This window comes from Cupressus sempervirens, chromosome 6 (assembly GCF_028749045.1).
Source record: "Cupressus sempervirens isolate cs-2001-9-10 chromosome 6, ASM2874904v1, whole genome shotgun sequence".
NCBI lineage: Eukaryota > Viridiplantae > Streptophyta > Pinopsida > Cupressales > Cupressaceae > Cupressus > Cupressus sempervirens.
Window position 1 is genome coordinate 575,081,823 of NC_143123.1, and position 144,179 is coordinate 575,226,001.

The following is a 144,179-nucleotide window of genomic DNA, read 5'->3' on the forward strand; positions in this document are numbered from 1 at the left end:
TTAGGTCAGATTCATTGAATCCTCCCTCTTTCCATTAGGTTCTCTCTAGAAACTTCTCTTACAATCCTCATTAGATTTTCCTCAAAACGAGTTATCTTGAATTTTTTGCCACAAGCTCATCATACTTATCTTCCACATGCTTCACACAATTTAAGAAATTAACTTTTTCGGCTCAGATTCATGAAATCTTTGATTAAACTCCTTTTTCTATCACTTGACATCTATACTATTCACTCAACAATAACAATCTTCGTATGCTCAGCCAACATTGGGTTGCTTGACATCAACTAAGTTTTCCTTTCTCAATCACCACTATTATTTCCCTGATGCTTGACACTTATTAATTTTATAGATGCTTGGCACTTGCTAATTTCCTAACACTCAGCACATGTTAAATTCTACTTGGCCTGAACTAAGTTTGCTCAAATTATACTATTTTCTTGGCCAAGCTTGACAGACACTTTTTATGAAAATACTTATTCTTGACTTAGCTAAAGTAACCGTTCACTTTAGCCTTAAGTAGATCAACAATACATCATATCATCAATGTCTTACTTGGTCTTAGTGCTCCTTTATACACCATATAACTCAACCTTTCTCTAGGTACTCTTATTATGCTTTCTTCTCAAATCCTCTTCATCAATCAATCAAATGATAACATTTAGATCAAAAAGTAGTTGTCTTACTAGCAAGTATCAGGTTTGACATCATTGAAAAATAATTATTGTTTCCATAATAGGTTCCACACTTCAAACAATCTCCCTCTGTGCAATTGATGGAAAACCAATACAAACAATAATACCAAAAAGAAACTTAATACCTTTGAAAGTCTCCCTCTATCATTATGTGTCCTTCCTCTGTATAGAGTAATGTAATATTTTTCAATCTCCTTCAATGTATCTCTCCTCTGTATATCTCCCTCTAACTTCTATCAAAATAGTATTCCTCTTTCTATCTTACATGTATTTCTCCCTCTTTTTCTTAAGATTTGTCATGTTGATACTAAAGGATTTGAGCAAATATGAAAATTAAATCCACGAAGCCCTCAAATACCTACATGTAGAAAACCTGTCACAGAGAAGAAAAAGACAAGAAGAGGCAAGGGTTTGCTCTTGAAAATATGCATATTTTATTCTCAGATAAAGAAAAGATAATGGAATTACAAAGAGATCAATCCTTATAAAAGGAGATTGAAACCCAAAAAGGGTAACCGAAAAAGTTACAAAGGGTAACTTAAAAGGTAAAAGCTATTTAATAATTACTAATTAATTATTAAATAGAGAATGCAAAAAGTGCATAAATAAAAATCTTAAGAAGGGAGAAAAGGTAATTTAATTAATGAAATTAAATTAACCTTTTTCTCTAACATCCCCCCTTAAGATGAGCAACAATGCAGTTACAAACAATGCAGAAAGAGCAAGGAAACTACAATGCAATGCTGAAAGCAAACTTGGGTCCCAACAAAAAGGCTTGATGAGGTACCCAATCACAAAAAAAATCTCTATGAAATGGAGAAATAGAGAAAACCTAGTGGGAAAAACTCTATTCCAAAAAGAGAGCTGAAAACCTAGTGAAGAACTACAGAAGCCTCTAACTAGAGGAATTGTTCCATAAGATAGGAATAAGAGGAATCATGAAGAAAACCACTAAAGCATGTAGAAGCTGCAAAAAAGAAATTTTTGATCTGTAGAAATTCCTCTAAAATAGAACCTAACTAGGTAGAGAAGATTGTAATCTACATCAAATCAAGAGGCAAACAAAGGCAAACAACTGAACTCGAAAATATAGATGGCACGAAACATCAAAGCTTGAAGAGTTGATTAATCAAACCAAGGAAGTATGAGAAACAATAGAAGAACCCCCCTAATGCAAACAAGGGTGAAGTGATAGGCAACTGATAAATGGGGCCAATATCTCCTGCAAAACAAAAAGAACTAAGAACATCGAGAGTGAGGAAGAGGTACAAAAACCTATAAAGGCATGTGTCATCAACACATTATGGGGCTAATGTTGTGGAAGGGACACTCACTTGACAAAGGAAGATAGCACTACAAGGCAAACAACTATCCCCCCATGGCCCTTTATAATGTAGTGCGAGTACAATAAGTCACAATGATGAAAAAGATCTTAAAAATGCAAGGAGTGGCACTTTATCTCAATGTGTTTGCATAAGTATGCTTACAAATGATATCAAAAATGATTAGAAAGTGAAAAGAGCTATTATAAAAGATAGTACAACCCAAAAGAAGAGATCCCATGCTACAAAAATGATCTCTAGACTTGAAATGTCCAAGATATCCACCATAGTGCAATAAACTAAAAATATATGATAGAAAGAGCATGGAGCAGAATCTGGAAGAAAAAATAGCATTTCTAAAAAGAAGACTGAACTAGCTTTCCAAAAAATAACATTTTCGAAAAATGGAGTTGGGATGCTCAAGATATGTCCTCTGGAGTGAAAAACTAAACACTTGGCTTTGACTACCCAAATAGGAAACCAAACTGCATCAAAACCAAAAAAATTCTAATCCATCATCTTCATCTCAGAACTAGCTTTTCGGTGCTTCTTTTAGATTGAAAAAATACGTCACTATGCTCAAGTTATAGAAAACAAATCGTTAGGGCGCCCGTATGAGCAAGAAAAAGATTTATTTACTATATATATGTAAAAAAAACCCACCGCTTAAGCGGTGGTGGTAAGGTAGAGGGTGGAAGCTGCTAAGCAATGACTGCAATGGGTCAAAACTTGCTAATTTAAAAATAAATAAAAAAATCACGTTTTTTTTGGAAAAATTCACCTAAGAGTGCATATAGGAGGCTGTGTGGCCTTTTGGGCAAAATTTTTTTCCCTCTGGGATCAACGTTGTCCAAAACGAATGAACTTTATATGGAAATAGGGGTTTCGATGCTTTCTGAATCTACTTGTGAGGTTTGTTTGGCCTCAAGTTGCTCCAATTAGTGATCTCTATGTTCTCAGGAAATACCTAAAAAACTCTAGATTTCATCTATCAAACCCTTGTTCTCCTTTTTTGTCTAAACACCGAACAAGCTACAACAAATCTGGCTCTGATACCATGAAGGATTTGAGCAAATATGCAAATTAAATCCATGAAGCCCTCGAATACTTGCATGTAGAAAACCTATCATAGAGAAAAAAAAGACAAAAAGAGGCAAAGGTTTTCTCTGAAAAACATGCAAATTTTATTCTCAAATAAAGAAAAAATAATGGAATTACAAAGAGATCAATCCTTATTAAAGGAGATCAAAACTCGAAAAGGGTAACCTAAAAAGTTACAAAGGGTAAGCTAAAAGGTAAAATCTATTTAATAATTACTATTTAATTATTAAATAGAGAATGCAAAAAGTGTATAAAGAAAAATCTTAAGAAGGGAGAAAAGGTAATTCAATTAATGAAATTAAATTAACCTTTTTCTCTAACAAATACCAATGTATATGTATATCTCCCTTCTAAGTTCCAATAATGTGTTTTAATGTATATCTCCCTCTTTGACAACAATGCCAAAGACTTGTCATCTCATCATGCAGATACTATTAATTCAGGTTCTCTCTTTGTCACCTTACTTGTGACTATAAATCTTCTCTTGTCAGCTCCTTCATTACTTTAGGTAGATCCTAAAGTAAGATCCACTACACGAAGTTGTAAAATATGACATTCAACTTAGTTGATGCAGGGAACCATTCTAACTTCTCAAGTAGCTTGAGATAGTGATATCACCACTAGCTTACCTCTTAGATATTCATGTGCATCCTTAGGTAAAGCCTTTGTGAATATATCAACTATATATTCCTTTGTATTCACATATTTCATTCTTGCTTCTTTGTCTTAAATCAATTCTCGCAAATAATGACATTTGATTGCTATGTGCTTTGTCTTTGTATGCATCGCATAATTTTTAGAAATGTTTATATCACTTGTATTACCATAGTAAATTACTACAAGTTTAGTGATTTCCTCTTTCATACCTTTGAGTAATTTTTTTAATCCATACCACATTTGTACAATTCACTACAACAACCACATATCCAGCTTCAGTAATAGATTGTGAAATACACTTTTGTTTCTTACCAGTCCAGGTAACTAGTCTTTTTCCTAAGAAAAATGCTCCACCACTTGTACTTTTCCTATCATCATTGTTTCCATCCCAATCAACATCTATATAGGTTCTCAATTCAAACCTAACATTTTTATTGTAGTATAGACCATAGTCTTGTTGGATATAATTGCCTAATTGTGTGTTGTCTTTTATGTTACACGAATGTCATATCAGTTGTTAGTTAGTGCTTACCAAGCTTACTTGGTCAACAAGACAATTTTTCTTGTCTACTGAGAATCCCTGGAGATTACTCTGCGAAGACAATGTCTATCGAGCTCACTCAGGCATCGAAGGAAATTATGGCAGAAAGAAATGTTAACCAAGTTCTCATGGTTAACAAAGGAAAGTTGGTTAGAGTTAGTATTAATCGAGTTCACTAGGTTGCCAAAGGATTTTGCAAGTTAGCAGTGTTAACCAAGATTCTATTGGTTAACATAGAAAATCATGTCAGGACCAGTGTTTATCGACTTGAATTGGCTATCAAAGGATTTTGTTGATTTGCGATAGGAAGTTTAATTATTTCAAGTATTGATTCTAGCCGACTATGGTAATTGATTATTGGTCATTATAATTTGTAATTGAACCAACTTGATAATCTGGATGGTATAAACGAAAGGTCAAGTTGAGATTCTAATGTGTGTAGTGTATGCAAGTGTATTGATTGAGAAGGAAAGTGTGTGAGCGAACTTGAAGGATGGTTAGATATCCTTGTGGAGTAGCAAAGTAATATTTGATCAGGAAGGATCAAGCTTTTGTAAAGTAGAATAGAGATCTGTAATCAACAATTCATTTGCATCTCAATCAGGTCATTTCATTGTTACTTTCTTACCATTGTAGCAGTGATAAAAAATCTCTTAACAGAGTTGGTTTAACAGCTAGTTGTAAATCTTCTAACAAGGTGATAGTTCCATTGAATTGTTTTAAGACCTCTTGCAAGGCTACTCCTAATAGGGTGATTAAATCCTCTAACAAGGTCACACTTAACAATGTGTTTTGTAACCTTTAACCAAGTTGGCTCTTAACAGGGCTCACTTCAAAAGAGTTAAAAATAGTAACAAGTTACATTGGTGGTTTTTCCCATATTGGGTTTCCACGTTAAATCCTAATGTCTCATGTATTCATTTGATTTCTTTTATAATTAATCACTATGAATGTTTAAGATTAGTTAAAAGTAAATCACACTGCTTTTATCGAGTTACAACATTTTCTGTATGTTCACTGAATAACAACAACAATCAATTTTATTGTTAACATCCAAGGGATCTGAAATATTTTTGTAGTAACCGATTCACCCCCCCCCGCCTCAGTTACTCCATCTATATTTCCAACAATTGTTATCAAAGCTTTTGGTTCTTGCAAGAAAGGTTTCAAGGACCTAAGCTAAAGATCATGATGTCTTACAAGAGAGAAATTCCAAAGCTTAACAGAGATAACTTTTTAGCATGACAGGGACTCATAAGACTTCATCTAGCTTCCATTGGTGATTCAAGATTGAAATACCTTAATGAAGAATATACAACTCCTACTGGTACATTATCTATTGGAGATATTGCTGAGAAAAAGAACCATAACACCATGATGATAAATATTGCATCTGCTCTTAGCTATGAAGAATTTGATGATATCAAGGACTACAAAATTACTTTTGAAATGTGTAATAAGCTAAAGGACATCTATGGTGGTGATGAAAATGTGAGGAGAGCCAAAGTAGAAAGCCTTAGAGGACAATTTGATCAGATGAGAATGAGAAAAGATGGAAATATTGCCAAATATGTGGAAAGAATCAAAGCTAGTGTCAGTGCAATTAAACCTTCTGGAGGAGATATCAAGGAAGAAACTATTGTAAGTAAAGTTCTCAAAACATTACTTCCTATCTATGCAATTAGAGTATCTACTATTCAAGAAAGGAGGTGTGAAAAAAATCATAAGATAACTTTGGATACCTTAGTAGGAAGATTGATAACTTTTGAGCTAGATAAATTTGACAACTATGTTCCAACTTCCAAGAATATTGAATCTACATTTGAGGCTAAGCTTTCACTTAAGGAGAAACACAAGAAAATAAAGGACATTCAGTCAGAAAGTGAAGAAGAATCAAAGAAAAGTTCTGATAGTGATCTTGAAGTTGTTGAAGCCTTACTTGCAAGAAAATATTCTAGAGGTAGAGGAAAATAAAAAGGTAAAGTTTCCCTAATCTATTTTTCATGTGAAGAAATTGGTCATATTACTGCCAGGTGCCCAAACAAAGAAAGCAAGGATAAGAAGAAAAGTCACAAGTGAAATGGCAAGAAGGATTTCAAAAATCACAAATCATTCAAGGACAAAGGTAAGAAGACTTGTTTTATGGCTAAAGATTCTTAAAATAGTGAAGACTAAATAGTTTACATTGCTATAAAAGATGAATCTAATGATGAAGAAGATAAGATGGCACTTATCTCTCATGTGAGAAAAAATGACACATGGATCATAGATAGTGTATGTTCACATCATATGACTAGTGATAAAACAAAGTTTGAACACTTTGAAGACTATGATGGTGGTAGTGTAAGGTTTAGAAACAATGGATGTTGTTGCATAAAAGGGAGAGGCCAAATCTCATTAACCAAAGAACTTGTATGTGACAATGCCTATTAGGTTGAAGGATTAAAACATAATCTACTGAGTGTGGCACAACTAATCAACATTGGATTCAAGGTAGAATTCATTCATGGCAAGGAAAGACTACTGGATGACAAAGGAAAACTGATTGGATCAGGCAAACAAACAAAAAGTAACGTATTTTATCTTGATCTTAGTGATTGCTCATGTTTTATTGCTCAAGTTAAAGATAGTTGGTTATGGCATAGAAGGTTATGTCATGTAAATTTTGATAACATGGTGAAAATAAGAAAATTCAAGAAAGTAAGAGGCGTTCCTAGTTTGAAGAAATCAGATGTTGGTTTATGCAAGAATTGTCAGATTGGCAAAACGGAAAGACTAGTTTTAAAAGCAAAAACTATCAATCTGAAGATATCTTGGAAATTGTGCATACTAATTTATGTGGATTCATTGGAATAGAATTCTATAGTGGAGAAAAATTCTTTATTCTTTTTGTTGATGACTATTCAAGAATGATGACTGTTATGTATTTAAGAGAGAAGTCAGAAGCATTTGAGAAATTCAAATGGTATTTGGCAAGAATAGAGAAAGAAATAGGGAAAAGATTGAAATGCTTAAGATCAGACAGAGGTAGTGAATTCATTTCCAATGAATTCAATAACTTGTGCATTGAAAGAGGAATTAAAAGATAGGTATCAGCCCCTGGAACTCCTGAGTAGAACGGTATAGCTAAAAGAAGGAATAGATCTATCATGGATTGTGCAAGGACTCTAATTAATGATTGAAAAAAATGTTGCTATCAAATATTGGAAGGAAGCTATTAGCACTGTAGTTCATACCTTAAACCGAGTATAATTAAAGGACTCATATAAAACTCCCTATGAGTTATGGTATGGCTACAAACCCAATGTAAGTTACCTGAAAGTATTTAGAAGTAAAGGTTATATTATGAAAGAATCTAAAAAAGGCAAATTTGATGTGAGAGGTGATGAAAGTATATTCTTATAGAAGTAAGGCATATAGATGTTTGAATTTGTCTACTCATAAAATCATAGAAAGTGTGAGAATTGATGAATTTGCAAAAAGGACTAAAGAAGAAAGAAAAAAGGAACCAGAAGATTACAAGAGATTTATTTATATCAAACTTGATACATTGCCAGACACATTTGTTGGTAAGGAGATTTCTACTCTCAAGTCTTCCTAAGTTATCAAGTTGTAAGAAGTTCAAATTGAGTCACAAGGACCTGAGTCACATTCTAAAGCTACTAAGCCAATACCTACTGAGTCTGAGCAACCAGAGCCAAAAGTTGAAATTCAAAAAGAAGATAGTATAATTCATTCAAAAGGCAAAGAACTTGAATTAGCTAAGTATGTCAGAAGGCATCATGCACTAGATCAGATTATTGGAGATAAATCAGAAGGTACTATGACAAGAAGTAAGCTAAAAGGTACACATTTACTTGCTAATTTTGAACCTAAAAATGTTAAAGATGCATTGAAAAATTAAAGTTGGATTGAGACTATGAATGAAGAAATAGAGAAAATAGAGAAGAACAAAACCTAGACTCTTGTACCTAGGCCTAAAGACAAAAATGTGATTGGAACAAAATGGATATTCAGGAATAAGTTGAATAAATATGGTAAGGTATCAAGAAACAAAGCCAGATTGGTATGTAAAGGCTACTCTCAAGAAGAAGACATTTATTAGGGTGGAACTTTTGCTCTTGTTGCAAGATTTGAAGGTGTCAGGACCTTACTTGCATATGCAACACATAAAAGATTTAAGGTATATCAGATGGATTTTAAATTTGCACTTCTCAATGGTATTCTTGATGAAGAAGTCTACATTGAACAACCAGAAGATTTTGTTAATCTGGACAAAAGGGACATGGTCTGCAAATTACACAAAGCATTATATGGTCTAAAACAAGCTCCTAGAGCATAGTATGAGAGGTTGCACAACTACCTTATACAAATTAGTTTTCAGAGAACTAATGATAACAATAGTTTGTACATCAAAGAAGGACCAAATAACAAGATTGTATTGGCAAAAATATTTGTGGATGATACTTTATTTATAGGGAATGATGATCTATGTAAAGAATTTTTAGAACAATTGAACAAAGAATTTGAAATGTCTATGTTTGGTGAGATTAAGTTCTTTGTTGGACTTCATATACAACAGAGCAGGAGTGTTATCTACATCACTCAGTCTAAGTATATCAAGGAGATACTCAAGAAGTTTGGTATGGAAGATTCAAAACCAATTGGAACCCCCATGTGTACTAGACTAAAGCTTACCAAAGATGATGATTCAAAACAGGTAGATCAGACCTTATATAGATCAATGATTGAAAAATCACAGTATGTAGTTCATACAAGACCTGATATTGCTCTTGCAGTTGGTATAGTGGCAAGATTCTTGACAAAACATAGAGAAAATCATATGATGTCAATCAAAAGAATCTTGAGATATTTGAAAGGCACTGAAGACTATGGATTATGGTATAAACTTGGAAGAAATCTGAACCTAAAAGTATCTACGGATGTTGATTGGGCAAGAAATATTGATGATAGAAAAAGCACAAGTGGTGGAGCATTCTTTCTTGGTAAAAGGTTGGTATCTTTGACAAGTAAAAAGCAAAATTGCACATCCCAATCCATAGCAGAAGCAGAATATGTTGCAATAGTAGTGAATTGTTTTAATATTGTTTGGTTTAAACAATTGTTGGAAGGCATGAAGGTTGAGATCAAATAACTAGTTCTCATGTTTTGTGATAATACAAGCACAATTAACATATCAAAGAACCCGATGATGCATTCCAATACTAAGCATATTGCCATAAAATATCATTTTGTCAGAGAATTGGTGCAGGACAAAGAAATCAGATTGCAATATGTCCATACAAAAGAAAAAATTATAGACATATTTACCAAGCCAGTATCTAAGGATGCATTCTTATATCTAAGAGGTAAGCTAGGGATCATTCCCCTATTTGAAGATCACTAAATAAAGTTTTAGTGATGCATCAACAGGAATCATGTTGAAGATCTATTAGTTGATGCAACATAGTTAAGAGAATATTGCATATGAATCAATACTCAAGGTACATTGATACTTATTTGGTATGTGTTGTCTTTGGCATGTGTTGTCAAAGAGAGAGAGAGTTTATTGTCATATTTTTCTGAAATTTGTTTTGAGAAGAAGCTATGTAATTCCTTCACAGAGGGAGATTACTGCATAAGAAAAGCTTGTGGTATAAAAATCTAAGAGGGAGAAAATTTCTATCAGAGAAAGTCTTGTTTTCAAATTTCATTGTGCTATGAAATGTTGTGTTGCCATCAATGCCAAAGAGGGAGATTGTTGGATACAATTGTTTAATTGTGTGTTGTCTTTGATGTTACACAATGTCATATCAGTAGCCAGTCAGTGCTTATCAAGCTTACTTGGTCAGCAAGATAGTTTTTCTTGTCTACCAAGCATTCCTAGAGATTACTCTGGAAAGACAGTGTCTACCAAGCTCACTTGGGCATCAAAGGAAATTATGGCTGAAAGCAGTGTTAACTGAGTTCTCATGGTTAATGAAGGAAAGTTGGTCAGAGTTAGTATTAACTGAGTTCACTCAGTTGCCAAAGGATTTTGCAAGTTCATAGTGTTAACCAAGCTTCTGTTGGTTAACACAAGAAATCATGTCAGGACTAGTGTTTATCGAGCAACTATCAAAGGATTTTGTTGATTTGGGATATGAAGTTTAATTATTTCAAGTATTGATTCTAGTTAACTATGGTAATGATTATTGGTCATTATAATTTGTAATTAAACTAACTTGATAATCTAGATGGTATAAATGAAAGGTCAAGTTGAGATTCTAATGTGTGTGTGTATGCAAGTGTATTGATTGAGAAGGAAAGTGTGTGAACAAACTTGAAGGATGGTCAGATATCCTTGTGGAGTAGTAAAGTAATATTCGATCAAGAAGGATAAATTTTTTGTAAAGTAGAACAAAGATCTATAATCAACAATTTAGTTGCATCTCAATCAGGTCATTTCATTGTTGCTTTCTTACCATTGTGGCAGTGATCCAAAATCTCTTAACAGAGTTGGTTTAATAGCCAATTGTAAATCCTCTAACAAGGTGACAGTTCCATTGAATTGTTTTAAGACCTCTTGCAAGGCCACTCCTAATAGGGTGATTAAATCCTCTAACAAGGTCACACCTAACAATGTGTTTTGTAACCTTTAACTAGGTTGGCTCCCAATAGGGCTCACTTCAAAAGAGTGAAAAATAGTAACTAGTTACATTGGTGGTTTTTCCCATATTGGGTTTCCACATTAAATCCTGGTGTCTCATGTGTTCATGTTATTTCTTTAATGCTTAATCACTATGAATGTTTAAGATTAGTTAAAAGTAAATCACACTGCTTTTACCGAGTTACAACATTTTTTGTGTGGTTACCAAATAACAACAACAATCAGTTTTATTGTTAACATCCAAGGGATCTAAAATATTTTTGTAGTAACTGATTCAACCCCCCTCTTAGTTACTCCATCTATATTTCCAACAAGTCTTTTGTCCCTTTCAGATATATCATTATTCTCTTGACAACCATTAAGTGATTTTCCTTAGGATTTATAGAAAATCTTGCAATAATCTCAATAGCTACTACAATATCAGGTCTGCTATGCACTACATATTGCAATTTTCCAATCATAGACCTGTACAATGTTTGATTAACCTCAACAAAATCATCAGTTTTAGATAGTTTGCATCCTGTCACCATGGGAGTGCTAACTAGTTTTGAATCTTCTAGACCAAAAGTCTTCAAGAGTTCCTTTACATACTTAGATTGAGTAATGTAAATACCACATTTCATTTGATACACTCACAAACCAACAAAGAATTTAATCTCTCCAAACATAGATATTTCAAATTCTTTCATCATTTCATTTGTATATGTCTTACACAATGCATTTTGTCCTCCAAATATGATATCATCAACAAATATTTCTACCAATAAAATTCCTTTACCTCCTTTACTCTTCAAGTATAGGTTGTTGTTGTCATCAACTTTCTCAAAACCAATCTTCACAAGATAATTATGAAGTCTTTCATACCATGTTCTAGGAGCTTTCTTTAAACCATATAAAGATTTGCGCAATCTACATACCATGTTCTTATTGTTAGGATCAAAAAATCCTCCAGGTTGTTCAATATAAACCCCCTCTTCCAGTATACTATTCAGAAATGTTGACTTAACATGCATTTGATAAAATTTGAAACCTTTGTATGCAGAGTAAGCAAGCAGAGTTTTCACACCTTCTAGTCTTGCAACTAGGGCAAATGTCTCTCCATAGTCAATTCCCTCTTCTTGAGCATAACCTTTGCAAACTAGCCCTGCCTTATTTCTTTTTACTTCACTATTGTCATCTAATTTATTTCTGTACACCCACTTGGTTCCAATAACATTCTTATCCTCTGGTCTAGGTACAACTAACTAGTTCTTGTTCTTCTTAATCTTCTCAATTTCTTCATTCATAGCTTTAATCCAATCTTCATTTTCCAATGCATCATTCACAGTTGTGGGTTCATGTATGCTTAGTAAGCATGTATCATTTTTCAATCTATTCCTAGTCATTGGACCATCTTCTCTTCCACCAATTATTTTCTCCAGGGTGATGTTTCCTAACATACTTAAATAATCTTGGCTTAGTTCTTTTTTCTTTAACAATGGGTCTTTCTTGAAGTTCAATTTCAAATTCACTATGTATATCTTTGTCAAGTAACTCGACATTCCTTTCTTGTAGTCTATTCTCAACATCAGACTATAATTTGGCCTTTGAATGCAACTTGACATTCATTGGATGTGACTCGGTAGTCATTGATTCCTATTGATTAACAAATTAAATTCTAGAATCATCAGTAGTCATGCCTTCATAGTAGTACACAAAAGTTTTGTAGTCTTCAGGTTTCTTCTTTTGTTCTTCTTCATTATTTATGTATATTCATCAACTTTTACATTTGCACTTTCCACAATTTTGTTAGTGTTAGTATTTAAACACTTATAAGCTTTACTTCTTGTGGAATAACCAAGGAATATACCTTCTTCACTTTTAGCATCAAATTTACTTTTTCTATTGTCCTATAGAATGTAACATTTGCTTCCAAATACCTTGAAATTTTTGACATTGGGTGAATATCCATAGCATAATTCAAAAGGTGTAATACTTGTACCTTTCTTCACTTGTACTTAGTTCAAGGTATAGATAGGTGCACTAACAACTTATCTGTAGTAATTCAAAGCAACATTCTTCTCCATCATTAGTGTCCTAGCACAATCCATCACATATCTATTCCTCCTTTCAACTATCCCATTTTGTGGAGGAGTCCTAAGTGCATAAGTTTGTCTCTTGATTCATCTATCATTGTAGAAAATTCCAATTTCATTTGATGTAAACTCCTCACCTTTGTAAGATCTTAGAAACTTTAGACTTTTACTAGTTTCTTTCTCAACTCTAGCTAAGTACCACTTAAATATTTGAAAAGCATCAAATTTCTCTCTCAAAAACATAACAAACATCATTATAGAATAATCATCAACAAATAGCATGAAGTATTTGTTATCTTTGTAGCTTTGCACATTAATTGGTCCACATAGATTAGTATGAACTAATTCCAAAATTGCATTTGAAGTATGAGTCTATACAGATGCTTATTAGGCTAGAAACATTGATGACATGAAAAGTACAAGTGTAAAATCTAATTTCGCCCCAAAATGGAACTGACCATTGGGATTCAAATATTTGAATTTCCCAACTTACAATTTATTGAATTTAATAACTAATTAACCCACTAAACTTTCCTATTAGGTCCTCAAGACCAAATTAACCAATCCTAAACCTTTCTAAGTCTCTTAAGGTCCCAATTAACTCCAATATGCCATTATGCCCATATTTCACTATCAAAGATCCTAAGGTCCTCAACAGGCCCTTTAGTATTCATTACATTTTTATCATCTTTAAAACCTTCTAAGGTCATGATTGGCTTCAACACATGCCACTTGATTGGTTTAAACTCCTCCTTCCATCTAATCCATATTTTTTCTTCTTTAGGGATCCTTGCATGTCATGATGCTCCCGCATCACATATACTAGCCCAACAATGGAAGCCAAGGATGTAACCATGCATGTATTGGCACAGTTTCTCTGTGAGGATCCCAAGTCTCTACTACTATTGTTAATTTGGGAATCATTATATGATCCAAAATTTTATGAAGTATTGAAGCCGGTAGTAACAACTCCCATGTCTCCAAAAAATGTAGCATAGGTTCGGAGTCCCTTGGCTCCCAGGAATTTGTAGTAGCTATTCTCACTATTGGAAGAATAACTTCAGTGAAGAGTGAGTGTAAGGAGTTGACGAAGAAAGTTCCACTTCTATGTAAATGCCATAATCACATGGCTCATTCCCTTGCAGAAGCCTCTGCCACAATGACATTACCTCTAAACCATGCAAAGGATGTTGAAGTGATTTCCAACCTTGAAACACTCTTATAAGAAACAACAAAGAAAATGTAGATGCAATACATGACAAATTGCACAACTTGTAGTCATCCTAATATTTGGACAATAAATTCTCAAAGACACTTACAAGTGATTTCAATTTCACAGTACCTACCGCAACACTTTAATGGATTTTATCCAATGCTCCCATAATCTCCTCTTTTTTGTGTAGCTATTTTTTCTGTCATGCAATCTCTTTCTAAAGCCGCTCCTTCTCCGTCTAGTACATTGCCACAGACTCTCTCTTATGCCTTAAATTTTGATCAAACTTCTGAATATCTGCCTCTACCATATCTAAAATCAACTTCACATTGTGTTGTAACTTTGGCATAGGTGTTTGATCCTTTAAAGCTTTCATTTCAACATTCAAGTTTTCAAGATTGGTTAACACCCTCACTTGCGGACCTCTCATGTCAATTACTTTTTGTATTATTTCAAACCATGTTCTTACTTCTATGTAAATGCCATAATTGCAAGGCTCATTCCCTTGTAGAAGCCTTTGCCACAATGACATTACCTCTAAACCATGCAAAGGATGTTGAAGTGGTTCCCAACCTTGAAACACTCTTATAAGTAATGACAAAACAAATGCAGATGCATTACATATATTACTATTATTTATGTATATGTATGTATGTATGTATATAAATATACATATGTATATGTATATATATGTATATATATACATACACACATATGTGTGTGTCTATGTATGTATGCATTTATGCATGTATTTATACAGAGAGATCTTAGCACAACAAAAAAATGATCCAGCTACATACATATTCTAGAATCCAAATAATAAAAAAATAAAACTCACTCAACCCATGCTAAGTCACTTACCTCAAGATCTTGCTAAAAAATAATGCTGACAAGGAAAAATGGGCAGAGTTTGCAAGAAATTTACAAAACATATCATAGTAGATATTTTTACAAAGAAACAAGCCATAACCCAGTTAAATTAGTCTAGTTGTTGATTAGCTTGGTTGATTACAGATTTATGTAGAACTATCATCAGGTAAGGTAAAATAAAACAAACAATCAGTTGTTCCCAGCTTGCAGGATCAAATATAGTTTTCCAAGGTAATAAAATTGCACATGTGAATGAATAAATGTATGTATGTATATGTATATGTATGTATGCATATATGTATATATGTATATGCATGTATGTATGTGTATATTTATGCATGAGAATACACACACACACACACACACACACACACACACACACACACACACACATGTATGTATATGTATGTATGTTTGTTAGGTACAATAAAACGAACAATTCTCATTTGTTAAAATTGATTGTGAAGAGTTGCATGTGAAAGAAGGTGGAGAGCTTTGAACATTGGTGGAGATCAATGGATAGCTAAGATTTTATTGTCATGCCCTTGTGATCATTGCATTTCGTTGTTGTGCCCTTGTGATATCTATATGTATGTATGTATGTATGTATATATATACATATATATCAAAATATATATGTGTGTGTGTGTGTGTGTGTGTGTGTGTGTGTGTGTGTGTATACATACACACACATATGTGTGTGTCTATGTATGTATGTTTGTATATATATAGAGAGATCTTGACACAACATAAAAATTGATTTAGCTACATACATATTCCAAAATCCAAATAATAAAACAATAAAACTCACTCAACCCATGCTAAGTGACTCACCTCAAGATCTTGCACAAAAATAATGCAAACCAAGAAAAATGGGCAAAGTTCACAAGAAATTTTACAAAAACATATCATAGTAGATACTGTATATGAGCAAATGTTAGTATGCTAATAGAAACCAAATTTAAATAAAGCTTCTACAAACTAAAAAAATTTCATAAACTTCAAGATAGACTAAGATGAGCTCTCAATTGAGAATATGAGCCATTAATGGGCTCTTTCAATGAGAAGCTCTCTTGTTGAGTAGCTTTGTCTAAATGGATAGGATGTATGCTCAATATGCTTCCAAAGGCTTCAATGGATGATTGTGGATTTTTGGTGTGGATAGATGGCTTTAGTATGGATTTGGCTCTCAAAATAGCATTATAACTTTACTTCATGGATTGTGTTCTTTTGTAAAGGGGAAGGATCCAATTTATAGGCAAGAGGCTTGAGGGATTGAGGGCTAAGATGCAAAGATGGGAGAAAGCTTATGGAAGGCTCAGATTGCATGAGAGGAGAGCACATGGATTGTGCTTCCTTACAACCAATCAAGGAGTGACACATGTCACATGGTGAGAGGATGAAGGAAAGGGCAAGGATGAGTCAACAAAGGAGGCTCAAGAGATAAAATCTTCATAAAGACCCTCATAATGACTTGTAAGAGCCATAAAAGGGTTTGTAAGAGTCATTTATGACCTAGTGGACTTCATAAAGTTTTATGGTTGAGATATTTTGAGGGTGATGAGAGCAAATTCGACTTGGACTTGATTAGGAAGGTTTTAAGCTTGCTTAGGCTTGTGCAAATGATTAGAGGATGGATTAGGATGGTTTAGGATTAGCTTAGGGATAGGCAAGTGGATGGCATTTAATGAGGGTGGGTGAAGGAGGAGATATTTGTTAGCTTTGGCTTGGGTTAGTAAGTTTTAACCCATGTTTAGGGAATGTGACAAGGTTAGGAGGGGATTAGGATTAGGTTTAAAGACATCTTCTAGAAGAGTCTAGATTTTGGATGAGGATAAAGACTTTCTAGAATAGTCTAGAATTTCCTAGGGTGAGGATGAAGACTTTCTAGAAGAGTCTAGAACTTCTTAGGGTGAGGATAAATTAGATTTTTAGGAAATAAATAAAGTTTTATTTATTTCAAGGGTTTGGGTTGAGGAGATATTTATTAAAACTTTTTTAATAAACATGAAGATTAATATTTAATCTTAATTAAATATTTTGAGTTGGGATTAGGGGTAGTAAATGATGGGATTAGCCTTTAATCAAAATTAAAGAAGGATTAGAAGATTTTGGAAGAGGTTATTGGTCATAAGGAAATTGGCCAACTTTTGGGAAAAAAATAAATTTTTTATTTATTTTAGAATTTTTGGTCAATTTATTAATTAAATAATTAATAAATAAGGAAATAATGTTTAAATAAGATTTAAACATTTTAGGGAGGGATTCCTTAATTAAATATTTTTAATTAAGATAAAGGGATTTAATGGCATAAAAATTAATTAATTAATTAAATAATTAATTAATTAATAAATGATGATGTCATCAGGACTTTTTCAGAAAATAAAAATACTTTATTTTCTAAAGGTTTTTAGGTGTCTACAGATACTTTTAGAAAGAAACAAGCCATAACCCACTTAAATTGGTCTAGTTGTTGATTAGCTGGATTGATTACAAATTCCTATAGAACTATCGACATATTAGGTACAATAAAATGAACAATCAACTGTTCCTAGCTAGTTGGATCAAATACAATTTTCCAAGGTGATAAAATTGCATATGCAGATGTATGTATGTATGCATATATGCATGTATGTGTATATGTATGTATGTATGTATATATGTATATATGTATATACATGTATATATATGTATGTATGTATGTATGTATGTATATTAGGTAAAATAAAATAAACAATCCCCATTTGTTTTGATCAATCATAGATATTTGTGCATGAAAGAGGGTGGAGACCTCTTAACATTGGTGGAGATCAGTGGACATCTAGGATTTTGTTATCGTGCCCTTGTGATCACTGCATTTCATTGACATGCCCTTGTGATCTTTGTATTTCATTGTCGTGCCCTTGTGATATTTGTATATGCATGCATGCATGCATGCATGTATATATACATATATATACATACACACACACACATATATGTGTGTCCACACACACACACACACACACATATATATATATATGTATGTATGTATATCTCTATTTATATACATACATGCATACATAGACACACACATATTGTTGGTTAAAATAATAGTCTTGACAATTGAATGTTAACACACTTAACCATTTTCACTATATATGCCGAGTACACAATGTATGCCGAGCCAGAATTTCAATAGGTACCGAGCCACAGTTGGTGCCGAGCAAGTCAAAATGTAGTATGTGCCGAGTAAACTAGGAAAGTAATAGATGCTGAGAAATACAATGTTTAATAGGTGTCGAGCAAATTAGGAAAGTAACAAATGCCAAGCAATATAATGTTTAACAGGTGCTGAGCAAACCAAGAAAGTAACAAATGCTAAGCAATACAGTGTTTAATAGGTGCTGAGCAAACCAGGAAAGTAACAGATGCCGAGCAATACAGTGTTTAACAGGTGCCAAGGAAACTAGAAAAGTAATAGATGCTGAGCAATCTAGGAATCAATTCATGCTGAGCATCAGTAATGTAATGAGTGTCGAGTAACTTAGGATTAGCATAAGAGTTTGTGCTTTCACAAACTAAGATGTAAACCATTTTTGGAGCCGACTTAGAGAGATTTCAAGGGAGAGAAAGGATAAGGACAAATCATTTACATTCCCTATGCAACTTGCATGCAACCAATCAAAAAATGGAGAAGGCATGCAACCAATGAAGAAAATCTAAGGATTTGAGCGGGAATCCAAGATTCAATATGGATCGTAGATCCATACCTAAACCTAAGTGTTCACATTCTTTAAAAAGAGGTCGAAAACCCATTGCATGTGTGGATGAGAATAGTGTATGAGGAAACTATAGAGAAATTTCAGTGTGAAGAAGGAAAGACTTAGAGGAACAGAGCAACAATTACATAACATGTTGATTAGAATAGTACAAGAGTCAAGGAACACATACAGAGATCAGATCAAGCAAGGATTAGAACAAGAAGAGCAGATCTAGTACCTGAACCCAACAATTTGAGATTGAATTCAATTAGGTAAAATGTTCTAATACTCTCTCACAATTGTATTAGATGTTGAAATCCTATGATGATAGGTTAGCTTAACAGCTAGGTAGGAGAATCTTTGGAGAAGGTCATGAAAATCCTATGTATTAGGTGGATTTAACAACATATTGCAAATCCTTTAACAGGGTGACACTTCATGTAAGTGTTCATAAATCCTCTAACTAGGTCACTATTGACACAGTGTAAAGCCTTTAATAAGGCAAGCCTTTCACAGGGCAGACCATTAGAAGTGGTTGAACATTGATTGCTGTAGTGATTTTTGTGGGTGTCATCCCCACCCCAATTTTACCTTCTTATTCCTAAAGGGTTTCTAGGTTACCAAATCTTTGTGTTATGTGTTGATGCATGCTTTCATTTCATGTTTTCTTATATGCTTACATGCATGTACATTACTTTCAGTTATGTGTTAATAATGGTTTAAAAGGATATAAATTGGTTACTTCTGATTCAACCCCCCTCTCAGAAGTACTCTTCCCATTTGAACATTCCAACAATTGGTATCAGAGCTCTAGTTCTCATAAGGAGAAGCCTAAAAACTTGGAGAAAAAGGTTAGAAGATGGAAGTCTTCAAACTTGGGAAGATCATTGACAATCAGGTGATTGATGTGCAACTAGCTCTACACAAAGTAGAGGAAGCCAGGGAGGAACTAAGAAAATCCTTGAAAAGAAGAAAGGAGATAGCCATAGCTGAAAATGACATACACTACAAGGAGATTGAAATCTCACAAGTGTTTTCCAATAGAGATTCCAAGGAATTCGATGTAGCAATAGCAGAATTAATGGAGAAAAATAGAGCACAAGCTAAAGAAATCAAATTACTCAAGCTTGAACAAGAATCACAAGCCATAATGCTTTGTGAAGTGACTAAACAAAAGAAAAGAGCTATTGAAGACAAGGCCATGATAGAAGATGACAAGAGAAATCTCATCAATAGGCTGGAAGAGAAGACAATCGAATTTGAAAAGATCTCAAACATGTAGTTGGACACCTTAAGGCAGATGATGAATGCTCATCATGAGCTAAACATGAAGGACATTGAGATCTCTACCTTGAAAATGTAGAATGAACAATTGTAGAATGAATTGAAAAGAGAAAAAGAAATAGCAGAAAGTTACAACAAACCCAATGAAGCCATCAAGTACTTTGAGCAATTATTGAAATCACCAAGGGCTAGTAATGATACTTTAGGACTTGGCTACATTAGCACTGAACAAGGAGAATTGTCCAAGGCTATAGAAGAAAGAAGCAACAAAGGTAAGAACACTAAACCTACTTGTCATTTCTGTGGTAAAAAGGGACATATCTTTAATGTGTGCAGAAGCAAGAATAGTCATCATCATGATAAGCCTACAAATGCAAACTTTTGTGACAAATGCAAAAAGCAAGGACATTCAACACAAGACTGCAGAACCAAGACCATGAGGACACCAAGATTTGAAGGTCACTGCTACAACTATAAAAAGTATGGACATAGAGCATTTGAATGCATATCAAAGCCTATGTGGACACCTAATCAGCCTACAAGAGGAATCAGTACTCATGCACAACACTACAATTGGGATTACAATACCAGGTATAGCTATCACTATTATCAAGAGTATGGACAGATTCCTGAAAATTGTATAAGGACACATTTCAAAGGAAGTTATAGTAGGTGGCTAAACCAAAATACATGTTTTAGTTGCTTGAAGACTGGTCATATTAGCAAAAACTATCCTACAAAGTCAAGTGCACCAAAGACTGAAGTCAACAAAGGAAAAGAGAAGATTGATGTTTAACAAATAAGAGGACAAATGAACAAGACATGGAAGAAGAAAGGTGAATGTAGCACATCAACTAGAGAGATCACTTCACCCAAGAGGTCAAGTGATCACACCTCATCCAATTAAGCACAAGACAGATACATGGGGCTGATACATATAAAGATGTATCATACATCAGCCCAAGAAAACATAAAAGTACTGTAGAAAAGAAATATGCATGAGAAAGGATGCCTGGTTAAAAGTTAGAAGATGATGCCAAGCTACCTTTGGTTGCCGAGTGAAACTCTAGTATTTGTTGAGTTGAACACTTCAATGGATACCGAGTAAGAGATGTTAGTAGCTGCCGAGTAAATGAACTTTAGTGGAAGCTGAGTTGATAAAATCTTTGGAAGCTGAGTGTACAGCTGTAAGCACAAGTGCAATAAATGCTAGGTTTTTGAACATATTAAAGGTGAAAATCATTCATTTTTGAACCATTCGAACATGAAGCGATGTCAAGCAGAGTGAAGAGACGATTCTATAATGATTAAACAATGATTTGCAACAATTCCAACAGTGATTCAACTTGATTTCATTGATTCAAAGGTATTTCATTCAAGTGCCGAGCTACGCAGAGTTTGAAAGTTTATTTAATTTTAAACCCTAGTTTGGTAAATGATGGCATCTAGGTCAAAAACCACTAAGGAGAAGGAAAGTCATGAAATTCAACTAGTTAGTAATGAAGTCAAATAGCCAGAGTTCGAACCCATCCCTAAAGTCACCTATAAGAATGATCCTGCTGGTGCCCTATCCATAATACCTAAAAAAGTTGTTATGGTTCAAGATGTTCAAAAATGTTATAACTGTAAAGTTATAGCCATAGGAGATTTGGGGATTTTCAATGCATTTGACAAACTATGTGATAATGGAATACTTAAAGATGAATTCTCCATAGTTGAGAAGAAGGGTCTAACCAAAGCCTTAGTTTTCCCTATTGTTTTCAAAACAAAATGGATACACATAGTGTTGAGTAGAATCCATGATGGAGCCTTTTGGCTAGAGACAGGGCTAGTGAAGTTTACAAAGAAAACTATCCATAGGGTTACTAGTATTCCAACCCTAGATCAGCTAAAGACCCTAAGAAGTGACAAAAAGGAAACCATAGTGAAGAATACTGGTGCAAAATGGAATAATAGGGGAATGACAATAGACACCATCATAGAACCCCTACTAGATTTTACTGTGAGAGTCATATCCCACAAATTTTACTAGTCAAGCAGACTAAATAGTGTACCATGTATAGCAGTGGATGTTGCTTATAAATTAGTGAAGAAATATCATACATATGATCTTGCAGAGCTCATGTTATAGAAAATCAATGAGAATCTAGGAGCTATAAGGAAGTCTAAGAGAGCTCAATGCAAATTTGGCTCAGTTTTGGTTTGCATGTTTTTCTATATTATGAAAGAATTCCCTTCAGTAAGCAAGGTGAGATGGGATCAAAATAAGATGATTGTTGATCAAATAAATGGATTCATTGATCAAATGGGTGAGAATTTTGATGGCCAAATGACTAACTACTTTGAGGACTTCAAGAAGTCCATGAAACAGAGAATGAGGATACCAATCTCACTAGTTGAGAAGCATGAAAATGATATTTTCTTTCTTGTGGACATTGATTGCACTTATGCATAGGTAGTCATACCTAGAGTGAGATGGCTTAGGCCACTAGGTTATGAACTTGATGTTGATCAAGCCTCAGTAACAATAACAACTCTACTTGCAGAGGAAATTGACAAGACTAAAAAACATTTTGGAACCTATGACATTGTTAAATCAAGGGTGGTGATAGAACTTAAGACAACCACAATAGTGAAGAAGAAGGATAAATTGGTCAACAAGATCAAGAAGAAATTTGGAGTTGAAGAGGCAAGCACAATAGAGGAAGAGGAAGCAGATGAAGAAGAGGAAGACAATGAAAATGAAGGAGATGAGCCTAAACAAGAGCCTCTACAACTGACACAAGGTCTAGGTGAGGAAAAAGAGGAAGGTGCCAAAGAAGAAGAAGCCAAGGAAGCACCTATCAGAACTAAAGTCACCAAGAGGAAGGCTAAAGCTCCACTTGCTCCTCAACCCAAGGCAAAGAAAATGGCAAAACCTACACCAAAGAAGCCTACTACCAGAGCCACCACCAGAGCTACAACACAAAAGGCTAAAGAAGAGGCAAAAAAGAAGAAGAAAGCCACCAAGAAGACTGACGAGGAGCCGAGAAAGAGAAGAAAATATGTAGCTCAACTTGACTCTGATGAAGAAAAGACTGAGATAGATGATAACAGTTAGTTCAAAGTGGTAAGTCATCCACCAAAGTCTTCAATTGATAAATTATGTACAAAGATTAAAAATGATGACTTGAAAGATTTGAAGAATTTAGATTTTAATAAGCTCACAAAGGAGGAGCAAAGTAAAATAGAGGAATCTGTGTATGCCATGATGGCCAAGTACAATCACACACCTCTAGAACTAGATGGATCAATGCTCAAGGAGTTGTACAAAATCATTGAAGATAAATGACATTTTTGTCTACAAATGGAAAAGGAAATAAGAGAATCTACTTTAGAAATATTGTTGCTTGATTTGACTAAGGGTCAAATAGCTAATGCAATCAAGAGGCACAATAATAGATTTACTCCAAAATATAGGGAATTCAATATTTTGTAGAATAAAATTGAAGTTGTAGTCAACAAATCCACAAGATTGTGGAAAATAATACACAAGAAAATTGATGATGTGTTTGATGAAGAATACAAGATAGAAGCAAGTGCCAAGAAAAAGGAAATGAAAGAAATAGGAAAGAAGGAATAAGAGAAGAAAGTAGAAGAGAAGAAGATTGAGGAAGAGAAGAAAGAAGAAGAGGAGAATAAAGAGGAGAAAGAGGAAGAAAAAGGTGCAGATGAGCAGCAAGAATAGAGTGTGCAAGACACACAACTACCACCTTCTAGCCCTCCTCATGCCACCATCACTCCTGTAGAGATTATCAAGATCAAGGATGTTATTGACACTTCTAGTCAAAACATTAATCCATTAACTGTAGAGGATCTGGCAAAAATCCTTGACCAATCAACACAAGCAGCTATATTATGTTCAAGTCCAATATTGGTCAGTGTTGATGAGTTGCAAAAGGCAATAGTGAAATCAAAGGAAGTCAAGGTGCAAACACAAGAACCACCTTCGACTATTCAAACTACTAGAATCCTATTCCTTCTTCCACCATCTCCACCAAAAGAAGTCATAGATGCACTTCAAGTGTCGAGTGCAGTAGTAGGGGAAGATAAAGAGACAATAGAACAGCTAGCAAGTGCACCCCTAGCCAGTGATAGTGAAAAGGAGAAACAGGTTGAAGAGAAGGAAGAGACAAGAGATGAGGAGCAATTTGCAATACAAACTTTGGTTGAACTACCCAAAATAGGTACTCTCACTCAAACTCTTCAGAAGCCGAGCCCTAAAATGTTAGCATTGTAAGTTAGAACACTAGGCTCAAGCTCAATAAAAGTAGCCAAGAAACTTCATTATGGAATTCCTGAGCTTGATGAGGAAATCACAATACCTTACTATGAATCCAACACTCTCACTAAGAAGAAGATTAATGAAATTCAAAATGCACTGGATAGAAGAAGACGACAAGAGGTATTGAGAAAAGAATATAAATATAGGCAAGCACTGAATGAGATAAAGGACATCTTTATGGATGCCTTCAGCTTGTAGACACTTGATGAATCAAGGCCAATAGTAGAGCAACTATCTGATATAGTTGATTGGGTGACAAATGAAGACCATGATACAAATGCAAAATTGATGGAATGGTCAGAAAGATATCTAGTGATATAGCACTATCACAAGTTGATCTGGCTAAGAAATTAGATAAAGTCAAAATTGTACTTGGGAATATATTCTCCCTATACAACAAGTTGTTGATTTTTTCAACTTCACACAGGAGACTAGCCAGAAAATAATGATCTTGGAGAGAAATCTAAAGATTTCCATTATACAACTCCCAACCAATCTAGCTCAAAGTGAGAAGCATTTTTCTCAAACACTTTACACTCAAAGAGAATTAGCTGTATTAATAGTAGAGGAGGCAAATACAAAAGCTAAATTGATGCAAATGCAGTCCTTTATAACCCCTCACTTGGAGGTACTTCATAAGGAGCAGATGTATGCAAAAACAATCCTTAAGAAAGATTCAAATCTTTCTACCTCAGATGGACTTCTACAACTAGCAGTAGAGGTTGCCATCTAGCATAAGTCATTGGACATTGCACTAGCTAATTGGGATGCATCTTTGAAGATACTCCTAGAGGTAAATAACAGATTTTTGGGTAAGCATGGTATTACTCCATAGAACCCTTTGACATTAGTGTCAAAAAGGGGGAGATAATAAAGTAACAGGGAGATATATGCAAATATTATGGGAGATACCAAAATTTTGAACCATTCTTTCATTCATTTTTGAGAATAAATTGGAAAGTTTGTAAATAGCCAAAAAGGGGGAGACTAGTAATAAAGAAGAAAGGGGGAGATGCAAAATTTTTGAACTTCATATAGATTAGATACAACACACAGGCTTAGAATGTAGAAAGATAGCAAAGGATAGAGTGGATCAGGCACATTAGCATAGAATTTCAGTCTCAAGAATGGACAAGGCATAATCAACTTAGGGGGAGTCATAAGGTATATTGTTACTTACAATATTTTTGAAATTTTGCATGAATGCCAAGCAAATAAAGAATATACTCAATAGGGTTAAGTTTATAAATGCTTAGTTAAGTGTTTTTGACACTCATGTCAAAGGGGGAGATTTTTGGTTAAAAGAATAGTCTTGACAATTGAGGGTCAACACACTTAACCATTTTCACTATATATGCTGAGTACATAATGTATGCCGAGCCATAATTTCAATAGGTGCTGAGAAAGTCAGAATGTAGTATGTGCCGAGTGATCCATGAAATGTTCATGTGCTGAGAAAACTAGGAAAGTAACAGATGTTGAGCAATATAGTGTTTAACAGGTGCCGAGTAATATAGTGTTTAACAAGTGCCGAGCAAACCAAGAAAGTAATAGATATCGAGCAATACAATGTTTAACAGGTGCCGAGAAAACCAAGAAAGTAACAAATGCCAAGCAATATAGTGTTTAATAGGTGCTAAGCAAACCAAGAAAGTAATAGATGCCGAGCAATCCAAGAATCAGTTCATGCCAAGCATCAGTAATGTAATGAGTGCTGGGTAACTTAGGATCAACATAAGAGTTGTGCTTTCACAAACTAAGATGTAAACCATTTTTGGAGTTGACTTAGAGAGATTTTGAGGGAAAGAAAGGATAAGGACAAGTCATTTACATTCCCTATGCAACCTGTATGCAACCAATCAAAAAAATGGAGAAGGCATGCAACTAATGAAGAAAATTCAAGGATTTGAGTGGGAATCTAAGATTCAATATGGATCGTAGATCCATACCTAACCCTAAGTCTTTGCATTCTTTAAAAGGAGGTCGAAAACCCATTGCATGTGTGGATGAGAATAGTGTATGGGGAAACTATAGAGAAATTTTAGTGTGAAGAAGGAAAAACTTAGAGGAACAGAGCAGCAATTACATAACAAGTTGATCAGAACAATACAAGAGTCAAGGAACACATACAGAGATTAGATCAAGCAAGGATTAGAATGAGAAGAGAAGATCTAGTACTTGAACCTAGCAATTTGAGATTGAATTCAATCAGGTCAAATGTTCTAATACTCTCTCACAATTGTATTAGATGTTGAAATCCTATCATGATAGGTTAGCTTAACAGCTAGGTAGGAGAACCTTTGGAGAAGGTCATGAAAATCCTATGTATTAGGTGGGTTTAACAATATATTGTAAATCTTTTAATAGGGTGACACTTCATGTCCCCACCCCAGTTTTACCTTCTTATTCCTGGAGGGTTTCTGAGTTACCAAATCTTTGTGTTATGTGTTGATGCATGCTTTCATTTCATGTTTTCTTATATGTTTACATGCATGTACATGTAACGCCCCGCCAAGGGATCCAAAAGAATTAACCTAAAGTTTCACTAAGTTTGCTAAAAATTTTATTTATTTATTTTAAAGTAAGAATGTATAACATACACATCAAACACATAGTAGCGGAAGCAATAACATGTAATCATTGACAAACATACATTGCAAGTTACATTTCTTAAAGATCCCAAGACGTTGAGTCACGTTTAAATTTAATTTAATTCTATGTCTAACAACTAATACATACATAATAAAGAATAATCAGAAACTCCAATGTCCATAATATACATTTGTTCCGAATGCTCCTTGGCAAATTAATTTGGAATGCTCCATCATCCACTGTACATGTCACAGGGTATGAAAGGTTTAAAAGAATATACATATGTAAAGATCAAGATACAACATCCTCAAATCCATGATACAAGGTACAGTAAAAATATATGAAACTATTCACCATACATGATACATCCATACATCCATAATGATAAAACATTTATCATAAAATCTAACCATCCGTCATAATAATCCAAGAACATAGTGAAGGTAAAAGCCAATCATGAAATCTCCAGCCATGGTGACCACAGAATGGATCTCAATGGTAAGAGTAAAAGCACTACCACCCGACCGCATGGAACCTAAATGGTCCACTCCCACCGCGCTGAGGAGATAGTCTCAAGTCCCAAACAAGGTATCAAAACACAAAACACAAGTACTCTCTAAGTCTGGGAAATCCTAAAAGTATACTAACTCAAGGGTTCCAACATAGATAGACATCTAGACCCAGAGGCACCCCAAAGACACGTAGGAAACTTAATATGCAAGCGGGAAAGTGTCATCGCAAAAGTCACGTAGAAGTTACCTGAGCAATCCCTTAGGAATCCCGGGTCCCTACTGATCCCTGCGGCCACTAGTATCCTCTCGTATTGACGAGGCATACTATGGAGTGCAAGGTCGTAACCAAGCGTTCTCTCTACCCCATCCTAGTCTGTACTAGCACTCAAGGCATGGGAGAGAACATACAATTATCTTATTAGGTTCATTTTCCCTTATTTAGTGTAAATGTTTTCACTTATTAAAACAACTTACAATGGGTTACTCCAGGCAGCCTCTTAGGGCCCCGATCCCCATTGCAAGCCACTTCCCGACTCTACACATAGATAACCTACCCTAGGCTCATGAAAATACAAATCAAGAATCATAATAAAACCACCTCAGTCCTATATGAGCAACTGAAAAGACATCATAAAAGATAAGCCACAAAACTACATCAGTTCTTCATGAGCAACAGATAAGCACCAAATAATAATCATATGACCACGACAGTTCTCTATCAGCAACTGAAGGCATCAATGATAAAACACAAAATCCAATGGTTCTCCAATGAGCAACCAGAAAGTATCCCAATAGTAAATTACAATACTGATCGAAGACTCCAAAATGGTCAAGTCAAAACATGACATCGTCAAGAACATAACAAACACTTCAGTTCTCTCAAGCGACCGAAAAGCAATCCAAGTATAACTGATCGAGACTCAAAAATGGTTAAGTCAAGTATCTCAAATACGTACATCTCAGCTTCACACAAGGAAACTGGAAAACAATAACAAACAGTAAATACAATCATAACATAGAGCACTTCATCACATTACCATGGTCAGGTTAAGAAAGATCGAGACCAAATCATCATGACATCACATTCACAACCCCGAGCCTCTGGTAACAACCTAAACTGGTCAATGCTCTAGAACCACCAAAAACTCCCAAAGTATAAATAGTACAAACTAAATAGTACAGTTCAAAGTCTAAGTTTGATATGAAAGCATACAGTTGAATTAAAGGTAAGGTTTCAGCTTCTAGTTAAATGTATATTACAGTAAATGAGTCTCGTAATTCACCCTTTCAATTAACCCATTCTTCTTTTTAAATAACATATAAATTTACCCCATTTATATTTAAAGTCAACTAAATCTAATTTAGTAAGGCTAATGATTAGTTATTTATAAAATAACTAGATGATTAACATTTAATTAATCATTATAATTTAAATCTTTTAATAAGTTTAATCATAACCTACAACCATATTAATATTTTATGAATTATTAATTACTTAATAATTAACTTATTATTTAATAAGAATTATTAATAACTAAATTAAAATAAACTATATTAAAATTTGTTAACATTAATTAATTTAACACTTATTTAAATAAGTATTATTAAAAACAATATTAATAAATTTATTTTAATATAACATAATGTAATTTTATTATTAACTCATTCATTAATAAGAAAATTAATATTAACTTCCATTAATGAAATTACTAAATAATTATAAAACTTGTTAATAGATTATTATTAACCTATTAATAAAATTAACATAGTAAATTTTATTAATAAAAATTATAAATAATAATAATATTTATGAAATTACTATTAAATAATAAATAATATTAATAAAATTTTAAACAACATACCTCATAAGTAAATAGCCGCAGGTCTAATATAGCCGTGCGGCTGTTAAAGCCTGTCGGCACTTATTATATGCAGCAGGTACTGCTGCGAATTCGCAGTACAGACCTGCGCACAGTACAGAAACAAGTACGTGGGGGGGTTGGGTCAAACCCCTCCCCACTTATATTATATGTTATTTATTAAAAAGAATATATATATATCTTCTCAAATAAAAATATATAATTTAAAAATTTATTTTTAATAAAATTTTAACCAAAAACAATCCCTCATTCATATACTTTATTATATTTTAAATTAAATTCAAACAACCTCTCTTGTAAAAAGTGTTATTATTATAACTTATAATATCATTTACAAATATAGTCTAATAGGAGAACTTCTATCAACGATTCAAATTTTCCTATCTTAGCATTTTCTTTCTTTCAAACCCCACCTAGATTTAATTACAATTCTAATTCGACTGAGGGAGAATTGCAACGATATATATATAATCTCATAACCAGATGAAAACAACATACATGCCCGGATTCAAGTTTACAAGATTGAAAGATTCGTTGTAATGAAGTACAAACAATCAGATGCACAGTCACGAAGAAGACAAGAATATCAAATTGCATAATTCAATCAGTGATCACAACACAAGATCCTACCTCAATCTGATGCTAACACGTAACCAATCGAGAATTGTGAGAAGATTCGCTTCCACAAATTTGCATCCAGATTCGTCCCTAAAATTTTCTCTCTCCAAAATTCGTGTCCAATCTTCATGTCCCCAGAAATGAACCTTCAATGTTGTGATAAGCAAATTTTCTCCTCAAATCGGGGCACTAATTGTGCGTTCACCCGAGAAGACTCTTTGCACAACTGAGTTAACTCCAAATTAACTTTTCTTATCTTTTCTTTTAATTTGCATTCATCTTTTATGCACATTAAGTTGAATTATTAAATAACCTTATTTAATATTCCACTTGACTTCTATTTTTAATCTTTATTACTTTTAATCTCATGCACACTTTATGAAATTAAAGTAACATTATTATTTTCACTTATTTTTTTTATCTTTTAATAAATTTCTTTTATTTTAAACTTATGCACGCATCATGCAATGTAGAATCTTTTTAATAATTTAATATCTTTTCCACTTCTTAATTCATTTTAGAAACTTAATTAATAAAATATTTATTAATTCAATTAATAATAATATTTAGCATTTATTTAAAAATGAACTCTAAATATATTATTATTAAATTACATAAATATTATAATGTTCTAAATTATCCTTAAACTTTTATCTCCAAATCTAATTCTTTTTATTTAATTCATTTCTCAATTAATTAAATATAATTAAATATTAAAATATCATAATAATTTTCTATTAAATTAAATCATTAATTAATCGTTTTAATTAATTTCTTTTATATTTAAACTCATGCTTAGATCATGCGATCTAGAAACCTTTAATAATTTAATATCTTTTCCACTTTTAATTTATTTAAGAAACTTTAATTGATAAAATATTTATTAATTCAATTAATAATAATATTTAGCATTTATTTAAAAATGAACTCTAAATATATATTATTATTAAATTAAATTAATATTATCACATTCTAAAATTATACTTAAAACTTTTATTTCCAAATTTAATACTTTTTATTCAATTAATTTCTCAATTAATTAAATATAATTAAATATTAAAATATCATAATAAATTTCTATTAAATTAAATCATTAATTAATCCTTTTAATTAAACTTAATTAATAGAAAATACATCAAGGACTCATAAAGCAACATATGAAAACCCATCATAGAAGAATACATACTAAATCAAACAAAAAGGGTTATAATCACGAAATAACATCATTTGATGCATTCGGAGGGTACTTAACTCAGATACTTGTCCTAATTATCAATTAGGACAATTGGCTAAAGGGTTTAGGATTTGGACTTAAGAGTTTATCTCCCCTCTCTTACCATTGAGACAATGCGATAGGGTACGCTCATCCTGGCAATTTAGGGAAGTCGATACCCGGTACCTGCAACCTGCATAAAATCCACGCATGTACAAACACAATATTCTAAACTAAACAGATAATGGCAGGAAGTGGTGCATCGTGTAGATCCCGACTAGCAGGTGACTACGACTCCCTTCCTTAACCACATCAGAAACACCATACATAAATAAAATAAACACGCACACCATACACATGCAGTATGGGGTAAGTATCCATAAGAAAGCACATGGAATAATAAACCATCTAACTAATCATCATCGATAACTGAAACCATTGAGTAATCATTATACATGCATGAAATATAGAGTACCAAGTAATCTCATCATATAATAAACTGAGTATAAAACAATATCTGATAATCTCTAAAATAATAATACTAATCATCAAACATAAATTGGCCTAAAAGAGTTTGGCAATGATAACAGAAATGCGACTTAGGGGCAGGCACTACAGTACATTGCTTTCAGTTATGTGTTAATAAGGGTTTAAAAGGATATAAATTGGTTACTTCTGATTCACCACACCCCCACCCTCTCAGAAGTACTCTTCCCATTTGAACATTCTAACACATATGTGAGTGTATGTATATATACACACACAAACATAAATATACATAAAGAGAAGCTTCTCTAATCACCTACTAAGGGAAATATAAAGAGATACATGTTTAGAAGGAAAGGAAAATAACATTTACATGGGTACCTCTTCTCCCCTTGAAGAAAATCATAGAGCAAGGGCACAAAGATTAGAAGGGCACGACACGAAAAAAAATCATAGAGTAAGGCCATGGAGATCACAACAACATGACAATGGAATAAAAAGATCACATGGGCATGACAATGAAATGTAGTGATCACAAGGGCACAACAACGAAATCCTAGATCTCCATTGATCTCCACCTAGTGCATGACAAAAAAATGCAGAAATCATAAGGGCACAACAATGAAATGTAGTGATCACAAGGGCACGATAATGAAATCTCCACCAATATTCAGAGCTTAAAGCTCTCCACCAACATTTAGAGCTCTCTACCCTTTTTTGGAGCTCTCCACCCTCTTTCGTGTGCAGCTCTCCACAAATTTTTAGAGCTCTCTACCGTCGTTTAGAGCTCTTCACCTTAGAAAACTTAGGAGGAAATGAATCAATTAACTAAGTCTGCATCAAGGGGTTCATACACCTTTGGGATCAATTATTAACTTACCTCAAATTTTTTCTAATCGACTCTCTTAATACCAACTATAAGACTAATATGCAACAAGAACTTCTTTGACCTCTTGTAGCAACATTTGGCTTCTTGCATCAACTTAATAGAGGCTGACCTGACTCTTTGGAAATTTAATTGAAATACATAGATGGTTCAGTCATCCCCTCGAATGTAACACTAAGGATCCACACTAACCACACCATGAGAATCAAACAATATTAATTTGGTTCCAACTTATATCACTAGACTGCATGCGAGATTTAGAATTCGAGCACAAACTGACTGCTGATCATGAAATACTCAAACACTTATAACTTCTCCAAATTCCATATACAAACCAACTCTTCCCTTTATCACATATCAACTATGTGAATTTTATCATATTGGTGAATACATAAGGATATTCACCAAATCCATAAGTTGCATTCCGCACAAGTACAAGCAAGAATGAATGGAATAGTTAAAAAAAAAGAAAACAAAAATATATGATAGATAACACCTCCATGATCCTAGAAACAAATCGCAGAGAGTCTAAAAGACTCCAATCTATGGATGCAACCCTCAAAACAATAGGTCTTTACATTTGACAACTTAGAAACCTAAATTTATATAACAAATTACCAAACCCAAAAGTTGTGAGTTTAAATTTAGATTTCAATAGATTTTGTTATTTAGCCATTAGATCATCGACATGTTCTCAAAACTCAAAATATCAATTTAGAAAGAAAAAATAAGGAAAAAATACACATCTAATTTGCATACTCACAAAATAAAAAAGTTCCAACTCTTTCTATATCCTTCTATTGTATCTGCTTCTCTCCATTACATAAAATCTACCTTGTCAATACTTTCTCATTTCTCGGATTGGGAGATGACATGTTTGCCCAAAAGCAAGAAAAGAAAACCATTTTTAAATCATAAGGAATTAGGCATCAGAATCTACCACCAACTTTCCAGTTGTTTGAATTTTCCTGTAGCCATCAATTTCCTAGTTGGCTTAATTATTCAAACACACACAAAACACACTTAAAGAAAATTGACTCAACCTAATTGAAATCAACTTTGTCTAAAGTGGCTATAATTGGATATTTTATTGAATCACTATTCCATTTATGCCACCACACCATAGGACTTTATTACAAGCATCAAAATTTAAAACACGCTTAAAAGATGACATTAACTTTCTTCACAATTTATACATTTCCTATAGCATATTTCACCATGTTAGTTCCTGTAGCATAATCTATCTAGTCTACTCCTGCAACATGATTTATGTCATATTTTTTTAATACTCAAGCGGGCGTCATAATTGTGATGCAAACATTGGTATTGCAATGACGTTGAGGATAATTGCAAAAAAAATACAAAAATCCATAAATTACCCTATTGTCGTAAATTGCCATCGCAATTTGACCCAAAATGTTGTAGTGAGAAATTAAGTGTTTTTAAGACTTTCAGTTTGAAGATGGAAGAAACCTATGGTTGAGGTTCCTACTATGGAAAGACACTTATCTGATCTTGTGATTAAGAGTAGAGGAAGAAGAAAGAAAATTTCTAATCAAATAAAGGCTTGCAACAAGTATGATTCATTTGATCTTGGTAGTTGTAGTAGCAAGAGAAGAGTTGATATTTCTGATGATACAATTGGTTGTAGTAGTGCATTTGGAAAAACTTCTAGGATGATTGATGAAGAGGATTTGTGGATTAAGAATGCACATGTGATTTATGTTTTGAATTTCTTCAGATGTTAATAAGTCCTTATGGAACATCTTGTTTTTTAAACCTTGGGTGTCTAATGTAGGTGCATCCTTGGGCTATTGACAATCTTGCATCCCTAGGATATATTACATTAAGCCCTACTTATAGTATCCCCTTAGGAGAAGTCATATACTCATGGCTCACTTTGATCAAGATTCTTCTTCTCCTCTCTTTAGGAACCTTAGTGATCCTATAGTTTCTCATGATCCTAATCCTTCTATGGAGTATGCCTCTTCTCATTCATCCCATGATGAGGAAGAGGATTTAAGGGTTCCTCCTAAACAAGTTTATAAGATTGCTACTAAGATTTATAAAATGCACGATTGACTTCTTTAAGAGAATCACAATACCAACAATACTATGGTTGCTTTTGATGCTCTTACGAAAGTGATATGTAATGATGGACATGGATCTTTTGCGTGATCTTACTCACCTTGTTCACACTCACGTTAATCCTTCAACTCAAATCACATCTAAAATAAAAATGGCTTCACATATCACTAGTGTTGAACCTACCTTGTCTCTTTCCAAACCTATCTCTAGCATTCCTTCTTATGTTACTCCTATTGTGACTGCTTATATTCAACCATTTAATCCTTCTATTAGTAGTCTTACTATTCCTTCTTTACTTGTGAGTATTCCACCTACTTCATTTCGTACCTTATAACCTTCATACAATAGTATCCCTTACACTTATCCTAATCCTCCTACTATGGTTCCTAATGTCCTACCCATGGCACCTTCTATTCCAACTATTTTTTACACTTTTCCTAGTGTGTCAAATGTGTCATTACCACCTATTTCCTCTATTGATTCCACTATCATTAGTATTACTCAAATTATTTCTTCCTTGAAACAAAAACTACTCAATCCAAGTTTAATGTTCCTACATGTGATATGGGTAGTCCTGCACAAAAATAATGCAGACCACAAAAGATGGATAGAGTTTGACATAAAATTTACAAAAACATATCATACTAAATATTTTTAGAAAGAAACAAACCATATCCAGTTAAATTGGTCTAGTTTTTTATTAGCTGGGTTGATTATAAATTCCTGTAGAACTATCATTAGATTAGGTACAATAAAATGAACAATCAACTATTCCTAGCTAGCAAGATCAAATATAGTTTTCCAAGGTGATAAAATTTCATATGTAGATGCATCAATTGCATGAAAGGCATGCAACACATTCCCCAATTTCTAACAAATGGTTGGATATAAAGGCTCCATACACTAGCCCAAAAATGGAAGCCAAGGATGTAACCATGCATGTATTGGCACAGTCTCCCTGTGAGGATCCCAAGTATCTACTGCTACTATTAATTTGGGCATCAATATATGATCTAGAATGTTATGAAGTACTGAAGCTGGTAGTAACTTCTCCCATGCCTCCAAAAAATGTAGTATAGATTCAGGGTCCCTTGGCTCCCAGGAATTCGTAGTAGCTATTCTCACTGCAAGAAGAATAACTTCAGTGAAGAGTTGAGCGTAAGGAATTGAAGAAGCAAGTTATTCTTATGTGTAAATGTCATAATCATGAGGCTCATTCCCTTGTAGAAGCCTCTACCACAATGGCATTACCTCTAAACCATGCAAAGGATGTTGAAGTAGTTCCCAACCTTGAAACACTCTTTTAAACAATGGAAAAGAAAATGCAGATGTAATACATATATCACTATTATTTTTGTATATATATATATATGTATATACATACATATGTGTGTGTGTGTGTGTGTGTATACATGCATTCAGACATGCGTGTGTGTGCCTATGTATGTATATACATAGAGATTTTGGTACAATAGAAAAATTGATCCAATATGCATATTTTACCAATCTATTCTTGCATTCCCTCATCCTAATGATGGATCACAAAGTATGACCTAAAACGTTGGTGCAAAAAATTATATACACAATCGAATCCATAAATAAATCATATTGTTAAAAATAGATTGTGGAAACCTGATAAAATTCATTGAGACCCTTCATGGGAGGGAAATTTGTTTCAAATGTAAACAACTAGAGATGTTTAGAATCAAACTTATGAAGAAAATAGCAGACCTAGCCTTCCTCAAGTGTTGCAAAGATTCTAATGTACTCCTTTTCTTCATTAGTGAGGCTTAGTCTACATATTTTACCAATCTATTCTTGCATTCTCTCATCCCAATGATGGATCATAGAGTGTGATCTAAAATGTTGATGCAAAAAATTATATACACAATTGAATCAAAAAACACATCATGTTATTAAAAATAGATTGTGGAAACCTAATAAAATTCATTGAGACCCTTCATGGGAGGGAAATTTATTTCAAATGTAAACAACTAGAGATGTTTCGAATTGAACTTATGAAGAAAATAGAAGACCTAGCCTTCCTCAAGCATTGCAAAGATTCTGATGTGATTCCTTTTCTTCACTCGTGAGGCTTAGTCTACATATTTTACCAATCTATTCTTACATTCTCTCATCCCAATGATGGATCATAGAGTGTGATATAAAACATTGATACAAAAAATTATATACTGCAGTGCCTCTCCCATTTGACTTCTATAAGTCATCCTGACGGATGCAACCTTGTTGATCTTTTGTTGTGATGGATCATGATTGTGACCATGAGTGGTCTACACCATTGAGGTGATTGGATTTATGTTTCTGTATCAGTTTCTTTGATTATGATTTTGACTGATCTATGAGATTATGATGTGATTTATGGTTCACTGAGGTTTGTGCCAGTGGTTACTAGGATTGATGTGGTATCATGAGGTTGTTCCGTGATTACCTTGAGATGTGTGCAGAGATTGCACTGTGTACTTTTTACCATGCTACACTGGACTAGGTTCCTGTAGCAGTGGGTAGTCATGTTTATGATTGTGGTTGCTTATGTGTTTTAAGTGCCTTTTTGTTGATTCTTTAATCAATAATTATTTAATGCTTAAGTAATTAGAAATGGATTGTTCAAGTTGGATTATTCGGTTATGTACTATGACATTTAACTTGTTATATTTTGATCTGAGAGATATCTGTTACTTATGTGATGATTTTCATTTCAGATGACCTGAGGGTCAGATGTTATCCCTTGATTTTAGTATCATAGATATTAGACTACTATGTTGTTCAGTTGATCATATTGCATGATGATGCCATTTTGAGATGACAATGCATTTTATGATGATATCTGGTTATCTAGTATTTGGACATACCTCTGATTATGTTAGGTGATGGATTTAATGCTATGGTTATTTACTTCATTCCTATGTTGTTATGCTTTATGCGAACATGAGTGATGTAAATAGATTATTTTAATATAATTAAATAAATGGTTAAATTAGGTGATTTAATGCATTTATTGCTTCGGCTATGTTATTATATGCAATTGCACTTGATCATGTTGTTTAGTGTGTAGGATTTATATCCCTGGCAGTGGCACATGGAGTTAGTGATTCAGCCTTTCATATTTTAGCAATGTCATCCTTGTATGGTCAATGTATCCTTATTTTAAATGTTTATATTAAACCTTTTAGTGATTATTAAATTTAAATTCATTTGCATTATATGATTAGACTAGTAAGCGTGTCTGTGCATTTAGAGGTTTGCATTGCTGCGAAAGTTATTAAGGAGATTTATGTGTTTTTGGGTTTTTGGACTTTTTAATTGATTTATTTTAATTTCTGGTAGCTTTGCCATAGATGAATTCCTATTTATAGGAATAGCCTATTTTTGTTTGGGTCGATTCGAGGTTTAACTAGATTGGCTGGTTAAATGCCCTAATCGATTATTCACTCGAAAAGTGAATAAGTATCCAAAAAGGAATTTAATTCCTCACTTCTCACTTTTGAATTAGAAAGTTGGAGAGTAAAACCCAAAATCCTCTTCATGAGGATTTATTGTTTTGTTCGTTGTGGGAGCTACGGGCGTGGGATCGTCGCGAGGTTGAGCTCATTGGATCCAGCTCAGGGAAACCTTAGATTGTCGTGATTTTCGACCACTTCTGTAGGCATTTTATTTTTTGATTTAGATTCTCGTTTTGCCCTTTTGGATGTGAGGTAGGGCTTTCCCATTTTATTGTTTTGGCTCCATTTTTGCTTCTATTTTTGGTAGCCGTTTGTTTGGAGGTTGAGAACTAGTGTTCCCCTCCGTTTTTGTACGTTAGTTCTATCCGGTTGGGCAGGTATGAACATTTCCTTATTTTTCGAGATGAGGGTTTGGAGTTTTACGCCATTATGCTTGCTATTTTTGCATACAGTGTCCAAATTTGATTATTTTTGGATTTTTGGGGCTTTTGTGCCCAAAGGCCAAATGGGTTTTAATTTTGCTATTTTTCTAAAATTTAGGGTTTTTACCTTATTTTGCATGCCGCCCTATTTTCTCAAGTTTTCTTGGCACAATGTGGGTCGTGGAACTTGATGATCCATTTGGATATCATTCAGACCACTATTGCACTTTTATGTTGCATTGGGATGCGTGTTACATCCGTACTCCCAACGTTGTGTTCGGTTGAGTGATTTTTACTTGGTGTTATTGTTTCTTTTGAGACCTTTGCTTTTGTTTCATGAGCACTAGGATTCCTGTGGAATCCAGACTCTCAGATTGACGTCGATTGAGTGAGTTCATGATGTTTGGTCTTGTTGCATCATTGGGATTCGTGTAGAATCCATACTCTTGGATTGAGGCCGGTTGAGTGATTCTATGATGTATAGTTTTATTGGCTTTGGGTTTAATGTAGAATCCATCCTTTTGAGTTGCTTTCGGTTGGGTGTTTTGTTTTGCATTGTGTTCTCATCCTGTCCTTGTGTTGTGATCTTTGTGATGGTGGTGCGCCACACACGAGTACATGAGCATACATTTGTCGAGTGACTTGCAAGGCTCGATCTTTTGTGGTACTTCCAAAATTTATGATCATTGGGGTTGGGATGGGAGTATGCATGCCCACGAGCACTTGTCATAGGATGAGCATGGGTAGGGTAGGGTAGCATATGGAGGGGGCTTCTATCTCGCAACTCGATATTTATGGCACTGGAGGTTGACGAAGGATAGGAAGTTTTAAGTAATTGATAACTAAATTAAAATGTGTGTGTTAATAAATTTAAGAAAATGAAAAGATCCACATTCGTGTGATGGTTCCAAGGGAGTCCCTTGAGAGTGTTGCCACACGTGATCTGAGCTTGGGCTTTTGGATGCCAAGTGACTCTCCATGATGTCAGCCCCTATGTAGTAGCCCACTGAGATGTCTGACCAGGACCTGTAGTTTATGCATTTCCTTGTCTGTGGTTTAGTCATCATACTGTCTGGTGTGAGTGTTAGCCATGGATGTTGTGCTTTATGTGTGTTTGTGGTTGGATCATTATCTCCATCAGCACGATGGGTGTGGACCTACGGGTTCCATGTGGTTGGGAGGTGTAGCTACCTTCACCACTACTAGGGACCAGTGTACAGAGACGGTCTTGTCCTAGTGCGACCGTTGTTGGATGTTTTCACTTGGTACTTTGGGTTTTGGAGTATGCTTTCTTGTGACTTATGCTTTCATTGGAATGCTTGGATATCATGTTTAGATGATGTTAGTTTATTTGATGCATTCCTATATTATGATGTTTAGCATATGCTTAAATGATGTGTATTGTTGTATTAAAGTATCTATTGCTTATCGGTTTAGCAGGTTAGATTTTCTTATTATGATGTTCAACATGTAATAGGTGATGTTATCTACTTGTAGGATTATCTGATGCTTTACTACTAGAATGTTAGATTTCCTTATGCTTTTATTGGTAGCATGTTTAGTAGTGATGTCCCTATTACGACAGTACCGATGATCAGATCGATGGCTTGGGATGTTAGGCGCGAGGGATGGCTAGGATCCATGATGGTCTTATGATGCTATTGATGGTTGGGAGGAATCGTGCACTTAATTTGGTTGTTTAGTTTCTGAGATGTATTTCTATACATTGCAATGTTTATTTCAGTATGCTCTTTACTATTATAGTTTAGATGGATAGTTGTTCCTCTTTCCTTGTTGTTAGTGCTTTTGAGTGTTCATTCCTCGATTTGTGTGGATCTGGTACTCCCCGGTGTGGAGGTTTCCTTGTTTTTAAGCTTTTCGTTTGCATTTTTTTGTCTTGCTGATTTTTTTTCTCATGTGGAAAGGCAGTTCCTTGCACGAGAATGTATTTCCTCACGCGAGAGAATACACTTCCTCGCGCAAGAATGTAAGTCCTCACACGATGCGCAAGGAATCCTCGTGCGAGAATGAAAGCCCTCGTGCGATGCTTAGGAGTCCTCACACGAAGCCATGCACTTTCTCGTGCGCAGTGGTGCGAGATCTCATGTGAAACTGGAGACCAGTGTACTTTCTTGTGTGAGGAAAAGGGGCTATCTAGGCTTGTCAGACAAAAGTTCGGAAGTTGGTTTTGGACACCCTTTTGGTTTTTACACCTTCCTAGTTCAAAACAGATTTCCTAAGGGGTTTAAAATATATTTTTAAAGTATAAGCTGGCGTATAATTTTAAATATATGCGATGAATCTTTTGAGATAGGTTTCAGACCTCTCAGAGATAAGATAAAGATTCTAGGAAATTTTAGGGCTTCAAAAATCCAGACTTAGCCAATTTTCAAGGACTCAGGATTTCAGGCTTAGCCAAATTTTAGGATTTTGCATTTTACCCCAACTTGGTGTTTTGTTGATGAGTGGTCATTTCTTGAGCCCTCATCATGTGCGTTGTCTTTGTTGGCTTTGTTTGTGTGTGTCAATTTGGTTGTGGCATTCAAAGATTCGTTGGTTGCCGGGATTGTGGTGAAGTCTTCCGTTGCGATCTTTGTGATCCCTGTATGATGTTGTCATGTGCATTCATACTTGTAAAAAAAAAACATTCTAGTTTTTATTTCATCCTTGCTTCCAAGGATCTTCGGGCGAGGCATTACATATACACAATAGAATCTAGAAACAGATAATGTTGTTAAAAATGGATTGTGGAAACTTGATAAAATTCATTGAGACCCTTCATGGGAGGGAAATTTGTTTCAAATGTAAACAACTAGAGATGTTTAGAATCCAACTTATGAAGAAAATAGCAAACCTATCCTTCCTCAAGCATTGCAAAGATTCTAATGTGATTCCTTTTCTTCATGAGTGAGGCTTAGTCTACATATTTTACCAATCTATTCTTGCATTCTCTCATCCTGATGATGGATCACAGAGTGTGATCCGAAATGTTGATGCAAAAAATTATATATACAATTGAATTGAGAAACAAATCATGTTGTTAAAATTGATCCAGCTGCATACATATTATATAATCCAAATAATAAAACAATAAAACTCACTCAACTGATGCTAAGTGACTTACCTTAAGATCATACACAAAAATAATACAGACTGGGAAAAATGGGAAAAATTTGCAAGAAATTTTACAAAAACATATCATAGAAGATATTTTTAGAAAGAAAAAAGCCATAACCCAGTTAAATTGGTCTAGTTACTGATTACCTAGTTTGATTACAAATTCCTATAGAGCTGTCATCATATTAGGTTCAATAAAATGAACAATTAGCTATTCCCAGCTAGCAGGATCAAATACAGTTTTCCAAGGTGATAAAATTGTATATGCAAATGTATGTATGTATGTATGTATGCATGCATGCATGTATGTGTATATGTATGTATTTATGTATATATATGTATGTATGTATATATGTATACACATATGTATGTATGTATATATTTATATATGTATGTATGTATGTATACACACATATGTGTGTGTCTATGTATGCATGTATATATACAAAGAGATCTTGCAGATTGTGGATTATGGATTATTAAAAAAAAAAAAAAACACAACATTAATCATTCCCCATTTGTTTTGATCGATTATGGAGAGCTACATGTGAAAGAGGGTGGAGAGCTATGAACGTTGGTGAAGATTAGTGGAGATCTAGGATTTCATTTCCCTACCCTTGTGATCGCTGCCTTTCGTTGTCGTGCCCTTGTGATCTTTGTATATGTATGTATGTATATATGTATGTATATACATACACACACATACATATATCTATAAATATGTATATGTATATGTATGTATATATATACATATGTACACACACATGTGTGTGTGTCTATGTATGTATGTATGTATATAAACAAAGATATCTTGGCACAACAGAAAAATAATAAAACTCACTCAACACGTAGCATGGCCACATGTGCGATAGAAACACCTATTGGTAAGTAGATTCCTCTTTTTCTCTCATTTTTCATATGTTTATTTCACTTGAACTATAATTTCTTAGGGGGCATTTTGTAATATAGGAGATTCCTGGATGTACCTATGTTAGATGTATGAGAATCACTAAAGAATTGTGATGAATTGCTTGTGAATAATGAAGATGGTCTTCCCTTGAGAGTAGTCCAACTTCCACGTACTTTAAATATTGATCCTTTCTTAAACATTTTAGATGTTGATGGAGAATTTAGATGTTTGAGGGGTGGGGGGGGGGATGGGGTGGTTGGGGCAAATGAGCTTCCACCTTCACGTGGTTGGCCCTAATTAGTAGAGAATATTAAACTATTCTCAAAACTAAGTGAAGCTCAACATTAACCTATGATTGCATGACAAACAACTATGTGAATCTATTGGTTTTAGGCAATGTAGAAGGAGGCCATAGTTCAATATGAAATCTCAATTCATATGCATACAATATCAGGTGGAGCAGAAAAATGCATCAGGCTTGCATTTTTTAGAGGTCTTTAATTAGGTATTTTAAGTTATAGACCATCATGAACATTGTAACTTTGACTCTTATAGGAAAGGGTAATGTTCTCAGCATGCAAGAAAATCAAAACTTTCTATGTGCTGACTTGTTAAAGACATTCTCTTGGCCATAGAAGCTAGAGTTCTAATGTTCATGATGGTCTATAATTTTAAAAACTTAATAGACCTATTAAATAAATGTAATGTTGCTATATTTTTTCAACTCCACCTATTGTCCATGCATATAGAACGCAACTGCATATACATTCTAGAATTAGAGTGGCAGAATCTTATTTTGGATGTGACAAAAAAATGACATGCACTAGAAGATGGGAAAATGATGTCACTTTTGTATGTCTAAGACCTTTTTTTTGTACTTTAAAGCTTGATCCTTTCTCAAATATTTTAGATGTTAGTAGGGAATTTAGATGTTAGGTGGTGGTGGGGGGTGGGGGGGTTGGGTCAAATGAGCTTTCATCTTCACGCAGTTGACCCTGATTAGTAGAGAATACTAAATTATTCTTGAAATCAAGTGAAGCTCAACATTAACCTATGATTGCATGACAACTAATTTTGTGAGTCTATTGGTTTCAAGCAATGCAAAAGGAGGCCATAGTTCAATATACAATCTCAGTTTATATGCCACAACTTCTGGTCAATATGACATTATTGCAATATTACTTATTACAAACATAATAGTTAAGAATGATTTTTGGACATTGAAAGGGACATTAATGTATATCTACTATAGTTGACCAAGAGGATAAGTCTATACCTGGACAAAGCATACTAAGTAACCTTTCAACAATTTCATCATCCCAAGATCACTAGTTAGACTCTCGCGTGAGTATCTTTGTTTTTCTTTAAATATTTGATAGAGTTATGGGTTCCTATTTTGAAATGGATACATGTGATCAAGTGTTGAAATGGAAACATATAATAAAATTGAGGGGTTTGACATGAATTTACTATTTAAAAAAAAAAATTTAGCTAGTCATCGCAATTGAAATGGCATGGTTTGACGGCTAGCCATCACGTGCACAACATAGTTGTCACATAATCATCACAAGTGCGACTGGTAGAATAGATGGATCAATGTCGTGTCCATATAAATTTTTGCATGGACATCACAATTGTGATGACATCAACATAAACTCTTGCCCCTTCCTTCTTCCAAGTTGCAATGGTTTTATCTATTGCAATTGTGACAGATTCCCTTTCCATCGCAATTTTTAACACCAAAAGTGTGACGCTCATATGATGGGAGCCAATTCATTGTACTGTTGCTTTGGGCAACGAGTGGTCGTCGCAATTTGGGCCCCAATGTAATAATGTTAATCAGTTTTAATCTCAAGAATAATGTCTATAATCATAAATGAATAACATATATCATAAATGAATAACATATACAAAATATCATAAGTGGATATATATGTACAATAGATACAATGAAACACATCCTAATACCCACATCCACTGCACATGTCATAGGGTATGTAATAACAAATACAAGTACATCAATAAATAATACATTATCTCATATGATCTCAAGATATAAGGTACATGATATGTAGATACATCAAATGAATAAAATCAAGATAAGAATAAGAACGATGATAATACAATTACATCATGGAACATCCAACATATGTCAATCGAAGGGGGACCCAGATGGTAAGAAGTCAGTACCTCCCAATTGCACGATCACCTAGACAGGCTCTCACTCCCACCGTGTAGAAGAAATAATGTATGATCCACATACTTATAATTGAACCACACAATAAACAACATAAATCCTAGGCAAGGATCCTAAAGGCTCTCTACAAAAATTCGTACTACTCATATGGAAAGATGATCCCAGAGGCAACTCAAAACAAAAAAACAAAATAAAAATAAGAAACCTAAGATGCATATGCGGAAGTGTCATCACATGAGTAAACTCCAAGGTTACCCTAGTAGTCTCTCTAGATTCTAAATCCCTAGTGACTCTATGTGGCATCAATAATCCTTTTGTACATACACAGAAACTAACTATGCAAGATCACAATCAAGCATCTTCTCTCATTCCCATCCCAGATTGTACTAGCACTCAAGACATGAGTGATGAACAATTAATATTTTTAATTCATTTAAAAAACCCCCATTTAATGTGTAGTGTTATCACTTAATTAAGTTACTTACAAATTTACAACAAGTTACCTTGGTAGCCATTTAGGGCCCCGACCCCCATTGCAAGCCACTTCTCCCCAATACACCTAGATAACCTACCTTGATGCTCCATTCAAAATAATCCAAAAATACCAAAAACATTCTCATAAACCATAATAATGAAATTCACCAAAGTAAAATAATGGAGCATAGGAAAGAATATCACATTCACACCAGGATGCATTGTCCATCTCAATATAACATCTCAATGAATCATCCATCCCATAATTGATATCCCATAATCATAATAACAATCCATAAAGTCTCATACTCATGGGAACAATAAATCAATATCAACAACATCCATCTCCATCATAGATTACATCACACTTAAATATAACCATTCAAATTATAAAATAAATCATAAAATAACATACTCTACAACGCAACCATCCGCAACATAGATCAACATAAATGATAACATAAGGTGACTGGGTAAATAAGACCTAACAAAAATAATGGTCATCACCTCATTTGTTTAAAAGACATAATGATTGAATTAAGAAGGATTACTCACACTTACACTCCAAACCATACATGAACTAATTGAGACATAAAATGGTTAAATATCATTCCAAATAGAAAATCGAATCTCATAGCCTCTTTTGTACAACACTAATTGACCAACTACAACCCCCAATGCATCATAAAAGAAATAACAACAAAACCATATACTTAAAAAAATCTCAAAAATAATACAAGTTTAGTTTGCAACAAAATTAATTTATATTCTAAAGTTCAATTTGACTATAAGAGTTTATATTTAAAAACATGCATGGATTCCTATAGTATAAGCATAGATAATTCTTCATATATATTAAATCACCATAATTAATCAATATTATAATGATATTATTTCCTATAATTTATTGAATAATTTAATATTCAACTCAAAATTTATCTTTAAATTAAATATTAATAATTTATCAATTTTAACAATTTCATGTTATCATGCTATTATTAATTTATATTATAAATAACCTAGTTAATAATATAGAGCATTATATTAAATATTAATACCAATACCATTCTTAGAGTATTACTTAACTTCTATATAAGTCGAATATTAATATTATATATATATATATATATATATATAGAGAGAGAGAGAGAGAGAGAGAGAGAGAGAGAGAGAGAGAGTAAATTATTGATTATATAGTTAACTTCACTATAACTTTACTTCAAATATAACTAACTAATAAATATATAATTATTAACTTCCCACTTGCATTAATAAAATTATAATCACTTATATGCAACTAAGAGTTTAACTAGATGTAAGAAAACATTAATACTAACATCCAATTTACAAATAAATGAGCAATATTTTTTCAACTTTTAAAATTAATAAATAATATTTTTCTAAAAAAAACTTTTTAAATTTTTTTTCATAATTAATCTTTAATAATAATAATCTATTTATTTTTGATATATCTAAGAATTAATATATAAAAATAAAAGTAAGTTTGCATGCATTATTTTCACTTTCATGTTTACTTTTAAATATGCATGATTATTCTATGAGATTTGTAACATACATTTATTCACTTTCATAGGCATAAATATATTCATTTGTATTTATTCCTTTAAAGGCATAACTGCATTGAATTGAAGATATATATATATATATATATATATATATATATATATATATATATATATATATATATATATATATATATATATATATATATAGTTATTTTCACAATAATATATTCTATTTTATATAAAAAATAGTCAAATATATTTTGACACGTAATCTTTCTTAAGTTTATTTTAGTTTTTTTTGAGAAATTTGAAGGGAAATGAGAGCATCCCAAAAATTTATCTAAGATCAATATGCACATCTTGTATCCAAATAGTTCATTGAACGACTTCTAATAAGCAAATACAAGTGCATACTACTATGCCATAAAAGTGGAAACACACATAGTTGATTTTCCACAATTAAAACCTTAAAGAAAAGTGATTGCCATTTACCGATCTAAATAAATTTCAGCAGCATTATGACATATAGATTATTATTCTACAATCATAGAACTAGAAGAATGAGACATAATAGAGAACACAGATATACGTGGGGAAAAATTTTCCAGGTAAAAACCCCACCCTCCAAACCATCAAGCTAATGTATTATTCAACAAGAAGTTACAATACATTTTTAGCCTTCACATGGAGATTTACATCTTGCTCCATTCTATAGAAAATTTGGGAGCATAACCCTGTGCAAATAACTTCTCATCTCTCTCTACATTCTCTACAAAAATGCTTTGTATTTATACAATTTTCATACAAGAGAAAACAGTTTCTAAAGTGTCTACATTCAATGCACCTACAAATTATTTTAGAAACTTCTTTATGCACAACCCTTGCATAAAAAAAGCATAAGAGAATAAATCACCAAAAAATAGAAGCTTTCTATTTTTCTACTCCAAGTCATTTCTTGTGGAAGAATCCAAAACAATAAATTATGATAAGGCTGAGTCACCTTATCCCAACAATCTCCCACTTGACGAAGACCTTACAACATTAAAACTGATGAAACTATATCATCAGAGCCATCCATGAGACAACATAAATCATAACATAAATCATAACTCAAGAACCTACCTAGTTTTGATGCTAAAATCACAACACCCAGAAGATTTGCGAGAGAATTCACTTCTATCCAAGGACTTCTCTCCTACAATTTTCCAAAATTTCCCTTCAATAATTCGCTTCCAAAATTTGTATCCCAATTCCTCTCTCTAAAAAATGAACCCTCAATTGGTGATAAAGAGTTCTCTCCTTAAATCAGGGAACTAATTGTGCATTCACCTGGGAATACTCCGTGCTCACAAGACTCAAACTCTATATTAACTTTTATTAATCTTTCTTTTATCTTTTCTTAACCTTTTCCATGCACGTGAAATGAAATATTAAATTACTTTATTTAATTTCACTTGACTTCTTTTTAATTAATTTATTACTTTTCAACTCATGCGCACTTTATTAAAATATCTCAATTAAGTTCACATGTTTTATCTTTTAATCAATTTCTTCTATTTTAATCTCATGCACACATCATGCGATCTAGAATCTTTTTAATAATTTAATATTTTTCTCCTTTTCAAATATTTTTGAAACTTAATTGATAAAATATTTATTAATTTAAATAATAGTAATATTTAACATTTATTTAAAAATGAACTCTAAATATATTATTATTAAATAAAATAAATATTATCACGTTCTAAAATTATCCTTATAACTTTTATCTTCGAATTTAATTCTTTTTATTTAATTAATTTTTTCAATTAATTAAATATAATTTAAATATTGAAATGTTATAATAATTTTCATTAAAATAAATCATTAATTTAATCTTTTAATTAGGCTTAATTAATAGAAAATACACCAAAGACTCATAAAACAACATACAAAAACCCATCATAGCAAAACACATACTAAATCAAACTAAAAGGTTATAATCACGAATTAACATTATTCAATGCATTTGGAGGGCTGATAACTCAGATACTTGTCCTAATTTTCAATTAGGACAAGTGGCTTAAAGGTTTAGGATCTGGACTTAAGAATTTATCTCCCCTCTCTTACCATTGAGATAATGTGATATGGGTACACTCATCTTGTCAATTCAGGAAAGTTGATACTTAGTACCTACAACCTACATAAAATCCACGCATGTACATACACAATATATACTAAGCTAAACAGGCAATGGTAGGAAGTGGTGCATTGTGTAGATCTTGACTAGCAAGTGACTAAGACTCCCTTCCTTAACCACATCAGAAATGCCATACATAAAGAAAACAAACATGCACACCATACACATGCAGTATAGGGTAAGTATCCATAAGAAAACACATATGATAATAAACCATTTAACTAATCATCATCAATAATTGAAAGCACTGTAATAAACATCATGCATACATGAATATAAAGTACTAAGTAATCTCATCATATGATAAACTGAATGTAAAAAAACAAAAGCTAATAATCTCAAAACAATCCTACCAGTAATCAAGCATGAAACTGGCCTAAAGAGTTCATCAATGATAAAAAAAATGGGAACTAGGTGTAGGCACTACATCCACCCCCCTAGACTTAGGCTTACTCCTAGAAGCCTACAAGGATGGTAAAGTTAAGAACTCACTGTGTGGGTCCCATTGAACCCTTTCCCCATGTAGGAGAATACAACTCTACTGAGAACACTACAACACACTTAGAGCAATATGATCCTGGTTTAATGGTAAACCCAAAATCATATTGATCCAACATTCATCCTTTTAACAAATACTGAAATAGATCCCTTAAACATTCTAAACTAAGGATCAAAATCCCTAATTTATTGGAAAACATACATGATGCCATAATAACCATAAATCATACAACTGCAAAGCATATATAAAGGACACATGTGTTGAAAACAATATAAGATCAATTTTCAATTTTTCCTAAATTTAGGTTTACATATATTTTCAGTTTTGAATTTTAAGTGTTGAAGTATGAAAAATATACAACCAAAAGATTAAGTTTTATTTTCGATTCAACTAGTTCAAGTTTCAGTTTGAAATAGATACACATAACAGTTTAATGTTTTCGTTTTTGTTCAACTAGTTAACACTAGTGGCATTCCAATATACCTAGAGCTCCCAATGTAGAAACTTGGCTTTGATACTAGATGTAATGCCTCGCCAAGGGATCCAAAAGAATTAACCTAAAGTTTTTACTAAGTTTGGCAACATTTTTTTTTTTTGAATTAAGAAAGATTGCAGACACATTAGTGGAAGCAATAACATACAATCAACTAAGACATACATAACATGTTAGATTCCTTAAGGATCCCAAGATGTTGAGTCACATTTAAATTTAATCTAATTCTATGTCTAATAACTACCACATCCATATGAAAGAATAATGAAAAGTCCAAAGTCCATAATATACATTTGTTCTAATGCCTCTTGGCAAATTAATTCAGAATGCTCAATCATCCACTGTACATGTCACAAGGTATGAAAGGCTAAAAGAATATACATATGTAGAAATGAAGATACATCATCCTCCTTGAATCCATGATACAAACTATAGTAAATAAATGAATCCAATAACATACATGATACATCCATCTAACATAAAAGATGTAAACATCCAATATAAAATACAATTATCCATCATAAAACACAACTAGCTAAGTGTGCAGTTCCTTCCAACTGTAAATAGCATCATTAAACCATCGTGGGCCCTAGCCATTCCTTGCACATAACATCCCAAGTCACATATAAAATCATTGGTACTATAGTAATAGGGACATCACTACTAAAACATGCTACAAGATATGCACAAAGAAATCTAACATGCTAATCATCAATATAATGAAATGCACAAGTAAATAACCTCATTTAAACATGATAAACAAGCATCCCATGAAGCTCTAGTCACGGTGACTATGGACGGATCTTAATGGTAAGAGTAAAAAGCACTACCACCTGACCACATGGAACCTAAATGGTCAACTGCCACTGCGCTGAGGAGATAGTCTCAAGTCCCAAATGGGATGTAATATCACATAACATAAATACTCTCCAAGTCCAGAAAATCCTAAAAGTAACCTAACTCAAGGTTCTAAGACAGATTGACATCTAATTCTCAGAGGCACACAAAGACATGTAGGAAACCTACTATGTAAGCGAGCAAGTGTCATCGTAGGAATCATGTAGGAGTTACCTTGGTAGTTAGCTTAGGACTCCAGGGTCCCTAGTGATCCCTATGCAACCACTAGTATCCTCTCGTACTGACGAGGCATACTATGGAATGCAAGGTCATAACCAAGCGTTCTCTCTACTCCCATCTTAGTTTGTACTAGCACCTGAGGCATGGGCGAGAACATACAATTATCTTATTAGATTTATTTTAATCCCCATTTAGTGTAATGTTTTCACTTATTAAAACAACTTACAATGAGTTCCCTTGGCAGCCACTTAGGGCCCCATCCCCCATTGCAAGCCACTTCCCGACACTACATATAGATAACCTACCTTAGGCTCAATAAAAGCACAAATCAATAATCACATAAGATCACCATAGTCCTCTACAAGCAACTAGAAAGCATCAAAATATAATCCACAATAATCACACCAGTTCTCCATGAGCAACTGGAAAGCACCAAAAGATAATCATAATAATCACAATAGTTCTCAATGAGCAACTGAAAGACATAAATGATAAATCACAATATCCATCAAGCAACCATAAAGTATCCCAAATTAAATCACAATATCCATTGGTTCTCAATGAGCAACCAAAAAAATCCCAAAATAATACTAATCGAAGACTCCAAAATGGTCAAGTCAAACATGTCACAACATGACATCATCAAGAATAAATCATTCAAAACACCTCAGTCCTCTCAAAGTGACTGGAAGGCAAATCAAATATAATTGATCGAGGACTCAAAAATGGTTAAGTCAGGTATCTCATATACACACACCTCAGCTTCACAAAAGGAAATTGTAAAGCAATAACAACCAATAATCCACATACATCATAGAGCATGCCATCGCATTACCATGGTTGGGTTTAAAAAAGATCAAGAGCAAATCATCATAACATCACATTCACATAAACCCCGAGCCTCTGGTAAACGTCCTAAACTAGTCAAGCTAAATCAATCCCCAAAACCCCAAAACATAGACAACACATAGAAAACAAGATCATCTCATAGTTGGGTTTGATTTAAAACACACAGTTGAGTCAAATAATAAGGTAAAGTTTCATGTTTTTGGTTTGTTTGAAAACACATGGTTAGGTTAAATGTAAGGTTTGAGTTTTTGTTTTAGAATATGATTCAAGTAAGAGACTTTCAATTTACCCTTCTAGTTAACCCGTTCATCTCTAAAAAAAATTACCCTCCCCTAATAATTTAAATCAATTTCTAAAAATGATCAGGTGATAATTGTATATATTTATTTAAATTATTAAGATAAATCCATTGATTTTAAGGTAAAATAATTTCGTCATTAATAATTAATAAAATTATCCATCATTTTATTAATTAAAAATTAATTAATTTTAATTGCACTAATGTTTAGATTAATAAAGCATATTAATAATAATTATCAATTAATAATAAAATAATATTAAAATCTTACTATAATATTATTGATAATAACTAATAATAATATTAATCTAGTTAATAACTATTATTAATTAAAATAATAATAAAATTAATAAACTAAAAACTATTATCAAATAAGAAATTCTAATAAAAAATTTAAACATTAAAAAAATATCGATTACTTAAAAGCCGCCGGCTTTATTAAATACGCTGTGGCCTCACTTGTCGTAGTCAATGTGATTTACATAGGACAGGCATACCGCCGACCAAGAAAGGTAAGTGGGGGGTGAGTAAAACCCCTCCCCCTGTATATTTATTTTATTATATTTTTAAAAATTTATTTATTTATTAATATATAATTTTTTTTTTTAATAAATCACTTTGTTTAATAAAATTTATAAAAATATATAATTTATAAAAAATAAACTTTCCCTTATAAATCATATATATATATATATATATATAAAATTGTTTTCAACATTCCCTTGATAGAGGAATGTTGAAAACAAATATATATATATATATATATATATATATATATATATATATATATATATATATATATATATATATATATATATTCAAAACCCTACCTCGATTTAATTCCTCAAATTCTTTCATCTAGAATGAGGGGTTCTAATTGATTTATTTTTCTTTCAATCTTACTATACAGATGAGTTACACATATCATAGATACAGAGCAAGAGAGCGATAGATTCATGCAACGAAAATCAAAGAATCGATCTCAACAATCACGAAGAAGACAAGATTATCTAAATAACATAATTCCAACTGTGTGAACAAAACTAAAAAACCTACCTAGTTCTGATGCTAAAATCGCAATGCCAAGAAGATACGCGAGAGAATTCGCTTCTATCCAAGGACTTCTCTCCAACAATTTTCCAAAATTTCCCTTCAATAATTCACTTCCAAAATTTGCATCCCAATTCGTCTCTCTCAAAAATGAACCCTCAATTGGTGATAAAGAGTTCTCTCCTTAAATTAGGGAACTAATTGTGCGTTCACCTGGGAGAACTCCGTGCTCCCAAGACTCAAACTCTATATTAACTTTTATTAATCTTTCTTTTATCTTTTCTTAACCTTTTCCATGCACATGAAATGAAATATTAAATTACTTTATTTAATTTCACTTGACTTCTCTTTAATTAATTTATTACTTTTCAACTCACGTGCACTTTATTAAAATATCTTAATTAAGTTCACATGTTTTATCTTTTAATTAATTTCTTCTATTTTAATCTCATGCACACATCATGCGATCTAGAATCTTTTTAATAATTTAATAATTTTCTCCTTTTTAAATATTTTTGAAACTTAATTGATAAAATATTTATTAACTTAAATAATAATAATATTTAGCATTTATTTAAAAATGAACTCTAAAAATATTATTATTAAATAAAATAAGTATTATCACGTTCTAAAATTATCCTTATAACTTTTATCTTCGAATTTAATTCTTTTTATTTAATTAATTTTTTCAATTAATTAAATATAATCTAAATATTAAAATGTCATAATAATTTCCATTAAGTTAAATCATTAATTCAATCTTTTAATTAGACTTAATTAATAGAAAATACAACAAAGACTCATAAAATAACATACAAAAACCCATCATAGCAAAACACATACTAAATCAAAATAAAAGGTTATAATCACAAATTAACATCATTCGACACATTTAGAGGGTTGACAACTCAGATACTTGTCCTAATTTTCAATTAGGAAAAATGGCTTAAAGGTTTAGGATCTGGACTTAAGAATTTATCTCCCCTCTCTTACCATTGAGATAATGCAATAGGGTACACTCATCCTGGCAATTCAGGGAAGTCGATACCCAATACCTACAACTTGCATAAAATCCATGCATGTATAGACACAATATATACTAAGCTGAATAGGCAATGGCAAGAAGTGGTGCATCGTGTAGATCCTGACTAGCAGGTGACTACAACTCCCTTCCTTAACCACATCAAAAATGCCATACATAAAGAAAACAAATACGCACACCATACACATGCAGTATGGGGTAAGTATCCATAAGAAAACACATATGATAATAAACCATCTAACTTATCATCATCAATAACTAAAAGCACTGTAATAAACATCATGCATACATGAATATAAAGTACCAAGTAATCTCATCATATGATAAACCGAATGTTAAAAAAAACAATATCTAATAATCTCAAAACAATCCTACCAGTAATCAAGCATGAAACTAGCCTAAAAAGTTCAACAATGATAACAAAAATGTGAACTAGAGGTAGGCACTACATTCACCCCCACCAGACTTAGGCTTACTCCTGGAAGCCTACAAGGATGGTAAAGCTAAGAACTCACTGTGTGGGTCCCATTGAACCCTTTCCCCCTGTAGGAGAATATGACTCCACTGAGAACACTACAACACACTTAGAGCAATATGATCCTGGTTTAATGGTAAATTGAAAACCATATTGATCCAACATTCATCCTTTTAACAAATACTGAAATAGATCCCCTAAACATTCTAAACTAAGGATCAACATCAACATCCCTAATTTATTGGAAAACATACACGATGCTATAATAACCATAAATCATACTACTATAAAACATATATAAAGGACACATGTTTTGAAAATAGTATAAGTTTAATTTTTAGTTTTTCCTAAATTTAGGTTTACATATATTTTCAGTTTTGAAGTTTAAGTGTTGAAGTATGAAAAATATACAACTAAAAGTTTTAAGTTCTGTTTTCAGTTCAACTAGTTCAAGTTTTAGTTTGAAAAAGATATACATAACAGTTGAATGTTTTCATTTTTGTTCAACTCGTTAACACTAGTGGCATTTCAATATACCCAGAGCTCCCAATGTAGGAACCTAGCTCTAATACTAGATGTAACGCCCCACCAAGGGATTTAGAAGAATTAACCTAAAGTTTTTACTAAGTTTGGCAACATTTTGTTTTTGAAGAAAGATTGCATAGACATCAGACACATAGTAGTGGAAGCAATAACATATAATCAACTAAGACATACATAACAGGTTACATTCCTTAAGGATCCCAAGATGTTGAGTCACATTAAAATTTAATTTAATACTACATCTAATAACTACCACATCCATATGAAAGAATAATGAAAAGTCCAAAATCCATAATATACATTTGTTCCGAATGCCTCTTAGAAAATTAATTCGGAATGCTCAATCATCTATTGTACATGTCATAGGGTATGAAAGGCTAAAATAATATATACATGTAGAAATAAAGATACATAATCCTCCTCAAATCCATGATACAAAGTATAGTAAATAAATGAAACCAATAACATACCTGATACATCCATCTATCATAAGAGATATAAAAAGCCAACATGAAATACAATTATCTATCATAAAACACAACTAGCTAAGTACGCGGTTCCTCCCAACCATAAATAACATCATTAGACCATCGTGGGCCCTGTAGAACAAGATTTAGTATGCAAAGAACATTAACAAATAAAGTAAACATTCACAAACCAAAAACTAAATTCACATATATGCTTAGACAAAGAAAGAAAACAAGAAGTGAAAACCTCACAAGCGAAAACACTCCATGCTTTCTTGATTCTGTAGATGTGTCCTTTTGCTGTGGATGTATGCTCAAGATGCTCAAAATCTTGCTTCAATGGAGATGGGTAATGTAAAATTGGTAGCTTTGTGAGCTCTCAATTTGGCATTATAAGGGTAAGATTGATGGCTTTGGTTCTCAAAATAGCATGGTAACTTTAGCTCAAAGATTGTTGATGAAATGGCTTGGGATGGGATTCAATTTATAGGCTAAGGGGTAGAGGGATGGAGGGCTTAGATGCAAGGATGGATGAAGGCTTAAGGAGGGCTAGGATGCACTCAAAGGAGAGCACATGGATTGTGCTTGTTTAGCACCAATGGGAAGGTGACACTTGTCACAAGGAGGATGAGTGTGAGAGGGTAGGGTAAAGGGTTGGTTAAAGGCATGATGAGTGGGGTTGAGTATGTAAGAGGGATGTAAGAGGAATGAGTGTGGAAGATGGGTGTAAGAGTCATGAGTGGGATTGTAAGAGTCTTTTATGTTTTGTAAGAGCACTCATGACTTGGTGGTTGGGATTTTTGAGGGGAGACTTTGGTTTGGATTAGGAAAGTCTTAAACTCGTTTAAGGAATGTGACAACATTAGGGGGTGGATTAGGCTTGGGTTTAGGATTAGATTAGGAATGTTAGAGATGTGCAAGTGGATGGCATTAATGAGGGTGGGTGAGTTAGTGGCTAAGCTTGGTTAGTATGGGTGGATGGGGTGGATTAGGCTAAATGGAGGATTAGAGATAGGTTAGGGGTTTTTGAATTTGAGGATTTCATTTATCAAATAGATTTATTTAATAAATGGAGATTTTTGGAATTAGATAGAAGAATAGGATTTAATTGATAAATAATAGATTATTTGATTTATCAATTAGGACTATAGATGATTAATTAAATTAATCAACTAGGGATGCCAAAGGATTAATTAAATAGAAATTTAATTAATAATGCCTTTTTAGATAACTAAATAGGATTACTAAAATAGTGTAATCAAATTTAGGTGTCTACATTTTGCCCCTCTTTGACATAGTGTTAAGACAACACTATTTCAAAGAAGTTTGAATGAAGATGACACGAGGAAGATGTTTTAGCAACAAGGTTGCCCCAGTCTCGGATAAGAAGAGGAGAGACTAGACTTAGATGATGCCCCCTCAAGAAGGTGGCGGGGAGAGAAATGAGGCTCGACAACTTCTTGAAAAGTACAGGAATTTGAGATGAGCTAAGACACAGATTGGAAAAGAGAAGGGGCTAAATTAGCTCAAACTCTCACTATGGGAGAATGATGAAGGGAAATCAATGGCACAACAATAAAGCAAGCTTAAGACTTTCCAGGATTGGGGGGGGGGGAGGAGGAGCAGAGCGCTATAAAAGGAATCCATGGTAGGGAGATGGATGATAGAATGATAAAGCTGATGCAACAAGATTTCAAAGAGTCAGATTGGCAAAAGATGGGTTTCGAAGATCCCTAGGACTAGGATTGTGGATCTCAAAAGATGAGGCTTGGTGGATTGATTTGATTGGTGGATCCCTAAGACTAGGATTGTGGATCCCTAAAGCTAAGCGTGAGGAGTGATGCAAAGAGATACTAATGCATAAGCTGGGATAGGTGTTGGATATGGATGGGGGATAATGGAGATGAAGGGAATCCATTGAAGCTTTTTGAGTGGGGGGATACTTCAAAGAGAAGTACCACCATGTAGTTGAGCACTAGATTTGCTATAGGACTGTTGGTTAATTGCCAAGGTTACCAAGAACATCAAGGCCTTTCCACCAACCGTCCAGAGGACTGACGAACTGACTCGAAACAAACATGCAAGGATTGCCCCAGTATCACACATGAATCCCAGAGGAAGCAGTGTGGAAACGACACTAGGTAACCCACAAGCAGAAAAAGAAAAACAAATGAAAGACCTGATCAAGACCTTACGCTCTAATTTCCCCATTCGCAGCATACCATAATATGGAAGATTGTGGCAACCTTGAAGAGGGAACAAGGAGATTGCTTGGAAAAGATATTTCAAGACCCAAAAGGGAAGATCCCAAATCAAAAGAAAGCGAAAATCCAAAAGAGAACTGTTTGCCAACGAGATGGGTAGGACAAGGTACTAACGGACAAAGATCAGACATGAGGAAAGCTATATCCTGCAAGGATCTATTAGAGAGCACCTAAGCTGATGGATCTGGATGAGTGATGTGTCTAGCAAGCTAAACTAAGAAGGATAACACTTTGGTGACATGAGATCTAGCTAAAGGATGCATTGGAATAGCTAACCAAGGTGTGCGATGTGTGCAAGATGTTGACCAAGGATGAACTAACACGAAAGCCAGATAGATACAATGATACTAAGCTAAAGAGGATGTACAAGCTAACGGACCAAGATATGTTACAAATGTACAAGTTTGTTCATGTTTTGTTTTTTTGTGAGATGGAAATGTTTGTGAAGGATGGGATGTCTATAATAGTTGATAGGTGGATAGGTAGATGGTTTGTGAAAAGCTTAAGGAAAATGGGATTCTGTGTGTGCATGTGATAGGATACAAGCTAGGATACAAGATTATTTACAAGCTGGAATATGGTACAAGCTTTGGACAAGATTCAGATATATACAAGGTATGGTACAAGATTTACAAGGTATAATACAAGCTTTGGTATAAGATTTACAAGCTGTACAGGAGGTATTGACAAGCTCCATCAGATTTTGGATATTTGATTGGAACACCAAGGGAACAAGCAGGTGTTTTATGGGATGGTGGGTGAATGGATGAGGGATACGGTAGTGATAGATAATGGATTAGTCTTTAGCACACAAGGCGCTTGAATTACCAGGTTTTCACCAAGGTACCTATCCAAGGCGCTTTAATTGCCAAGTTTTCACCATTGGATGCTTATTTCTCTTTACTATTTTTTTGTATTTTTCAAAAGCTGGGTATACCAAAGATCTTCAAGCATAGAACTTCTTGAGATGAATGATGTTAGTGGGATCATTCAAGGGTTCTCCTTCTGGTGTAGATAATTGATAGGCTCCGGAGCCAAAGGAGGCAGTAACCACATAGGGACCAAGCCATGTAGGTTCAAACTTGCCTTTCTTTTTTCGATCTACTTGGACTTTCATATTTTCTTTGAGGACCATATCACCTGGCTGAAAGTGTCGTGGGAGCACCTTCTTGTTGAAATTCCTTTTGAGACAATTTTGGTAGACTGTGAGATGGTCATAGGCTTGTTGTCTCTTCTCGTCTAAGAGATCTAGCTGGGTGAGTCGAGCTACTCTGTATTCTTCATCTGAGATTTGCCCTTGCAAAGATATGCGTAGTGAGGGAAGTTCAACTTCTATAGGTAATACCGCTTTGGCACCATAGACTAGGGAGTATGGAGTTGTGCCTGTGGATGTACGAAAGGAAGTTCAATAGGCCCATAGAGCTGGATTTATTTGAAGGTGCCAATCACGGCCAAAATCATTGACAAATTTCTTTAGGATTTTGAGGAGGGTTTTATTAGTTGCCTTTGCCTGGCCGTTACCTTGTGGGAAATATGGGCTAGAAAAGTGGTGATGGATGCAGAGGGAAGTGCATAATTCTTCCATGTTGAGATTTTCAAAGTTACCTCCGTGGTCAGTGAAGATGGTGGATGGGATGCCGAAGCGGCAAACAATGTGGTACAAGATGAACTTGGAGACTTGAACTCCTGTAGCTGAGACTAGGGGGACTACTTCCACCCACTTAGTGAAATAGTATGTAGCTGTTATTATCCATTTATGTCCATCAGATGAGAGAGGTGTGATAGTTCCAACTAGATCAAGGCCCCAACAAGCAAAAGGCCAAGGTGGTGCAATAGGCTGTAGATCCTATGCTGGAGCGTGTACAAGATTTGCATGCTGCTGACATGGGAGACACTTTCTGACAAAGTCACAAGAGTCTTCTTCAATGGTAGGCCAATAGTAGCCTGCTCTAAGGATTTGTCATGCTAGGACAATACCACTCGTGTGGGCACCACAAAGTCCGAAATGTACTTCTTTTAATCCCATCGCGGCCTCATTTTCATCTAAACATCGAGAGAGGGTATCATGATAACCCTGACGATATAGAGTATTGGCTATGATAACATAGCGGGATGATTTTTGAATAAGGTTCTGGCATTGGGTGCGTGTGAGGTGAGGGGATATGATACCATCATTAAGGTAAGCATTAATTTCATGGTACCAAGGGGATTGGGGACCAACCAAGATACAAATACGGTTTGAATCCTCATTCGCATAAGTGGGTGTGAGGAGCTGCTCAACTAAAAATTCATACTGCGTAGCTTCTTAGGGAATTTCCAAGAGCGAGCCGATAGTGGCCATGGCATCTGCTGCCTTATTCTGCATTCGAGGCACTTGTGTAAACTGAAGCTTTGTAAAATGCTGGGTCAGCTGATCAACTAGCTCTTTGTAGGGTAATATCTTTTCATCTTTGGTTTGATATTCATTCAAGACTTGTTTGATGATGAGTTAGGAATCGCCAAAGATTTCTAACTCAGTGATATTCCATTCTGCAGCTATCTTTAATCCTGCTACAAGAGCTTCATATTCTGCTATATTGTTGGTGCTGGGGAATTGTAGCTTGAAGGCTTTTGGAATATAATCTCCTTGAGGTGTAACTAATAATATTCCTGCCCCTGATCCATGAGATGTGTATGAGCCATCAAAATAAAGCTTCCATGAGGGTTGTTCTTCAATTAGGCAGATATGCTCATCTGGAAATTCTGTAAGCAAAGGATATGCATCTACTAGAGGTGCATCAGCTAGGTGATCTGCTATAGTTTGCCCTTCGATTACCTTTCTATCCACATACTGGATGTCAAACTCACTTAGTAGCATAACCCACTTTGCTAGCCGACCTATGAGTGCTGTTCTAGAGAGCATATACTTGAGAGGATCAATCTTAGAGACTAGTTGGATGGTATGACTTAGCATGTAGTGGCGAAGCTTTTGAGTTGAGAAAACAACTGCCAAACAAGCTTTTTCCATAGGAGTGTAATTGAGTTCATAACCAACTAGGGTTCTACTGATATAGTAGATGGCTCTCTCTTTGCTATAATCATCATGTTGTGCTAGAAGTACCCCTAGGGCAATAGGTGTTGCTGATATATACAAGATCAAGGGATGACCAGGAACTGGTGGAACCAAGATAGGGGGATTGATGAGATACTGCTTGAGCTGATCGAAGCTGCGTTGACATAAAAGATCCCACTTGAAGTTCTCATTTTTCTTTAGCAAGTGTAAAAATGGTGTACACTTATCTACAAGTTGGGAGATGAAGCACCAGACAGATTGAAGTTTTCCCTGAAGAGAGCGAAGATGTCATAGTGTCTAGGGAGGAGGCATGTCTAAGATAGCCTTGACCTTTTTGGGGTCGATCTCTATACCCCGTTTAGAAACTATGAAGCCTAGAAGCTTGCCAGATGTGACCCCAAAGACACACTTCTTGGGATTTAGCATGAGATGATATTGGGCCAACCTATCAAAGACTTTTTCTAGGTCAGCAAGATGATCCATGAAGGTGTGAGATTTGACTAGGATATCGTCCACATAATCTTCCAAAATGCTATGGATAAGATCATGGAAAATGGCTGTCATAGCTCTTTGATAGGTAGCCCTAGCATTCTTTAGGCCAAAAGGAATCATGGTGTAGCAAAAGGTTCCCCAAGGGGTAGTGAATGCTGTCTTATGCTGGTCCTCTTCTGCAATCTTGATCTGATTATACCCAAAAAATCCATCCATAAGGGACAGAATTTCATGTCTAGCTTTAAGATCTACAATCATATCTATGTTGGGTAATGGAAAATCATCCTTTGGACAAGCTTTGTTAAGATCTCTAAAATCAGTGCAGATTCTAATGTCACCGGAAGGCTTAGTGACAGGGACCATGTTGGAGATCTATTCTGAGTAGTCGATAGGTCGGATAACCTTAGCAGCTAACATTCTTTCTAGTTTAGCTTTGACTAGTAATGCCACCTTGGGGTGCATTTTTCTAAGCTTTTGTCTGACGGGCTTGATCTTTGGATCGACTGCAAGATGATGAACTACAAGCTTTGGATCAAGTCCTGGCATGTCCTGATATGACCATGCAAATCGGCCAATGTTCTCTCGTAAAACCTCAAAGAGGAGGTCAGCTTGGTCTTGTGATAAGGATGCAGCAATGTGAACAATTCTAGGGATCTCTGAAGAACCAATGTTGACTTCTCTAGTATCCTCTATTAGAATAGAAGACACCTCTGGTCGATTATCTTGAGGAGGCAATACTAAATCCTCATGTTCTGCTTGTGGCTCTAGATTTTCTTGCTGAGGGGTTCCCTTCGCTGCCTTAGCTAGTCCCAGATTTACTTTAGTTTCAGTTTTGGGTGTATCGAAACTAGGTTGGGGATTTTCTCCAAAATACCCCTTGGGATCTAGCTTGTAGATGTAGGCAGAATCTGGCTTTGTCTTCTTATGAGGAGTTTCATCTCCCATGAATCTTAGAAGCGCTTCCTCCGATGTGAACTCATCAATATGTATGACACTTGGTTGGTCCCAATCTATGAGTTATGGATGAGTGAGTGGTAGGTCAATGAGATGGATGGATAGTTCTCGGAGAATAGAGTCTCCTAGGAAGATTTGGTCTGGGATATCGTCGTAGGCTCTCTTTTCAACTTCCTCGGGAATGTCTTCGATTTCGACAAGGTCACGGTGAATGTTCAAAAAAGCGTGACCGTTCTCGTTGGTGCCCCCAGTTGTGGGTATGCCAAAGCCAAGACCTGACTTTGTTTCCCAATTATGTGCTTCGATGGGACATTGCATGCCCCTTTCTTCTGGTCCTAGTCCACCTCCTTGATAGTTCCATTTTTCAGTGATGAGCTTATGTTGTTGGGGATACTTCTGGCTGAAGTGATCAAGGCGTGCTTGATTTCTTGGAGGTGCATCCTTATGTAACCAATTGTTGATATCTAGAGTGAGCTCCTCATGAAGAGGCATTTTGGAGGACACAAAGGTGGTTGGGCCAAACCATTTGTATCGATGAGGTGGAATCTCCTTAGCTTTGTGATATGTTGGCCGTCCATGGGTATGTGGATCAAGTGGGATTGCTCTGATAGCAAATGCATCTGATAGACTATATTCTCCACAACCTTTGTTGTTGATCTTTACAGTAGATAGGCTGGAGGCGAGTATGGTTTCTGTGTCATTACAAGTGTGGGATGAGTTGGCGATGGCTGTGCCGATGTCTATTCCAGGGCAATGGTTTGTATATGAAGCTTCAACCGCATTGCAGTAAGCAAAGGGTTCTGGATCGGAGTGGATGGTTACCTCAGTGCCCTGATGCAGAAATTTGATGCACTGATGGTAGGTGGATGGAACGACCTTCATAGCATGAATCCATGGGCGACCGAGGAGGATGTTAAATGGTAGGTTTAGATCAAAAACATGGAAAATTGTCTCTTGGATGACCGGCCCAATCTTGATTGGTAGCAAAATAGTCCCTTCTGTGGTCCTTTCCAAGTTGTCATAAGCTTTGATGGTGATAACCTCACTTATCATATCTGCCTCAGTATACCCAGCTTGTTTTATGAATTTTAGGGTGCAAATGTTCAAGGCTGATCCATTATCTATCATTACTCTTTTCACGGTGAAATTGGATACCATGATGGCTATGCGAAGTGGAAGGGTGTGATCTGGCTCAACCGCGGGTATGTCGGTGGGTTTGAAAGATAGGGCACATGAGGATGAAAGGTGTCCAACAAGATTACGAAAATCAGTAGCATTGATATCAGAAGGGACACGGGATTCTATGAGAGCACTGTCAAGGATGTCTTTGTACACAGGACTAGTGCGGAGAAGGTCTAAAATGGATATTTGGGCTGGCATGTTCCCAAGGTGTTCCAAGATATTGTACCGGCTTTTTGATGGAGCTAATGGTGTTGATGAAACTGGTGGGCCTGCGATGTTAAATCGCGTTCTTCGAGTGGTGACCGCACACTCATTGTTTGGTCCTCGGATATTGATAACATTAACAGAAGGCTCTTTCTCAGATATACAACCTATAAGGCTACCATAGTCTATATAGGATGAAGTGTGGTCATTGTTCTTCCCATGCTGTTGGTTTGGCTGGTGGTTGTTGGTGTTGTTTTGGATAGGTACTTTTTCAGGATTTTGGTTGTTGTGTGGAGGAAAAGCATTTTGATAAATCTATAAGCCTGCATTGGGAGAGGTTTGGGCACCAACAGTGATTTCCTTCCGATCAATAAGGTCCTGTACATAGTCTTTTAGTTTCATGCATCTGAGGGTGGTGTGACCGTTTACCCTATGGAACTTGTAATACTCATTGTCCTTGTACCATGCAGCTTTGGATTGGCTTGGATCAATTTGCTGGGTAGGAGGAAATTTGATGAGGTTTTCCTTAGCCAATTTCTCAAAAATAACATCCAATGGCTCACCAAGGGGTGTATAGTTTCTAGGTACAGGTTGGAATCTGGGCTTTTGCCCTGTAGCTACATTGATGGGATTAGCTTGATTGTTAGACCCTTAAAAGTTGGGTCTTGTATTGTGGTTTTGATAGCTTTGGTTATTTCGTTGTTGGTAATTGATAGCTTGTTGGTTGTTTGTTTGATATGGTGGGTTAGACTGGTTTTGAGAAGGACCAACGATATTCACATGTTTGGTGTCAGTAACCCCATCTGTTGCAACATGCTTGTTTTTGTTCCAATACCTAGACTTGTAATTGGAATGTGATTGATTTTGGTTGGCCTCTTTGTAAATCTTTACCACACCATCTTTGATGAGTCCTTGCTCAAGGATCATTCCTTTCTCTTTGATATCCTTATAGGTCTGCAAACAGTTCATGGTCATGTGGTGAGCCAAGCTGGGATGTGCATTATCAATAAACATTTTCACCACATGGCGTTCTGGCAAGGTGCAGGATATGCGAGTGGTAAGGGTTTGCCATCTTTGCAGGTATTCGGCAAGGCTTTCTCCACCTTTTTGCTTGGTGTGGACAAGATCAACTATTGATAGCTCTGTTTCAACAAGATGGGCATATTGGGCTACAAATGCCTCAGATAATTCAGCAAAGTTTTTAATTGTGCCATTAAGGATTCTATAAAACCATTCAAGAGCTGGTCCAGCCAAGCTTTTGGGAAAAAGGCACAAGAGGAAGACATCATTGTATGCCACGTCCTGGCAATGCATGTAAAATTCTTTGATATGTGTGACAGGGTCTCCTTTTCCTCTGAATTTGTCAAATTTAGGTACCTCAAAGTGTTTGGGAAATGGTGTCATGGTAATGGCTCTATCAAATGGGTAAGGACACACATTCTCAAACTTGAATGTCTTTGGATCATTCCCTTCTTGGATGGCTTTCAGAGCTGTCTTCATTTGCTCCCACTCTGAATTGATAGGTGATGGTTGGGGTGCCCCCAATGTAGGAGTGCCTTGAGGTAGGTATGTGCTGGATGGGGCCATTGAATATGGATGGTTGTGAGGGATTTTCTGATAGGGATTGTACATTGTTTGGTCAGTTGCATGGTGGATGACGGGTTGTTGAGGGGGAGGTGGCGCATATTGCTGCATGTGCTGCGAGGCTTGCTGTTGATATGGGATTTGAGGTTGGGATTGAGGAACATAAGCTGGCTGTGGGATAAATGGATTTCTTTGTGGAGGTAAGGTATAAGATGGTTGTGAGGCTTGAGGAAAGGATCGGGGGGCTTGTGGGGTTTGACCAATATATGTGGGTTGTGCCCCCATTTGGGATGGTATCTACAAATAATTGGTGGTTGGCTGGGGTGGTGGATTACCTCCTAGAAGTGGCATTGAAAAGTAGTTGGTAATTGGAGGTAATGGATTAGTTGGTGGTGGAGGTGGTGGGAATTGAAAGCTTGGGAATGGAACTGATGGGGTTTGATAGCTTTGTGGCTGGATTTGGAAGCTTGGTAGAGTGGTGGTGGGAGCTGGGGTCACTTGGAAGCTTGGTAGAAGATTGGCAGTAGCTTGTGGGTTTTGATAGCTTTGTGGAGTGAAGGTAGTAGCTTGTGGATTTTTGGCTGGTGGTATTGAGCTCCCAAGACTTAATGGAAATTATGGGATTGTACTTTGGGCTGTGGTGAACAAGATGGGGGCGATGAAAGGTTGATTACTTGGCCCCATGGGTGGCATCCCTGTTGTATATTGCTGAGGTTGGCCAAAGATGCTAGCACTGATTTGGGGGATGGGTGGATTTGGAAGGCTGGGTTGGGGAGCAGTAGCAATAGTGAAGGGGGTGAACGGTGAGGTGTTTTGGGTAAAGGGGGTTTGGAGCGGAGAGGTGTTTTGGGTAAAGGGGGTTTGGAGCGGAGAGGTATGAACCAAGGATGGAGTGGTGGTGGCTGGGTTGGCTTGCGGCATGGAGATTTCAACTTGGGTGGATGATGGTATGTTTGGGTCTGTTGGGTCATATGGATTGGCTGGAGGCTCTTCTTTTGGAATATATTGAGGATAATTTGGATCATAAGAGCCTATGGGTGATGGCAGCTGCCCAAACAACGGGTGAGATGGATCTGATAATGGAGGGGGTCTTCCAAAGTCAAAGGTTCCTACATTGTCCCTTCAAAAATTAGCCATGATTGTCTCTTTGTTTTTGTCTATAATGGCGTTTACCAATACTGCATTTCCTGGTTGGTTCATGAAAGCTTCAATGTTAGTAGGTGATGGCATAGCTTGCTCTGGGCTGAAGGATGGCTGAGTGCTCAAGGGGGGTGAGGCTGTTCGATCCAAATGATAGGGCTCCATTGTTTCTTTCTTCTTGGCTAAGCGAGTGATGGGTGGCATGAAAAATGCTCCTAGGGATGAGATACAATAATGCTGATGGATGCAAAAGGGGGAAGGCTTTTCTATGCAAATGATTTCCTAGGTTGAGGCAAAGCTATATGACAAAACCTAAGGAGGATTGGGTTGGGGATTCTAACTTCAAAGATATGTTGTCAAAGCACAAAAGGTCTGCTTTCCTATGTGCAAGCTTGGTGGTGATTGTGTCAACTTAAGGATAGACTGATGATCCTTTAGGAAGAAAACGAGATTGACCACTTGCGGATCCCAACCTTTAGCTCAAGGTGATGAGGGATAACAAGTGACAAAGCTAGATTACCCTAGACAAAGCTCTGTCAAAGGGATAACCTTGGTGAGATTGGTGGATTTGGAAGATTTTAGGAATGGCAAACTTTTAGCAAGGTGACAACAATTTTGAAAGCTTAGATGTGTAGATTTTCGATTACTGGCTAGATGGTATGATTCTAAATGAGATGGATGAGTTAATAATTCTTAAGGGGATAACCTAAGATGGCTGGCTTTTCTACAAAGATGACTCTAAAGTGAATCTTATCCAAGAAGATGTGGAGAAACAAGGGTGTCTAATCATAGAAATCATGCCTAGTTGGTAAGGCATAAGCAGGATTAACTCCTGGATGTTGGCTAAATTTGATGGTGCGCTCTAACCAAGCCTCTTGAAGTGCTTCTTCGGTAGCTTTGTCCTCTGCTTTGTGGAGTTTGGCAATTCGTGGGCTTGGTGTTATTTCTTTTCTCTTGGCTGAAAGTTCTTGGTATGCTAGAGATGGCTTGAGTTTGACTTTGTGAAACTTCTGTTTGGGTTTGGGTTGTTCTGACATAAATTCCTGAATTTGCTTGGCTTTGGGAGATTCTGATTGTTTTGCTTCAACCTGTTCAACTTCTAAAATAGGCAGTGACTAAGCTAAGTGTGCCCTAAGCTAGGATTGACCAAGTTTGGCAAACATTCATTCAATAAATAAAAACAAGCAATAGATAGGAACACCCAGATAGAAGTTTGTGGTTCTCAGAATGTGATACCTGCACCGAGGAGTGTGTATGTTCTACAAATGTTTCGATCAGTCACTCCAAACACATTAACATCCTAGATGGTTTTCTGCAAGGCTGACAATTGGTTTAGCTAGGGAGTCCTCGATATACACAAGGTACGTGAGGCCCAAATCTATAGATGAGACCAAAAGGATGTCACACAGTCGAGAGGAGCGGTAACCCACTTCTCCTCTTTCACTTCTCAAGGGTATAAAGTTCCTTGAGGCTTAGCCTGAATGACAAAATCTTGATCCCAAGAGAGGTGTCTTTCGATTCACCTTCCAATTCTTATACTCCGCTGAAACACTAGAGTTGAGGTCGTCCAAGGGGTGATGAAATCCCCAAGCAGGCCTCCTAAAAAGAAACAAGGTTTTGGATCCTAATCTTATGCACCCAAGATGGCCTCGAAAGACGACAAGGGGAGAGAAGACTTGGATGACCTTGGGCTAAAAAACACACTTGTTCTTTTACCAATTGACTCTTAAGTGTGCTAATCTAGACTTTGCAAGCACTCATGTTTAAGAGACAATGTTCAATTCCAACTTGAAGCGCCAAAAAAAGTAAATCGATCGAAGAATGCAAACAATAAGAAGAGTTAGGGTCAACAAAAGCAAACTCGCGCGCCCGGAGGCCCTCCACGTCAAGTATCGATTAATTTTTTTTAAGGCATTCAAGATTGAGTGTGAGTTTGTTTTAAGCCCAAAACAAAAGTGTGTGAGATTCAATTTCAAGCACGCGCCCGGAGGCTCTCCACATCAGTTGTTGTTCAATTTTAGTGCCCAAACTTGGAGTGTGATCGATTTAATCTAGAGTTTTGGCCATTTAAGAATTTTGATAAAGTTAAAGCAAACGTTCAAAGACCAAGTGAGTGAGTTAGATTGTGGAACATTTAACACCTTTTTCAAGTAGACCCATCCCCATAAATGGCGCTGAGATTGCAACCAGTGGTTAATATTTGATGGGTGATTAGAAAAGAGGTGAGTCCAAGGAACTACTCAAATTGATTTTTGTAAATTTGTATTTTAACTTAACAAAGTTTCTTAAATGTCCAAAAATCAAACTTTACCTAGATTGCACATGGAAAAGAGATTTGTTTTGTTCAATTTTAGAAGCTCCAAATGAAGTGTTTGATATTGCAATGGTTAATTGGTCCTTGGCATTCAAGATTGGATTTGTTGTTTTAAGCATGCATTCCAAGGAAAGTTGAATTTAATCCATGGCATTCAAGAGTGTGTTTTGAGAAACCGGGCGTGCCAAAATGTAGAACAAGATTTAGTATGCAAAGAACATTAACAAATAAAGTAAACATTCACAAACCAAAAACTAAATTCACATATATGCTTAGACAAAGAAAGCAAACAAGAAGTGCAAACCTCACAAGAGAAAACACTCCATGCTTTCTTGATTCTGTAGATGTGTCCTTTTGCTGTGGATGTATGCTCAAGATGCTCAAAAGCTTGCTTCAATGGAGATGGGTAATGGAAAATTGGTAGCTTTGTGAGCTCTCAATTTGGCATTATAAGGGTAAGATTGATGGCTTTGGTTCTCAAAATAGCATGGTAAATTTAGCTCAAAGATTGTTGATGAAATGGCTTGGGATGGGATTCAATTTATAGGCTAAGGGATAGAGGGATGGAGGGCTTAGATGCAAGGATGGATGAAGGCTTAAGGAGGGCTAGGATGCACTCAAAGGAGAGCACATGGATTGTGCTTGTTTAGCACCAATGGGAAGGTGACACTTGTCACAAGGAGGATGAGTGTGAGAGGGTAGGGTAAAGGGTTGGTTAAAGGCATGATGAGTGGGGTTGAGTATGTAAGAGGGATGTAAAAGGAATGAGTGTGGAAGAGGGAAGAGTGTGGAAGATGGGTGTAAGAGTCATGAGTGGGCTTGTAAGAGTCTTTTATGTTTTGTAAGAGCACTCATGACTTGGTGGTTGGGATTTTTGAGGGGAGACTTTGGTTTGGATTAGGAAAGTCTTAAACTTGTTTAAGGAATGTGACAACAGTAGGGGGTGGATTAGGCTTGGGTTTAGGATTAGATTAGGAATGTTAGAGATGTGCAAGTGGATGGCATTAATGAGGGTGGGTGAGTTAGTGGCTAAGCTTGGTTAGTATGGGTGGATGGGGTGGATTAGGCTAAATGGAGGATTAGAGATAGGTTAGGGGTTTTTGAATTTGAGGATTTCATTTATCAAATAGATTTATTTAATAAATGGGGATTTTTGGAATTAGATAGAAGAATAGGATTTAATTGATAAATAATAGATTATTTGATTTATCAATTAGGACTATAGATGATTAATTAAATTAATCAACTAGGGATGACAAAGGATTAATTAAATAGAAATTTAATTAATAATGCCTTTTTAGATAACTAAATAGGATTACTAAAATATTGTAATCAAATTTAGGTGTCTACAGGCCCTAGCCATCCCCTGTGCGTAACTTCCCAAGTCACTAATAAGATTGTCAGTACTATAGTAATAGGGACATCACTACTAAAACATGCTACAATATATGCACAAAGAAATTTAACATGATAATCATCAATAAAAGGAAATGCATCAGTAAATAACCTCATCTAAACATGATAAACAAGCATGCCATGAAGCTCCAGCCATGATGACTATGGACGAATCTCAATGGTAAGAGTAAAAGGCACTATCACCTGATTGTGTGGAACCTAAATGACCCACTCCCACCGCGCTGAGGAGATAGTCTCAAGTTCCAAATAGGATATGAAATCACATAACACAAATACTCTCTAAGTCTAGGAAATCCTAAAAGTAATCTAACTCAAGTATCTAAGACAGATCGACATCTAATTCCTAGAGGCACACAAAGACATGTAGGAAACCTACTATGTAAGTAGACAACTATCATCGCATGAATCATGTAGGAGTTACCTTGGCAGTTAGCTTAGGACTCCAGGGTCCCTAGGGATCCCTATGCAGCCACTAGTACCCTGTCGTATTGATGAGGCATACTACAAAATGCAAGGTCATAACCAAGCATTCTCTCTACTCCCATCCTATTCTGTACTAGCACCTGAGGCATGGGCGAGAACATACAATTATCTTATTAGGTTTATTTTAAACCTCATTTGGTGTAATGTTTTCACTTATTAAAACAACTTACAATTAGTTCCCCGGGCAGCTACTTAGGGCCTCGTTCCCCATTGCAAGCCACTTCCAGACACTACATATAGATAACCTACCCTAGGCTCAATAAAAACACAAATCAATAATCACATAAGATCACCTCAATCTTGTACAAGCGATTGGAAAGCATCAAAAGATAATCCACAATAATCACACTAGTTCTCCATGAGCAACTGGAAAGCACCAAAAGATAATCATAATGATCACAACAGTTCTCAACGAGCAACTAAAAGACACCAATAATAAATCACAATATCCATCAAGTAATTGGAAAGTATCCAAAAGTAAATCACAATATCCATTGGTTCTCAATGAGCAACCAGAAAACATCCCAAAATAATACTAATCGAAGACTCCAAAATGTTCAAGTTAAACATGTCACAACATAACATCATCAAGAATAAATCATTCAAAACACCTCAGTCCTCTCAAAGTGACTAGAAGGCAAATCAAATATAACTGATCGAGGACTCAAAAATGGTTAAGTCAGGTATCTCATATACATACACCTCAGCTTCACACAATGAAACTAGAAAGCAACAACAATCAATAATCCACATACATCATAGAGCATGCCATCACATTACCATGGTTGGGTTTTAAAAAGATCGATACCAAATCATCATAACATCACATTCACATAAAGCCGAAGCTTCTAGTAAACATCCTAAACTAGTCAAGCTAAATCAACCCCCAACACTCCAAAACATAGATAACACATAGAAAATAGGATCATCTCATAATTGGGTTTGATTTACAACACACAGTTGAGTCAAATAGTAAGGTAAAGTTTCATGTTTTTGGTTTGTTTGAAAACACATGGTTAGGTTAAATGTAAGGTTTGAGTTTTCATTTCAGAATATGATTCAAGTAAAATATTTTCAATTTACCCTTCCAATTAACCCGTTCATCTCTAAAAAAAATTTACCCTCCCATAATAATTTAAATCAATTTCTAAAAATGATCAGGTGATAATTGTATATATTTATTGAAATTATTAAGATAAATCCATTGATTTTAAAGTAAAATAAAAAATAGGATCATCTCATAGTTGGGTTTGATTTAAAACACACAGTTGAGTCAAATAGTAAGGTAAAGTTTCATGTTTTTGGTTTGTTTGAAAACACATGGTTAGGTTAAATGTAAGGTTCGAGTTTTCGTTTCAGAATATGATTCAAGTAAAAGATTTTCAATTTACCCTTCCAATTAACCCGTTCATCTCTAAAAAAAATTTACCCTCCCATAATAATTTAAATCAATTTCTAAAAATGATCAGGTGATAATTGTATATATTTATTGAAATTATTAAGATAAATCCATTTATTTTAAAGTAAAATAATTTCATGATTAATAATTAATAAAATTATCCATCATTTTATTAATTAAAAATTAATTAATTTTAATTGCATTAATGTATAGATTAATAAAGCATATTAATAATAATTATCAATTAATAATAAAATAATATTAAAATCTTACTATAATATTATTGATAATAACTAATAATAATATTAATCTAGTTAATAACTATTATTAATTGGAATAATAATAAAATTAATAAACTAAAAACTATTATTAAATAATAAATTTTAATAAAAACTTTAAACATATAACAAAATATCAATTACTTAAAAGCCGACGACTTTATTAAATAAGCTAAGCCTCATCTGTCGTAGTCACTGTGATTTACGCAGGACAGGCGTACTGCTGATGAAGAAAGGTAAGTGGGGGGTGGGTCAAACCCCTCCCCACGTATATTTATTTTATTATATTTAATTTTTTTAAAATTTATATAAACATTTTTAATAATTTTTTATTTATATTTTTTAATAAATCACTTTGTTTAATAATTTTTTTAAAAATATATAATTTATATAAAATTTTTTTCCTTATAAATCATATATATTTTTATTTATTTATTTATTTATTTTTAAAATTATTTTCAACATTACCCTGATAGAGAAAATTTGAGCAACCAATCGAATTTTCTCTTATATATATATATATATAAAATTCAAAACCCTACCCCGATTTAATTCCTCAAATTCTTTCATCTAGAATGAGGTTTTCTAATTGATTTATTTTTCTTTCAATCTTACTATATAGATAAGTTACAAATATCATAGATACAGAGCAAGAGAGTGATAGATTCATGTAATGAAAACCAAAGAATCAATCTCAACAATCATGAAGAAGACAAGATTATCTAAATAACATAACTCTAACTGGGTGAACAAAACTCAAGAACCTACCCAGTTTTGATGCTAAAATCGCAACGCTTAGAAAATTCACAAGAGAATTTGCTTCTATCCAAGGACTTCTGTCCAACAATTTTCCAAAATTTCTCTTCAATAATTCGCATCCCAATTCATCTCTCTCAAAAATGAACCCTCAATTGGTGATAAAGAGTTCTCTCCTTAAATCGGGGAACTAATTGTGCATTCACCTAGGAGAACTCCGTGCTCCCAAGACTCAAACTCTATATTAAATTTTATTAATCTTTCTTTTATCTTTTCTTAACCTTTTCCATGCACGTGAAATGAAATATTAAATTACTTTATTTAATTTCACTTGACTTCTTTTTAATTAATTTATTACTTTTCAACTCATGCGCACTTTATTAAAATATCTTAATTAAGTTCACATGTTTTATCTTTTAATTAATTTCTTCTATTTTAATCTCATGCACACATCATGCGATCTAGAATCTTTTTAATAATTTAATATTTTTCTCCTTTTTAAATATTTTTGAAACTTAATTGATAAAATATTTATTAATTTAAATAATAATAATATTTAGCATTTATTTAAAAATGAACTCTAAATATTTTATTATTAAATTAAATAAATATTATCATGTTCTAAAATTATCCTCATAACTTTTATCTTCAAATTTAATTCTTTTTATTTAATTAATTTTTTCAATTAATTAAATATAATTTAAATATTGAAATGTCATAATAATTTCTATTAAAATAAATCATTAATTTAATCTTTTAATTAGACTTAATTAATAGAAAATACACCAAAGACTCATAAAATAACATACAAAAACCCATCATAGCAAAACACATACTAAATCAAACTAAAAGGTTATAATCACGAATTAACGTCATTCGATGCATTTAGAGGGTTGACAACTCAGATACTTGTCCTAATTTTCAATTGGGACAAATGGCTTCAAGGTTTGGGATCTGGACATAAGAATTTATCTCCCCTCTCTTACCATTGAGATAATGCGATAGGGTACGCTCATCCTGGCAATTCAGGGAAGTCGATACCCAGTACCTATAACCTGCATAAAATCCACGCATGTACAGACATAATATATACTAGGCTAAACAAGCAATAGCAGGAAGTGGTGCATCATGTAGATCCTGACTAGTAGGTGACTATGACTCCCTTCCTTAACCACATCAGAAATGTCATACATAAAGAAAACAAGCACACACACCATACACATGCAGTATGGGGTAAGTATCCATAAGAAAACACATATGATAATAAACCATCTAACTAATCATCATCAATAACTAAAAGCACTGTAATAAACATCATGCATACATGAATATAAAGTACCAAGTAATCTCATCATATGATAAACTAAATGTAAAAAAAAAAAACAATATCTAATAATCTCAAAATAATCCTACCAGTAATCAAGCATGAAACTAGCCTAAAGAGTTCACCAATGATAACAAAAATGTGAACTAGGGGCATGCACTACACTTTCTATTGAAATGTCATCAAGAGTATACATCTCAACAACATGTCTCTCATCTCAGGAGAACTCTAGCCTCACCTTTGTCTCCAAGTATCCACAAGCACCTGTAATCAATCACTCCATGCAAAACTCCATTGCAACATAGCACTGTCATGAAGTATCAAGCAAATGATGAAAGTACTGAATACCAAGAAACTAAAATAAGATCAATGTCAAAGCTCCAACCATGAAACCAGGAACATAAACATGACATCATGATCTAAACTATCTCCTCCAAAGAGATAACATGCTTCATGTGATCATATCAAATAATAGCATAAACAACATCTCTACCAAGGACTCCTTGAATCCTAAAGATGTCAACATCTCCAAACACATGAAGATACCATCTCCAACTAGTGAACCAAAAAATGTGAAAGACCCTTCTACAACAACAAGATCTAAGGCATCCTCCAACATTTGCAACACTAAAGAAGATCACACATCACCATATGATGAAAAATATAGCTGCTACTAAAGCTCCCACTGAAGTATGATACCAAGCTCTCCAAGCATATGACACACCATCCTCCAAATCTAAAAATCATCCAGGCCTTCACATCACACTGGGTGAAACCAAGATCTCCACACTAAGGAAATTCACCATGCTTTAGGACTCCATAACTGACTATCCAAGTACTCAAATATCATCCATCCTCTCTCTCAAAGCAATCACACAAATGTACAAGTGACCACAAACAAGGCCAGCTAACAAGTCTGCACTAGCACTGAATCAAATTTGGTGGATATAGATAGTCCACATCCAAGTTATCCCATTGTAATTAAATGGGTGGCCTACCCTGTAATGCCCACACTTATAGAACAAAAACACAACTACAATTTTTTTTCTTTTTGACAACACTTAAGTTAATCATCAGAGATTTTCAATGTCATGATAATCAGACTAGAAGGTTTATACGAGAATTAGGTTAAGGTTATCTTAGAGATATAATTATTATGGCTTATTGCAAGTATCAAATTAAAGACACATCGACAAGTGATCGACCATTGTCTAAGATTCACAAGTATTTTGTATATCATTCAGAGTAGTAAGGAACCTTACCCATATATTACTAGTTAACCAAATCCTTTCATCAAACATGACCATGATGTTAGGGTAAATCTCGTAAGGTGCTTTCTGAATCTGTCCTATTGAGGATAAGTTCATGCATTTGACAATAGTGTCACTACTTAATAATTCCATCATAACTACAACTTGGTAACGGTCGGTTGTTTCTCTATTTTTATTGTTAATTAGATAAGGGTTGTATCCTTACTCTAGTATAATCACACATTATAGTCCTTACTGTGGAATAAAGCAAATGACTCAAACTAGAAGACTAAAGAAGAAGAAGGTATACCTAGCTTACTCAATTACAAGTATACATATAATATCCAAACATACTTTTAAGGCTCCATTAGAAACATACCCAAGACTCTACTCGAATATATATAATGTGAGGTTCACATATAATGTGTCATCAATCTTTCCAACTACTCTGACTTCGTGACTTCATAATGAACCTTCAACTACTAACTATTAATATGCGTCTCATTATTATCTCTTAGGGTCCAACTACTAATCATTCATTTATTCTAAAACTATAACTATTATCTAATTCCCTAAACCATATTTATTTAGTACTTTGATACATTATCCAAATTACCTTATTACTGACCATAAACTTCTCTCCCTTAATACACTTACCTAGACTCCCATAATATCTGTTACATCTCTAATAACCATGAATATCTTAATTATCACTAATAAATAAAATAACTAAAAACCTATTTAATATTACCTCATTTCTATCTCATGCTTAATTACACCTTCACCTTAATTATATCTCTTTTTATTTAAAACATCTAATAACATAACTCTACTAACTTTACAACTCTACCTTGTACCATTCTCAATTTCTACTTACTCATAATGATTCCTATGTACTTTTCTTTATACTATAATAACACTTATTATGCCTTTAAACAACCTAATCAACTATAGAGCCTAAACTAACCTACACTTACCTTGCCTTCAATCTTCTTCACATATTACACATGGCCTTGGTGTTAAACCGTATGTCCATTCTCTTAAAACTAATCCCCCTTAATAAACAACTAAATATATGTCCTCACCTTTTTCCTTTTAAAATCCCCTTTTAACATTCCTAAGTACGTTTCCCTCAAAAAGGGCATGATAGCCTCCTTATTGAAAAGACCCCCCGCCCCCCCCCTTAAAATTCCTCACTCCAATGCCTTGGCTTTTTTTGACTTTCTTAAGCCCTTCTCCCACCTAAGTATATGTGCCTTCCATCCCTCACAAGACATTACAACCCACCAATTTCTAGGTCAGTGTGAGTTTACATGACTATTGGCTTGTCAAACACTCTTCCCACTCATGTGATCCAAGGGAGTGTATAAGTTGATTTATTATCATTTCCACCCTCTATCTTTTCACTAGCTGACCTAAGGCCTCCCTTTGGGTGGTGTTTCCTAGCATAGAATGGGGAGATGGTTTAAAGTTGAAAGGACATTGTACTATCCTCATCATCCTTGGTCAGTGCACTTCAACGCTCTTGGAGGAATGTAGCGTGGAGGATGGAGTTGTGGGAGTGGGTTCCCACTTTTAAAAAAAAATCCCTATGCCAGTATTAATGATTGTTTGTGTGCTTAACTAAGAAGGTCATGCTTAATTTTTTTTGAGTTGTTAGTTCATTTATAAATGTTTCTCATTTTTTTTTGTTGTGTTTATTATTTTATTATTTAATGTCTCATTCAACCAGTTTGACTGACTTGCATGGGGATTACTTTCTTTGAAAAAAAAAAGATTTGCTGACCATCCTATTAAAGCCTATTTATATCTACTTTGAAGGTGTTTATTTTTTGAGATTTAATAGTCTGTGACATACTTGATACCCAAATATTTTATTAGTTTCTTATATAGGAGATACCTTAGCATATTCTCTTATTAAAATATTGGACTGTATTCAGTGAATGTGAGTTTTTGCTTTCTCCATACAAATTCCAGAGAATGAATTAAGCATCTACAACAAGTCTATTTCTCTCACACACTTATACTGCCTATGTTCTTTATTGATTTTCTACCTCTAAGGTCTACAATGTCTTTCATAAGTTATTGCAATAATAATTTGGAGTTATTCATTATCATATGTATAATCTAGAGTAATGATTTCATTAAACATTTGAACATTAAACTCAATGCAATATATAAATACAATTCTTGACAAGGTTATATATGAATACTATCTGTATGTTCTTATCCATGGTATCAAATCCAGATTGGCAAACTTTGCATGAAACTATAGAATAACAAGTATTTTAGTTTCCATGATTATTATTCATTATTCATATCACATGTCTTTATCTAAATACAATGTCATTATCTATCAATTGCATATTATACACTTAAATATAAATCGGAGTTGCGCATAGCTTGCATCTTCTCATTTCTCTGAGAATGGAGAATAGTAAGATCACAAGAAATAGATGTATTCACATCTTACCAATATCTACCATGATGCTAAACTTGTCTCTCATTATCATCATATCCACGATAATGTAACAACAATATCATTGCAATAAATCTCTATTCCATGATATTCTCATGATACACAAAAAGGTGGTGAAAACATTGTATCAATTTATACACCATGGTAATTACCTTCCACTATACATGGATTCTCATAACCCTACCAAATGTCTATTGAAATACACAACAATATTACTCTTACAATACTTTGGAATCATAACAAGATGAAGTTTACTCTCTATCACAACTCAAACACAATAACATCTTCTTCTCTTATGCACATGGAAAGACAACAAGAACTCCAATTATCTATGATCTTCCAATAATAACCTACAAATAAGTGGTAAAAATGGTGAATCATGGAGGCTCACCACCTAACCTAGGCCTCAAAGAGGCCACCCCCAAGCTAGGGGAAAGAATGCTCAACTGGGATACATTCAAGCAACATCACATTAACAAGAACCAACATGAATACCATAATTTAACAACACATTTATAACTCCCAACCAAGGATTACACAATGATTCATATATGAAATCATAAACATTGGGTGAAGGTGGGCTCTTCAAGGAGGATAATGCCATATCCTTGTGAAAAAACAAATCTTGTAATTACAATATTTCAATAAGGCTTCCAATAAACATGCCACAACAAGGCTATTAGTAACACATGACTCAACAAGGCTATCAACACTTACTCCTCTTCACATATCCTCCCTTATACCTCCCATAGAAAAAATTGCAATATTTCAATAAGGCTTCCAAGAAACATCCCACAACAAGGCTATCACTAACACATGCCTCAACAAGGCTATCGAAACTTACTCCTCTTCACATATCCTCACTTATACCTCTCATAGAACAATAGAAAGGCATATGGCTTCAATGGAGCCCATACTCCATGAAATCTATCCCCTCTCCAAGAGAAGGATTTCTCAACTCCAATATCAAGCCCAACTAACCCCTTCACCCCAAGGCTTCTCTTCCCTCCCAAGGGTGAGTGAAGCCTTCACACCCAACATAACATTCAATCCACCAAAAAAAATTAAATAAACAAGATCAAATGCAAGTAAATCCAACATGATCATTTAAATACATAATAACTACTACATAAACTACATGCAACACATAAACCTTACAAGAACACTTTTGCAAATCTCCATGATTCAACTCTCAAGAGATAAGAAAATTCATGGCATGAAGCACTAACCTCTTTCAAAGCTAATGGCTATGAAGTGGTGATGAAGAACTTCCTTCTTTTCTTCCAAGTTTCCTCCTACAAACCCTAAGTGTCTCTGCAATTAGAGAGTGGGTGAACAATCACTAAGTTTGGCGCAAGCTCCCTAAAAAGACCTCCACTTCCACCCCCACCTACCCCTCTTAACCCTTGTACCTTTCTACCAATAGGGACTTAACCAAGTGGTGGGATGAGGGGAGAGGTCATGTGACACTCTGATTTTCGAATTGGCTTGAAAATGACTAATTTAGAGGGCCTCCTAAGTCCCCTAGGCCAACCTATGGTTATATTTAGACCCCCAACCTATGCTACTACCATGTGGGTAACTTATTTTCACCAAAATAATAATTGGGAACCCCTTTTTGGCTCTCTAAAGTCCCTACTAAATTTTAATTTGAATTACATCATGAAGGTGACTCATCTTGACACTCTCCAAGATGGGTTAACTAAATTTCATAATGGAATTAAGTTTGGGTTAAGTGACTTCATGCCCAACATCCTATATGATATGTCATTTACACATAGACAACACAAGTGTCAAATGACACACACATATAAAATACTTTACACATCACGATGACATGTCGCTAATTAATCATGATCCTTAAACTTATAACACCCATGCACAATCACATTACAAAATAACCACAATACAATGAGGTTTTTGAATCTTCCAAAGATTCACCTTGGCTTAACCATGTTCACATAGGTTTGAGCTTTGTTTCCCCAAATAATTTTCCATGGTTCAAGTTTCCTACACACTCAACTTAAACGTCAGTAGCCTAATAAAATAATACAGAAATACATGTAGATAAGTGCAAAATAACCATATATCACATAATTTTCATTAACAAATACAATTAACTTTCATCTAATCATTTCATAAAATATTCAAAACATTGCAATATCAAAGCATGTGTATCAACATTTATCTTTCATAACGAAATTACCATTCTAAACACTATCACCATACTTATAATCATGAAACATTGAAGTTGTATCTACTAGATCATTAAACACATAAAATAGATCTCAGTATATATGTCCTAAGTGAAAATCATTAATATGAAAACTTGTAAACTAGTATCCTTCCAATCGAGTTAAACATAACAACATTTCTAGCATTATCCTTTTATCCCAATTTAAAGTGTGTGTCTGTTTCTAGGGTTAATTCCTTAGGCCATTGAAATGTTTTCATAATTAAGTCATCATAATTTAAAACCAATCTACGATTGCAACCATATGTTTGTTGTCATTATAACCTACATTAATTGTTGTTCTCACTTGAGTAAATGTTAATTTATCTTTCCTAATTGCCTCGTAGATCATACCTTGAATTTCTTGACCAGGTTCCTCACATTGAACATATTGAGATTCATTTTCATGTGATCTTATCTTATTGACATAATGTTATTGAATAGGGTAATAAACTTATAGTAACCTTAATCTTCATTAGTCTCTGATAGGATCTCATAAATCATTATTAGTACAAAGTTGTCAATGATGACCTAATTAACTCCTAATCAAATTCATTTCATTAGATTTATAATAGGGTAGTAGTGTGGGCCTTACATACCCACCTGACTGCATAACTTGTAGATCCAATCATTGCAACATGCAAACACACTATCACATTGGTGACATATTCAAATGAGATCAAATAGAATAATCATGTAGACAACATGACTCAAACACCAGATTAAGAACAAATCTGATTTGCCAATTATGTCCACATCAAGCACCATAGTCCAAAAATCCAACAAAGCATCACCATAGAAATGCTAAGTGACTAATCACATACCAACATCTTCATGTAGAGAAAGAAAAACACCTCCTCTCACCATGCACAAAGAATGCATAAATGTAGAACCACAACTATCTCATCTGGTACCACTCTAAAGGAACACGAGTTTAGAAAATAGCTCTTTAGTAGATCCACAAAAAAAATACAAGTTTTTATTTCAACATGCAAAACCTACAAAAACATTGTGTTTAAGAACACCCATGCACATCCACACCCACTTCTCATTTGGAAGACTCAAAGTCTGAATAAAATACAAAACAACTGAACCCAGAATAATGAATTATCATAGATGAACATCACCATATATTTTTTTAAGGAAAATATATAAACCCCTTAGATCTAATGAACAAGAATCCAATTCATGCATGTATAAACATCCAAGAGGAAAACATAGGACTGGAGCTCCAGGCCCACTTGTAGACCAATTCCACAACCACTACTAGTACATGCATCTGAGAGAGATAGGCTATCTAGAAGATTCTAGATCATCCAATGATCAACTCCATAGCCTTTATGCATTCCAAGAAACAAAAGAGACACCTTCAAATATCCATGCATCAAGAGTTATTCTGCTATCAACCAAGAGCTCTAGATCAATGTCATTTCAACATGACCCATTCTATTTTCTCTGTCTTCACCATCCTTCAAGAAATGCCTATTGTCTCATGAAAGAATAAATCAGCTGCAAGACTTCCACTCATCAAAGGATTAATTATCAATCAATTTCTTCAAAAAAAACTTCTTCAAGCTTTACAAGCTAAGAAATCTTAATAGAAGAAATACCCAGAACCAGAAAATCTGTGAATCCTCACATGCAAGCAACATGTAATTCACAAAACTAAGCTCTGATACTAATTGAAGGGAAATGAGAGCACCCCAAAAGTTCATCTAAGATTAGTATGCACATCCTGTATCCAAATAGTTCATTGAATGGCTTCTAATAAGCAAATACAAGTGCATACTACTATGCTATAAAAGCAGAAACATAAATAGTTGATTTCCCACAATTAAAAAATTAAAGGAAAGTGATTTCAATTTAACGATGTCAATAAATTTCAGCAGCATTATGATATACATATTATTATTCTACAATCATAAAACTAGAAGAATGAGAAAGAATAGAGAACACAGATATACGTGGGGAAACCTTTCTAGGTAAATACCCCACCCTCCAAACCATCAAGCTAATGCATTATTTAGCAACAAGTTACAATACATTTTTAGCCTTCACATGGAGATTTACATCTTGCTCCATTCTAGAGAAAATCTGGCTACATAACCTTGTGCAATTAACTTCTCATCTCTCTCTACAACAATACTTTGTATTTATATAGAGTTTTCATACAAGAGAAAACAATTTCTAAAGCGTCTACATTCAACTCATCTACAAATTATTTTAGATACTTCTTTATGCACAACCCTTGCATAAAAACAAAGCATAAGAGAATAAATCACCAAAAAATAGAAGCTTTATGTTTTTCTACTCCAAGTCATTTCTTGTGGAAGAATCCAACTTCATTTAGCGACTTTCCAAGAAAGCACAAATAAAACAATAAATCGTGGTAAGGCTGAGTCACCTTATCCCATAAATATTAAATTTAGCTTCTAATTTGCATAATAAAGTCTAATTTATCTTTCATTATTATTTAAATTTTTTTTTTTCTAAGAAATTTAAATAAAATCTAAATTGGATGTAAGTTTTCTCAAGAAGCACCTTAGGTTTTGACAGGTTTCATGCAACATAGTTTTTGCTAATTTAAAAGCAAGGGTTTCTATATTTAAGTTTTACAAGAATTTTCTAGATAAAAACATCAAATATTTTTCTTCTAATTTATCAAAAATAACATAACCTAGAAGTAATTTCTCTTTAATTTCACAAAAGCTCACTCATAAATTCTAACAATTGCTACAACACAATTTGAAAGAGACGAAGAAGAAAGTCTTTTTAAAGGAAAGATTTGCAAGGTTTTCAAACTCTACTTTAAATCTATCAACATAATGTCCAAGATAACACAAGCCTAAATCACACAATCCAAACTACTCTTAACTTCAATGTTAAATCACCATGAACCTCTGTGAAAACCTGTTAATTCTAACTCTCCATCTAGTTGCTCTCCCAAAATTTGTCTCACTCTAAAATAATAATAAAAATCTGATAAAGAGCCCTAACCCTAACTAGGGTTTCCTAATTTTGAATTTAATAAAAAATCTACTTACTTTTAATTAAATATTAGATAACTTTATTTATTAAATCTTTTCATGCACATTCAAAACGCTTTTTATTTAAAATATTATTTTCTTTCTTTTCTTCACTTTATTTATTTTGCATGACACTTTCATAATTATAAGTTATTATTTTAAATAATAATAATAATTAAAATATATAATTTAAATGCAACTCTAATTTAGTTATTATTAATTAAAATGATTATAATAAATCAATAGTAAATCTATAATAATTTAATTCTTAAATTTTGTAATTTAGACTCTTAAATTAAGTCTTTAAGTTAAATTAAAGTATATATTTAATTAATTTCCCAATTAATTAAATATCATCATATATTGATATTTCTTTTTAATCAATTAATATTTAATAATTCTAATATTATATGATTAATCTAAGCACCTTAAGTAAATCATTTATCAAGCAAATCACATAGTCAAACCCTTATAAAAGCAACATAAGCAAAATTGACCAAATTCAAAATTAAACAACACACACAAAGAAAATGTCATAGGTTTAAAAAGGGTAGTCAATCATATAAATGTCCTCCTTCTCAAGACAAGTAATTTGGCTTTGGTTGGGATTGGATAAAAATTATTTCCCCATTCTTAACATTGAGTTATTGTGATAAGGTACACTCATCCTAGCAAATCAAGGAAGTTGATGCCTGGTACCTATAACCTACATAAATATTATTCATAAGGAGTGAAAATGGAAGGGAAAGATAAGAGTATTAAATCAGAGGAGAGGATCAATTAGTAAGGAGAAGACTCAAAATTAGCTTGTAGAGAAAACCAAGAGTTAGGTACTGAGTTAGTTTTAATATACTTGAGTCAGGGTAAGTCTCTTAACAAAGTGGTCTTAATAGATCTTTGTAAATATCCTAATAGAGTCTTTACTTAGTTATAAGTTTCAAATCCTCTAACTAGGTGAAACCTAATATTTTCTTAAGTCTTTAACAGGATAGACTTCTCACATAGTAGATCATATATTATGGTCAAACATTATAACCTTAACTGGTTAACTTTATTACTATAGTAGTGAAGATTTGTGGGTGTCATCCCCATCCCAATTTTACCTTCACCTTGGTGGATTTCAGGGTAACAAATATTGTGTTATGTGTTATTACTTTCATGCATGCGATTGAAGTGATTTCCATGTTACAACAAGTTTACATATATTGTATTACATACACAAGTTATTATTGGATATGGATGAATTTATGAAAAAGTATAAATTGCTATAGATTTTGATTCACCCCCCTACCTCTCTCAATATCTAGTTTACTCCTCCATAAATCAAAAATTGGTATCAGAACATTTGGTTCTCTAAATAAACCTTAAAGGATTGGAGATTAAGTCTTGGAAGATGAAGGATTTTAAACTAGATAAGATTATTGACAATCGGGTGATAAACATCCAACTCACACTACAAAAGTTAGAATGGGAAAGACAAGATCTAAAGGATTTCCAAAAAAAAGAGGAAAGGAAATTGGCATGCAGATAAAGAAATTCTCTTATGAAGAAGTTGAAACTAAAAGATTATTCGATCCAATCAATCCTAATGACAAAGCATCTATTGAACTACTAGAAAAGAGAAAACTCCTTAATAAAGAGATAAGTGTATACACTAATCTAATGTGCTAGAAATACTAATTCTATGAAAGCATTTACACATTAAACTAACATAACATATAAGAGAGACAAAGAGAAGACAAACTCAAATGAGAATGTGAGCCATGGATAGGCTCTCTCAATGAGCTTGTTCTCTTGTTTTTGAGATGTGTCTATGTGTAGATTGGGGATGTATGCTCAAATGCTAAAAGCTGCTTCAATGGAGATGGGTAATGGAAAATTGGTAGCTTTGTGAGGTCTCAATTTGGCATTATAAGGGTAAGATTGATGGCTTTGGTTCTCAAAATAGCATGGTAACTTTAGCTCAAAGATTGTTTATTCAAAAGGCTTGGGAGGGGATCCAATTTATAGGCTAAGGGCTTGGGAGATGGAGGGCTAAGATGGAAGGAAAGATGAAAGCTTAAGGAGGGCTAGGATGCACTCAAAAGGGAGCACATGGATTGTGCTTGTTTAGCACCAATGGGAAGGTGACACTTGTCACAAGGAGGATGAGTGTGAGAGGGTAGGGTAAGGGGTTGGTTAAAGGCATGATGAGTGGGGTTGAGTATGTAAGAGAGATGTAAGAGGAATGAGTGTGGAAGAGGGAAGAGTGTGGAAGATGGATGTAAGAGTCATGAGTGGTCTTGTAAGAGTCTTTTATGGTTTGTAAGAGCACTCATGACTTGGTGGTTGGGATTTTTGAGGGGAGACTTTGATTTGGTTTAGGAAAGTCTTAAACTTGTTTAGGGAATGTGACAACATTAGGGAGTGGATTAGGCTTGGGTTTAGGATTAGATTAGAGATGTTAGAGATGTGCAAGTGGATGGAATTAATGAGGGTGGGTGAGTTAGTGGCTAAGCTTGGTTAGTATGGGTGGATGGGGTGGATTAGGCTAAATGGAGGATTAGGGATAGGTTAGGGGTTTTTAGATTTGAAGATTTTATTTATCAAATAGATTTATTTAATAAATGGGGATTTTTGGAATTAGATAGAAGAATAGGATTTAATTGATAAATAATAGGTTATTTGATTTATCAATTAGGACTATAGATGATTAATTAAATTAATCAACTAGGGATGGCAAAGGATTAATTAAATAAAAATTTAATGAATGATTCCTTTAGAGATAACTCAATAGGATTACTAAAGCGGTGTAATCAAATTTAGGTGTCTACAATAAGAGCACCAGAGAGAGAACATGAAATCCAATTTGTAAGACTATGTGAAGTGAGTGAACAAAGAAAGAAATTTGAAGAAGATAGAACAATGATAGAAGATGACAAGAGGGTAATGGTCACTAGACTAGAAGAAATGTTATTAGATGCACAAAAAATTCAAATACATAGATGGATCTAATGAATCAACTAATGACTACAAATCATATATTGAATCACAAAGATATGGATATTACCAACCTGAAATCTCACAATGAGATACTAAAGAATGAGAAAAAATATATTGAGAAATTCAACAAACCAAAGCAAGAAATGAAATATTTTGAAAAACTTATGAAGTCATCAAGTTGTTCCAATGGGTTAGGACATTCATGCATTGAGAAAGTGGAATCATCTAGGAAGGAGAAATGAGAAATACAAAACTAAAAGATAAACCAACTTGCTATCACTGTGGAAAAATTGGCCATACTACAAATATCCGTCAAAGCAAACATGGTATGCAAAAATATAAACCTAATTTTATTGGTTACTATTTTTATTGAAAGAAATAAAGACATCAAATACACAAGTGTAGGTAAATATTGTGGAGTGCACCTACTACACCAAGATTTAAAGGGTACTGCTATAACTATCAGAGATATTGGCATAGAGCATTTGAATGTAGATCAGAGACAAAACCTTAGTGGCCAAATAAGAGAAAGAAGAATTATGCACCTAACAATGCATGTTCCAAATGTCACAAGTTTGGATATAAAAGAAAGAATTGTAGAACTCAAGCACATTTAGACAATCCAATAAAGGATAAAGGAAAAGGCAAGATAGATATTGAGCAAGTGAGTGCTAGAATCACAATAGGAAAGGTCAACTTCTGAGAGGGAGGGGATGAATCAGTAGTTTAAACTTGGACCCATAAAACTTTCACCACACATTCATCTCATACATTCAATGTATAAACTGAAATAACATGTAAAGCATGTATATCTAAAACATGTAAGCAAGTAAACAGTCGCACACATATATAACACTAGATATGATTACCCAAAAACCCTCCAAGTGAGAAGGTAGAATTGGGGTGGGGATGATACCCACAAATCTTCACTATTTCAGTAATAAAGTGTATCCAATTAAGGTTACAATATTTTGACCATAAAACATGATATACCTTGTGATAGGTTTGCCCTATTAAAGGCTTACAAAGACTGTTAGCTCTCACCCTGTTAAAGGATTTCAACACCTTGTTAGAAGTGTGCTTTGCTAAAGGAATTTAACTTACAACTATGTAAGAACCATGTTAAAAGATTTCAATACAGCCTATTAGGACTACTCTTTCAAGATATTTTTGACTAAAATCACTTATTAAAATCTCTCAACATTGATCTTGCGGTTAGCACTTGATTGCCTAATAATAGATCACCTCTAAACTATTGTCTTCTTGATCCTTCTTAATCAAATGTCTCTTTGTTGTATGCTATCTCTTTCCTCTATTCTACTTTAATTAATTTTGTAATGTAATCTCACTTCATAACTCCTTAGCCACCATGAATTCTACTTCTTTATACTCTACTTCAACACCTTACATACTCACTCATAGAGAGTTTAGGGTTTATCCTCCTTAAGAAGACTTTGGTGACTTAGGGTTAGGTATGAATCTATGACTAAGATTCATCCATTTTTCCACTTAATCCTTCCTGTTTTCTGATTGTTTACATGTAGTTGCATTGGGAATCCAACTTAAGATTCATCCTTATCTCAAAAATATTGTAATTCATCCTTAAGTCAACTAAAAAATGGCTTACATAGTTGTTTGTGCCATTACAAACAAATATGTCAAAACTATCTTACTCGGAATCTGAAGTCTCTAATGCTTGACATACACTAATTTGTCTACTATGACTTGGCATCTATATCACTCGACATCCATTGTTCACTTAGCTCTTGAATCACTCGGCATACATTGTCTGCTTGACACTTGAGTGACTTGGCACATGAGTAGCTCGACACTCACTATGGACTTGACATGCTCTATAATATACATGTTGTGCTTGACATGTACTACTTGTTTGAGATGAACTAAGTAAATAACTTAAGTGTGTTGACACTCACTTGTCAAAATCAATCTAAGATCAAGAATCTCCCCCTTTCACATGAGTTTCAAAAACACTTGAGTATGCATTAATATCCTTAATCTCACGAGCATAACATATCTATAACTCATCTTATGTACAAGACTTCAAAATTTCAAAATTTTGTAACAACTTGTATACCTCAAAATTTGATAACTATACTTGAGTTGATAGGTCTATTCTACATCCCAAATTTTGTACTCTTTTTGAGTAAATATGCCTCAACTAATACTCTTTGAATTCATACTATCTTGCTGATATTCTTTCATCTGATACTTCTTGTATTTTGATGCTTGCTTCCCCTTAGCTTAATCTATCTTTTCTCTAACCTTGTATCTCTTATCTTTATGTCTCCCCCTTTTCTTACTCTCCCCCATTTCTTACTCTCCTTATATATCACCAAAAATATTTCTCCCCCTTTTAAACACTTATGTCAACAGGCTATACAAATATAGTATGTTTGTCTAGAAAGGATATATGGACATCTAGGATTATCTTGAGAGCTGCATCCCAGTTCTCAATGCTACTTTGAATGACTTGATTTGGATAGCTAGCTTGATAGCAAGGTGAACTAGACCATCTAGTATAGAAAGATTTGGGTCTTTCTTCATTAGAGTTTCAGCATAGCCTAGTTCCTTGTGTAAAATTTCCATATGAGGGGTTAAGGTTGTCTAGATGCTAATCAATTTGGCCCTTATATTGGCCTCATCTTTTGAAAATGTAGCTAACTAAGTCTGGGTTTGAAGCAATGTCCTAAAGTGCTTCTCACTCTAAGATGGATTTATAGGTAGTTTTGCACCCAATAAATTGATCTAGCTCTCCAAGCTCAAAATGTGACTTCTGGTCTCTTGGGTGAAGAGTGATGGATTGCACAATTTAGTGTACAATGATAATATGATTCTCAAGTACCTTCTTCACATCCTCAACCTTAGTTTCCAATGCACTTTGTGTCAGTGCTATATCACCTTATAGCTTTTCATTTACTTTTCTTTGAAACTTCTTTTCTGACCATTCTAACAATTTAGCATGTGTATCTAGGTTTGTATCACTAACCATCTCCACTATGTCTGTCAGTTGTTCAATTAGTGGATTGGTCTCATCCAAAGTTGGAAAACTAAATTCATCTAAAAATATTTCTTTAATATCCTACAATGCCTACTTTTTCCTATGCTCCCTTCTAAGCATTTCTTGATGCTCCTTCCTTTCTAGGGCTTGCTAGAGTATGCCCATCTGTTCTATAGTCATTATATCATAATTAAAATTTGGTAGAAAAATTTCTTCATCAAGGATCACATCTCCATATTGTATGACTTCTTATACCTTTGATGAACTCGGGCTCGACACTAAGATTTGCAATGGAGTTGCATCTATGCCTGGCTTTTGAAGAGTGTTAGTGGAAGGAGTGCTAGATGCTTGTAAGGTTACCAAGGCTTAGATGGAAAATTTCTCCTTCACCTTAGGTGTTAGTTCCATCTCTTCAAGCTTTCCCTTGAATTCCATAATGACTTGTGATATGTCTTGATCTTGTGTTGTAGGTGCAGATGACTCTATCTAACATGTTTCTTGCTGTTCTTTAGTAGTGGTTTGTACTTCCACTATATCCTTCTCAACAGTATCAACCTTGTCTAATGTAGCTTCAGGTTCTTTGACCAAAGGTTGTGAATGAGTGACTTGAGATATGATAGAAGGTGGTTCTTGTAGATTCACCTTTTCCCTTTTAGTATCAGTCACTATCTTCTATTATTCATCCACACTAATCAATACAGGATTATTGTAAAGTTTTTCCTATAGTGTGGACTGGTCTAGTATCTTCTTGAGATCTTCTTTAGTAAGGAGATTGATGTTCTGAGTTATGACATCAGAAACATCCTTAACAATTACTATTTAAGTGTTCTCACCTATTATACAATGAGGATTGACACTCAACAATTGTATGTCTTGCACACTTTGTTCTTCATGCTACTCTTCCTCAGCTATTGCCTTGTCATCTATTTTCATTTCTATTCATCCCTCAATTTTGTTTTCTTGATCATCTTCTTCATTATCCTTGACTCTATGGGCTCTTCCTCACCTTCCTTCACTATAGTTAACTCATATATAAGCTTCCACATCTGAGTGGTCTTCTTAACTACATCTTCAATGTTATTTTACAAAATTCTAAAGGCTTTGTATTTAGGTACAAACCTAATTACATACTTCTTCACAACCTTAGCAATATGTGCCTTAGTTAGTATAGGAATTACTTGTGCAAGTGAGGTTTCTCTTATTTGTCTCTCTAAGTTTAGACAATAGTGCCATTTCTACTCAACTCTATAATATAAATTCTTTGGCATTGAGTTGGCAATCTCTAGTGGGGTAGTCTTGAATTTTGTCATCATAGAATATATGGCTTCCTCCACTTGATTCTTTTCAATTTTACCCAAATTATCAAAATCAACATGTGTAGATCTTGATAAGTCTACACTATTCTTAACATTTTCACATAAATTATCAAGATTAGATAGAGGACTGTGACTCACCACCTTAAATTGGTTGTTGTCATTTGACTCTATTTTCTCCTCATCATATTCTGCTTATGCCACATATTTCCTTCTTGGCTTTTTCTGCACTTGACCTCCCTACTCTATTGGTTTGATCTTTTCCTTATCCTTTTGAGCTGTTGCACGTGTACTAGCTCTTGTAGTATGGGCAATGGGCTTAGCTAGGCTTGGTTTGACAATCTTCTTAGCCCTTGTCACAGGTTGTGCCTTGGCCTTTCTCTTCTTTTGTTGTGTGGGAGTAGGTGCTTCCTCAACTTCTTCTTCCTTGGTACCTTTAGTAACTTCAGTTTCTTCCTCTTCATGCTGGTCCTCTCCCATACCTTGTGTTAGTGCAAGAGGTGCTTGTGTTTGGGAATTTCCTTACTCTTCTTCCTCTTGCTTGACACCCTCTCCAAATTTAGCTTTTAGCTTCCTCACCAGCTTATCCTTCTTCTTAATAACTAAGGCAATCTTCAGTTCCATGGTGATTTTGGACTTTGCCAACTCATAGTTTCCAAATGCCTTTGCAGTTTTATCTACCTCTTCTGAAAGTAAAGTTATTATAGATGTAGAGGCTTCATCCACATTTATTTCATATCCAAGTGGCCTCAACCATCTCATTCTTTGTGTAGCAGCTTGTACAAAAGTATAGTCAACATCCACTAGGAAAACAATTTCATGATAGTGTTTCTCTACTAGTGACACTGGTATTCTCAGTCTCTTCTTCATTGATTGCTTGAAGTCCTCAAAATAGCTAGTCATCATAGATTCAAATTTCTCTCCCAATCGTTCAATGTATTCACCTATTTGCACTGCCACTAATTTTTTGGTTTTCCATGCAACTATTCCAAATGTTGGAAAGGTGTTTTGCACATAAAAGAATATGCATATCAAAATTTTACCAAATTTGCATTGTGCACTCTTTGTCTTTTTGATTGCTCCTAAGTTCTCAACTAGTTGTTGCAATTGTAGCTCTGCTAGATCATATGTGTGATCTTTCTTGATAATCCTGTATCCAACATCCATTGATCTATAGGGTACACTTTTTAATCTACTAAATTGGTAAAACTTCTATGATATAACCCTCACAACAAACTCTATTAAAGGATCAATAATTGTATCAATTTTCATGCCTCTCTTGTTCCATACAACTCCAATGTTTTTCTCAATCACCTCCTTCGAGTCACTTCTCAGTGTCTAAGGCCAACCTAGGGTTGGGCAACTAGTAACCCTATGGATTATTCTTTTAGTTATCTTGATAGGTCCATTATCCAACCATAATGATTTATCATGAATTCGGCTAAGCACTATCCTAATCCACTCTATCTTAAATACGTTTGAAAAATCTAGGGCACAATTTAACCCTTTCCTCTCTACAATTTTGAATTCTTCTTTCAATACACCATTATCATAGAGTATGTTGTATGCTTCCCTGATCTCCATGTCATCAATGCTACCAATCTTATAGTTATAGCATTTCCTACCATCTTGCACCATTAAAACATTCGGTGGTGTCATGGATAATGCACCAGAAGGGTCTTGCTTGTAAGCAATATCGGGAATAGCTTTGAAAATTGGTTTCTTAACTTCATTACTCACTAATTGAACATTCAAAACTTCGTTTTCCTCTAAATTCTTTGAACTAGATTCTATTTGTCTAAAACTAGGGTTTATGAAAATATAAATTGTGTAGCTTGACTCTTGATAAATACCTTGTGAGATCTAATGAACTGGTGTAGAATCACTAATTAGATCTTCTGCAACTGCTTTCAATGGATTTTTAGATTAGCTTCTGCTCTCCTTGCTCTTTCTCAAAGTTGAAATGAGCTAAAATTGATCAAATACCCTTTGAAAACCTTGCAATAAATGTTGAGTGCTTACACAGCTATAAACTCGACATCAACCAATTTTAGGCTCACTCGACATCCATTAACATTTCAACCACTCAACATCAACTGGCCAGTTTGATAGCTTGACATCCTCTAGAATTTACTTGGCACACATAGGAAATATTTCATGCTCAGCAGTAACATGAAAAACTTAAAGATTTTTCTTTAATTCCTAATGACATCTTGCATCTTTATTCATGCTAATGTAATATTTTCAGTACTAAATCCTTTGGAATTGATGAATGATATAACCTTTAATTATCAATCCCACATACCTCTTAATTTCCTAGTTTGATGAGGTGTGATCACTTGACTCATTGAGTGAAGTGATCCCTTCTTCATTTGATGTATTGCAACCATACTTTTTCTTCCATGTCTTGTTCATCTCATCTTTGATATTTTCAACATCTGACTTGCCTTTGCCTTTATCAAATTCACAACTTGGTGATTTTAACCTTGTTGGGCAATACCTATTGATGGGACCAGTCTTCAAATAGCTAAAACATGTGTTTTGACTTAACCACCTCTTGTAGTCGCCTTTGAAGTGTGTTCTAATACAATGACAATAATGACAGCTATATCTTGTATTGTAATCCTAGTTATAAGAGTTGCCATTGTTCCTTACCTTTGTTTACCTGTTTAATGATCACATGGGTTTGGATCTACATTCAAAAGCTCTATGTCCATATTTCTAAAAATTATGACAATATCCTTCAAAGCTTTGTGTGTGCATGGTCTTGGTTTTGCATTCATGTGCCTGATGACATTGTTTGTTGCACTTATGATAGTGAACCATGCTCTTGTGATTGACATTCTGATTTGTAGTCTTGCTTCTATACACATTAGCAGTATGTCCTTTCTTACCACAATTATGACAAGTAGGTTTGGAGTTCTTACCTTTGTTATTCCTTTCTTCAACACTTTTGGATAACTCTCCTTCTTCAGTGCTTGTGTATCCCAGTCTAGATGTGTCATTATTGGATCTACGAGATCTCAATAATTGCTCAAAGTATTTGATGGCTTCATTATGATTATTGAAACTTTCAACAAAATCCCTTTTCACTTTTTAGGTCACTTGTAATTGCTCATTCTATGACTTCAATGTAGTTATCTCAATGTCCTTGACATTCAATTCATAGTTGACATTCATCATTTGACTTAGAGTATCCAATTGCATGTTGGAGATCTTAGTTAGTTCTGATGATTTCTCTTCTAGTCTATTGGCCAAAGTTCTTTTGTCTTCTTCAATCATGGTTTTGTCTTCCATAGCTTTCTTCCTTTGTTCAGTCACCTCACACAGTAGTATGGCTTGTGATTCTTTCTCTAACTTGAGATTTGTGATATCCTCAGCTTGGGCACTGTTCTTTTCCATTATATCTGCAACTATTGTGCACATGAATTTTATTGGATTCTCCATCTACAAATAGCTTAGTAGTGTATATCTCTTTATATTGTGTGTCATTCTTCACAATAGCAATTTCCTTTCTTCTCTTCAAGGATTTCTTTAGTTCTTCTCTTGCTTCATTTAGTTGATGTAGAATGAGATGTATTTAAATCTCTTGATTCTCAATAGTCTTTTCCAACTTGTAAACTTCAATTTCAAGATCTTTCCTCAAAGCTACAAAGCTTCTCCTTCAGAGAACAAGGCTCTGATAACAATTGTTGGAATCATAATAGGAAAGGTAAACTTCTAGGGGGGGGGGGGGTGTGTGATTTGAATCAATAGTTTAAACTTGGACCCATAAAAATTTCATCACACATCCATCTCATACATTCAATGTATAAACTGAAATAACATGTGAAGCATGTATATCTAAAATAGGTAATCAAGTAAACACTCACACACACACACACACACACCACACCAGATATGATTTTTTGGAAATATAAGAGGAGTAACTGAGGGGAGGGGTGAATTAGTTACTACTAAAATAAATCCTAGATCCCTTAGATGTTAGTATAAAATACAAACTAAAAACTAAATATTGCTGAAGCTCGGTAAACACATATAGAATGTTGTAACTTGGTAATTGCTTGACATATAAACTTTATATGTTATCTGTGATTATCACTACTTTAACTTAGTTGCAAACACATAAAATAAAATAGCTTGAACACATTTGACACTTAGATTTAACATGGAAACCCAATTTGGGAAAAACCACCAATTGCAACTAGTTACTATTTTCACTCTTCTAAAGTGAGCCCTATTAGGAACCAACCCTGTTAAAAGTTACAAAACACATTGTTAGGTGTGACCTTGTTAAAGGATTTAATCACCCTATTAGGAGAGGCCTTGTTAGAGGTATTTAGACAATTCAATAGAACTACCACCTTGTTAGAGGATTTTCAAATAGCTATTAAGCCAACTTTTTTAGGAGATTTAGATCACTACTACAATGGCTAGAGAGTAACAATGAGATGACCTGATTTGAATGCAATTGATTTGCTAATTACTAATCTCTATTTTGGCTTGTACTTGATCCTTCTTGATCAAATAAAGATTTTTTGCTCCACAAGGATATTCTGATTATCCTTCCATTTCACTTCCTTTTCTCATCATTAAATCTTCAATAACATCTTCATTCATTACATCCACCTCATACATTGAAATCACAAACTTGATCTTATAATTATATGTTCCACTTTGTCAAGTTAGCTTAAATACAACTTAGAATAATTAATATTCATCACCTTAGTTGGTTGGAATCAATAGATTAATCAATTAAGCTTAATATGCCAAAATAAGAAAATCTTTTGTTAGCCGACCTAGCTTGGTAGAAACAAATCTAGAAATAATTTCCTTTGTTAACCAAAAAAAGCTCGGTTGACACTGCAAACTCGCAAAAATCCTTTGGCAATTGAGTGAGCTCAGTTAGTACTGGTTCCATCCAACTTTCCTTCATTAATTGAGTGAGCTTGGTTAACACTCACTTTCTGTATACTTTCCTTTGACGCCTGAGTGAACTAGATAGACACTGCCTTTTGAACTAGGTAATCACCAGAATACTCGATAGACACACAAAAATGTCTTCAATGCCAGAGTGAGCTTGGCATATACTGACTGATAATGATATGACATTTGTGTAACATCAAAGACAACACACAATTAATCAATTATTTCCAACAATCTCCCTCTTTGGCATTGATGGCAACACAACATGTCACAATGAAATTTTGGAAGAGGGAGAAGTTTTCCAAAGAAGGAGAAGTTTGTTGAAAGAGGGAGAAACTTCTAAATGAACTTGGTAGCAATTGTTGTAGACAGAGAAAGAATCTAATGAAAGAAAGAGTTCATACTAACAGAGGGAGTTATCAAAGAACCAATCCAAAATTTCATTGTGCTATGAAATTTGTATAACATCAAAAACAACATACAATTAATCAATTGTATCCAGAAATCTCCCTCTTTGGCATTGATGGCAACACAACATATCATAACACAATGAAATTTTTGATTGGTTCTTTTAGAATTCCCTCTATCAGTATGAACTCTTTCTTTCACTAGATTCTTACTCTGTCTACAACAACTGCTACCAAGTTCATTCAAAACTTTCTCCCTCTTTTAGCAAACTTCTCCTTCTTTGAAAAAATTCTCCCTCTTTGGTTCCTTAATTTATTCTAGTTCTAAAAATTTCTTAGAGATATGACAGTAAACTTCTCCCTCTTTAACAAAACACGCCAAAGATAATTCTGTTAATACCAATGTACCTTAAGTACTGATTCATCTACAATATGCCCTTGCTAATTCGACACCAATTAATTAACCTTTAATAGGTTCAAGTTGATCCATAACTAAGCTTTATTTAGTGAACTTCAGATGGGGGAATGACCCCTAGCTTACCTCTTAGATACAGAAATGCATCCTTAAGTAATGGATTGGTAAATATGTCTATAATCTATTCCTTTGTTTTAACATATTCCAATCTAATTTCTTTTTCTTGCACCAATTATCTTAAGAAGTGATATTTTATTGCAATGTGCTTTGTTTTGGTATGCATCACTAGATTTTTTGATATGTTGATTACACTAGTGTTATCATAGTATATGACTATTGGATTCTTGATCTCTATCTTCATTCCTTCCAACAATTATTTGAACCAAACAATGTTAGAACAATTAACTGCTACAACCACAATTTTGCTTCTTGCTTGTCCAAGACACTAGTCTTTTACCAAGAAAGAATGCTTCACCGCTAGAGCTTTTATTGTCATCAATACTTCTTGACCAATTAGAATCAGTAAATAATTTGAAGTCCAAATTGCCTCCAAGTTTATACCATAAACCATAATCTTCAGTACCTTTCAGATATCTCATGATTCTTTTGATTTCCATCATATGATTTTCCTTGGGATTTTTTGAAAATCTTGCGACTATTCCAACTGCTCAAGCAATATCAAGCCTTGTGTGTACTATATACTACAATTTTCTAATCATTGATCTATATGTGGTCTGATCTGCTTCTTTGGAATCATCATTTTTGTAGAGCTTATGTCTAGTGGACATAGGGGTTTGAACTGGTCTTGAATCTTCCATTCCAAACTTTTTCAATATTTCCTTGATATGCTTAGATTTAGTGATGTAGATATCATTTTTGTTCTATTGTATCTACAATCCAACAAATAATTTTATCTCACCAAACATAGACATCTCAAATTCTTTACTCATTTCTTCTTGAAAATCAACAATTAGACAAATATCAACAATTTACATTTTTTAACAAAAGAAAATAAAAATAAAATTGAGAGGAAATTAAAAAAATGATAGAATTCATCCAAGTAATAATCCCATCAAACCATAACCTCGTAATTCATTTTTTTCTATCCAAATTTCCTTCTATAAAATAAATAAGAAATTAATTTCATTCTATCATATATGGAGAGACAATCAAGATGACAAATAGAATTTTGACCACCCAATCAAGCACAAAGCAAATAGATCTCTTCCAAATTGAAAAAGCATTCATGAGATTTCAAACCCTACCTTACGCTAATGCTAAAATCTGACAGCCAGTGAAATCCTATTACAACAAAATCCTTCAAGCCACAAAATTTTCCTTCTTTACCAAACCTTAGAGTTGCTCTCCAAAACTTGTGTGTGCAATAATGACCCAAAAAGCCTCTAATATAGAACACTAATTACCTTTTAGAGTTTATGTCTCCACCAACTCTAAAATTGTAATTATTTTATTTAATTATTCCTTTCATGCACATTATATATATATATATATATATATATATATATATATATATATATATATATATAAATATAAATATATATATATATATATCTTAATTAACTTAGATAACTTAAGTGCATTATTTAAATACCACTAATCTTAAATCATTATAAATTAAATAACAATATTACACCATAATTAAAGTTTAATATTTAATATTTATTTTTCAAATCTTTTTAATGTAGTTTTCTAAAATTAGGACTTTTAAATTAAGTCTTTTAATTTAACTAAAAATCCATATAATTCCAATAATTGCAATAAGGAAAAATTACCCTATTTTAAATTTTTCCATTTTAAAAAATTAAACAATATTTATTAAACCAATATCAACTATCGATCCAAGAATCATAAATAAGTAGTTTATCAGGCAATTCACCAAGTCAAACCTCAAGAAATACATAAAGAAAATCAATCCATACAAGAATCAAACCACATACGCACCAAAGAATCACGAGTTTTAAAAAAGGTGGATAGTTTGTTATGAGTCCTCCTTGTAGGACAAGTATTTAGACTATGTAGAGGATTGGACCCGATCATTATCTTCCCATTCTCACCATTTGAGTATTTGTAATAGTGCACACTTATCCTAACAATTTAGGGAAGTCGATGCCTGATACCTATTTCCTGCATAAAAGACGAGCATGTATATGCATATAAATATATCTAAACTAAACAGGCAATGACAGGGTGTGGTACATCGTGCAGATAAAACTCCCTCCCTTTACCACATCAAACAAGCCCAATAAAAGATAAAATAGACATGCACACCATATACATAGAAATATGGGGTAAGTATAATAATAAACACAAGTCAAACATCGAATGCTCATATATAATAATGCATCATTATGATTATAAAATAATAATCATTATAGATATATCATATGACATCATCATGGAAGCAATCACAATCACAAATGAGAATCATTGAAACATCATTAATGCATGAGATATCATAATCATTAAACAATACATGCAATGTACTCAACTAAGAAATCATTACCAGTGCATGAAATAAGCCTAAAAGAGTTTGGCAATCAAAACATAAAAACCAACTATGAGTGGGCATTACATCCACCCCACTAAAATTAGGCTTACTCTTGGAAGCCTACTGCAAGGACATAAACTCAAAACTCAAAGCTCAATGTGTGGGTCCTCTTGGATCCTTTCCCCCTATAAGAGGATGAGACCCTACTACAAACATCCTCTGAGATCTACTTGCATCCCCAACTCTAGGCTTTGAAGTTGTATGCTTTTGACTCAAATACTGTCATGCATGCTCAGGATAGTTGGTGTCTCTATGACCATGTTGTCCACAAGAGTAGTAATCTCCACTAAAACCTCCATGAGCTCTAGGTGCACATTGTATCACCTATTTTAGTAGAGTAAAATGAACACTAACTATTAAATGAAAGCATTAACAATACTAAGCAAGCTAACACTTAAGATAGGACCAAAGAAGACAAAATTGAGGAAAGTAGACCAAATATGGTAAACTCCTCAAGTGCTTCTCATGATGACGAAGCTATGTCCCTGATGGATAGCGGATGTATGCTCACGATGTGGTCAAGCTCCAAATGGATGAGTGATAATCAAATATGAGTGTGGATGAATGATTCAACAATGAAGGTATGGAGGGGTTTCAACATTATAATAGTATTTTGGTAGTTTTTAGGTTCTCAAAATAGCATTATAAGTTTGCTTCAAAAGTGGATGATTTTAGTGAAGGGAGAGGCTTCTATTTATAGGCCAAGGGGTGGAAGGATGAACAGTCAGGATGCAAGGATGGCAAGATGGTGAGGGAGAGCTAGGATGCACTCAAAGGGGAGCACATGGATTGTGCTTGTTTAAAGCCACTTAGGAGGTGACACATGTCACAGGGTGATTGGATGTGAGAGGGTAGGCTATGGGTTGGTCAAAGGAGTAATGAGGGAGGTTGAGCCATAAATGGGGATGGTTGGGTCATAAATAGAGATGGTTGGGAGGAGGATGAGATTGTTGACTTTGGCTTGGGTTATCAATAGAGATGGTTGGGAGGAGGATGAGATTGTTGACTTTTTCTTGGGTTAGCAAGTCTTAACCCTTGCTTAAGTTGTGCACATGATTAGAAGAGGGATTAGGATTACCTTAGGAGTTGGCTAACCTTGTTTAGAGAATGTGACAAGGTTAGAGGGGGGATTAGGATTAGAATCAAGGATAAGGATTGACATCTTCTAGAAGAGTCTAGGCTTCTAGGATGAGGATAAATAAGGTTTTTAGGAAATAAATAAAGTTTTATTTATTTCAAGGGTTTGGGTTGAGGAGATATTTATTAAAATATTTTTTATAAACATGAGGACTAATATTTAATCTTAATTAAATATTTTGAGTTGGGATTAGGGTTAGAAAATGATGGGACTAGCCTTTAATCAAAATTAAAGAAGGATTAGAAGATTCTGGAAGAGGTTAGTGTTCTTAAGGAAATTGGCCAAGTTTTGGGAAAAAAAAAAATAATTAATTTATTTTGGGATTTTTGGTCAATTTATTAATTAAATAATTAATAAATAAGGAAATAATGTTTAAATAAGATTTAAACATTTTTGGGAGGGATTCCTTAATTAAATATTTTTAATTAAGATAAAGGGATTTAATGGAATAAAAATAAATAAATAAATAAAATAAATAAATAATTAATAAATGATGATGTCATCAGGGATTTTTTTCAGAAAATAAAAATACTTTATTTTCTAAAGGATTTTTAGGTGTCTACATTTTGCCCCTCTTTGAGATAGTGTTGGAACAATACTATTTCAAAGAAGTTTGAAGATAGACGACATGAAGGAAACTTTGAAAGCAACATGATTGCCCCAATCTTGAATAGAAGAAGAGAGAGTGGACTATGTGATGCGCCCTCAAGAAGATGGCGAGGAGAGAAGGTGAGGCCTGACAGTTTCTTGAAAGGTACAAGAATCGAGGGCGAGCAAGAGGACTGAGAGGGGCAAAGAGAGGTGGTGCAAGGAAGCATATACTCTCACTATGGGAGAATGATATAGAGGAAAACCATGGGTGCAAGGATAACCAATGGGTAAGAACATTGGCTACAGGGAGAGGGTTGAGGCTGATTGGGTTTTAAAATTGAAACCAGGGAAGTGACTTAAAAAAATGTGAGATTTAGGGAGATTTATGATTCAAGGATTTATGATTGGTGATGACTAAGATGTCGATTGATGTAGGAGCTATGATTATGATCAATGCAGGAGCTATGATTATGAGTGATAAAGGAGCTTATGATCATGATTGATGGAGGAGCTATGATTATGATTGATGAAGGAGCTATGATTATGATTGATGAAGGAGCTATGATTATGATTAATGAACGAGCTATGATTATGATTGATGAAGGAGCTATGATTATGATTAATGAAGGGGATATGATGATGATTGATATAGGATTAGAGACCATGGAATTGATAGGAGATATCATTGTGATATGGATAAAACTGTTAGATCATGATGGTAAGACTGGTTGGATGGGATACTTGAATAGGATGGAATATTTTGATAAGAGGGGAGTGTGAAGTAATCCATTGAAGCTTGAGCATGTGGGTGTTCCAAAGGGGAGCACCACCATGTAGTTTAGCACCTATTTTGATATAGAAATATTGGGAATATGCCAAGGTTACTAAGAACATCAAGGCCTTTTCACCAATATTACATAGGACTAACACGAAACAAACACACTAGGATTTCCCCAGCAACTGGAGGAACCAAAATAGGTGGATTAGCTAAGTATTGCTTGATGAGCTCAAAATTGCACTGGCAAGTTGAGTCCCATTTGAAATTCTAATATTTCTTAAGCAAGTGAGTGAAAGGTTGACACTTATCAACAAGTTGAGAAATGAACCGTCAAATTGATTGGAGTTTTCCTTGCAAAGAACAAAGGTGTCTGAGTATCTTAGGAGGAGCCATATCCATGATGGCTTTGACCTTCTTAGGGTCAATCTCAATACCATGCTGTGACACAATGAAGCCTAGGAGGAGCTTACCTGAGGTGACACCGAAGACACATTTCTTTGGATTTAACATGAGACGATATTTTGCCAATCAATTAAACACTTCTTCAAGGTGAAATAAGTGATCAAGAGCATTGAGAGACTTTACTAAAATATCATCCACATAATCCTCAAGAATCTTATGGATTAGGTCATGGAAGATGACCGTCATGGTGTGCCGATAGGTTTCCTTGGCATTCTTTAGCCCAAATGACATCATATTATAGTAGAATGTGCCCCAAGGTGTAGTAAATGTTGTCTTATGCTGATCTTCCTCTGCTATATGAATCTGATTATATCCAAAGAAACCATCCATTAGTGACAAGAGTTCATGACCTACAGTGAGAACTACAATCATGTCGATATTTGGTAATGGAAAGTCATCCTTCAGACAAGCTTTATTAAGATCCCTAAAATCAGTGCAGATTCTGATATCACCAGAAGGCTTGGTAACATGTACCATGTTAGAAATCCATTCAAAATAATCTATTGGGCTAATGATTTTGGCCTCCAACATTTTTTCTAACTCTTCTTTAATGAATAAAGCAACTTTGGGGTGCATCTTATGGAGCTTCTGCTTAACGGGCCTGGCCCCTGGATCTACTGCCAGATGTTGTACGACTAGTTTGGGGTCCAACCTCGGCACATCCTGATATGACCATGCAAAGAGGCCTACATTTTCATGGAGAACCTCAATAAGAAGATCTGCTTGTTCAGGTGGTAGAGAAGCTGTGATGTATGTGATATGTGGGATCTCTGTCAAACTAATATTTACTGGCCGAGTTTCCTCTGTCAAAACTAAAGAGATAGGATGCCTATGCTCTTGCGGGGGAAGGATGAAATCTCCATCTTCAGGTGCCTCAAAGAGGTTTTCACCATCAGATACATCCTTTATTTTCATTTCATTTTTTGAGTTATCCAATGATGCTCCAGAGGATTTTTCACTAGAGGCCATTTTTCCTTTGATTTTTTTCTTTTTTGTTTCTTTTTTTATTTCTATTTTGCGATTGGAGATTTTGTCCTCCCGAAGTAACCTGTGGGATCTAGCTTGTAGACATATGCCAATGGTGGTAGCAGCCATTTATGTGGAATTTCTGCCCCCATAAATTTAAAGAGTGCATGCTCAGTAGAGAACTTGTCAACATGAATGACACTTGGTTGGTCCCAATCTATGAGTTCAGGGTGAGCGAGGGGAAGGTCTATGAAATTCAAGGATAATTGGCAAAGCATAGAGGCTCCAAGGATTATTTTGTCAAGAAAAATATCGTCGTAAGCTTTCTTTTCAACTTCCTTAGGGATGTCTTCAACCTCAACGAGAGTGTTTTGGATGTTTGTAAAGGCGTGGCCTTTCGTTGTAGTGCCTCCAGTTGCAGGGAGTCCATAGCCCAAGCCTTTAGTTTTTTGCCCTTGGTGTGCTTCTATAGGTTGTCTCATACTTGATTCCTAGCAGCCTAAACCACCTCCTTGATAATCCCATTGCTTTGTGGCCAAGCGATGTGACCAAGGATATTTCTGTTTAAAGTGATTAAGAAGTGCTTCACTTTTAGGAGGGGGCTCTTTGTATAGCCATGTGTTAATGTTTGGTGCATTCTCCTCTCCATCAAGAGTACCCTTGGTAATAAATGAGGTAGGGCCCATTTGTTGGAGTCGAGAGGTGGTTTCTGATATAGGCCCTTGATGTGTTGGGCATCCTTGGGTATGTGGATCAAGTGGTAGAGCACCAACAACAAAAGCATCAGTAAGACTATACTCACCACAACCTTGGTAGTTGATCTTAACTGTGCAAAGGGTGGAGGCTAAAATGGTGTTTGGATCATGGCAAGTGCTAGAGGAATTGGCCGTGGTGGTGCCAATTTTAATCCCAGGACAGTGATTGGTGTATGAAGCTTTAACCGCATTGCAATAAGCAAAGGGTTCAAGATCTGCATGGATGGTTATCTTAGTGCCATTATGCAAAAAATTGATACACTGATGATATGTGGATGGAATAGCCTTCATGGCATGAATCCATGGGCGACCGAGGAGGATGTTGTATGGAAGGTTAAGATCAACTACATGGCAAAGTGTTTCTTGAGTGGCTGGGCCAACTCTTATAGAGAGCAAGATGGTTCCTTTAGTGGTGCACTCCAAATTATCATAGGCCTTGATGGTGATTACTTCATTAATGATATCTACCTTAGTGTATCCTGCCTGTTTGATGAACAACAAAGTCAAAAACCATGATGGCTATGTGGAGTGGAAGGATATGATCTAGTTCAACTTTTGGGATATCAGTGGTTTTGAAGGATAAGGCACATGAGGTCAAAAGATGGCCGACCAAGTTGCAAAACTTGGTGGCATTTATGTCAGAGGGGACGCATGACTCATGCAGAGTACTGTTGAGGATCTCTTGATAAAGTGGGCTTGTTCGTAAGAGATCCAGAATGGAGATCTGGGCCGATGTATTTCCAAGGTGTTCCAAGGTGTTATATTGTAGCCCTAATGAGGATGATTTTGATGGAGATGCTCTAGATGAAGGTGGTCTTGATGGTGCAAAAATAGGTGGGCCAACTATATTGAGTCGAGTCAGGCAAGTATCAACTGTACATTGGGCATCTGGTCCTTTAATGTTAATGATGTTGATGGATGGCTCAACCTGTGATATGCAACCGATAAGGCTTCCATAGTCTAAATATGCTGAGGTATAGTTTTGAGACTTGTCTCGGTTATCTCCTTGTTTTCCTTGAGTATTGTTTGGTTTGTTGACAGGGGGGTTTGCAGGTGCTTTTCCTAGGTTTATGTTATGAGGAGGGAAAGCATTTTGATACATCATTAATCCTGCATTAGGTGAAGTTTGTGCCCTTACTATGATTTCCTCTAATCAATTAGATCTTGGACATAGTCCTTGAGTTGTATGCATTTGAGGGTGGTATGTCCTTTAACATGATGGAATTTGCAAAACTCATTATCTTTATACCAGGATGCCCTAGATTGGTTTGGTTCTAAGGGTTGAGTTGGTGGATGTCGAATAAGATTATCCTTAGCTATTTTTTCAAAGATTGCATCAAGAGGTTCCCCCAATGGGGTGTATACATGAGGTTGTCTTTGAACACAGGGTTTAGTACCTGCCGAAAGTGTGATAGCATTGGTTTGATTATGATGAGCAGGTATTTGTTGCTTGTTCTGTATGAGTGACGGGTGATACACAGGGGGTTGCTATTGATAAGTTTGTTGTTGGAAAAATGTGGTGGGAATATTGGTAGCTGCCCCAACAATATGAACCTGTCGAGTGTCGGTGGCACCATCTATCATTGTATTCTTATTTTTGTTCCAATATCGAGTTTTGTCATTGCTCAGACCTTGGTCCTGGGTGTTTTCTTTGTACAATTTAATGACACCATCCTTAATGAGGCTTTACTCAAGGCCCATTCCTTTTTCTTTGATGTCCTTGTACATTTGCAAACAATTCATAACCATATGATGAGCAAGGCTTGGGTGTGCATTGTTTATGAACATCTTGACAAGATGACACTAAGGGATGGTATAGGAGATACTTGTTGTGAGGATCTACTAGCGTTGCAAGTATTCTGCGAGGCTTTCTCCACCTTTTTGTTTAGTGTGGACTAGGTCTACTACAGACAGTTCAATTTTAATGAGATGGGTATACCGAGCAACAAAGGCCTCAGAAAGTTTTGCAAAAGTTTTAATAGTGCCTTGAGGAATACGACAGAACCATTCCAAGGCTGGTCCTGCTAGGCTCTTGGGAAAGAGCCACATGAGGAACACATCATTATAAGCTACCTCCTGATAATGCATATAGAGTTCCTTAACATGTGTGACTGGATCACTTTTCCCCCTAAATTTTTCAAACTTGGGGATCTCAAAATGTTTAGGAAATGGAGTCATCGTGATAGTCCTATCAAAAGGGTATGGGCAATAATTCTCAAATTTGAACGTTTTGGTGTCTGTTCCATCCTTGAGGGCTTTGAGAGCATTTTTCATCTCTTCCCATTTAGAGTTTACAGGTGGGGGAGTGAGTGCCCCCAACGTAGGATACATGCCATATGGTGTCTGTGGAAAAATAGTTTACACAACTGGTGGAATGGATGTTATGGGTTATTGGAATGTGTTTTGGGTATACTGCTGCATCTGTTGAGAAGTTTGTTGATGGGGAAGATAAGTATGAGGCTGCTGCCCTATGAGATATCTTTGTGTGGGTGCTTGAGAATATTTTTGGTGTGAAGACTATGGCTAAAAAGGTGGTAAGGTGGTTAATGCCTGTGCCATGCTTTGGGAATACATACCATGTCCAATATGTGTGGGTTGTGCTCCTTCTTGAGAGTATGATGGATGATGAACAGGTGTAAGGTAATTAATTTGCGGTAGACTATTCATCATAGGGAAATGTAATGGCGGGGTGGTTTGGCTATTTCCCAAAGGTGGCATGGAGAGATAGTTGGTAAGGGGTGGTAGTGAATAACAATGTGAAGTGGTAGATGAAAAGTGTCTGAGGGGCGGACATGGCTATAGTGCTAGGGGGAAGACTAGTAGTAAGTCCTTATGCTATAGCAAAATTTCCAAGGTCCCAAAGGAAATGACGCTGAAGAGCTTTGTCTAGCTATAAAGGGGTTGATAGTGATGTTCGGTGGGATGGAAGATGAGGTATTTGACACTAGTGGTGGCATTTGCGTAATAAATAAACTAGGTGTACTATGAGGTGGAAGTGAAAAGGTAGTGTTGATGGATGTAAATAGAGGATTTGGTGGAGTAGGGAAATGAGTGGTTGAAGCAGAGGTAGATGATATACATGAGGTTGGTTGGGATGTAGTATGTACTAAGGGTTGAGTGAGGATGGGATGGGTGTTTTGTGGAATGGGAGCATGCACTTGGGTTGAGGGTATATTTGGGTTTGTAGGTTCTGTCTGATGTGGTTGATATCCAGAGAAAGGATCGGTGAGGATAGACAACTCTGCAACTGGTGGTTGCCACCCAAATAGAGGGTGTGTAGGATCTAAAATGTCGATAGGTGGTGGACGCCTGAATTCAAAGGAACCAACACTATCCCTTAAGAAATTTTCCATGATGGTCTCCTTGTTTCGGTCTATGATGGAATTAACAATGGTGGCATGACTAGGTTGATTCATGAAAGTATCAATATCTATGGAGGAACCTGTCTCTTCCGGGATTTGTGGTGGTGGATCTAGTGCCACCATGGAAATGATAGGGTATGGCTGAGCTCGAGATGTGTTATTACTATGACTAGGATCCATGTCCTTTTTCCTTATGTTCCTACCAAAATGAGTGGTGGGTGGCATGAAAGGATGACTTTCCTAATGATAAAAATGCAAAGAGGAATGATGCTAAGTGTATATGATACTTTTAGGAATCTAGATGATATCGTGCTATGTGGAGGAGATTGTGTTTCCCTTAAGTGTGAACTTGAATATGTGGTAGCAATATCAAACCCTAAGGTAGCCTTGTGACCGTTGGGAAGACAAATGGGATCAAGTGTGTAGCCCAACCTTTTTCTTAAGGTGATGTGGGACACAAGTGACAGTTTATCCTAAACAATGCTTAGTTTAAGGACAACTATGATGGTGAGATGAATGGAGATTTCTTTAGGGAGACAAAAATTAATGAGGTGATGCAAAAAATGTTTCTAAGTGTGGAGCAACTAATGGAGGATTCTAGGGTTTAGTGATGCTTGATTTGGAGGATTTCTAAAAACCTAAGGTTTGATGACAAAAAGTGGAGCAGATGATTATACCAAATGTTTAGATGGGATGAAGAATTAACAAAGAGACTAAACCTACAAGGAGACAAGTGCATAAGTGTGTGTGGAAAAAGATGGACCTAATCAAAATAGTTAACACGAGAGTTATCGATAAGGCTATGGTTGACACCTCGTTGGAGAGTTAGTTTTTGAATCTTGTAATCCCATTCGATTTGTAATGCAACATCTGCTTCGTCTTTCTTAATTTGGTCTAGCTTGGCAATCCTTGGGTTGGGGGTATGTTTTTGATGTTCGACTTCTATTTCCGTGTAAATCGGTATTTGTGGAAGTTTAGCCTTTTTGAAGTTAGCCTTAGGTTGGCCTGACATGAGATATTTCCAAGGGATTTTTGATCACAACTATGGGGTTTTGGAGGCAGTGACTACACTAAGTATACCTTCTAGACCTTGGGTTGGAACATAAATCAATTAAGAAATAGCAAGTTTTGGATTCTTTCAAAATTAATTTGGCTAACTATCTTCTAGTCAAGGAAAACAATGTGGCATTTTCAGTCAAGTATGGTGTTGCGAGTGGGCTTGCTAACAACCATTTCTTATATATTAAAGGTGAGGTCTCTCAAAGATAGAATTTGTGATATTTTCAGTCAAGTAGGGTAAATGGCAAAGTATTTTCGAAAAAGAACAAGACTTCGAGCCAACAAAGGATTTGTAACTTAGATTCTGCTTAGTGATTTTTGAGGAAATAGTAGATCTTTTTGAAACAAAAGGACAAATTGGACCAGTGAGACAAGCGATTGTTGCGAATGGACTTGATAACAACCGTTGTTTTGAGATGACAAAGGTGAAACTTTCTTTCTTTTGATATGGGGATAAATGAGCAAACAATTTCTCAAAGGACAAAGCAACTTTGAGAAATACAAATAGTTGATCTCTTTAGCAAAAGGATTTTTTTGATAGTAAACACTGAATTGTGTATGTTCAAAAAATGTTTTCATAGGTCTTGAGCACAATTTAAGACAGTTCAAACACACACTTTATCCCTACAAGTAAGAATTTGTTTGTCATATGCTATTCAATGGCCCATAGCTTGATGTCTCCTAGTTCTAGTGCAATATTTCCCTCTAATAGAAGAGGTGAGTCGATAAAAGAGTCGATCGAAAAAGGATACACAATAGAGAACCTTCAAGGCATGACAAATAGAAGTTCCCCTTCTGTGGGAACAACGACCCTCAGAGATGAAACCCAAGTGGCCTTATGCCTCTACCAGTAGAGCACAATGGTGAGTAATCTTGAGGGATGTTGTTTCCCTTGCACTATGAATAACATACCATGAAATAAAGTGAGATACTTTAGATCTAAGAGGGTTGTAAATGGGTTTGTAGAGTCTCCACAATGGTTGTTACTGGCTTTGATCCACTTAAGGGTCTATTCTGAACATGCTAAAATTGTGAGAAAGTTTTCCCACCTCAGGCTACCCCCAGAAACATGCCGCTCGAACTGAAGAGATGGAGTGAGAAAGTTTACCCTTCCCCTCATTTATATACTGGCCATACTATTTATCGGTTTGAGCTTCTCACCAAAGGGGACATGCTTCCAAAATGTGGATGAACTCTCTAGAAGCACTCCTAGGTTTTTGCAAATGATCTTGCTAACAACTTTCGGTACATGTGTCACGTATTTTAATGGTCTTACTTTGCATGAAAAGAGAGAAGTCTAAGATGTGCTAAAATGCACAATATCCAAACACACAAGACATGGGGTTCATTGCTATTTGGAAACTTTTAGATTCTCTATCATACAACTTTGAAGACACATGTGATTAGCATTCAGATGTTCATTCCAACTTGAGTATTTGTAATAGTGCACACTTATCCTAGAAATTTAGGGAAGTTGATGCCTAATACCTGTATCTTGCATAAAATATGAGCATGTATATGTATATAAATATATCTAAACTAAATAGGCAATGACATGGTGTGGTACATCGTGTAGATAAAACTCCCTCCCTTTACCACATCAAAAAAGCCCAATAAAAGATAAAATAGACATGCACACCATATACATAGAAATATGGGGTAAGTATCATAACAAACACAAGTCAAACATCGAATGCTCATATATAATAATGCATCATTATGAATATAAAATAATAATAATTATAGATATATCATATGACATCATCATGGAAGCAATCACAATCATAAATGAGAATCATTGAAACATCATTAATGCATGAGATATTATAATCATTAAAAAATACATGCAATGTACTCAACTAAGCAATCATTACTAGTGCATGAAATAGGCCTAAAAGAGTTTGGCAATCAAAACATAAAAACCAACTATGAGTGGGCATTACATCCACCCCACTAAAATTAGGCTTACTCTTGGAAGCCTACTGCAAGGACATAAACTCAAAACTCAAAGCTCAATGTGTGGGTCCTCTTGGATCCTTTCCCCCTATAAGAGAATGAGACCCTACTACAAACATTTTCTGAGATCTACTTGCATCCCCAACTCTAGGCTTTGAAGTTGTATGCTTTTGACTCAAATACTGGCATGCATGCTCAAGACAATTGGTGTCTCTATGACCATGTTGTCCACAAGAGTAGTAATCTCCACTAAAACCTCCATGAGCTCTAGGTGCACGTTGTATCACCTATTTAAGTAGAGTAAAATGAACACTAACTATTAAATGAAAGCATTAACAATACTAAGCAAGCTAACACTTAAGTTAGGACCAAAGAAGACAAAATTGAAGAAAATAGACCAAAGATGGTAAACTCCTCAAGTGCTTCTCATGATGACGAAGCTATGTCCCTGATGGATAGCGGATGTATGCTCACGATGTAGTCAAGCTCCAAATGGATGAGTGATAATCAAATATGAGTGTAGATGAATGATTCAACAATGAAGGTATGGAGGGGTTTCAACATTATAATAGTATTTTGGTAGTTTTTAGGCTCTCAAAATAGCATTATAAGTTTGCTTCAAAAGTGGATGATTTTAGTGAAGGAAGAGGCTTCTATTTATAGGCCAAGGGGTGGAAGGATGAATGCTCATGATGCAAGGATGGAAAGATGGTGAGGGAGGGCTAGGATGCACTCAAAGGGGAACACATGGATTGTGCTTGTTTAAAGACAATTAGGAGGTGACACATGTCACAGGGTGATTGGATGTGAGAGGGTAGGCTATGGGTTGGTCAAAGGAGTAATGAGGGAGGTTGAGCCATAAATGGGGATGGTTGGGTCAAATAGAGATGGTTGGCTCATAAATAGAGATGGTTGGGAGGAGGATGAGATTGTTGACTTTGGCTTGGGTTATAAATAGAGATGGTTGGGAGAAGGATGAGATTGTTGACTTTGGCTTGGGTTAGCAAGTCCCAACCCTTGCTTAAGTTGTGCACATGATTAGAAGAGGGATTAGGATTACCTTAGGAGTTGGCTAACCTTGTTTAGGGAATGTGACAAGGTTAGAGGGGGGATTAGGATTAGAATCAAGGATAAGGATTGACATCTTCTAGAAGAGTCTAGGCTTATAGGATGAGGATAAATAAGCTTTTTAGGAAATAAATAAAGTTTTATTTATTTCAAGGGTTTGGGTTGAGGAGATATTTATTAAAATATTTTTAATAAACATGAGGACTAATATTTAATCTTAATTAAATATTTCGAGTTTGGATTAGGGTTATAAAATGATGGGACTAGCCTTTAATCAAAATTAAAGAAGGAATAAAAGATTTTGGAAGAGGTTAGTGGTCTTAAGGAAATTGGCCAAGTTTTGGGCAAAAAATAAATAAATAATTTATTTTGGGATTTTTGGTCAATTTATTAATTAAATAATTAATAAATAAGGAAATAATGTTTAAATAAGATTTAAACATTTTTGGGAGGGATTGCTTAATTAAATATTTTTAATTAAGATAAAGGGATTTAATGGCATAAAAATAAATAAATAAATTAAATAAATAATTAATTAATAAATGATGATGTCATCAGGGATTTTTTTCAAAAAATAAAAATACTTTATTTTCTAAAGGATTTTTAGGTGTCTACACACGTGACTGATGAAAACTATCAACACTAGCATCATGGTTGTGACCTTGAGAAACTCAATCTAATCTATTGTGCATACGATGCTGCTAGTTGTGATAGTGCCCTGATTGTGAACCACCATTGTTACCATGGAAGAACTTTCTTTCCTATTGTTCCTAATTATCCTTAGAGAAGTTAGGAGGATCCTTAGAACTTCTAGCTCCTCGAGACTAGTTGCATTTAGGTGGTCTTGAATAAGATGACCCTCTAGCCTAAATACCTAGTAGACCACCTTGACCTAAAGTCACACTTACCTCAACCAAAGTAGTTGTCAAAATTGCATCCTTAAGGGTTTTAGGTTGGAAAACCTTAATTCCCCCAATGATGCTATCATTAAGTCCTCTAATGAAATGTTGGACCATCAATAGTGAGCTATCACTGACTTCTGCATAAGGCACAAGCTCAAAGAACTTCGTTCATACTCCACTACAGTCATGGTACCTTGTCTCAGGTCATGAAACTCCTTTGTCCTCTGATGCTTCCACTACTTTGATAGGAATCATGCATGGAAGTGCTCAAGGAACAAATCCCATGTGATTGTCTACATATTTAACCCAAGCTTCTTCTCGTTTATAGTCCACTAAATGGCTACAAAGACCTCTAAGTGGGCGATGGTGTGCATTTCTTTGATGTTGGAGTCAAATTCTTGCATGGAAAAATACCTATCTAGTGTGATCAACCAGTTATCAACATAAATATTTGGTACCTTGACCATTCAATTTTTTTACTTTGACCCATAGTAGGTCCTTTATCTAGTTGGACTAGATGGATTGCCTTCTGCTCTCTAGGTTCCTCTCTCTAGGAGTCATGGACCTATCTCTCTCTCTCTCTTTCTCTCCATGCTTCGAGTGATGAGCACTATCCTACAAAGCCAAGTTCTCTAGGATATCCTTGACCATAGTGACAAGTCCTTCTAACTCAGCATGTTGCTCAACACTATTGTCACCTCTAGCTACTTCCTGAATAGGGTCCCCCAAATGAACCAAGGAAGGGCTACGGTAACTAGCTCTCCCACAACTTCTACTACATCTTGAGCTACGAACCCTAGCAATGGATCTAGAACTAGAAGTCATCTCTCCTAAAATACCCAAACACAAGAATGATATATGAGAATTTATCATAAAGCATAAGGTCATAACTCATTGACATAAAGAAAGAATCTATAGTGTTCTAAGTTTTCTAGTTCCATATTCATAAATTCTATCATTTCAAAGATCATTGTTCACTTATTTGGTTTCAAGTTTGATGTCAATATAATTTTGTTCTTAATCAAGTATCAACTTTACTAGTTTCCCAAGTGATGGTGCACAATATTCCTAGAGTTCCCAATGTTGAAACTCGATCTCTAATACTAGATGTAACACCCTACTCAAGAACCCAAGAAAAATAAACCTATTATGTTACAATGTTTACTAAGGTATATTTAAAAAAAAAATTTAAACAACATCGAGATAGTATTAATGCAAAATAAATATACACATACACCTCAAGTGCACATAAGCAATTAAAACCTAGTTTCAATTCGTCAAGAGTTCCTTAACATGGAGTTACATTTTGAAATTTATATTAATTGGTTTAATTTCCATGTACAATGTCTCATGATCACGAAGAAATAAAAGATATGTAATCTCATTAGAAAATGCATAAGTATAACTAATGTAATGAAAGTACATCCAATGAATAACATCCACTGAATAGGTCACAGGCTATGTGAAAATGAATACAAGTACATCAGGATACATAATAACATGTATACATCACCTGAACATAACTCTCCAAGATAGAAATAAGAATGATAAATGTACAACTACATCATTGAACATTCAACAATAATTACACCACCAATAACAACACAACTAGAGGTAAATACAAAAAACTACAAAGGAGAGTAAGGCTAACTACTAGGGCGTGTCACCACATGGTCAAACTACTTGAGTTACCCTAGAATGATCTCTCAATAGATTCTAAAACCTCAAGTGTTGAGTTGCCTTGGATTGGTTACTCTGAACTATCAAAGTGACACATGTGGAACCAAAATACCCTCTCAAGAAGATGAGGCAAACATATACCTCTCACTAGGTATCATCCCATTCTCATCATTAGCCTATAAAAGCACTCAAGGTATGGGTAAGGAAAGTATCTCTAACTTATATTTTTAGTGTGTTTCCCTAAAATATTAATTACTAGATTATCACTTATAACATAACTTACAATAGGTTACCCTGGAACTAACCACTTTGGGTTTCAGACCCCTTCTACAAGCCACTCCCAAAGACATGTGCCTAGACACCTTCTCCTAAACATGCAATCATTGTTGTGTCCCATACCACAATACTCATAAAGATCAAACTTCGTTCCTTAACAAGCAACCCGAAAACAAGTTGCTTCTCCAAACCAAGTCATAATAAATGCTCATCAAAGATAAATTCCTTAAATATAAATATTAATTTGAATCTTAAAGTATATCATCATCCAGTCAAATAATCATCATAAAAGAAATCTCAAAATTCTTTGGTGCACATCCTAATTTGGCCAGCTAGACAACTCATCATGAAATAATCGTCACAAAATCCTAAAAAGAACCATATACAAAAATTAAGAATTCAACCACATAATTTAATTCAATCATTTTCAATAGCTTCATTTAGCCATAAGAATGTTTTTAATAACAAAATAATAATTAAAAAAAAAATTATTGAAAAAAATATGAAATATTGAACCTATCTTAGATTTTCATTTTATTAATCTAGGTTAAATTTTATTATAAGATATAAATTATAATCTATACATCAAACCTTTTTTTTAATAATTTCAATCTATACATATTTCTTATAATATTAAATAACTTAAATGTAGAAGAAATACTAACAATTATTTTCTTAAATTTATTTTATTCTATCCTAACTACATTTGCTCTTTATTATATTAAAAATATAGTCAATTAAAATATTAAGAAAGGAGTACATGTAAAAGTCCACGTAAAGTTCCAAATTAGATCACAAAAGTTCCTATTAAAAAGATAAGAATCTAATCTTAAAAAAATAAGGAAACTTTAAGTAAGAGGAAGATTATAGTTTTATTTTTAAGATAAATTAAAGCATTGACATGCATGGTAAAAAGGTCAATGACTTTTTAATAGGTAAAAGACAATAAATGAATATATCCTCCTAGTGTCTATTCATCATCATAAATCAAAATTTTTTTTATAACAAAAATAGCAAAAAGCTTTTTTCTCATTCATAAATTCAATACATGACTATGAAAGAGACTTAAGATTATTATTTTGTTTGAAAGTTACATGTACGAAAAAGTAAAGAATTCAAAGACCGTTTGTATGCTTTGGCACAATCCACCATAATTATCAAATTTGATTTTTAAATTTTTTTCTGATTTTGTTTAGTTTATATATATATATATATATATGTTTAACTAAGGTTTTTTTGAGGTTACCAATCTGAACAATGAGAGAAAGAAAAATGGTTTACTAGGTTGCTAGGGAGAATCAGGGTCTACAAATTTATAGATCTCAACTCCTACAATTGACAAGGATAAGAATCAGATCACTCAAGATGAGTATCATGTCACAAAAATCAATTGTGGTTGTGGCTTTTGTGAAAAAATAATAGAAGAATTTGATGAATCCACTCAAGCTATATATATGTATATATATATGCATATATGTATATATATGTGTACATATATATATATATATATATATATATATATATATATATATATGTATGTATGTATGTATGTATGTATGTATGTATGTATGTATGTATGTACACACACACACACACACACACATATACATATACATATATATGTACATACATACATACATATACATATATATATGTATATGTATATGTATATGTATATGTACATATATACACACACATATATATATGTATGTATATATGTATATGTACATATATACATACATAAATATATGTGTGTGTATATATGTACATATACATATATACATATACATATATATATATATATATATATATATATATATATATATATATATATATATATATATATATATATATATATATATATATATATATATGTATGTATGTATGTATGTATGTATGTATGTATGTATGTATGTATGTATACATATGTATGTATAGATACATACATACATATGTATATATATGTATACATGTACATACATACATACATACATACATACATACATACATATATATATTAGATTTTAATATTCTAGTTTTATTTTATTTATTTATTACTTTCAATAAATACATATATTTGGTTGAGGTTTGGTAGCACAAGGTTTGAATGTCGTAGTGGTAGATAGATAATCAAGCATGAATGAGACTAGAGGAATATAAAAATAAGATATTTAACACTCAATTGCAGCCCACAAATGCTCTATGTAAAGATTGTCATTCATTTGTGCTGCTAGTTTATTCCTTCTTTGCAAGGATTTAGAGATTTGCTCCTTCAATTTTTTATTGTTCCTTGGCCATATGCATATCCAACTTTTTATTTTCAATAGCTTTCTCGAGTATCTACACTTTCATTGCCTCTGATCTTTGCTCAAGCTACTAAACATCTAATATGAGAACTTAGCTCTAATACCAATTGTTGGAAATGTAGAACAATTTACTACTGTTACCACATACTTGACTTCAACTGTTGATTGGTAAATGTAGTTCTACTTCTTGCTTATCCATGAAATTAGTCTCTTTTCTAGAAAGTGACTTTTATTAGTCCATTGCTTTATTTACTTTTTAAATAAATTTAATGGTTCCTTCTCTATTCATCCATTTTCAATGATGCATGTTTATATATGTCTCCACGAAGGGGTCATGACCCATTTAAAATTGGTGCGATGTGTTTATTTAGGATTTTTTGTTGGTAGTAATTTGTTTTTATTAATTAAATTTTTAAGAAATTAGCTATAATTTTTTAAATTTTATTTTATGGTTTTGTATTGTTTATTTATTACTTTTACTAAACCTAAAACATGTGATCAAAATAAGGAATTAAACTCATAGTATTATTTTGATATGACACACACACACACACATACACATTTGAAACATCCAAGCATTGAAATAAAATTCTTTATTTTTATTTATTTTTATTTTTAACTATATTTTATTTTTATTTTGTATATATATATATATATATATATATATATATATATATATATATATATATATATATATATATATATATATATATATATATATATATTTAAATTGGGTATTCTATAAAATATGATTAGACAAATATCAACAATTTATTTTTTAAACAAAATAAATTAAAAATAAAATGAGAGGAAATTAAATAGATGGTAGATTTCATCCAAGTAATTATCCCATCAAACCCTAGCCTCATAATTCATTTTTTTCTATCCAAATTTCCTTTTGTAAAACAACTAAGAAACTAATTTCATTCAATCAAATCTGGAGAGACAATTAAGAGGACAGACCAAATTTCGATCACCTAATCAAGCACATATCAAATAGATCTTTTCCAAATTGAAAAAGTATTCATGAGATTTCAAACCCTACCTTAGGCCAATGCTAAAATCTAATCGGCTGTGAAATGCTATTGCAACAAAGCCCTGCAAGCGATAAAATTTGCCTTCTTTTCCAAACCCATAGTTTCTTTAAAAAACTTGTGCATATAATAATGACCCAAAAACCCTCTAATATAGAACTCTAATTACCTTTTATAGCGTCTATCTCCACCAGCACTAAAATTTGAATTATTTTATTTAATTATTCCTTTCATGCACACTTAATTAATCTCTTAATGAAAATATTTATTTATTTCTCAACTTTATTATTTAAACTAATTTCATAAAAAATATTTATTTATTATTTAACTAATTAAGATAACTTAAGTGCATTATTTAAATGTCACTAATTTTAAATCTTTATTAATTAAATAATAATGCTACACCATAACAAAGTTTAATATTTAATATTTAATTTTCAAATCTTTTTAAATTAGTTTTCTAAAATTAGGACTTTTAAATTAAATCTTTAAATTCAACTAAAAATCCATATAATTCCAATAATTCTAATAATATAAAATCATCCTATTTTAACATTTTTCTATTTTAAAAAAAAAAAAAAAAAACATTAAATAAATCAATATCAACTATCGATCCAAGAATCATAAATAAGTAGTCTATCATACAATTCACTAAGTCAAACCTTAAGAAATGCATAAGGAAAATCAATCCAAGCAAGAATCAAGCCACATAAGCACAAAAGACTCGCGAGTTTAAAAAAGGATAGACAGTTTGTTATGAGTCCTCCTTGTAGGACAAGTATTAAGGCTATGTATGGGATTGGACCTGGTCATTATCCTTCCATTCTCACCATTTGAGTATGCATAACAAGGCACACTTATCCTGGCAATTCAAGGAAGTCAATGCTCGATACTTGCATCCTGCATAAAATAAGAGCATGGACATGTATATAAATATATATCTAAACTAAATAGGTAGTGAAAGGGAGTGGTACATATGTAGATCTTGACTAGCAGGTGACTGTGACTCCCTCTGTTTACCACATCAAACTCATCAGACAAAAGATAAAACGAACACACACACCATACACATGCAAGTATGGGGTAGGTATCATAATAACTACAAGTCAAACATCGAATTCCCAGATATAACAATGCATCATTACAAGTATAAAATAATCATCATTATAGATATATCATATGACATCATCATGGAAGCAATCACAATCACAAATAAGAATAATTGAAACATCATTAATCCATGAGCAATCATAATCATTAAATAGTACATGAAATGTAATCAACTAAGCAATTAGTACCGATATATTTGTAATCCAAGTTATGAAACAATACCATATAACTATAAATCAAATATCTCTAAAACTAACCAATGCATGAAATAGGCCTAAAAGAGGTTGGCAATCAAAACAGAAAAACCAACTATGAGTGAGTGTTACATCCATCCCCCCTAAAATTAGGCTTACTCTTGGAAGCCTACTACAAGGACACAAACTCAAAAATCAAAGCTCAATAAGTGGGTCCTCTTGGACCCTTTTCCCCTGTAGGAAGATGAGACCCTATTGCAAGCATCCTCTGAGATCTACCCACATCCCCAACTGTAGCCTTTGAAGTTGCAAGCCTCTAACTCAAAAATTGAGGTGCATGCTTGGGGCAGTTAGTTACCATATAACCATGTTGTCCACAAGAGTAGCAATCTCTACTAAAGCCTCCATGAGCTCCAAGTGCACGCAACTGATAAAAACTATCAACACTAGCATCTTGACTACTACCCTAAGAAACTCAATCCAATCTATTGTACAAACTACGTTGCCAATTGCAATAGTTCCCTGACCGTGAACCGCCACTATTACCATGGAAGAACTTTCTTCCTTGTTGTTCTTGATTACCCTTAGAGAAGCTAGGAGGATCCTTAAAACTTCTAACTCCTCAAGATTGGGTGCCTTAAGGCAGTCTTGAATAAGATGATCCTCCAGCCTAAACATGTGGTAGATAACCTTGATCGAAAGTCACACTTACCTCAATCAAAGTAGCTATTAGAATTGCATCCTTAAGAGTTTTAGATTGGAAAACCTTAACACCCCCAATGATACTGTCATTAAGTCCTCTAATGAAATGTTGGACCTGTTACTAAAATTTTACATGTGTGTAAAATTTAAGTATGCATATAAGAAAGTACATAAATGCCATTCATTTTATTTAAAAAAATAGAAATGTCCTTGTATTATTCATTTTCAAATATACAATTGACATTTTCAAAAAATGAAATGAATTGATATGCTGAAAAGGAAAATCTCACACAAGCCATGTGTCATGCCCAAACTACGAGAGCAAAAACACACAAATTTTTTTTTATAAAATTAATAATTAAAATGCTCTAAAATTAGAAATGATTGATAGTAGATTTAGTAAAGGTTCTCTACATTCCAACTTAAGTTTATAATCTTGTGTTAAGGTTTGAACTCTCATTATTAAATTGATATCGATCATTATTTACGTTCTTACATTAACTTACAACAATAAGAAACAATTATTTAAATGACAATGTAAAAGTATTCGAGTTTAGATTAATTGAAAGTATCTAATCAAAATCAACTATAAAACTCTTAGACAAATATCGATCTACGATCTAACCGATATTGGAGAGTCACTTTAAGAAAACAATTAACTAAAATCAAAACTGAAAATATATATCTAAAATTTATTAACTTTAAACATTTCGACTAACTTAACATAAAAATTAACTATCTAATCTATTAAAATCTACATTTAAAATTTATTTTATATAGTCAATTAACCTTTATATTTACAACTAATTAATACTCGAAATTTAAACTAACTATACTTATCATTACAAAACTATATTAAACTAACAACTATCTAAATGATTAAATATGACACAAATTAAAAGTAAAATGAAAATTAATAACCTAAATATATATATAAAACCTAAACAAATGACTAACTTGAAGGAATTAAGAAAATTACATTCACTTAAATTAAACTAACTTAAAACTAACTCCTAATACTATATAACAAAACTAACTCACATTTAAAAACTAACTTAAATTAATCACAATTTAAAAAAGATAAAAAAAATTAAAAACATACTAACTAAACTTATTTAATAACTAATCTACCTACTAACTTTCCCTAATGCTAACTCTACATAGCACCTAACCTAACTAACCCCATACCCTAACCTACCCCTACACACTACCCTGCGCTTCCCAAGGGACAGATGCGTCCTTGGGACAACGCTCTGCCCCAAAATCTGTGCAGGCCTCCCAAGGTGGGCGGCCAACAAGAATGCAGACTTTAAATAAACTAGACAATATTGTTTAAAACCACACAAAAAAAGTGAGCGCTCAAAACACATATGGGGATGGGACATGGTGGGGCAGGGTGACGTCACCACCCCATGATCAATGTTGACTTTGCCATAACTTTTAAATAAAACCCTTTTAAAAATGCATTTCAAAACTGACGTCCACCAAGGGTGAGGAAATGCACTAATGACATAAAGTTTTATAGGTAGCAAAAATAGATATTTTAGGGTATTTTTAACTATTAAAGTCTATTTTGAAATTTTTACATGTATTTATAAATTTGATTAAATTATATTGATATTTTCAAACAGAATATAAAAGGAATCTTTAAAAGATTCTCTGTTGCCCAAAACCATTTAATTGCTTCTCCCATACAAAAGGCAGAGAGTTTTACTCTCTTGCAACACTTTTTTTTTTGATGAAAATTTTCTAAGTATAGAAATTACAAGGCAAGTATATATATATATATATATATATATATATATATATTTTAGGTGTATTTTTTTTTGAATAGATTTAAAACATTGATACCATAATCATTTGATCTCCTCTAGGACTTAAATTGGAATAATTCGACCATTGTCATTATTTATTTTTAAGGAAAATCTATAAGGACTTGATACAATCATAACATACCAAGAATTTGAATATTCGATTTGTTCAATATGCAATAATTTTTTGATTCTAGTGATCATGAAAACTGAATCTACATACATGATCATAATTTTCGTTTTCAACATATAAGGAAACTGGAAATTTTGCCAGATTAAATCAACATCAATTCCATCCTATATTTTGATATGCATCCATCTAAATTTAAATTACAATTGAATCACATGATAATCAAATATACTCAAACACCAATCTTATTGGCAAACCTGATTCAAAGGCTCAGCTGGGAAAGAATCAGGAAGAAAACTCAGCTTCATTTCCAATCCAACAAAGTTTGAAATACCAATTTACATAGGATATCAATCCCAAATTTCAACAATATAATTGAATTTTCTTCATGACCCTCATCAAGGGATTCATAACAATTTTTGCAACACATTTCTAGAACCATGGATGGAACAGAATTCTGATCAGGTGACAAGAAGCATGACCAAGAACAATTCAACCATGCATATTCACACAAGGTTATCACTATATGATTCAAAATGAATCAACACTAGGGAAAGGTGGATTCTTCCAACTAGGATAAGTCAAGCACAACACCAAACAAATGCCCAATCGGGGCTATAAACCAAGAACTTCCATTCTTCCATTTCAACATACCATAATCATACAAGGTTTGTGTTGACAGGTAGGGGACCATAACACCCTAACCTTTCTCCCTCTTCTCATCCTGAGAAGAGACTCTACACTGGTTGGAGTCCAACTAAATAGACGTTTCCCAAAATTGGTCACTTCTGCCCTATCCAAGGGTGAGTAATACCAAAACACCCATGCAAGGAAATCTCAAAATTTCAAACATAAACATGAAAAGAAATCATCCAAAATAACATGGTTTTCAAATCTTCCCAACATACCCACAAATATACAAACATTCAAACAACAACAAGGTAGCATAAGCATGAATCAATAATAAAATCTGAACAAGGGAGGTGACAATCCCTACCTTCACAAAGAGGTAATGGCAATGAACAAGTTTGAGTAGAGCTTTCCCCTTCCTTGCTCCAATCTTCAAAGACTCCTCTCTAAATATAGAGATTGGGTAACCAAACCAACTAGACCAAGGAAGGCCTCTAAATAAGCCTCAACTCAACCACCCAAAAAGATCAATAACTTCTCCCACCCACTAACAATTCTAGAAACTCCCAACTCAACCCATACTATGGTTAAACACTAAGTGGAGGTGAGGTAAGGTAACTCATGGTAGCCACTTGCAATTTTCGCACAAAGGTAAAATGAGAGTTTTTGAGTGATCTCAAAAGTCAAAAAAAGGGGCTTAGGGGTTGGAAAAGACCCATAACCCATACCCATACCCATACCCATTGGGTATAAAAATTTCATGTTTTAAAGTCTTAGGAATGGGTTTAGAGCCAAACAAAAGCTAGGAATAAAATAAGACCAACTAACAACTCTAAAATGCAGATTAAGCACTAAACTGGATTAGGGTGACTAAACTTTATTAAGAACTAGATTAGCAAAAGATACTAACTTAAACCAAGTTGGGTCCAAAGGTTATACAACTAAGCCTAATCAGCACACTAAAGAACATAAACAATTTACGAGTGTCAAGCGACACTAAAAGAACATAGTTACGAACACTAACATTCACTGAACACAGAAAGATACATACATACATCTCACAATAGAATACTTGAATTACGAACAAGGTTCCCAAAATTAACACATAAAGATCAGTTCTGTTCCTCTGTCAGTTTTCTCGGCTAAAATATCTGCACACTCATTGCACACATCAGTAGTCCCGTAAAATCACATGTACATATATGTATACGTATCAGAAATTCAGAAAAATTGAAACATACATCAATAAGGGTTTCTTTCATCCTACTTAATTATTAACCATTTAAAATATCCTAAACCAAAATATCAATCCTATATTTACTGATTTCATCAACATACATATATATAAAACATTAAATGAAGAACTCAAATATCTGAAAATATCATCACATAGCATGAAATAATATAATATGTTCTAAGCATCAGATAATGTCTCGACATCTCAAGTCGTGAGTATCAAAATGAAAAGGTAACAACTAAGGCTACAAAAGGTTGGGGCGAGGCCTCCCACCGTGAGTATAGCTAGCTAACTTTCTTTCATGAAGGAATGCATAAACTGATAATGCATGTTTAAAGAAAGAAATGAGAATAGAGATAACTAGTCATTGCCTTTTGCTTTGACTGGTTATGTGTTCCTAAGATCCTTGGCATGCTCATCCAGATCCAAGCTCTATGTTCTTCAACAACTGTAAAAAATATGAAAGAAAATGATATTAGATCTTGAAGGATCTAAGCAATGACTGCATATTTCTACCTCTACACATATTATCTATGGATGCATTTCATTACAAAAGAAAGTAAGCCATATTGAATGCAATGCAGAAAGCAATCTTGGGTTCAATGCTGAAAAATCTTTTTATAACAATGTTTTAAAGAAATGAAACAAATTCATATGTGGGAGTCACAAGCCAATTCTTGAACCCTAAAAGATGATATACTATAGGAAAATATCTTTAAAAGGTGAATGCATTTCTTAAAGATGAACAGCTATAGTGACTTGCCATAATGCAATAAAAGTATAATCTTTATTACAAAGTTACAAGCAATGCATTTAAAAGATCTCAAATAAAACATGAAAATGGCAAACAATGTGCATAGAAATAAAGATGCCAGTAAGTATAGCATACATCATCAGCAAATGATTTAATGGGAATCATTATTGAAAGTATGAAAGTTTCCTACAACAGATTCAATAGAAAATTTAGCACTACTGGCAACTCAGTATGGGAAATGTAACAACTGAATGTTGTTTTAATACTCAAGTGTCATTGCTGATTTAGAAACATCAATAGCAGATATGGTATAACATTAACATATTCCACGAACCTACTTTTTGAATGGAGTGAAGGAAGTTCTAAAGACTTTTGGATCAGAACACAAATGGAATTATTGAATTCAAATTTTCTGAACATAAAATGATTGGATTTTAGAACTAAATTTAGTTGCCGATATGGGAATTGTGGGGATCCCAAATGCCAATTTACTTGGACTTCTTGAAGGAAAGTGGAAACAATATAAGGAAACTATGCAATAGCAAGAAAATTCCTCTATTATGTATGAGCACAACAACAACAAGTCATACTATGAAGGTAATTTATGCAGCATATAAACTACCTTAAAAACAAGTTGCATCAATTGGAAACAATACTTCAACATGGAGGTTCCAACAAAAGAATTCAATGTTGCCATCAAATATGGACCATAAACAACAAAAAAGCTTCATGGGATTATAAAAGAAATTCTTCATTTGATAAGTATGAGGTGTCCTCTTTACTAATATGCGTTTGTGAGAAAACTATAAAGATGAAATGATGTTCATTAGGAGTGTAACAAATCATTCATGGCAGTAGAGTGTCTAATTTATTTGGAGTGTTGTTAGTGAGTCCACATAGTTGAAGAATACATCCCATTAAACCATGTGATAAATCTGGATCAATATCAGCACTGTTAGTATATGTTTGAAATGAGTATGATCGATACTTGTCAAGGTATGGTGACTCCTTGAATGCTTACATAGAAACTGAGCATACATGTTATTATCCAAAGGTGAACTATGAATTCCTAAAGCAAGCCTTGGAGAGGTTTTCCTAGTTTTTCATTTTACCATTGGTGAAAGCTAAAGCTATAGAATGTGAAGTATAGAAACCAATGTCTAAAGTTTGACCAAGTCTTAGAAAATGATTGTTATCGTCTTCACCAATAGCAATGCCATTTTGAGGCCCGTGGGTATCCTTTAATAGATTTACATGGGGAAATAAGAAAAGCTTGATGGAACCAATGTCTAAAGGTATTGATATGTGAACAAAACTTTTAGATTTGTGCACTGAGACCTATTTGGCTGTTTGGATGAAGCTTGTTGTAAGTGGTGGTGAGCCATTGGATGTATTGAGGAATGGCTAGAGGCAAATGGTCCAACAGATGTGTGTGTGCTTGGATTTTAAGAGGTGGTTCTTTTAAATGCTGGCAAAATTTTGGTGCAAATAATGTCTTCAAATGGGAAGATCAAATTTGTAGCAGCACATTGAACATAACTAGAAAAAAAACCCATATTTATTGCTCTCCAATTGAAGAAATGGAGAACTCGGGTTTAGTGCAGCCATCCAAAATTAAATGAAAAAAAATCCATGGTAGTAGTGTGTGTAGTATCACATTATCATTACCAATGAAAATGCTTCCAACAAAGAACCCATGAGCTCAAATAGCAAATGATCAAAATTACATGACGTCTCAAATTTCATAAGAAACCCCATCTAGGTATTTGCAAAAAATAATGACTCAACACCTTCTCATGGCAGATTCATCTTGTGATGCACGAATAGAAAAAGAAAAAACAAGAGCAACAACAAGAGCTTCTAGCAAATGTAAAATGGTGGATAGTGAAAAATACATGTAGTGAAACCCATGTTTTGGGTTTTGTTTGAATAAAGTTACTATAAAATTTGTAGGCAAGCAAACCCATTTTGGGTTTTTATGGAAACAAAATTCAAGTTCCAACATTCATTCTAACATCAACAAAAATCCTTATGTAGAATGACAAATGCTAAAAAATGTGTTGGAATATGTATAACAGTAGGAAAAAGGCCCTTAAGATCAATAATGCTAGCATATTCGAAGAAGCTATTCTACCAATCATGGCAGCAAGATCCAGAAGATAAACAAAACAAATGCATTAAATTTCTTACCATGTTTCCTGTGAGCTCAACAATGGAGCGGCAAAAACAAGAAAAAGCATCCAAGACCAGCAAATCATCAATGGCAGCCATCAACTAAAGTGAAACCCTTGAATTTCTTAAGACTCCCAAGATGCAAAGTCAAAAATGAAGTGAGTCCATTCTAGGGTATTCGAATTATTCATACCCTTTTCCATAATTTAGTTCTCATTGGAGTCTGCAGATAAAGTCATGGGATTTTTATCCCTTTTGTTGTTTTGCATTAAAATAAATGTGGAAAGGTCATATGTATGGTTTTTAAAAAAAAATGTTACCTTATGTTTTGCATTAATTGCATATTGTAAAAAAAATAATAGTGAAATGAAACATCATTTAATATTATTTCTTATTAAAAATGCAAAACATAAGAGGCTTATTTTTTTTTGTTTTCATAAATGCTTTCATGTAAAGAGGAGAATATTTAATGATGTAGTTATAAATCATTAATATTTTTCCTTTCTATTTTAGATGCAAAAGATGAGTCATTTTATTCCCATGTTAAGGTCTTTAATTCAAAAAATCAGTTGGGAACATTTAGAGGAAAAATAGGCTTTATGAGGCCAGATTTACTTTTATCCAGTCAATTTGAAGATATTTGTAATCAGTTGAAGTGTTTGGGGATAAATTTTGATGAGTCATAGGCCTTATTATGGGTTAGTAAAGTCTTAGGCATCATGGGACTTCATTTTTGGAAGTTTCTAAGCCCTGATTTGGAGGCTTTTATTTTGCATTCGACCCAAGGTTTTTTTTGGGGGTACTTTATGAGTTTTGTAATTCATTTTTCAAGAGTTCTAATTTTATGATAGAGTTTTGAGACTTCTTCTCTAAGTCCTAAACTTTGTTACAGAGTCTGTAATCCATGATTTTGAAGACATAATACAAGTGACAATAGTGTGATGATGCTTTATTGTGTTCATTGTTAAGCCTTTTTTCCTTTCTGCAAGTTCTGTGTGCATCTTTTTGAATGATTTGATAGATTAACTTGAGAATGTTCATTATTCCTTGTCTTTCTGTCTCATTCTAGCACCTGTTTGTAAGAAAGTAAGTTTATTTGCAGGTTATGATATGTGTTTAAAGGTGAAATTGATAAAAGTGAGGTGTTAATTTTTCCTCCTTTTGTCGTTTCATTACTAAAACCTTATCATAAATTTTTTGTGCGAATCTTTATAGGAAGATGTGCTTTGTTTGCATTTCGCATAGCTATATAGTTCTCTTTGTCAAGTGTCTTTGAGTCTTCATAATCACTTTTGGTGTATCACCTCCTTTTCTTAATTTAAGCTTTAGGTTTTAGGTTTACTTTCAACAGTTTCTCACCTTTTCCCTTGCAAGTTTACATTAAGCATTTTAGAGATTTTCACTGAAAGATCCAATAGGAGCCGGCATAGAACTTGAAGGTTTCATTTCATTTACAAGTCTCACTAAGTGAAGTGATTCCCATGTTAAGTAAGGATTACTAAACTCTTTCAGTTTAGTATTGGGTCCAAATCCTAAAACTTAATAGTTTTGGCATCCTAGGTCGGACACGAGCACATTTTTCAACTGTGCTGGTATAGCTGAAAGTCATTTTTCAACCAGCCAGCAAGGTATGATGAATCTATGAGAAAGATTCAAACACAAAGTTCTGATTCTTTTGAATATTTGCAGTTAGAAACTCCAAAAAGACATGGAAGGTGTCTTGCTAGAACAAAGCCAGCATCAAGAAGACAACTTTCAGCCCTTGATCTTCGTGTGTACAATAGAACATGTCAAAGGAAAGTCAAGCATTCAGCAAGTCCATCAATAAGGGCTGAATCATTTGAAATATCTACTGACTCAATTGAAACTTCAGCAAGTACTGGTTTTATACCAACAAGTACAATGAACACAAGCTTTCAATAGAGTGTTCATGTACAACAACAACCTATGCAACAACCAATACAATAGCTTGTACATAAACCTCCACCAATGACAAGGGCATATGCTTTTGTGCCATTTAATCAAGGGAGTCCCTTGAATTTTGCTCAACATCATGACATACCACTTGCTGCATTGAAAAGTCTACCAGATTTTACTGGAGAAATTTATATGAGCACATAAAGGATGTTGCTACTTTATGTAATGTACATCATGTTATAGAAGAAGATGTTGCTACTAAACTACTTGCAACATCTTTAAAGGGGAAAACACTTCAATGGTTTAGAAGTTTGGCTGTTGGTTCCATAGACTCATGGGACACTTTGGGTGATGCTTTGATAAGACATTTTGAGGATAAGTCAGATTTCTTATCTCTTGTAGAGTAGCTCACAACCATAAATCATGCACCACAAGAACAAATGAAATATTTCAATAATCGGTTTCAAAGAACTTGGACTAGAATACCCATTATGGTAAGACCTTCAATAGGTCATGTTTTTCTTTATTATTTGAAAAGCTTAAATAGCGATATATCTATGATGATTCAGTCTATGGGAGGTGTTTCACTGCCTCAAGCTTATGATATCACCATTACAGCTGAAAATAGTCTTATTCAGGCTGGTAAAATAGCCCCTAGGCCTCCAATGCCCATTTTTCCAGACATTCATCCAAATATGCCATTAACAATTCCACCATTTAACCCATTACCTGCTATTTCTAGCCAAGAAATTACCATATTAGGCCCTTCAAGTTCTACAAGTCCCTCACCAGGGCTGTACGAAATTAAGAATAGTCAACTCAAAATTGAAAATATGATGCAAACTTTTAGTAATAAGCTGGTTAAACTTAAAAAATAGCAATTTCAGCCTAGGCCATCTTACCAACAATAGAATCTAGTTGTAAATCCACCTTACCAATAGAAAAATCAAGGCCAACCTCAAGGAAATAGGCAACCATTTCAAGGTAATGCAATGGGTTATAGGCAAAATATTAACCAAAGACCTTTGCGGCCTTATAATCCAATTCCTCTTAATTTTGCTAATCCTGTAAGAGACATTGTGCCCATGCAAAACAATCTTGCAACAGACTTTGAATGGTGCTACCCCTGTAATGAACCATATAATTAGGCCACATGCACAAATGGAGTCATTAATTAGGCATTAATGGTACAAAATACAGTAGTGGGATAGCAAAATGTCACAATTGATGCACCTAAACAACAACATGATGCACCTACTCCTAAAACCACTTTCCTCAACTAGCAGAGAGATGAGTTTTGTGCAATTAATAATGACTCACCAATATCAGCAAATACCCAAGCTAAGAAAAGAGCCCTTGAAATAGAGCAAACAAAAAGTAAGGGTAAATCACTTGATATTGTTGAACCATCATCAAGTGCTACAAACATGGTGGAAGACACTCACATCCTTGTCACCAAAGAAAACTTTCACAAGCCAACGGAACATGGTGCTGTTAAAGCACATTAAAAATCACACTTTTTTACGCCATTTAATATTATGGAGAATATGAAGAAGATGAACATGTCTATGTCAATGTGGGAGATTTTGGCTATTCCTAGTCAAACAGATATCTTGCAAAAGGCTCTCTTGGATGAAGCAAATCCCATGAAGGTGATGGATGAACTAGCAAAGGTCGTGTTAACAAATGCTAAAGAAAAGAAGGAGGACAACAATAAGATTGCCAAAGAATCAAGTAAGGTAATAAAACCACCTTATTTCTATCTTTCCTTGATCATTGGTGATAAAGTAGTCCACAACTGTATGGTTGATAGTGGAGCTACAAGCTCAGTAATGCCCAAAAAGATAGCTGACTAGTTAGGACTAAAATACCAGCCCATTGAAAGAGGTGTTGTCCAACTTGATGGGACATCTGTTGGTACTATAGGTGTGATTAAAGACACAAGTGTTACCTTTCATGCCTGTCCTAACTTTTCCATTCAGTAAGATATTTATGTCATAGATTTACCCCCATACTTTGCCATCTTCTTGTCTAAAGACTTCACTACAAAGATTGGTGGTTATTTGTCATCTGATTGGTCCCATATGCTTTTTAGGACTAGATATGGCACAAAAGTAATGATTAAGTCTAAGTTACTTGAAAAAAACCACATAGAACCTTATGTAACTAGTGTTGTCAATGAAAATCTGCTTGCATTTGACGAGGAAAAGTATCATAGAGCTGCTAAAAATTGAACCCAGTTAGATAATGTCCTAGATATTCTTCTTGATGAATAGGCATCTAGTCAAACCTATGAAAACTAGTTCTATGATATGAGAAATGCTTAGGGACCTGTATTATACATGAGCAAAATGAAATTATTCCCAATCTAGTCAAACTACAGAATCAGTTGGGAAAGTCCCACAATCAGCTATGGAGCATGTTAATTGATGGTTTGAGGGGTAAACAAGGTGCTAGTAGAGGTGTTGTGTTAGTTTCACCCAAAAATGAGAAGTACTATGCCACTTTCAGATTCAATTTTTCTTGCACTAATAATATAGCAGAGTATGGAGGGTTAATTCAGGGATTAGAATGGGCAAGGAAACACGGTATTAAGTGCTTAAGAGTCTACGGTGATAGTGAATTAGTAGTAAATCAGATTAGATGTCTGAATGCTGTTAAAAATGACATTCTTAAGTCCTATAAACATCGTGTATGGGATTTACTTGAACATTTTGATGCTTTTAACATATTGGCTATTCCTAGAAATAAAAACCAACATGGTGATAGACTAATAGCTCTAAGAGCTCAGTATGATATTGTGAAAAGTGTGTTAGCACATACTGATCAGCAACATATTAGAATTATTACCAGGCCTTTAGTTCCTGATAATAATATTAATTGGCAAGTTTTTGACAACAATGAACAAATTCTGCAATTTTAGCTTGAAGAGGACTTTTTGCCAATTCTAACCAGCAAAGGTATAAAGATCAGTATGGTGATTAGGTGATACAACTTAAAAACAATAAGTTGCCCAAAGGTTTAGTAATGCTGGAAAGTGTTTTCAATTCTAATGATCAGTTGAAACCTAGAAAAGCCAACTTGCTATTCAAAGAAAACCAATATACAAATTTGGAAATTGCATCAGGTAAATGCCTTAAATTTGGCAAAGTGAATTTTGCTAAAGAAAAAGAGTCTTTTCTTCATTTGTTCGAAGAATTGAGTGATTTTTTTGCTTGGCAATATAGTGATTTGAAAGGATTTAATCCAAAACTTGCACAACATACAATAGAGCTGGAACCATCAGCTAAACTAGTTCAACAAAGGCAAAGCCCAATTAATCCAAAGTTGGAGCCTTTGATGCAAAAGGAAGTTCTCAGATTGATTAAGAGCAAGATTATTTTTCCTATCAAACACACCAGCTGGGTTGCTAATTTGGTCCCAGTAAGGAAGAAGAATGGAGAATTATGACTGTGTGTGGATTTTAGAGACTTGAATAAAGTCTCTTTGAAAGATAGACACCCACTTCCATCCATGGAACAAATATTACAAAGTGCATCAGGGGCTGAACGATTCTCTTTGCTAGATGGTTATTCGAGTTATAATCAAATATTGGTAAAGGAAGAGGATCAATTTAAGATAATGTTTACAACAAAATGGGGAACAATGGCATACAAAAGAATGCCATTTGGATTGTCGAACGTTGGAGCCACCTTTCAAAAAGCCATGGAAATGGCTTTCAGCAATATGATGTATAAATTTTTCTTAGTTTATTTGGATGATGTCATTGTTTATTCACAAAAAATAGTAGATCATATTGATCACTTATGAAATATTTTTGAGCATTGTAGAGAGTTTGGCATCTCATTAAACCCACAAAAGTGTATTTTTTCTGTGCATGAGGGGAAATTACTTGGATACATTGTATCTAAGTCAGGCATCACTGTGGACCCTGATCGAGTTGCAGCAATTTTGGAGTTGCCTTTACCACAACACAAAAAAGGCCTTCAAAGTTTCATTGGTCGCATAAATTTTGTGTGAAGATTTCTGCTTGACATTGCAGCTCTTCTCAAACCATTAACAATCATGCTTAAAAAGAATGCAATTTTTGCATGGACAAAGGAAGCCAAAGATAATTTTTAGGCTATTAAAGATGCATTAGCAGTACCCCTAGTGCTAATAAATCTTGACTTTGGTAAGGATTTTATTCTTTATGCATATGGTGGTTATGACGTGATTTCAACCATGCTGGTACAAAAAAATGCAGAGGGATTGGAATAGCCAATCACATTCTTTAGCAAAGGACTAGAAGAGTATGAATAACGATACAATTTTGTTGAAAAACATGTCCTTGCAGTTGTCAAAAGCCTAAAAAATTTAGACACTTGTTGACACATAACAAGGTAATTTTGCATGTCATGCATCCAAGTGTCAAAGAGTTCCTTCTAAGTAAAGATCTGAATGAGAAGAGAGTTGGCTGGATAACACGTGTCATGGAGTATGACATGGAAATCTAGATAACCAAGTTGGTTAGAGGGAAGGGTTTGTGTGAGAAAATCGTAGATAAAGACATTTAAGAGTTTTAGGAACAATCAAATACAATTTTTCTGATTGGTGCTACTAGAAATAATGACAAAACAACAATCTGATTAAAGGATATGGTTCATTTTTTGAAAACTAGTCAATGCCTAGCCAATTTGGATCGTGCAAAGTGAAGATATTATTGCATGCTATCAGTCCCTTTTGTGCTAATCAATGACATTTTATACCAGAAAGACTACAATGGAGTCCTTCTTAGATGCATTGATTTAGATCAAGTTGCTCAAATATTGCATGAATTTCATGATGGACATTTCGGAGGACATTATTCTCCTAAAACAACAACATATAATATTCTCCGAGCTGGCTATTATTGGCCTAATTTGTTTAAGGACTGTAATGCACATGTTAGGAAATGCACCAAATGCACTATGTTTGTGGGAAAAAAGAGGTTGCTAGCTTTGCCTTTGCAGCCCATTAAGATAGAACAACCCTTTTAGATATGGGGTGTTGATTTTATAGGGCCCATTACCCCTCCATCAAGTGTGGGTCACAAGTGCATCATTATAGCCACTGATTATTTCATGCGTTGGATTGAGGTAGCAATGTTAAAGGACACAAATGAAATAGTAGTTCTAAATTTTTATGATGACATTGTAAACAGGTTTGGAGTACCTGATTCCATTATCTCTAATAATGTGCTTGCTTTCATTGGAATGCAAGTAACTGATTGGGCATTTAAACATGGGATATATCTTAGCACAAGCTCTAATTATTACCCATAGGGTAATGGATTAGTAGAGTCTTCCAACAAGAACCTCATAAGGATCATCAAGCACAATTTGCAAGAGAATAAGAGAGATTGGCATTCAAAATTGAAGGTTGCCTTATGGGTTGACAGGATCACCCTGAAGAAAGTTATTAGGAACTCACCTTACTAGCTTGTATATGGGAAAGAAGCCAGATTATCAATTGAGAGAAAATTACCAGCTCTTAATCTTTCTACATAGCTGATTCTATTTGAGGAAGGTGACCCTATTCTAGTACGGTGTGCCTAGCTGATGGAGTTGGAAGAAACTAGGAAAAAAGCCATGGAAACCATGGAGTATCAAAAAATGCAGATAAAGAAGAGCTTTGATAGAAGAGCTTGAGCTAGAGAATTCCATGTTGGTGACATGGTACTCAAGTGGGATGTTCTTAAGAGCAGGCCAGGCCAGGCTAGTAAGTTTGATCATATGTGGGCTGGGCCATTTTAGAATGCTGAGTGTAAACAACATAATGCTTACTAGCTGGCCACCATGGAAGGGGACGTACTATCGATCCCTATGAATGAGATCCACATAAAAACATGCTTTAAGGTATGATTTTCAGTCCTACCTTGTACATACTAGGTTAGTTTCCTTTTTTTCAATAAGTGCGTCTACACTTTTAGTTTAGTTTAATTTTTTGTTTAAGGTTACTTTCCCATTTTTTTTTATAGTTTAGTTTAGTCAAGTTTCTGGTTTATGTTGTTAAGTAGTCATATCTGCTCATTTCATTCATGCATGCATAAATATGTGTGCTTAAATGCATACACATATCTAGCACACACACACATACACACATACATATTGTTGTCACTAAATATGTCTAGCTGCCAGCCATGCATATCTGCATATTCATGCATACGCTACATACATGCATTCATTTAAGCCCATACATTCACCCATACTAAAAAAAAATGGTCGACTATGATAGTTTTGACTCCTAAAGTTGATACTTAAGTTCTGACCCTGCATATCCATCAATTTAATAAGAGTTTCAAGTCTTACTAAACTCACGAGCATGCATTCAAAACTAAACCAGCAACTTTAGAAGTTTCTTTGTGTCAGGTCTAGGTGCTAGGATGCATAATCAGATTCTATGCCCAATGAATAAAAACAACTAGTCTAATGTCAAGTAGATAGACAAACAATAAAGGTCGCAAAAAAATGTTACTAAAATTTCGTACGTGTGTAAAATTTGAGTATGCATATGAGAAAGTACATAAATGCCATTCATTTTATTTTAAAAAATAGAAATGTCCTTGTATTATTCATTTTCAAATATACAATTGACGTTTTCAAAAAATGAAATGAATTGATATGTTGAAAAGGAAAATCTCACACAAGCCATGAGTATAGCTAGCTAACTTTCTTTCATGAAGGAATGCATAAACTGATAACGTATGCTTAAAGAAAGAAATGAGAATAGAGATAACCAGTCATTGCCTTTTGCTTTGACTGGTTATGTGTTCCCGAGATCCCTGGCATGCTCATCCAGATCTAAGCTCTATGTTCTTCAACAACTACAAAAAAATGAAAGAAAATGATATTAGATCTCGAAGTATCTAAGCAATGACTGCATGTTTCTACTTCTACACATATTATCTGTGGATGCATTTCATTACAAAAGAAAGTAAGCCATATTGAATGCAATGCAGAAATAAATCTTGAGTTCAATGCTGAAATTTTTTTTATAACAATGTTTTAGAGAAATGAAACAAAAGTCATTTTTTGGAGTCACGAGCCCGTGCTTGAACCCTACAGGATGATATGCTACAGGAAAATGTCTTTAAAAGGTGAATGCATTTCTTAAAGATGAACAACTACAGTGACTTTCCATAATGCACTAAAAGTATAATCTTTATAGCAGACTTACAGGAAATGCATTTAAAAGATCTCAAATACAACATGAAAATGGCAAATAATGTGCACAAAAATAATGATGCCAATAAGTACAATAGACATCATCAATAAAGGATTTAATGAGAATCATTATTGAAAATATGAAAGTTTCCTATAGCAAATTCAATAGAAAATTTAGCACTACTAGCAACTCAATATGAGAAATGTAACAACTGAATGTTGTTTTAATACTCAAGTGTCATTGCTGATTCAGAAACATCAATAGCAGATCTAGTATAACATCAACATATTCCACGAACCTACCTTTTAAATGTAGTGAAGGAAGTTCTAAAGACTTTTGGATTAGAACACAAACAAAATTCTTGAATTCAAATTTGTTGAACATAAAATGATTGGATTTTAGAACTAAATTTAGTTGCTGATATGGAAATTGTGGGGGTCCCAAATGCCAATTTACTTGGACTTCTTGAAGGAAAGTGGAAACAATTTAAGGAAACTATGCAATAGAAAGAAAATCCCTCCATTATGTATGAGCACAACAACAAGAAGTCATACTATGAAGGTAATTTATGCAGCATATAAACTACCTTAAAAATAGGTTGCATCAATTGGAAACAATACTTCAGCATGGAGGTTCTAGCAAAAGAATTCAATGTCGCCATCAAATATGGACCAAAAACAACAAAAAAGCTTCATGGGATTATTAAAAAAATTCTTCATTTGATAAGTATGAGGTGTCACCTTTACTAATATGTGTTTGTGAGAAAACAATAAAGATGGAACAATGTTCATTAGGAGTGTAACAAATCATTCATGGCAATAGAGTGTCTAATTTATTTGGCGTGTTGCTAGTGAGTCCACATAGTTGAAGAATACATCCCATTAAACCATGTGATAAATCTGTGTCATCAATATCAACACTGTTAGTATATGTTTGAAATGAGTATGATCAATACTTGTTAAGGTATGGTGACTCCTCGAATGCTTACACAGAGACTGAGCATACATGTTATTATTCTAAGGTGAACTGTGAATTCCTAAAGCAAGCCTTGGAGAGGTTTTACCAGTTTTTCATTTTACCATTGGTGAAAGCTAAAGCTATAGAACGTGAAGTACAGAAACCAATGTCTAAAGTTTGATCAAGTCTTACAAAATGATTATTGTCATCTTTAGTAGCAACAATGCCATTTTGAGGCCCGTGGGTATCCCTTTTATAGATTTACATGGGGGAATAAGAAAAGCTTGATGGAACCAATGTCTAAAGGTATTGATATGCGAACAAAACTTTTAGATTTGTGTACTAAGACCTATTTGGCTAGGCGGATGAAGCTTGCTATAATTGGTGGTGAGCCATTGGATGTACTGAGGAATGGTTAGATGCAAAAGGTCTAACATATGTGTGTGTGCTCGGCTTCTAAGAGGTGGTTCTTTTAAATGCTAGCAACATTTTGTTGTAGATAATGACTTCAAATGGGAAGATCAACTTTGCAGTAGCACATTGAACAAAACTAGAACAAAAACCCATATTTATTGCTCTCCAACTGAAGAAATGGAGAACTCAGGTTTAGTGCAACCATCCAAATTTAATGAAAAAAATGCGTCGTAGTAGTGTGTGTAGTATCACATTATCATTACCAGTGAAAATGCTTCCAACAAAGAACCCACGAGCTCAAATAGCAAATGATCAAAATTTCATGACGTCTCAAATTTCATAAGAAACCCCATCTGGGTATTTGCAAAAAATAATGACTTCAACACCTTCTCATGGCGGATTCATCTTGTGATGCATGAACATAAAAAGCAAAAACAAGAGCAATAGCAAGAGCTTCCAACAAATGTAAAATGGTGGATAGTGAAAAATACATGCAGTGAAACCCATGTTTTGGGTTTTGTTTGAATAAAGTTACTATAAAATCTGTAGGCAAGCAAACCCATTTTGGGTTTTTATGGAAACAAAATTCAAGTTCTAGCATTCATTTTGACATCAACAAAAACCCTTATCTAGAATGAAAAATGCTAAAAAATGTGCTAGAATATATATAATAGTAGGAAAAAGGCCCTTAACATCAATAATGCTAGCATATTCAAAGAAGCTATTCTACCAATCATGGCAGCAAGATCCAGAAGATGAACAAAACAAATGCATTAAATTTCTTACCATGTTTCTAGTGAGCTCAACAATGGAGCGGCAAAAACAAAAAAAAGCATCCAAGACCAGCAAATCATCAATGACGGCCATCAACTAAAGTGAAACCCTTGAATTTCTTAAGACTCCCAAGATGCAAAGGCAAAAATGAAGTGAGTCCATTCTAGGGTATTTAAATTATTCATACCCTTTTCCATAATTTATTTTTCTTTGGAGTCCATGGATAAAGTCATGGGAATTTTATCCCTTTTCTTATTTTGCATTGAAATAAATGTGGAAGGATCATATGTATGGTTTGTTTTTTTTAAAATGTTACCTTATTTTTTTCATAAATTGCATATTGTAAAAGAAATAATAATGAAATGAAACATCATTTAATATTATTTCTTATTAAAAATGCAAAACATAAGAGGCTTATTAATTTTTGTTTTCATAAATGCTTTCATGTAAAGAGGAAAATATTTAATGATGTAGTTATAAATCATTAATATTTTTCCTTTATATTTTAGATGCAAAAGATGAGTCATTTTATTCCCATGTTAAGGTCTTTAATTCAAAAAATTAGTTGGGAACATTTAGAGGAAAAATAGGCTTTCTGAGGTCGGATTTACTTTTATCCAGTTAGTTTGAAGATATTTGTAATCGGTTGAAGTGTTTGGGGATAACTTTTAATGAGTCATAGGCCTTATTATGGGTTAGTAAAGTCTTAGGCATCATGGGACTTTATTTTTGGAAGTTTCTAAGCCCTGATTTGGAGGCTTTTATTTTGCATTCGACCCAAGGTTGTTTTTGGGGGTACTTAATGAGTTTTGTAACTCATTTTTCAAGAGTTTTGATTTTATGATAGAGTTTTGAGACTTCTTCTCTAAGTCCTAAGCTTTGTTACAGAGTCTATAATTCATCATTTTGAAGGCATAATACAAGTGACAATAGTGTGATGATGCTTTATTGTGTTCATCGTTAAGCCTTTTTTCCTTTCTGCAAGTTCTGTGTACATCTTTTCAAATGATTTGATAGATTAATTTGAGAATGTTCATTATTCCTTGTCTTTCTATCTCATTCCAACACCTGTATGTAGGAAACTAAGATTATTTGCAGGTTATGATATGTGTTTAAAGGTGAAATTGATTAAAGTGAGGTGTTAATTTTTCCTCCTTTTGTTGTTTCCTTACTGAAACCTTATCATAATTTTTTTATACAAATCTTTATAGGAAGATGTACTTTGTTTTCATTTCACATAGCTATATAGTCCTCTTTGTCAAGTGTCTTTGAGTCTTCATAATCACTTTTGGTGTATCACCTCCTTTTCTTAATTTAAGCTTTAGGTTTTAGGTTTACTTTTAGTAGTTTCTCACCTTTTCCCCTGTAAGTTTACATTAAGCATTTTAGAGATTTTCACTGAAAGATCCAATAGGAGCTGGCCTAAAACCTAGAGGTTTCATTTCATTTGCAAGTCTCACGAAGTGAAGTGATTCCTATGTTAAGTAAGGATTACTAAAATTTTTCAATTCAGTACTGGGTGCAAATTTTGAAACTTAACAGGACCATCAATGGTGAGCTATCACTGACTTCTACATAAGGGATAAGCTCAAAGAACTTTTATTCATACTCCACTATAGTCATGGTAGCTTGTAGTCATAAAACTCATCTTCCTTCTAATGCTTCCACTACTCTGATAGGAATCACTCATTGAAGTGCTGAAGGAACAACTCCCATATGATAGTCTGCATATTTCACCTAAGTTTATTCTCCTCTATACTCCACCAAATGTCTGCAAATACCTCTAATTTGGTGATGGTGTATCTTGATTTGATATTGTAGTCAAATTCTTGCATGGAAAAGCACCTATCTAGTGCGATCAACTAGTTATCAACATCATATTCGATACCTTCTCCATTAGAATTTTTGACTCTAACAAGTAGTAGGTCCTTCATATGGTTGGGCTAGATGGACTACCTTCTACTCTCTAGGTTTCTCTCTCTAGGACTCCTAGACCTATCTCTCTCTCCATGCTCTGAATGACGAGCTCTATCTTGCGAAGGAACACACTCTAGGATCTCCTTGACCAAGTCTTTAGTGTCAAGTCCTTCTGACTCAACATGCTTCTCAACACTATTGTCACCTCTACCCACTTCTTGAATAGGGTCCCCTGAATGAACCAAGGGGTATGGTGACTAGATCTCCTATGACTTCTATTATGTCCTACGGTATGATCCCAAGCAATAGATCTAGAACTAGAAGCCATCTCTCCTACATCACCCAAACACAAGAACAAAGTATCACAATCCATCATAAAACATAAGGTCATAACTCACCGACATAAAGAAGAAACCTAGAAAGTGTTCTAAGTTTTCTAGTTCTATTTTCATAAATTCTATCATTTCAAATATCGTTGTTCACTTGTTTGGTTTCAAGATTGATTTCAATATAAGTTTATTGGTTATCAATTTGCAAGTTTACTAGTTGCTTTGTTAGAGTAATTATATATTTTCTAATTAACTGTAGTTTGCTTAAGCTAAATTGTAGGCATCTAATAATCAATTCTTTTATTAATTACTATGATGCAACCTAGGTTAGACCATTTTTTGGGTTTTGATATCCCTTATAAGGATCATCTCTCTTTGTAATTATTGATTGATTCACTTTTGATAATAGCAATTTCTCTTTTTGCTTGTCAAGAATGTCTCATCTATGGATCTCTAAATTCCAATCTCCATAGCTTTTGCTTCTCTCTTTCTGTGATAGGTGTTTTCATGTAGGTGATTCTTTGGAGTTGTGGGGTTGATCTTTCATGAAATTACACATGGTATTAGAGCTCCAGATCTTCATAACCCTATTTTATTCTTGAGAGATTCGACATCAGTTTTCAAATCGAAGCATTCAACAATTTTTTATTAGATCTAGGCATCACTAATTTTTGAGGCACTTTGAGAAAAAATAGACATCACCATTGATCTCAAAGCACTTGAAAACCCAATTTCCATATAAAATATGTCCAGTTTGAATGCTGTTGAAATATGAGGCAAAACAATTTTGCACCAAGGTCATTTTGACCTAGGTAGGCAAATCGAGATACATATTTATTGTTTGATTTTATTTGTCAAAAATATATTATCCAATTTTCTTTTTCTCTAATAAAAAATGTCCTTGTGATTTTCTATTCCATGCTCTTTATAAATAAAATCAAGATTGGGCTTGGAAAACAAGGAGGTATGCGCCTTGGTCTACAACTTTGCTTTTGGAAAGCCACCTGCTCACCTATTCGGAATCATTTTTTTCCCAAGTGGCGGACGACAATTTTGCATCCATGCACTTTGGACTCCACACCTCCATCCTTGGATTTCTCATGTCACTTTGGTCTTTGTGTGCCACTTCACTCCCTGTGCATAGTGTTTTTAATATATAAGTTGTATTAATGAGACCTGCCTTGCATTTTGCATGAACCACCATTGGTTGACTTAGCCATGTATACACCAAATTTGTGGGAAGGTCCGCACCAACCCACAAACTCAACTCTAGTCCATGCGGGCTTCTTGGTTTTGGTGAGTTTTTTGTTTATAGGTCATGCTACCCATCATCTCCTCCTTGGTGTCTCCACCCATGGGCTCATCTATTGGGAAGTCACAGTTCATGACTAGATTGTATAATGCCTTAGAAGGGCATTGACTGTAATGTCAACACTTAGTCTAGCCTCGTGTTTGATAGCTTTAGTATTTGGTGCCTCTCTTCCTTTTTCTCATGCGAGATCTATGCTCTACCTCCTAGTTTAGTGTGTCAGTTAACTCCCATTTTGTGGGCCTCTTCCATTGATTACTCTTTCATGACATTTTATGAAGAGACATAATCATTTTTTGATGAGTAGTATTTTGGAGTGACTTTGAATTAGGAGGGAAGGACGAGCATGTTGGAATTGGTAGAGAGGGTGGGGATAAGCTTTTGTGGAGGTGTGAGTGCATCAAGTGCTCACACATGGACTAGTCTCTCTAGAAGTGGTGTTGAGGATGTGTGAGTCATGATCAGAAAGAGATTAGATGAATGGTGGTTCCTAGTAGTGATATTGATTCGATGGTGCTTGTGGTCCCTTGTTTTTTGGATACAATGACTAGTTTTTATGGGCCCATCATGCAACTTCCAAGTGGAATGTTTACAAATGGAGATGCCTTGTAATTAGTGCTAGACTCTAGTCAACATTCCATTGAGACTCTTCCTTACAATTTGTTTTACACATGGAATTGTGTTCCCATTTTCTTCCATGGGTGGTTTTATTTTTTGACTGGCGGTTTCACCTTTTGGACCTATGACCTATGTGTTTTTGGAGTATTTAATTATCAAGCTATTTTTTTTGCCTTATTTGGAAAGTAAATGCTTTTTAAATTTCTTAAAAGGCCACCAAATAAATTTTCTAGCATCGGCTCATTAGTTTCTCTGGTAAGATCTAATTGCTTTTTGACATTAATGATATTCTGTCAACAGGGTCATTTTTATGGCATTTTTTGCCTCAATGGCCATTTGACTATCACATTTGGGCTCGTCACTTGCTGACATCAATGTCATGTTAGAACTGCATCAACACTTATGTTACCCCTTTAGGCTTTTTTTGGACCTACCTTCACGTTTTTGCTCATATCTTGGGCATATAGACTCCATTTTTTACAAACAAGATATCCCTGGAAAGCTAGTTCTGAGCTTGTCATAGTAGTATAGTTAATTTTTAGTTTTGATGCTTTTGTGGATTTTTTCTATCAAAATTAAGGGTATAGTTTTGCACTCTAGGAGACATATCTTGGGCACCCAATCTTTGATTTGGGAATTCTTTATATCATTGGAACGATCTTTTTGAGCTCTTTTTAGTTATGCTAGTTATTTTTCTAGATTTTGCTCCAGGAACATTCTATTTAGTCTTTTGTATTCTGATAGATATCTTTCTTTTTTCAGGTCCAAGGATCAATTTCATTACTTCAGATGATTTTTCATAACTTTTACTATATACTATATTAGTCTTATGTCTCTTCTAGTCTATTTAGACATCATTTGTATGCATTCTTTCAAACACACTAACATAAAGTGCCATATTCCATCTATATTTTTGTTTTAGTTGTTTTGCCTTGTTTTTCCTTTTGATTCGAGTAGTGTCATCTAAGAACACTCATATAGATTATATTTCCATGGGAGGTTAATGTTTTTCCTATATTTTTCATCTTCCTTTGTCCAGTAAGTTTTCCTTCCTATGTTTTGTAAGTTTAGCCTCATGTCATGTCTGAGATTGATCACCTCAGTACACACATATGTACTCTTTTGTGCATCTTGATGGTGGCTCCTTGCATATAGTTCTTTTGGCCCACTTTTCCAGTTGCCTTTCACCTCACCCTTGTCTACATTAGGGGGTTTCTTCTATTGTTTCTCATGCTTCCTTGGTTCAATGGAGTGAGCTATGTATTCAATTTTTATTCCTAAGTACTAGGTGAATGTAGTGTTTGGGTACCTATGCATTTCTATGAGATATATCATTTACCATATAGACACTCTTCTTTTTGTTCCTACTTTGGTTACAACCTTCCATGTGTGATTGATTGACTCTTCAATATTTGGTGTTTTATGCTATCTATATCTTCTAGTTCAGTTGCCTCTATATGCCTCTTGATTTGATGCAAATTGTAGTCTTCTCTACCTGGTCGGGTTCTATTTCAGTGGAGGTTCTTCAGATCAGAAATTACTTTTTGAAAGAGCTTTGTAGCTTCTACATGCTTTAGTGGTGTTCTTCATGATCATCCTTTGTTCCTATCTTCTAGAACATTCCCTAGTTTGGAGGCTTCGTCAGTCCTTTACTAGTTTCTTTTCAACACTATTCCCATCTCTTTTTGGAGTAGGGTTTTTCCCATGTGGTTTTCTCTATTTCTCCTCTTTTCAAGAATTTTGTTATGCTTGGGTACCTCATTAGGTTTTTTTGTTGGGACCCAAATCTACTTTCTATAGTAGTTAATAGGTTTCTTGCTACTCCCTAAGTTTATCTTAAGGGGGGTGTTAGAGTGATTAGATATTTTCTAATTAACTCTAGTTTGCTTAAGCTAAATTTTAGGCATCTAATAATTAATCCTTTTATTAATTGTTGTGATGCATCCTAGGTTATACCTTTATTTAAGTTTTGATCTCCTTTATAAGGACAATCTCTCTTTGTAACTATTCATTGGTTCACTTTTGATAATAGCAATTTCTCTTTTTGTTCATCAAGAATGTCTCATCTATGGATCTCTGAATTTCAGCCTCAATAGCTTTTGCTTCTCTCTTTTTGTGATAGGTGTTTGCATGTAGGTGATTCTTTGGAGTTTTGGGGTTGATCTTTCATCAACTTCAACATGCTCCACTGATGGCACACAATATGCCCAAAGTTCCCAATGTTGAAAATCAGGCTCTGATACAAGATGTAATGCCTTCCTCAAGAACCCAAGAGAAATAAACCTATTATGTTACAATGTTTATTGAGCTAATTTATTTTTTAAAATTTAAACAACATCAAGATGGCTTTAATGAAAAATAAATATAAACATAAACCTGAAGTACACATAAGCAAAT